Source organism: Seriola aureovittata, chromosome 14, assembly GCF_021018895.1.
Source record: "Seriola aureovittata isolate HTS-2021-v1 ecotype China chromosome 14, ASM2101889v1, whole genome shotgun sequence".
Classification (NCBI taxonomy): domain Eukaryota; kingdom Metazoa; phylum Chordata; class Actinopteri; order Carangiformes; family Carangidae; genus Seriola; species Seriola aureovittata.
In genome coordinates, this window is record NC_079377.1 from 5,273,990 (window position 1) to 5,415,000 (window position 141,011).

Here is a 141,011-nt window from a genome sequence, read left to right on the forward strand (position 1 = left end):
TGTTTTTTGAGATCATAAATCAAATCAAGTTGAATTAAGTTTACAATCCTGTTCTTGCATTTAGTCTGATTACATTTTAGTTCTCATAAACTAGTTTATTTTACTCCTCATCCTCTTGGTCTTGACAGGATTATTACTCACATTTCCAAGATTTTTGTCTGTGTTGCGGGATCCAGCCCCACACCCTCCCCAGCACACCTGTCCTCATCATCTTGACATTTGGCACAGACTGGACACTATTAGCTGTAAAGTGGGTCCTGAAGTTTGGGTTCCACCTCTCCAGACCACAATCTAACACCTCCTCTATGTGCTGGTGATGGGCTGATAAATATACCACGTGTCCTCTCCCCAAACCACTTTATATGTGTGTGTGTGTGTGTGTGTGTGTGTGTGTGTGTGTGTGTGTGTGTGTGTGTGTGTGTGTGTCTGTGTGTCTGTGTGTCTGTGTGTGTGAGGCATCTTGATTTGCCGTGTATGTATGACAGCCCCAGCAACATCTGGCCTCCCCAGCAGGCAACGATGTATCTAATAATGAGAGAAAGTGTCAGGGACACACAAGGTGCATCCAGCAGAGTGGGGTGTATGAAGACGACCACAGACTCCCTCCTCAAGCCGCTACCTACCTACACACACACACACACACACACACACACACACACATTTTGTCACCCTTATTTCTCCCTAAACCACATGAGGGGGAGAGAGATAATCACATTTTCTGTCAAACTGAATAGGTGATGACAGCTCAGGAAAAAAAACAATAATGATAAAAAAAAAAAAATCGAAAAAGAAAAACTAGAGCGATGCAAATGTGCCTGTTTGTTTCTTTTTCTGCAAGCATCAGCTGTCATCGCAGCTCAGGTTTCACCGGAGCAATAACTCTGTCATCCCTGGGAGCTACTCATGAATCAAACCCAGGTCATTTGATTGACAGCTCATTACCCTCCCCTTAACACAGACAACAACCTTGGAAAAATAACGGCGAAGCTGGACGAATCAAGTAGAGCTATTTTTTTTTAGATTATTGTTATTGAAGCTGGGCTGAGACGAGGAGGGACGTGGACACAGAGGTGGAACTTTTCACCTTCTCAGGTGATTGTGCCGACTTTTATGTTGTACAACTTTAATTTTCATTTGATAAGAGATGAGATTAATGAGTGGCCTCCCATGACAGATTCTCTATTTTTGTTGATAAGACCATCACTGCCAACTTCTTAGCTTCTAACAGCCACTCAGTCATTCAAGGGCAAATCTTTGAGGGAGCTTCTTATTTTTTTTACAATCTTGCTGATTTATCACTCACAATGACTTGAGTAATTACTTTGACTGTTCCTAAAACTTGAGAAAAATGTATGTGAGGCAGCAGCTCGTTTACTTCCTCAACACATCTCAGTGCTTTAGATCCTACGTCAAGTGTGAGGCATTTTGCTGCGAGCGGGGTCAACCTGACCTGTGCTCTGGTTAACCCTCATCAGATATCAGCTGCTGCTCTGCCACTGTCAGACAGTTGGAGGCTGACAGTATATATAAGATGTATTTTGGGAGTTCTCATTCGTTTGATGAAAACTTGAGCAAAGGCATTTCTTTTTTTGACAGGCCGTGACAATGTGACATGAGAAAAAATGCCACATGCATTCCAGGGGTACAAACGCGCAAATACCAACCGCTCACATGCAGATACGCGCCCCCCCCCCCCCCCCCCCCCCAAACCTTCATCCCTTCTGTGCCAGAGTATGAGATGAGTCTGAGAACTCCTTGTTCCATGGAGAGGGCAAACAGCCGCCCTATCGCCCACCTTATCTCAGCGTTCCCACAACCGGCAGAAGGGACGGTCTTTCATACAGCTCTTATCACTGGGCGCGGAGGGGGAGAAGGAGGTAGGAGGAGGATGGGGGGGGGGCATGAGGTGAGGGCCACCGCTGTGCAAGGCCACAGCCTCGCTTTCCCATGCCCATGTCTGATCATCAGTCTCGCCAGGGAGCACGTTACAAGAGAGAGAGAGAGAGAGAGAGAGAGAGAGAGATCTCACCTCACTCGAGGTGAGAGATTCACAGAAAGGAAGAGAGAGAGATGAAACAGGAGAAATGTCAAAAACTAGAAACAAACCTGACGACCCTCACATCTCCCCTCTGCAACCCCAGTACAACATGGGCACCGCATGACGTTAGATGTAAAACGGCAGAGCCAGAGCTTCCGCATTTCCATTTCCATCAGCAGCTCTGATGTGCTACAGTTTGTGTGTGGGGTTGGCTCATGTCTTCACGCACACCTATAGTAACGCTGTTCATTTAGCGGCACTGGGAGAGATAGTGTTTGTGTGGAAGTGTGCATACAGTGTGTGTCAGCGTGTGAGAGGACTTGAAACAGGGTTTGAATGGAGGGCGGCTGGGAGGGTCCTGGATCCTGTATTAGAGTTAAGTAATCCTCCACTAAAGAGATAATGTTGAACTGAAGGGTTTCAGTTATAATTCATGGAATACAATGAAATCATTTTCTGTCATAATTAAAGTAGTGACTTGAGGTGACTTTAGCCTCTTGTCCCAGTTTTTATCAGTGAAGATTACTGCTCAAAAATAAAAGCTTCTGTAGAGCACAGCTGACTGTACGAGTGAGTCTCAGTTAGTATGGATCAGCATTTAAATGAGAACATATGTTTCCCTCTGATTTGATTATTATGTTCTGCAGGTAGTTTACATAACACAATGTTTAATTACTCTCGACAGTCATGTGATCTGAAATCTACATTTTCATGATATGCACACTGCAGGTGTCCACAAATATGTTTAGATAGACTGTGTTTTAAATGCAATCAACCACCGTACACAGTATATACCAATAACATGACAGGCTGTGGATAAATCATTAAACCTGCTGTGGCTGGTAAATACTTTGAATAAAATGACAATTCAAATAGTATTTAATGTAGACTCACTCAGTAGAAAACTTTAATATATTGAACATTACAGAAAACACATGTTTTTATGTTAACATTCACTAACAGTGAATACAATAAATCAGACTAAGTGAGGACAGGATTAGCAGCTGGGCAAAGTGGGCACCTGCACAGACGTCTCAAACTCTTTAAGGCCTAAAGGCCCCACGTTTGTATGCCAGCTGCATTGTGCTAATTTGATTAACTGTAAATGTTTTGAAGCCCAATTAAAAAGCCAAGCGGTGTATATTTGTGTTTAATTATATATATATATATATATATATATATACATAAATCTAATATCACTGCATCATTCTAACCGTTTGCTTTTTCCCTCAAGCACATGAAGCGCCCAGGCTGTGTGCCTCTCTCTCTCCCTTCTCCTTCTCCATCTCCTCCCTGTTACTCTCCACAGGTCCTCCCGCCTCCAGAACTATAGGGTCTGGACCTGCAACCGCAAACCACCTCCTGCCCCCATGATCCTGTCTAACACCTGCAGCTAAACCTGCTAAAATGTATCATAATTAATAATGATTATTATTAATGTTATTAGCTGTCATTACTATTTTTTATCAGTTGGAGCACTACAGTTGCCATTACTTTACTACTGCTGTTACTGCTGCTGTCACTATTATTAATATTGCTATCACTGTATGTTCTTGTTCTTTTCCTCTGTGGGCTCTCCTGCTCTCTCTCTCTTTCTCTCTCTCTCTCTCCAACCCAACCGGTCGATGCAGATGGCCGCCCACCCTGAGTCTGGTTCTGCTTGAGGTTTCCGCCTCTTAAAAGGAAATCTTTCCTTGCCACTGTCGCGCTTGTTCTTGGTGGGAATTGTTGGGTCTCTGTAAATGATATTATAAAGAGAAGGTCTAGACCTGCTCTATTTGGAAAGTGCCTTGAGATAACGTATGTTGTGACTTGGTGCTACACAAATAAAAATTGACTTGATTTGAATTAAATTATGACAAACTGACTGAAATGTATGTGGTGCAGGTTAGTATTACAGGGTAAAAATATTTTTTGTTCTGTGGGCTTCTGGGCAAAATGCGTATGTAGACTGGATCACTAGGGCCCCACAGCTCATTTTTGGCCCGGGTGTCTCCCAGCAGGTTAGTCTGGCCCTGCCTGAAAGCGCATTTCAGAAAGTTTATTTTGTAACCAGACCAACCAGATGTTTTACTCCCATCATTTATGTAACAACTACATTAATGTTAAATATCATACAGCTTTTCCTCACAGTGATCATTTCACTTCTTTTATTTATAAGGACGTCACACATTAATCGGCATTTCTGTTACTGTTCAGCATCTTCTATTATGGTCTGACCCCCTCCTGGATGACCCTGGAGACCCCTCCGAAAACACAGACTCAATCCGAGCTCTGATTTCAAAGGAGAAGACCTGTGAACTTCTGTGCAGCAGCTGAATCAAAGGCCCAGAGACCCGGCCCGGGGAGGCCGGGTTGAACGATGTGCGAACGCTAAATATTTCATTACGCAGCATTTGATCTTTAATTGCCATATTAGTGCACCATTAGCTCTGATCAAACCAAACAGAGCTATTCAACTGCAGCTCGCCGCATTGAAGCAATGGTGATGCATGGCAACTCCGGGAGTGTCAGTCATCTCAGACAATAAGGTGCCTTCACGATCTGTCAGCTCCCTGCCAAGCTCTGTAATGTCTGCTTTACTCACTGCAAAGCTTATTACAATGCCTCCAATAATAAAAAGCCATGCTGAAAGAGGGACTGTCATCATTCATTTACCCAACAAAACAAAAACTTACAGGGTGGAACAACCGACGCATTAGGCAGATCTCTGTTAACACAAATCGATCTTCTCACCGTATGTAAAGAGGCCGGTGCTTCAGTTCATGTCTTTGTGCTGAAGTTAATACCTCAAGTCATTTATGTTTTATATCATTATTTTAGGGTCACAGCTAATATCTTTATCCACAGTGACTTACAATGAGCAGGCAGGTAAGATAGTGTCTTATACCTCGTTCACACACTCAGCCGGAGAATATTATTGCCTCCGGGCGCCGAGATCTCCGAGAGAGGCAATTCACACCAAGCCTCATCATACACGCAACATCTCACTGGAGTGTGATTTTAATGATTCAGCTTCATGATGGAAGAGAGTATGATGGCATCGACAGAAAGTAATACAGTGAAATTGACTTCTATTGCCCTTAAAACTCTGATTTCTCATCTCAAATAAATAAATAAATAAATAAACAAGAAAATTACATAACTGACGTTGTTTACGGTGTGTGAAATATCTCTGGGCCATAAAATGGACTTTACAAAATAAACACTTCATGAATAATGGCTTTCACCCTGCAGTGTAAATACGTAGATGGCTGTATATGATAAGTAACTGCGAACATGAACTCAATCCATTGTGGGTGTTGTTAGATTGAATGCCAGTTAATAGCTTTTGTTCGCTATAAAAGAGGTTTGACAATCAGCAGTTTGCCCATGTGAGTGTGAAGGAGAAGTCAGAAGAGACAAAATAATCAGTGTTTGAATGACAGGTCCATTAGTTTGAAAAGTTGTAAAATAATTTAATATGACAAGATAAGAGGTCTTGGAAATGATGACAGATGATACAACCTGTACTGACACAGAGACAAAGATCAATGACAGCAAATTCACAAACAAACGTACAGTACATCCAGGGTATCAAGAAAAAGGAAAATAAAATACTTGTAATTAGCCTGCAAACAAATCCAGTTCACTTTTGGAGTGTGATTTCTTAACCTCCAAGGGATTGTTTTGTTTCCTCCCATAGTTGAACATTTGGGAAAAAAATTATAATTTACTTCCTTGCCAAGAGTTGAATTGGAAGATTATAACACTTTCACATCTGTAACCTCATTGCAAAGCTAGAGCAAGGAGACAGTTAGCTGTGCTTAGCACTGGAAACAGGGGGAAACAGTCTCCGTGCTGAGGTAATCGCCTGCTAGCTTAGCTTAGCTTAGCATAAACACGGGAAATAGGGGGGAACAGTATTTGTGCTAAGCTAAGTGCCAGCTATCTTCATATAAGTGTACAGTCGTTAGAGTTGTATCAGCTTTGTCATCTCTGACTTTGCCAGCAGTGGTAGTATAAGAAAGACACGTGCACCAGCTATAAATGGGATTAGTTGTTCTTTTTGTTCATCCAGTAATTTGTATCAGCGGACAAGAAAGTTACTTAACTAAAAAGACATATGATTTACACAAAAAACTCTGAAACAGCGTGGATGGATTGCTTTGAAAAAAACCCCAAAATTTTGCCAAAAAGTGCATGTGTCCTCTGTCAAACCTTCGAATAAGCAACAGTAACATGTTTCCCATTTACTCGTTCCCAGCGGTTAAAAAGCTGCGAACACATTCCAGCTATCATGAATTAAAGTATAACAGTATTCATGCAGAATAATGAAGCATGCCTCTGTTCCACTGCAGAGTTTTGTTTTCGTATGCAGTGACGAGCCTGCTCATGGGGGCCCGGGCCCTCATCAGCATTGCTGAGCAGCAGGGTGAGAGAGATAGAGAGGGAGGGAGCGAGGGAGAGCGAGCGGGCGTACTGGGGCGACCCCACTGGGAACAACCTGGGGACTCACAGCTTTTTGAAGTGGTAATTTGCCCGGACTCAAGGGACGCTCGCCAAATTGAAATGTCTTTTGACGACGACAGACAGCAACTGTTGTTGAAAGGAAGACAGGGAGAAGGAGAATGAGACACAAGCCCCTCGTATACAGCCTGTTCAAGCCGGGAATGTTGCACCTTTATTCCGCCTCGCTGTTCTGTATGAAAGGTACGAACGCAGACTAAGCCCCGAGTGGAGGTATAGTCCCAGACGTCTGTGTAAGAGGGAGAGCCGGCACGACGGGACACTGTTGTGTTGCACGTCACATGTCTGATTCCAGAACGCATGGCGTGCCGTCTAAAATCACACACTGCAGCTGCGTTATGTTGCCGTTGTTTGGTTCAGTGTAAAGAGCAAAGCCTGTGTGAGGGGTCTTAACGTCAACATGGCAGCGTCTCTGTTTAAAAGGAGCCACAGAGAACGTGAGAGTCGCAGTGACAGGAAAAGAATCATTTCGCTGAATTTTGTTATTTGATTTTCACTGAAATCCAGATGGCGGTGAGCTCAAAGGTTATAACAAAAGATCTGGTGTGCTCAACCCAGTATCTAAAAAGTATATTGGGTGCCGACCAAAAAGGCACAAAATAAGTTTATATCACTTTTAATGGGCATGGCAGCAATTAGAAACAAATGCCTTTCAGCTCTTGGCCTTCTTCAGCGTTTCTGTGACCCCTATTAAACAGCAACCAGGAACCAGCTGGTGACAAATGACCAGCTGATATAAATCATAGAGACATTATCATCATCATCATCAAAAGACAAATATTAACAGGGCAAATAGAAAAATACGACAATGAAATAAGAGAAATATTTCACAATATGTTATCAAATCCATGATATTAAAATCTACATCTTCACAATAGAAAATATGAGAACACAGGTCATGCACATTAAAAGTCTCCCTTATCAGATTTCCACTGAGCATTTCATGAATTTACCCCAATGATTTTACATATGTGAAACGTCAAAGTGATGTCTCTAAGGTCAAGTGTGAAAGAACAGCAACTTTGACTATATTGAAAAAAATCCAAACTCCTGCTGCTGTTACTTTGTCAGTAACTGTGTGTCAGATGCAGTAAACGCCCGGAGTAACGGAGGAGAAGAAGAAGAAGAAGAAGAAGAGGGGGGGAAAAAAAATGATTGCAGGCGGTGTGGTCTACAGCCTTGAATGATATGAGCGCATGAATTAGAGTCCTGAAAAAGCCTGAGGTCAAACAATGTCTGGTTTCCATTACAGCTGGCTGTGAGCTACAAATAGATTCCTGTGTGTTGCGGAGAGCAGAGAAAGACAATTTACAAACATACAAGCAGCAAAATTAAGCCGAAGACATTCATTTAAATGTAAAATGAGGTTATGCACTCAAGATGTTCACACTACACTAAAAAAGCGTTGAGGCAATGTTAGCTTCTGTTGGTTTGCATGTGTTCAGCTTTATGTAGGAGAAGCAGAGCCTGACATTAAGGTTCACAGCAGCTCTTCATCATGCTCTGCGATTCTCTTCCTCCCCTCCTCGTCCTCCTCCCCTCTCAGACGTACACACACCACACCTACACGGAGCAGATGAAAAGAGCTGTACCCGCTCAGAGGTGAGGAGAACTTTTAGCCCCCGGATGCTTGAACTCCTGAGCCTCCTGCTGGGAGCCAGGTGGCGTCATGGTGGTCCGGCTCCACAGAGAACCTGGCTGAGGTGCTTGTCTCACCACTCCGTGGCCTTATTCTGTCAGCCCCCCTGTCTGATGTAGATTGGCCCCTACATGAAGGGGCCCCGGGAGCCCCCCAACCCCCTCCCTCTCCATCTGTTTAACTGCATGACCGGCATTCCTGCAGCGAAGCACAACACAACAAGGGAAATGGAGGGAGGGGAAGTTAAAATTCACTAACTGCTGGGAGAAGGCAGAGGGAGACACAGGAATCCAGACTCACAGCCTCCCAGAGGTGCGCAACAAAGTGGCATCTTCACACTGAAAAGAATGTCTTCATAATGGCAAGCGCTGGCATGGGCTTAGCTATTAAAGACATTTTTTTGTTTCTAAATGACCTTGGACCAACGTTGTCATAAAGGAGATAAAGACAGTTATTTCTTCATTGTTCAGCAAGTTACATCGTAGTGAATGCAACACTTTGTTTTTCTAATGCTAACAGGAAGAAAAAAAATCTATATTTCACAATGTAACATTTTAAACCATGGCTCCAGGACAGCTTTCACCAAAGAAAAAGAAAGACAAAGTGTCAACAGCCGTGCGAGAGGCTCTGGGAGACTGTGATGTTCTTTGCAAAGAAAACGAAACTGTGAGATCGATAAAAGCTGAGGTACAAAGTTTGTTTCAGATTTTTACCGATAAGCATCCTGTTTTCAGTTGCACATAAATAAGTTGCAAATAATGACAAATGATTTGCTGCACATAGAAACTGCTCAGGGTGTGCACTTCTGTTCTTGAACGAGTCTCTGAAGATATATGATTTCATTACCTTAAAATACAGGCATTGGTTTTAGCAGTGCATTTATACACGGCAGAATTTATAATATATTTGCAGATATTGGCCATAAATAAAAATATTGGACAAACTGAAATCTAAGACACAGTATTAGGCCAGTCTTAATTGTGCTTTCAGATGAGTTTATTTCCTGTTAGACAGTTTCACCCTCCCAGCTAACTCTGAACTAAGACCCACATTTCCATGGTAACAATCAGTGGCACCTGCTTGTGACCAGTGGCACCAAATGAAAAAGAAAAGGAAAACATGACTCACAACATTGTGGAGTGAGTAAGGAGAAGGGAAATCATTTTTAGACGGCTCAGTAATCCGCTGGAAACATACAGCAGTCATGACAACGCCTGTCATTTTCATTTATCCAAAGAAACTATCCTAAGCCTGACTGACAAGTTAGCACGAGCGCTGAGACCTGCCACATGAAGAAGCCGCAGCAGCTCAGCTCTGCTGCAGGTCGGCCCTGCACTCACTAATTTTTGTATTATTAAACTCTTCACTAAATCTTCTCTGTAAAATGGCCAGAGTTCTACACAATTTACCCAGAAAGCATTGAAAACTCATCATCCGATCTTGAACGTCTGTACGACAAATTGTGCCGATCCATCTTGTAGATTTGAGATATTGAGAATGTGACCTGTTTGTGAGGCTACAGTTGAAACCAATGTCAGTGGATTCATCCTTTCATGGCAATCCATCCACATGTTTTACTGTTTCTGTTGTCAGAGAACGGAACAAGTATGAAACAGTGAGTGAAACACGGCCCATTAAGACGATATGTTAACCAGCAGTCGCTTTCACTTGCTCTGCACTGTTACAGTCCTGACATGTTACGTGGGACGTCTGGGCTTCGAAGTGTGTGTCGAGTGTAGCTGAGCTTTTCTGGCGTGTTGATGCGTGTTTAATTTTATGACATTTTATAGCGTAACCGCACCACGTGACTGCTTTTGTTTGCGATTGAGAGAAATTATGAATTTCATAGTTTTTGGTTTATAACACTGATTGACTGGTTGTATTTGCAATTGATCCACCGAGGAAAACTAAGATTTCTCCAGTTTGACAACACTTTGATCTTATTTCTCCCAATGAAGTATCAGCATAGTGTAACATATATAAAGATGCTTTAAGTTTATTGAAATGTATTTTTTCAAGGACATAAGTTAATTGCTTTTGTAGTAATAACTATAAAGGTCTGCTTAGAATAAAGATGGTTTCCCTTCCCTGATACTGCAGCATACAAACGTTTGGATTTGCTTTTTTTTTTACATTCTGGCCCGTAGATGTCGCTGTGTTTACATGAAGCATCAAGAAATGAACCTTCTCTGGAACCACTTTGCAGTGCTGGTTCAGTGCTTCATCAAGCTTCAATCTCACCATCACAACCTGATTGTATGACTGTGCTGTGATTTCAGCCATATTTACTTGTAACATGCTCACTCAGAGAAAGGTTGAAGCGCCTTCATGTCAGCTGCCGTGTGCTCAGTATAAAGAAGTGTGCCTGCAGAGCTGGGCAACACTGCAGGATCTCCTCTACGGAAAGTCGATAAGGTTCATCCTGGAAGTCAGTAGATTTGTTGTTAGATAAAATGATGGTAAAAGAGTCTGAAAAGTCAGTTAATCTAGCGACAAAGGCGCTAAATTGGCAACACTGATTGTTCAAGCTAAATCATTTTGAAAGTGCAAAACAACCAATGGGAGAACACCAGCCGACCAATGGTGTAACTTCATCAGTCAGTCACTGACATTCACGTTTATAGGACTGACCTCGGACTGACCTCGCTGTTGTGGTGCAGCCAAAAGTAAAATGTCAGACTCACGGTAACATGAGAGGAGAAGCAGGGGATTACCAGAAACAGTCCTCGGGGAACCATGAGTGTTTGTACATAATTTCATGGCAGTCTGCTAACTGTTACTAGAGACATTTAAACCATAATGGTGGAGCAACCGACAGAGTGACTAGAGCTAAGCTGCTAGTACGGCTGATAATAACGTCTTCACTCCCCGAAATTGCAAAACCAAATATAGAAAGTCATTTGCGGCTCATTCTCCCCTGCAGATGCACAGCAGGTTCTTTAGAGTCAACCTGAGTCCCTGTTTGTTGTTAATGAGTATGACAGATCCCCCAAATTGCCAATTCAAGCCCAAAGACAAATACAGGTGTTTGTTGTGTTGAGACTGAGGAAATTATTATACCCTCATCCTCATCCTGTCAAAGTGTCAAATTCTTAAACCACATTTTGCCTGTGAAATGTTGTGCTGAGTGAACTCGCTCCTGCTCCCTGGAAGATGTGTTTAGATGAACAAGCAGCTTTTGTTGCCTTTTTTTTTTTTTTTTTTCCCATGGAGTGAGACATTTCTGCTGAACTCTGCAAATTTGGCCCCACTCAGATGAAACAGTGCAAAAAAAAAAAAAAAGAAAAAAGAAAAGAAAAGAAACAAGAGTGGATTTTAAAAGCTGCATGTTAAAATTTACCCAATTAAAAGGAAGCCCTCATGAGACATGGAGGGAATGAGTCTGTCATTTTGATGTAGTGGGAACTGCTGCTGTAGAGTACACTGGTGTGGTTGTTTGTTTGTTTTTTACCATTTGTTTTTTCAAATATGTGTCCAAAGAAGAAGACAGGGGAGAGGATGCTGAACCTTGGATTTATTGTATAAGTGCAGAACGTGTTGATAACAGAGTAGAAGGCTAAATACTGGCTCTCTCTGACTACTGCATGCTCCAAATATGCTGCTGCTCGTCAGACCTTCATCAAATAGCTTTGTCTCCGTCTTACCAAAAGGGCACGGCTCAGACACTGTCAGTATGGGTATATGACCTCACTTGTTACCACTCACTGCACTGTCATATACTGCAGAATTGCCCTAAATGTAATTCAGAGTACATAAGAACGAATATCTACTATTACTCTATATATACAAATAGTGTTTGACCTCAGTCTGCCTCCAGTCAGGGCTTGAAATTGCTGCCACCGAGTGGTGGTGTGCAGGATCTATATAATGTCTCACTGCAGGGCAGGAAACACAATCACTTTTGCAAAAAAAAAAAGGGAACACCTTCTTGCTGTAAACGCAATGAAAAATGGCCACAAACGACCATTCTTATATTGTGTGATTTCATTTTTGTGTGATGCCTACAGAAAGGGAATGAACGACACCACTAGCCACGTGCAGAATGCTGTGTAGATGTTTTTCCAACACACAACAAAGGGTCCAAAAATGAATTGGATTTTTCAGAACTTCATGTCTACATCAAAATGCAAATACAAATCACTCCCTGCACATGTACTGTAGATTTATAAGACTGGAGAGTGAATTAAATAGTCCATCTTTGATTCTTTAGTCAGAAAAGCTTAAATGCATCAAAATCAAACCATTAAAGTATTTCATCGTATAATCATCTATACACCAGAGGAGTTCAGGGTCACTTTCTGCTTACCCACATCAGATAGCTCAGACAAACTTCTTTTTCTTCTTGAATATTTTTTGAATCCGAAGCTCAGCTGTGCAATTAAACAGTGTTTGGCCCCCAGACAGGCGAGATGGAGCGTAGGATTCAGGGCCAAACTGTTGTTTAATATACATACACTGTACTTCCTTAAATTTGGTTTTGATGAGACACTTTCATAATACTTTTCACAGAACTTGAATAGGAGCTTGCTGTAAATGTAGGATTAACATTTCAACACAAAGCCTTACTGTAGATACAGAGCGCACATCAGCCTCCACAAAGACTGAGACACTCATTTGTCATGTGAGGGATGAAATGATAAAGGATATAGAAAATACTTGTAAAGACGTCGATACTATGCAACTCTCTTTATAGCTCAGAGATATTTTCCTATGTGACAGGAGATGACCTCAACTGGGTGGACACGCTCATCCAAGACAGGTCTTCCTTTACTAAACCCTGTGATATATGACTGCTGCTCTTAATGGTGCAAACTCAGAGATCCAGAGAAAAGAGTTTCATCTTCGGCCGACTGCACTGGCCTTGACATGCCACAACACTCCCTCCGCTACACACTACATGGCCCCTGTGTGTGTGTGTGCATGTGTGTGTGTGTGTGTGTGTGTGTGTGTGTGTGTGTGTGTGTGGTGTGTGTGTGTGTGTGTTTGTCAGCGTCTCACTTCTGCGCACCCTGAGAGTCCTTGTCTAGAGACCTTGAGTGTTGAAAAGCATTGGGGCCCCTCTTCTGGGAGAGAGAAAGAGAGAGAGAAAAAAAAAAACCCTGAACAGATAAGAAACTTTTCCAACGGCAGGAACGAGCCGTTCTCAACTTCTCCCTTCTTCCGTGCTCTGCTCCACCACGTCTGCAGCATGTGCCAGATAACCGTGTAAGATAAATGTTATAGGTGATAACTGGAACAAGTTCACTGCTAACTGGGGGCACTTGGGCACAATAGACAATGAACTTTGCATAGTCATCCGAGCCATGTGTATCAATGTACTGAAACAGTTTGTTTTTTTTTCTCTGTCTCCACAGGTGTCTCGCCCTGGCTTGGAAGCAAGGAGGGAGGATAAGTGCTGAGTGAGCAAAGACAACAGCTACTCTGCTGTCTTTCTCAAACATCTTCAAGGTCCCTCAGAAGGATAAATGGCCAACAGGAGGTGCTTTCCCAGGAGAGACTCATCTGCTGCTTTACGGGGTAAGTCCTCTTCATCTCTCATGTGTGTTATAAACTGATTCCTACAATTTAGAAACTAGAACTGTTTACATCTGCTTTGTTTTTTTTTTGTTTTGTTTTTTTTAAGTAGAGCGTGTATGTTGGTTCATTTTTATATTCAAAGCTTTCTGCCTCTGTATGTCGAGTGAATCTCTCTCAGTCAGACGGAGAAATATGTAAGTCATTACTTCTGTTGCACATGCAGTCATGTAACCGACTGGGTGTTTTACATCCCTGCCCTCCAGGCTCCGGTGTGCGGCGGCGGGGCGGCAGGGCTCTTTGCACTCGCTGTTCCTTTTTCCTATGCATATACCTCTTTGAGATGTAACTTTAAAGAGGCATAGGGCATGGGAAAATGGGGCTGCAGAGGTATTCCACCAGGCAGACAGCCGTTTCATCATCTTCTCTGCGTGACAGCTGACCTCAAAGCACACACACACACACACACACACACACACACACACCCAGGCTTTAACTTGCCATGGACTTGCAGAGGAAGACTGCAAAACGTAGACTCTGACACACTGACCAAAGGTAATTTTCGTGTCTCTATGATTCATTTTTATGTAATATCATAAGTCAGATTTCATCATACTCATTCATGATGACATTGTGAAAGTGTGGAATGAGGTAATCTTGTATTCTTGCTACATCATTGTCCATTGAAAACATCTGTTTGTCTCTGACTGTTTTTGTTTGCTGTTGTTTTTGAATAAAGACATCTTGGCATTAAATACTGGGTTATGCTTCCTGACTTTTTGAATTCTGTAACTTAAGGAGGCTGAGTCATACAAAAAGACATTTCAATCCTTTTTATATTGTTACTATTACGGCACAGACATGACTTAGGGCGGTGATACACTAGGCAATTTTTTGGGCAACTCTGATGGGCAACAGTGCCCAAGAAACTGCCTCAGTATTGCTGCTTTAATCCCATAAAAACAGAGATTTCACAGTGTTCTTCACCTCTTTGTTTACCACTGAAAGTGTTATTGTCTTACACTGACAAAACTCCCGGTGTGTCACCACCATTTCTTCAATTTCGTATTTTTGTCAAGCTTAAAACTGAGACTGAGACATTCATTTACATAGTTAGATGAAACCATTAAAACAAAAGTCAGTGGTAGAAAGTGGAAGAAGTATTCAGGTCATTTTTTTAATCAAAAACCAATAATCCTAAAATACCTAATTACAAGTAAAATTCCTGCTCTTAACATTTACTACTACTCTGAAGTGAGCAAAGTAAAAGTATTGTACTTGTTCTGCAGGAAATAGCTCTTGTGACTGATATATTATTAGATTTTACATTATTAGATTGTTGATGCATATGTGCATAAATTTGAGTATTTTACTGTTGTATTTGGTAAGGGCAGATCTACTTTTAAATACTTGGTTAGTGTAGTCCAGTTGTTCCCAACATAGGGGTAGAGGCCCTTTAAAGGGCTACAAGATAGGTCTGAGGTGCAGAGAGATGATTAATGGGGTAAAAATGGGGGGGGGGGGGGTATGCATCTTTGCTCTTGCAGTGACATGCTGGATAATTTGAGCTTTATTGACCTTAAACAGTGATTGAATTCAAACCAAGAGGTTAAAGGTGAAATCAGTAACAACTCACGTATTTTATAACCTGGTCATATTGTTTTTTTTAATGCTACAACTTAATCTGCGGAGTAATCAGTACCAAGAACTGTCCAACAAATGTAGTGAAGTAAAAAGTGCAAATGTTCCCTCTGAAAGGTATAAAAACGCATGAAAAAGAAGTGTCAAATAAATCACAAGTGCTTCAAGTAAATGTACTTTCCAGCCCTGACAAAGGGCTATTTAAATGATTAGAATGAAATATGAGAGTTCTGTGGGTTTTCTGGATATTTTCATAATTGGCCACACAATTCATTAAGTCATTCATCAAAATCCAAAGACTAATTGTACATTTACCACTGCTGAAAGAATTTCTCTGACAGCCCTACACTGTCAGTCTGATTCCATCACTACAATCAGCAGATGATATTGTCGATCTCATTAGCAGCTGCTCTCTCTGAACTTGTGAGCGACCTTTGGCCTCTCCCCATCATCCGTCCTCGGCTCCAGCCCGTCTGCTGCCATCCGGCTGCGGCTTCAGCGAGACTGTTAGCGGCTCTTCACCTACCCACTCACCTGATTCTGAAGGATCAGCGAGACACTCATTGCCATTCAACTCTCCAACTCTTTGTCCTCTCACAATGGATCGTTTATTGATGCTCATGTTGCCATTAGTGCCAGGAACCATTCCAGTTAATGCTGCAGACTGAGGTCTTGCACTGTCTGGTGCTTTGTATTGAGGTACTGTATTAATGGATGTATGGCCCAGTAAGCCTTTAAATGAATAATGTTCCTCTCATTGTAGTAGTTACTCATGCATGGAATTGTAATCATCTCCTTTGATAATTGTGCCTCCTGGTGGGAGGCGTCAGTATTTATTTTCCTCTTAAATATAGGTGTAAATGATGGGCGTAGGCACTACTACACTACAATAATCCCAAACATCACTTGAATCAGGTATGTGGCTGCTCAACATAAACCCAGCCAAAGGAGCCAGACCTGAATGACACAGTTTATGTCAGCGTCTGACAGCCTGCAGTGAGTGTAATCACTCCACCAGCAGGTACTTCCCATTCTGAATCCGAACAGCAAATCATAAGTGAACAAGGCATACAGCCACTTTACGACAGAGTGACTCAATCAGTCACCTATTTAGCTGCAGCCACCTAATGACTTCAATGTGAGGCAATACACACCTCTGGCAGACTCGAGGGCGCCGACCCTCCGCGTCTTTCAAGTAAGTGCGAATTGTTCAATCGGGGAAACAATAGACCTCAATGGATCTCAATGATCTGGCATTTAGCTCCGCTTTGATGTCCCTTTGAAGATGCAACACTACAACTAGCAGAGGGCGATCACAGCTCGGAGCCACGCCAACGGACGCCAAAGGAAAATATTTGCCCGTCAGCAGCCGCAGACATCATCTTTTTAACCACTCCCCAGGACTGAGAGACGAGCTGGCCAGAGCCTGTTACTGCTCAAAGTATATGCTTTTTAAAAAAAATCTTTTTCTTTTTTCTTTTTCTTTTTTACATGATATGCCATGGTGGTAGATAATCCAGGGAATAAGCGGCCTGAGTGTGGGAAAACTGCTCTGTGATTCTTCATGGGCACTATGAAGTTTCTTCAAAGAAAAAGAGGGAGTGGGAGACAGAGAATAAAACACAACATTGTCACAATGTGGTGAAAAGAGGAACATAAACTGCACCATTTGTTTCTTTTGTTAAAGTTGACATCAATGTTGCAACAGATGGTAACACACTGGTTTTCCTGATTTAGTAAAGGCTGTCGATTCTGTGGCCTTGCTATTCAATGTGTTGTTTTCATTATTAGCTTTATTTGTCAACAGGAGAATGCAAAAAGTACTGGACCAATTTGCACTGAACTTGGTGAATGGATGAAATATGAAGCCACGGAAGAACTCGTTAAATTTTGGGACATATCTGTATTATTACCGTGAATTTTATTTTTTTTTTCTCTGAAGTCTAGTGTATGTTGTTTGGCATTGGCTTTGACGGAGGTCTGAGCTCTCTGGGTGCCATTCTAATTACTCATGTGTTTTCACTTTTACATTTTTTATATTATTGTGGAAGGATACCAAAGATAACATAAAAAACCCTCAATAAAACTGAATCTTTTATGCTATGGTTGTATTCGAATTTAATAGAATACCCAATAAATAACAGTTGGAGGAAATATTCCAAACAGTTCTGACTGAAAGACAAAGAAGTGTAAAGGCAGTTTATAGTCTTTAATTCTGTTTTATTTGTGACATAAAAGAGACAATTTACTGTACATTTACATTATTTTAATAATAAACAACTTACATCCATATATAGCTACTGTAGTGCTTCAGACATTTTAAAAGCAATTATATTGACAACCCCTCTTTTAGAGAGAGCAATGAGAAAATATCTAGATTCTAGACAGGAATTCGTTCGGGAAATGTGGGGGAGTTCAGTAGAAGTGTGGAGCCAGGATGACCGGGTGCAGGGGAGCGGGCGGGGCCGTCCTGTGGAGAGGCTGCAGCTGCGGGTAGAAGCCACTGCCGGAGGGGAGCTGTCCGCTCAGGACGTGGTGCTGAAACAGCAGAGGAGGCAGCAGAGCCGCGGGGACCGACAGAAACTCATGGCGCACGTCCTGAACCTCCCGCTTTAACTTCATTCTCCTGTTCTGGAACCATGTTTTCACCTGGAAAATATAAACGCAGTCATCAGCTAATGCTCTCATGTGCACAGTTCTGAATTGTAGTAATTTTAAAGCAGTTTAAAAACACAGACCAGGAGCCTCTTTATGACACATCCAGGTCCATTGTACAGAGGGACATTAAACAAAAACTGGAGCAAATTTTCCGCATTTTGCTATTTCTTTTTTAAAAACCTCTGTAATATCTCTGGGGGCTTTAAGACCCTCTGTAACCACTCTCAAACCTACCTGAGTTTCGGAGAGGTTCAGCTTCTCAGCAAACTTCCTCCTCTGTGTAGCACCCAGGTATTTGTGCTTGCTGAAGGTGCTCTCCAGTTTCCTGATTTGCTCGGAGGTGAACTTGGTCCTCATCCTTCTTTGCTGGGTGGCCTCCTCTTCGCTGTCATCTGCCACCTCGCTCTCAGACCCCGATGTGTAACCGCAGCTGTCTGGAAGAAAGAGCAGAGCATTTAATCAACAGTGTAAAAAATCATTATACATAAAGGCCTGTCAATCTCAGCTCTTAAGACTCAGTTTGTCAGTGAACTTACTGTTCGGTGAGGTCGGAGAGAACTGGCTTCTTGATTCTTTTGTAAATTCCCTCATTTCACCATGGACCTTTGAATGGAGCGCAGCATCCTTAGTCTCCTCATAATAACTCCTGGAAAGCCACTCAATCGAGAAGTTTGCCATGTTTCAGTCAGTGATCTCAAGGTGTGTGCAGGTCAGTGTTGCGGTCTCTTGGGAGACTCTTGGCCGCTGGGATAGCCTATATAGGAGGGGCACACTTCTTTATTTGCATATGCAAAGGCTTCTCAGCGGAACGATAGAAACTTGATGGTGGTTGTAATTGAGGTTAATAGAGGTTGGGTTGTGGTTTTTCTCACGTTCATGGCTGGCTGAAGATGATCCGGCGCCACTGAGTCTGAGTATCAGTTAGCTGGCATCTCAGACTAAAAAAGATCTCTGCATAAAGTGATTCAGGGCTATATCCGCCACTGAATACAGGATGGTTCACTAAATGTCACATATGTAGCCCTGGTAAAGAACTGGTTAAAGGATTCAGGTCCTACTGTGCCTTTCTCCTAGAGAGTCTTAGAAAGTCTTAATGACAATGTTCCTTGCTCCATAAAACGACACATTGTCTAAGCAGTGATTTATTGGTGGTTTAAGACACTGAAACTGCCTATTTTTTAAAAAAGAAAGCAAACAAAAAAAACATATAACTTAAAAAGTCTCAAGTATTGTGACAACCTGGCCGCTGTTGTTAATGTGTAGACATTTTCAGGCTGCCGAGGCGGTGAGTGACTCCTGGAGAACAGGCATGAGCGCCCAGCTGTCTGCGCATCAGGCATCCCGGTGATGAAGTCTTTGTTATGGTGGGACTGGGTGGGTGTTACCGCATTCAGAAAGCATTGACAGAAAGTGAGAAAGTTCCGTTTGATGTTTGCTGGCCTATTTGAATGAAACGTTCGCTGAACTGGGTATACCTTCAAAAGATACATATGATATATAGAATAATACTTTTCAACCAAACTTAATTAAAAAAATAGATAATTTAGAGTAAAATTGTCTTAATTAGGCTACTAATTATTTCCCTGCACTTACATCCGGTGTATTTTAACTGGAAATATAAAAACAACGTATGGCGTCAAATAACTTAGAATAAATAAATAAGACGCTAACGCAGGCCCACAGCTCTCCATGTATGAGCTTTCCATTATCTTCAAGTTGTTGTGAATCAAGTTTACTATCTCCAAAGCTCATCACATAATCAGGTTTTAACCTCAGGCCTCAGACTTCAAACCCAGAGATCAGATTCGTTGGCCACACAAAAGCCCAGACTCTCTGGAGCCTGGCTGCAGGGGCTCCTGCTGTAAGTGTAAACTCATCAATGAGCGGCTTAATTAGGACTAATTGTTGACCATGATCTCCCCGTTAGCTGGCGTTTGAAGTGCAGAGATGAGGACAAACAACGCATATGAAAGCCGAGCATATGGTCGGCCCTTTGTTGACAGGTGAGGAGGAAGACCCACCCAGCACAATGTCTGCATGAGGGGTCTCATCGTGACGTGTGTGAAAAATAAAGTGTCTGGTCTGTTTTTTTGTTACAGTCTACAACATGACAGTGAATGACACACCATCCAAAGGATTTAATTTATCATGATCTGTTTATATGGCTTCATCTGATTTGGCTTCAGCCTCTATCTTCATGATATTATGAGAGAATCAAATCAGGAGATCCACACAATGAGTTGTGATAAGAAGCTTTAGCCTAAATGGACAGCCGCCATCTTTATCAGCTCCTTCTTCCAGCCTCCTCCCTCCTGCAGATGAAAGACGGACTGATCCGTTCATGTAGAACTAATCCCACAATAAAGATAACATCAGCTTCAATGATGTGTGAAGCAATAAAATACAGAGTCCAGGTGCTTCGGTATAGAAGATAAACTTTATTTAGTTATAAATAGACATTTCTGTGAATCATATACAACTTTTAAATAAAACAACTCTGGATTGCACTTTCTTTGGATTGTAAGTGTCTAAGTCGGAAGAGTCTCTTAGTTGACAGTTTGTCAGTAGAAGTGAGGATTGTGGATCATGACATGGGGAGGGTGGTGAGGGGGGAGAGGTTGCTGGAGGACCATCTGCGGGACGGGGAGCGGGTAAAAGGCCGGGCCGGTCGCGGGGTAGTGGGGTCTCTGTCCAGCCATGCCGTGGTACTGAACTGGGGGAAGAGGCTGGAACATCACTGATGGGACTTGGGGGGCGAGGTAGTCCTGCACCTCCCGTTTCAGCTTCATCCTCCTGTTCTGAAACCAGGTCCTCACCTGAGAGAGAGAGAGAGAGCGAAAAAGTTAGAATCCAAACCAATGCGCAATTAAAGACTCAGCTGTAAAATGCTGTATATGAAAGAGGGTTGTTTGCATTGAAAATCGCATCTTACCTGAGTTTCTGTGAGGTTCAGCTTCTGTGCTGTCTTCGTCCTCTCTCCACCGTCCAGGTATTTGTGCTTGTTGAAGATCTTCTCCAGCTTGCTGATCTGCTCGGGGGTGAACTTTGTGCGCACGCGGCGCTGTGGCCCGTCTCTCTCCGCCTCGCTGGCCTCATCCACAGAGAGGCACTCATAGGAAGCTGCTTCGCTCTCGTACCCGGAGGAGTACCCGCTGATTTCTGAAACTGGAGAGAGGAGAAATCTGGTTATCACCGCTGCTCGTGCGTCAAGACTGCATCGCCGCTTCAAAGTTAGGGGGTGTGTTCTACTTACTTGGTGAGGCGCAGCTTGTTGAATGTGAAGGTGAGCACAGGCTGGAGTCCAGAGGCCTGCTGATCTCCGCTGGCTCCATGTGTTCAACGGGCTTTGATGGTTTGGGTTTTGGCTGCAGGTAGCCCTTGCCAAAAGTCGGGGGACGCGGCTGCACCAAGCAGGGGATATGAGGTCTGCAGGTCGGCGCAGTATCCATGCCAGCTCCGTGGTCTTCAGTCGGAGTGGTGGTGTGATGGCTCTGGGCCAGCCAGTCCACAGAAAAGTACTTCACCATGTTCGCAGTGCTGCTCAGTGACCTGTAAATCCACCAGATGTCAGAGGGAGTGTGTGGCAGCAGCTCCTCTCCGGGGTCAGCTTTTATAGGGGCCGGCCGCTCACCGCAATTTGCATATGTAGAGGTCCTTGTTAACGCCCGATAGATCCCGATGATTAGGGGTTAATGGCTCGTTATTGAAGTCTTTACATATCCTGTGAGTGTGTGGAGACCTGGCGCCACTGAGTCTGTGAGAATCCCCCTGAGCTCATACATTTGTCCGCCCCGACTGAAACTGAGGGCCCTGCAGAAACAGCCGGGCAGGAGAGGGGATGAATACTTCCATGTTGCTGCTGCGTACAGGAGCAGCGGAGGAGAGGAGTCGGGCTCCTCAGTCATTTTAAATAAACCTCGGCCACAAGAATGCGTAATTTAACATGGATGCAATTACTGATACCCGGGTCTGATGAAGAGAGACATAATCATCAGCCTATGTGTTAATGTAATGGTTGTGGAAGCGGGCGCAGGGGTCCACCAAGGTCCAATGAAATAGTTTGTAATGTTGTAAACACGTTCTCTGGAAGTTTAAACACGCTTTGATTTGACATAACTCCCCTCACCGTTGTACCACTTCTCCAATACAGTAACGACCATTTTCTCATATGACAATCACTGGAGATATGCATGTGCTTTAGTTGGCTGCGAAATGACAGTTTTTGAGTGAGGAAAGTTTTCTGACACTTTTTGAACAGCCAGAAACTGATTCATCAGAAACGAACACAGAGCCGCACAAAGAAAGGAGAGATTGGGAAATAGTCCTTTGACTATCGCTTTCCCTGCTCTCCCTCTCTCTGGCTTGTTTAAACCATATGGCTTATTTTTGTCACCTATAGGACACACTAATAATGAGTCGACAGGATGGTGAAAAAGTAATTTTTACTCCAGTAAGTACAAATTTGGCATGCATGTACTTTACTTGAGTATCTCCATTTTACTTTACATCTTCTTTACTACATTTCAGGAGCTCATGTTGTTCTCCATAGATCCATTTCACCTAGAGCCGCTTGTTACTTGCAGGTTAAGATTTTGCACGGGTAGTGGGTAGATATTATTTTATCCAAATCATGAGCTCCACCACTCTGTAATCCAATATATTATGACAATGACGAGATCGATTCTGCATGGTGCCGTGTCAAACACTTTTATTTTGTAAAGTTCATAGCCCTGGACTTGTACTAATAAAGGAGTACTTTATATAGTGGGTTTGCTTTTACATAAGCAACTGATGTGTGCACCTCTTCCACCACTGGATATATCTTTAGTCATTTAGTATTCAAGGTGCAGCTCCAAAATAGCTCCTTAATCCTTATCACAGTGATCCATGCTTTAAAGGTGATTCATTGGACCTGATGTGTGATGACATTATATTTCCTGGTTCAGTGCAGAAAATAGAAAATACAGGGGGACCAAAGAAATGTTTTTTTCATTTTTTTAATGATTCTTTCTCAGCACAGATCTGTCATTTGGCTTCTGGTTATTGCTGATACACTTTGACTGAACTGACTATCGTGTAAACAATGGGTCTATTACAGAGATTCACCAGTGACCAAACGGGAAATGGACTATAATAAGGACAGTGAGTGTGCGCGTCAAACTCAGCTTCAGAGCGACAGTAACACCCTCTGCACTGTCGCGTCACAAAACCAAAAACAATCCTGTCCAGTGAGAACTTCACCTCGCAGATTTTACTCGTGTTATCAAACGGGGGCTCATACTGCCGTCCTCCAATGGTTTCTTATTTGACGCGTCTTTGATACCCCGGTGAGCTGCTGGCGCCAGCTACCCAACAGCCAGCGTTTGGCACAGGCGCTTCAAACATTACGGATCAAAGGCATTACAGTAGCAACACAATTACAGTGGATTGTCGGCCCGTTCAAATGTAAATATGCTAAAACAAGCTGCGAGGAAGCTGGGAAAACCCTTGGAGCGCAAACCAGCCCATAGAAACAGACCTGGGTGATCCTGAGACTGACTGCCTCACATACTGAAGGATGACATATCGCACTTATAATACAACAGGTACAAGATCAATATAAACTCAGTGGAGTTATCTAAAGATAAATGCTCAGCCTCCTCCGCTTCTCTGTACACAGTCAACACGGTGACTCACAGTTTCACATCATGTCTTTTAGGCGCCAAATAAACCGAGACACAACTTTCCGTCAGACAGCGTCTAACCTGTGGGATTTGCGGGCCCTCCCCTGAGAGAGCTCTGCACGCACCAGCTCAGGGACAATACTGCTAAACTGATCGTTTAGTTATATGACAATGCAGATAAGAGGCTGGGCCTGGTTGTCTCCTTTATCGGTGATCTGTCGCTGTGAAGGCAGGAGTCCCTTCAGCCTTTTGGAGCTCTTTATCTCCGCAGCTTTGAAGATGCGCCCTGATCCCGATAGATAACAATGAAAAAGCGCCCGGGACGTCTCCTTCACACTGCGCCTGTTTCCTCAGCTCTGCCCCACACGAGCTCTGTCTGTCCCACAGGAAAAGCTGTAACACTCATTATATTCTAATTTATTGTGGGACTGATCTGGAGAAGAAAAAAAAAAAATCACCCAGCAGCTAATATTATTGTACTGTTTGGAAGTAACACAAGCAGCTTTTATTTTGAAATTCAATAGCGCTGGAGATCCCAGACCAGTGGTGCAGGAACTATTCAGCAGACTATTCCTTTACCACAGTGTAAACATACAGCAGCCCATTACAACTGGAAGTCCTGCATTCATATTCTGAAGTAAAATGATAGAAGCAAGAAACAAGAGCCATCATATGAGTACACACACACACGCACACGCACAGGCGCGCACACACACACACACACACACACACACACACACACACACACACACAAAAGCCCCTAACACACAGCATATTTAACATTGTTTTAGTATCTTGATACTTCATGACCTTTTCTAAATCTTTGAGAAATTCTAAACCTGATTTTGAATTGATGTCATGTTTCGGAAATAATTTGCTGTAGAAAATAAAACATTTCTGTTTGGAGTCTGTAAAACATAGTTAAATACAAAGTGTTTTCATGTTTCTATATCTGTGATTGGAGTTGACAGGACTTTTTAAGCAGTTCTACCCCTCACAAAACCCTAAAGTCTTTTTGGATTTATTATGTAACAGTTTGTAATAGTCATCATGTCTATCAGGGACTAATTGACCCAAAACATAAGTAATAACACCATGTCTGACGTAAAACTGAATAAAAAATATAATAATATATATATTTGTATTAATTCACAGCCCATATAACATTTAAAATAAGATATATATGAGCTGGTGCTATAATATTGCTTTAAGGTCATAATTAGTCTCCTTCATTAACAGTTTGAGCCCAGTTTGAGGCGAAGGGAAGGATTACTTCTTAAATACCTTTCTACATTTTTTTAATTTTAATAAAAAAGGCCAGAGTAAAAAGAAATGTTAATTCTGCAGTTGTGATTATTATTTTTACACATTGAGCAGCGGCACCCGTGGGACCCCAAACCATGAGGACGTGGTACAAATGTCAACAAAACACAAAGATTAATTTTGCCTGGATAAACTAATGAACTCACGCATGTGTCCAAATACTATGACAAAGTAAAAAAGTGTCCTTGTGGTCTGGTCTTGAATAACTTCTTAAATATGATGTAACCATTCTACAAGAGAAAGTCCTTGAGTGACATTCAAAAGGAAGAAATACCAGAAAGCACAAAAAGTTCCCTATGATGTCATCACCACACACTGTAAATCCTAATGGGAGGAGAGAAACCCGAGCTTCGGCTCCCCCACCGCCTCCCACCGCCTCCCACCGCCTCCCACCGCCTCCCACCGCCTCCCACAGCCCCCTGACAGATGTAACAGGGCTGTAACCTGCCATGCAGCCATTCTATCATGGATATTGTCTGACAATAATACACTTTGGCAAGAGAGAGCTTATAAAATCTCATTTATTTGGCTAAATTAAGCAAATCTTCGTAGCACGTCACATTCCATCTCCACGGTGTGTTTCAGGGCAAAAAACCATGGAGGAGAGAGAGCGGGCAGGAAAATAGAAAAATAGACACAGACTCAGCTTCACTCCTCATATAACATTTTGCACTGACATCTCATTATGTTCTATCATTTTCTCTGTAATAGTAAGGTACTGTCGTGACAGCAAGCTTGTCTAGCTTCACTATTGATAATAAACGCAATTATTTCACATTGTGCTGTTTAAATGGAATTAATATTAGATATTAATTTACCAAGCTAGTCATATAAATCTCATTTTGGTAAAGTCCTAATTGGTAAAAAAACGAATGATTAACCATTCTGCGTTATTAGTAATGTTTCCTACAAATCAGACACAATTCAGCAACATCAAATAGATTTTATCTGAATGTTTGACAAGGCTGGAATAGGACCAAGGACAAAAATTAGTTGCTGGGCCCCTATTTACCCCCATTCCCTCCTCCTTGTTTGCACTGTGCAGGTTGTTCCTCTGCTGGAAAGACATGCTCCCCAGTTTGCTGTGTGATGAGTTCATTGAATATGATCTAATTTAGGAATATGCACCTTCTATGTACAATATCAGCTGAAATGAAGGAGGTCTGAAAATTAGATCTTTGCACAAGCCCATAAGACACAGCCCTTTAGATTAGCTAACAAGGCGCCAGTATACTATACTGAATAGCTTTGGAATCCTTCCCGCCGCACATGTGCAACGTCAGAAGTGGGGGGGGGCTGTGTCTGACAGTCCAACATTGGTGCCCATTTCTCGCAGTTGTTGTCCCGGGTTTGAACTTAACCTCCTATTTTTTTATTTGTTGCACAACTACATCTGTCACAACAGAGTGCAACTTTATGAATGTCCTCCTGGAGCGACTGAAGGTGTGAACTGATACCCTATAGTTTAATGATGATTGTGTCTCACCCCTCTCTATAGCACTATATAGCCCTTCCACTGCAGGAACCTGCAAGTGTGAAAACACTGTTTTTGCTGTTAGTTCATTGACCAACATTTTTCAAACCATGGACCGGTGACAAAGTCCAGGCTTCTTGTTGAAGACAACATCCAGAGGGAATTTGAGATGACAAAGTTTACCTGAAAATTTAATCTGTGTTGAGCAAACTGGCGAGAAAAACTTAAATTTAACTGCAAAAAATAAATGAATAATAACATAAAGGACTGACAGGCTTGAAGACTAACACTGTCTGTCCCAGTTTGGCTAATAAAGGAGGATTCCACCTTATTGCCCTCATCATGTCAGTTATCTTGTGCTTTAATGGTGCATATTCCTAAATTAAGTCCCAGTTGATCATATTACTGCAGCTGCTACACAGTGAGCTTGTGGCTGTCAGGGGCTCCTGGGGTTCTCAGGCCCTGGTGCAGTTGCCCACTTTGCCAGCCTTTATTTTTTTAAATATATTCCCTATTCCTGCCATGTTCAGTCCACATGTGATTACATGGAGGCCTTAACAGCTAAATTACATGGTCAGATAACAAACGTCAGTATATGAGCTGAGGAAGAAATACTGCAAATTACAAACATCAGCCATTATTTTTATCTTTGTGAAGAAGGATGTTGAATATCAAAACCAAACAGATGTGTGACCAACAGCAGAACCTGTGTAATCTAAAGGGTGTGAGTTATAAATAAAGTTAAACTGATTTTACCGACCGAAGTTTAGGGAACAAAATGAACATACGATAGCAGAAAATGTTTTCCAGTCTACGAGGCTCTGTTGCCACGACAACAGAGGCATCTGAGGGTTGGGGCCTTGACCTGTTGGTGGTGACTTACTCCAGGGCTGTGATATGCGACCGGGGCACGGCTCACTGGAAGGTGGCCTTTACCCTCCTCAGCGTGTCCTGGATTCTCCGCGTTTGTCGCTCGCTAGAATGCTGGAAGTTGGCATCCTTGTCCGAGGCCAGAAGGTGGATGTCAGAGGTGGCAAGCCGGGCGATGCGGCGCTGAAGGTAGGCCTGCAGATCCCGGTCCGGGCTGTAGGAGTACACTGCCTCCTGGAAGGCGTGGACCTGACTCACAACCTTTGCGATGCGCCTAGACCCAGATATGAATGGATGGATGAGACAAATGAAGCAAAAGAATAAGGGGTTTAAAGTGAAAACATGAAAAGAAAATATGTCTGGCTGCATATTCTTTCTTCTTAGCACCATCATCAGCTTTGTCTGTGACCTGATTTGGAGCGAGCGGGGATAACCCGGGGTCCGCACTCAACAGCTGTGTCTCTGCCGTTCCCCGCTAGATCTCCTGACCCCAGCATCTGGCTTCACCCAGCCTCCTCTCAGCATCTGGCCCAAAACCTCTTTTCCAATCAAACCCCATCCCACGGGCGCCATCTGGTGCAACACTGGCACCCCTACCAACAACCCAAATTCAGCAGCTGTGCCATTACCATCCAACCGCCACTTGTTGTGACCTCAGCATCTGGTCAGCCATATTGGATTGAAGGAGAAGGACACAGGAAAATGCGAGTTGGCCGACTTTGTCATAGATGGATACTCAATATGTGGGGAGAGAGCTAATTTTCAGTTATTGGCGCTGACTGTTCATATTTTGTGTCACTACAAGGATAGATAACAGGCTAATTTCACTGGCTGTGCACGTCTTTCAATAACATCCCACCTCTAACATAATTAGTGCAAATTCCAGCTTGCAGTTATATCATAAGTTGCAGTGACGGAGGAAGGGAGGACCGGGCTTTTCGCCGCACAGATATTTTGAAGAAACAGGGCGTCTATTCCCTCTATGTTACTCAACAACAAGGAAGAACTCCACTGAGATACAGTATTTTGTCTTTTAACTTCCTGTCTGCCCCGTAAATAGGGATGTTTTGCATTGTGTGGGAGGACATCTGACGCTTGTGACCAAAGATCTGACCAGTTCCACAACATAACTTACAGCGTTTAGTTGTGTCGGGTCAGGAAGAAACTGAGACTTTCTTTTCTGGCAGTTTTATAAACATATCAGTTGCTATTAAAAGATGTCACAGCGCTAATTAGACCATTTCACCCACACAGACCCGTTCCTGTGCAGGTGAAATACAGTGCAACATGTCATCAGCTAGACATGTTGCACTGTATTATTTAAGCTCGTCTACAAAACTCTCACATCTAAATCCAGTTATGTCAAGTAACAGGATTTTTTTCACTTTGTACCACATGTTCAAAGCAGAACAGAAACACTGGTTATCTGGTTGTGCTCCTCAAAAATGGATCAGTCTTTCCATTTTTAAAACGTTCTCTTTTAACAGTTTTTTATTAATGTGTAACCACTGGTTTGTGCGCATGTAAAAGTGCATTTTGTCAGTGCTCATTCTGTACGTGTTTTATTGTACACCGGTCTCTCCTGGAAAAGAAACTTTGATCACAGTGAGAAGTACTGGTTTAAATGAGGGACCAAATAAAAATATTACTGTTATAATAGTCACGGTGACAGGTCAGTATGCATTGGTATTTTTGTTTTTCTAATGTTTGTGTATATATTTAACAGTATGCCATGTGAGCTAATTAACAATATTTATTCATCCAAAACAGACCGCAGGGTGGAGACTTATTTAGACTATTACAGTAAGCAGGATTTTCATATGAACATCTTCAACTTTATTGTGGAACTAAAAGATTTTCTACACTTCCAATTTTCATCATTAATTAAAATCCTCCTCCACCCAATAATGTGTTCATAAGCATAACAGCAGGATTTTGTGATGTCACAACAAATTTCTATGTAGTGAAGTACAGACCTCTCGTCTCTAGCATACTTTGCACTGAAAAATATTTGCATAGATTATAGATTGTCGATTTTTCAATGAGGTTGTTTTTATGTCTAAGAATTTGTAAATAGTTTACTGACCCTTTTTTTTGTCGATGAAAACCAAATAAGACAAATTTCTATTCAAAGCAAAGCAGTTTCATATGTCTTACAACAAGTCTAGGGAGGATCTTTCATGAATTAATCAATTAATAAATACTCATAATTAGACTTGTAACGATTATTATATCATCAATAATATAATTTGGAATAATCAAACCAACAAAGCAAAAAACAGGTAGTTTAGTGATACTTTAGCCAGAGGGGCTACAGTGAGAATACAAGTCACATTAACTGAATATGGTTATCATGCTGCTGCTGCTGTTTTTTTTTCATCATAGAAACATTTAAATGGTCCTACAAGACAAAGATAGCCAACGAACATCATTGGTAACTGTGTCAAGCGTGGCGTTTCAATCTGATATCTGCTGTAGCTGCGGTGGCGTCAGGTGAACGCAGGAATGTGGACGTGTGTTCCCAACTTTGTGGTGTTTATAGTGTGAACCCATCACGGCTTTGGCAACAGCAGCCAGAGGTTAAAAGACAAGGGCGGAAACGGGAAACACCAAAAAAAAAAAAAAGGGCGCCCACATCGGGTCGACAGCAGCTTATTACAGATCTAGAAATGATCTGGATTTTCTCCTCACCTGAGCTTGGTCCACTTGTAGGCTCCGGTCGTGAGCGTGAAGGCCCCGATCTCCAGCTGCTGGACGTGCATGGCCAGGATGTGCGATGACGGCAGGGTGGGCCTCCTCCTCGAGTGCTCTGCCCCCATCAGACACAGGTCGTCGCTCTTCAGGAACACCTGAGGAGAGAGCAGTTTAGCCGCACAGTAAATAAATGACTTCTTACTGGAAGATAAAAATTTCCAATAAGTCAAAAGCATGTGTAATATGAGTGAAAAACCTGGGAGGATTTTCAACAAATTTAACCTCTTTACATATGAAAACCAAGAGAGCATACGGTTTGTTTTCATTACATCTAAATAGCGGAGCTGGGAAGATAGCAATGTCTGTTGTTTGATGCATCAGGTTCTTTTGAGAATAACTTTCAGAAGCAGAGCCAGCTGTAAGCTTTCAGCACACAGGCGGGTTGCTTGAAGCTGTTTTTCTATTGATCTGTTTGCCCTGCAGCCCAGTTTCACAATATGTGACCAGCCTAGGCTTCAGTTACAAACAGCATAAGCGTGCGCCTGCTCAAACACACCTACGCACACACACCTGCACAGCTCGCAGCTCCTCCAGGATCTCAAACACCTTGGAAGACAGATGTTTCCAAGCCTGTTGGCAAGAGATGAGGAAGTTTTATTTAGTAGCTCCAAAATGAAGACGAATTAAACCGTGGCTTCAGTGCAACACCAGAGTCAATGACTATAACCTGCCTTTAGATTAAAATATGGAAATTTCTTGCATTGTCTCAACCAGTGGCGTCTTTTAATTGTTAGGTTTTTAATTACTCCTTTTCGAGGGCCACGTTCCTCCTCACTTTCTACATCACATTTGAATGCATTAATGCTAATTTCTCATTTGAGAAACTAATTAAACACCAACCAACTCCTATCACAGCTGAAGAAAACATTTAGCTCGAGGGCACCTGACTTATTACACAAACTCAGAATCTGTTTGAAGAGTAATTTATGAGATGCAGCCTCACTGGTAATTGCTTGACAGTCACGTTCTCCAGACCTCGGAGGACCTGCATGGCTGTGGCAAAGTTCCTTGATTCATAGCAGTGTTTTCCTATCCACAGATACTTGGTCAGCAAAGCAACTTGTGTCTGCAAAAAAAAAAAAAAAAAAAAAAAAAAGGAGAGTTTGCAATGAGAAGAAATGCTCAACAGGGCAAAATGCAAAAAACCTGCTAGCTCTTTACGCTGGATTGCTTTTCTTGGGACCACAGCAGACTGCATAATGAAGCACGTCCACTGGAAAAATACTATGTATAGTCTATATTAATAGTGCCTTGTCGACTGTTCTACATTTTCATTACTGCTACTGCTGATTATTTTTCCGTTTGACTAGAAAAAGGCTAAATTGAAGTTAAAAAGCAGGTGAACATTTCAGTTTCAAACACTGACAGCAGTTGAACTGTCTGACGAGCTGACGAGTGAAAGACGACAGCGGGTTGAAATGTCTTTTAAAGAGGACGAGGTGAAAGCAGGCGAAATGTCAACTGAAAAGCAAATAAAAAGTAACCGCAATTTTAAGCTGAAGTTGAAGCAGCAGATGTAGTTTAATGTGAGCTGTCATTTAAGTGTGAAAGATGTGACAAATTTGAATGGATGCAAATGAGCTGAGCGTTTTATAGATTGAATGGAGTGTCTATATGAAAGTATCAGGAAGTAGCTGAAGGAAAAAAAAAAAAAAAAAAACCTTCGTAATAATATTTTTCATAGAGTTTCTAACTGTCTATAACCCATTCAACCATGAGACCAGAGAGGAATCAGAGAGCACATGAGAGGAAGTCTGTGTCTGACATGAGAATCCGTGTTTGATAAGATCACAAAGCCCATGCTGTGTCTGTAATGGCTCCTGCCGACCCTGTTACTTTCATGAGTTCTGTCTCCTCTCACCTTGGTGGAGTCACAGATGACTATTTCCGAGGAGATCCAGTTAGTGACACTGTCAGCATATGTGAGCAGCCGCTGGAGCTGGCTGTCTGACAGCGTCCCCTCACACATAAGCAGACCGCTGCCCTCTGCTGGCGGCACGTTCTGGGACACATTCCTGGTGAGGGAGATGAAGAGACATCTATACTATAAATTCACAATAAAACAATAATAACATAATGACAAAAAACTTTGATAATTACGTCATTTTTTATTCATTTATCAAAAAGAAATCTGGTTGCAGATTCTGAAAATGTGAGGTGTGCTTCTTTGCTCTTTTCTCTTGGCCACACAAAACAAGCTCTTTGAGCCAGTCACCTTGGGCTCCAGTAACTGTAATGAAAGTCTTCATTGTTTGCTGACATTGCTTTCATAACCACATGACAATGATATTGAAAATTATAATTAGAAGCACTCCTACCAGAAACACTATTTTCCACATACAGTGAGAGAATCATACTATCAGTGGATATATACGTATAAACTTACTGTACACATGCGTCAGGGGTCAGCAAATAGGTTTAGCCAGGGGCCTGTTTGAAAACATATGTTTTCATTGTACTGTTTTTTCCTTTCTTTTAAGTCTTTTCAAAATAAAACTGTTTTAAGTTCCCATGTAAGAGCAGACGTCTCTGTTCCCGTTAGTAAGTTTGAGCTACTAGAGTTACAACATCTTACATTAATACTTGTTTATCAAAAATGACTCAAACACAAATGCATGACTTGTGCTGCACTATGATAAGATTATCCGCACCCAACACGCCGTGGCCTGCTTCATTCATGCTAGTATGAAGGGGACTGTTGTTGTTGTTGTTGTGTTGATAGTGAGGGGATTATCCTGGTGGAAAGTCAATAAAACACAACTTAAAAAGTTGCTTTAGAAAAAAATGTCAAGCTGCTTTGATTGTGAATTACACAAATCAGTTACGGTCAAATAGGCTACAGCTGTGGAATTAAAACTGTTTGTTCTTGTACTTGTTGATTTTAATACTTTTTTATCTATCTGTTAAGGTTATTAGACTTCATTACAGACACAGGCGCTGTTCTAACAGCCTGGCACAGAGTACATCTCTCCACATGTAGGGGCATCAAATCTTAAGGAGGGCTGCTGGATAATGGCAAAAATAATAATCACGATTATTCAACACGATTAGTCACTGACTTAGGAAAAAAAAACAAAAAAAAAAAACAAATTACAAAACAAAAAGCGTTGTGTCTATGTAGTTATTCCTGTTATATACGAAATAAGAAAGAGACATCTGAGCATAGGATATAGAAACGGAGTCGGTGAACGTGGAAGAAAACTTCTATCAATTGCCCAATTCCTTCAGTACCGAGGACAGAACCGATAACGTCCGATGGCTTTTGTAGGGGGGGATGACATTGGTTGTGAAAACAGAATGCAGCACAATAATCGTTGTCTCTCGATTATCTTGTTTTTATAGTCATTGGAGGCCAAAATCATAATCTAAACAAATCTTAAATTATATTTACTGAAGTTTACATGACTGTTGTACATCTACAGAAGAAAACTTGAGATTTGGCCCACGGGCCACTATTTGACCAACAACAAACATTTTACTGTCTTGTAGATGCTGCTGCACAAACATAATATCCATATATTATGTATAGTATCCCTATATTATGTAAGACATACATGTTACTAAGTCAACAGGAAGTCACATAGACTACTGTTCAGAAGGAGAATACGATGATGTAATCTAATATGAAAAGTAGACTCTCTAGATACAGATGGGTGGAGTTGTTGAACAAATCTGTTATCATGTTTCCATATAGATCACAAGGGGCCACTGAATGTGTGATGGTTATTTCAAATGATGAGAATCATCAATCAGTGCTATGGCTATCACAGTCACCAAATCTCACCCGAGCTGAACCACTGTGGGAGACTTTGGATCAACATGTCAAGACTCCCTTCCACAAACATCAGAAAACAGAAGGAGGCGAAATATTTTTTTACACAGACTTATGATCTATGCTGAGCAGCACTGAAACTGAAACTGGAAGCATGTGGTGGTTCAGCACCTCACTAAAACCCTGTTTAAACAGAGATCCTGCTGTATTGCCATTAAGAGTACTCCTCATTATGCCGGCTTTATTGCTGGAACAACAATAACAATAACAATGTCCCCTCATTCTGTGATGGTTCAGTTCATGCAGAACGACTAGGCGGGAATATAGTTCCAACATTCCTGCCTTAAACAGGCTGTGTAAAAGGGGCTCAAGACACTATGGCCCTGTCCAGATCGGGCATTAACATTCATCTCGGGTGATCTCTTCACAAGTGGACAGCTCTAGGTATGTCACTTCACACCTGGCATTAGAATGCATCCCCACCTGCTACTCAAGTGCCCACTTGTGATGGGATCTCACTTCCCTGATCTGTATGCAAAAAAACAGGTATGAGTTGTCGTTTTTAAGCAGCCTGTTGGGTCTGTTGTCAATGTGTGTGTGGGTGTGTCTGAGAGAGAGAGAGAGAGAGAGGGAGAGCAGGCTGTGGAGGGGTTGAGCGAATCATTGCTCTGCTCACAGCTCTACAATGAAATTAGGTTTAATCCATTTGGAAAAAGTAGGATATTTTCAGTTCATTATGAAACTGGCCCAGACCACCTCCGAATGTGGTCTTAATGACTGGATCTCGAATGCATCCTCAGTGTATCTTGGGTGCGTTCACACCTGTTCTTAGAGCTGTCCACTTGTGATCGTCTCACCACAGATGGATCAGGTCTGAACAGGGCCTATGTTGGTTTTTCCTTTTCATTTGCCACCCATCTGTATCCAGTATGAAGACTGTAGACGGTGTTTAAGCTCGAACATTATACTCACTTGTTTGGGATGGAGACTTTGTCCCCGACTCCGTGGACTCTGGAGTTGAGGAAATGAACTGGATGACATTCCTGGAACATTTCCTGCATTACAAAAGGTAAATCACAAGTAGATGAATTAGAGCCTTTCTGGGCATTCATAGAGACATGTCTCCCTCTAGTGGTTAAACGAGACAACGACGACGGTGGTGGATTGAATGCACGGAGGATGTGTGTACCTGCTGCAGGAGTGTGAGCTGTTGGGCTACGTGCTGTGCGCTGTATTCGTTCTTGCTGAACGGGAGTCGCTCCTCACTGTGCAGGCAGACACCGGAGAGGTCATCGACCAGGGAGGGATAGCAAGGCATAGGCAGAGCTGCAGCAATGGAGAAGGCTTTGTCTTTAGGCATGGACGCAGAGGGCTCCACCACTCTTGAAATCCTCCACTGAAAAGTTCGGAGAGAAGATGTATTTCATGAAGGTACTCTTTCAAAACGGTGAGATAGTAGACTCAGTAGAAGCAATCAAAATTCAAATTATACACAAAGAATACGCAGCAACTGAACTTGTTCTCTGATTTCCCCTTAAAATGTTGAGCTTAGGCAGGAAATATCTGCATGCAGAAAGTGCAAATCGTTTTCTTGCTCACACAGTATAAATAAAAGTCCAGACTCACTTGAACTAATCAACAGGAAACAAAACCAAATGGTGTAACTTTTTATTATAATGTACTGACCTTTCTGCCGAGATCCTCATTGGACGAATACAAGCACACAGAGTCATCGTCGTCCTCTACGCTGATAAGGCTATCTCTTCCTTGACTCCGCCTTGTACTTAGGGGGCTGCAGAGAGCAGCAAGAAGGGCCTCCCCTCGGCTGTCGACAGGAATTACCTGTGGAAAAAACAAACAAACAGAAAACAAACAAATGTACCAAAACAAAAAAGCTCCATCACCTTTAAATAGATCATTTAGACTCACATTTTAGAGTTATAACACATTTTTTCAATCCCTGTTGTTATGCTGTCATCTAATAAGACAAATGACTTGAATTGAATTGTGTTTGCTGTCGAACCTCATGGTGTCTGATAGCCGTTTCTATTTGTAAGTTTCAGAAAATGAACTGGGTCGTTAGCATGAGCAGCAACAGGCAACGAGAAGTACGGCACCTTGAGGAACTGCAGGCTAAAAATATTGTATGTTTTAATACAGCCCTGCTATTATAATATAAGCAGTATTATTATAGTTGCTAGGAGGTTATGTACCTCAGTATTAAGGAAGTTCTCTAATGTATCCACAAGGTTGGACTTGGGTGTGAAGTCCACCTGTTTACACTCTGTTATCCAGAACTGGAGCACGTCCAAACTACGATGGAAGATCTTCTCACTGTCTCCTGACATGTCTGGACCTTCTCTGGAACACAAAACAAATTTATCACACAATTAATGGAGAGTGTTTCATACTGTGTGCTATAAAGCATTATGTTTTATAGCTTAGAGGAGAGGCTGGACTAGAGATATGGGTTTTTCTGCCTACTGTACTGCACTACACTGTTTCTCTATGTAATCATGAGCTACTTGATATACTCTACCTTGCTGCACTGACAAATTTATCCATTATGAACTGCAGTAACTGCTCAGGAGTGCAGAAGAAACGATAGGTATACAGGAACTGCTGGATATAGCCCTCCATGGCAGCATTTCTGTGATGACAATGAACACAATGACATGGAATTAAGTTCAGAAAGAAACAAAGTTATTAACACTGTTCAGTGAAAAATATGACTAAGTCTACAACAGACAATTAAAGAATATAATAACACAAACGCCGACCTTCAGGGTTGAAAAATAAAGCCAACACGTGAAGCGCCAAAAGCTGCAGTTCTTTGAAAGGCCACTAGAGTCTGGTTCCAAAAGCGAGTCAATCCCCAGAGACTCCCATGTTCAAATGTCCAACTTTACAGCAGAAATAAACATGTTTACAGCCTGGTACAAAAAATGGTTTGTCTCTATAACTAATTTTCTCCTTCACGACAACTGTACAGTGGGTGAATTTTTTATATAACTCACCCGTTTCAATATATTAAGGATTAAAGTTATGCATAATTGAAGGTGTGCCGCTTTGAGTGACAGGTGGGGGAATGTACGCTTGCCACAGACTGGCATTCACTGAAGTCTCGACCCCACGTACATCCCACCTCTTTGCCCATCTTTGGATTAGCAGCGAGTTCGTCAAGTTAAACTTGATCATCTTTTCTATGCAGTTCCTTATCCTGATTAACCTTATTGTTGGCAGCAGACAGTGGGAACCAAAACTCCTTCAACTCCTTCTGGGGAACCCCTTCAAGCACTCTCAGACCATGTGGGAGATGTAGTCCCTACGTATTTTCTATGTCCGGCCCAGGGTCTCCTCCCACTTAGTTACGCCCAGAACATTTTAAAGAGTTTCCAGGGGGCACCATTATTAGGTGCCCTAAATCACTTTAAATGCCTCTTTTCAGTGAGAGGGAGCGGTGACGTCATACAAAAAGCTCTCCCGAATCACAGCATCATGGTGATGTGTCTCATGTGAGTTGGCAGACAAATGGGAATTGATGAAAATCCCCTATATGGCTTTTTAGGAGAAATATCTGAAAATAAAAACAGCTAAACGATTTTTTTGTTGAGGAGCTGGGTCAACATTTTCAGCCCTGAGTATTCACAAGCTATATATATATATATATATATATATACCACCAAGAGGGGATGGTAAGCTTGCACATTGCCCAAGATGCAAAATCTTGGGCAAAAAAAGTCATTTTCAAGTAAATCATTTGCCAAGATGCTGTGAGCACACTGTAATAGTGGCCGACGCCTACTGTAGTGGGAACTACCACAGGAGTGCTTTTGAGTATTTTGACAGGTGTTTATATGTCTGTCTGTCTGTCTGTCTGTCTGTCTGTGGACAGATTTTGTCAACATGATAATGTCACAACCTGCAAGATACAGTCACAAAAAATAACAGGTGTGTAATTGAAGTAAGCGGTTCTTCAATGCTAATATATTTACTGAAATGTTTAAGCCCTTGTGAGGGTATAAACTGAAAACAAGTCTTATCAGAGCTGTTAGAGGTGGAAAAACAGCTTCAGCTTGAGGCAGTGGAAACTAAAAGGGGATAAAGAATTTATGGATTGTGACCTTGTTTTTCTAAATGCTGATGCTGTTTCTCATAGCAACAGATACAAAGCAAATGCTATAATGTAAAACTTCAAAGCAGCAGTGATAGTGTCATGGTTTACAGATCAGATTAGAATTAAGGATGGACTTCTAGTGTTACTGACAAAATTTATGTAACCAATTACATGACTAATCGAAAACGTGTGGGTGACAGTGGGTGAGCAACAGAGCGAGAGAAAAGAACTAAAGCACAAATGTATTTGATACTGTCAACAAATCCTATGAAAAGGCAAAAAGCAACTATGAACTGATCCTACTATTATGTATAGTCCACTAACATGATTCCGAAGCCTGATAGATCTTATTCCTCTGTCCCATAGAGCTCCATTGTTGTCCAAAAATGATTAAAAGCACATCAGTGAGCCACACTGTTGCACACGGTGACAAGTTCCTGAATTAACACAAACATGGACACTAATCTATTTTGAGTCAGTCCCACATACATCAACTAGCAGCTGTTAATACTCACTAGGGCATAGTGTATTAATCCACAGGTGAAAAGAGTCCCAAACAAATGCACCATTTACCTGCCTGATAAAAAAATAAAAATATTTCTGACTTTAGTCGTTTTTAAAGATTCATGTCTTCACTACAAATGAATGAGGGTATTGCTGCAGGAGTGGGGAGGTCAGGTCAGAAAGTAGTGAGAGACAGACTGACATATTGTGTCTTTTCATGAGATTTCTTGACATTGAAAATAATACAGATGAACGCCAGCTCCTTCCTTCGACAGTTATCAACACGATAACAAGACTTTACAGCCGAGCTCGCAGCTCTGAATGGCTGTACTTTGGCAGAGCAGTGTTTTAAGCTAACTGCTAATGTCAGCATGCTAATATACTCGTAGCAACAATTTAAACAATTACCAATGTTAACATTCTGAGGTATAATGTCTGTGTTGTGTACAATTTAGTCTGGTGGCAAAGTGCTATAGTTGGAGAGTGGAGACAACTTAAAAGTTCCTATTATTGTTTTTAAACATGTTAGAAAGATAATTTCATTTTTAAAACATTAAAAAACATTATTTAAAAAGGTTTTTTTTTTTAATTATATTTTTCACCAAAATTTTACAGTTCCACTAATAATTTGTTGGCCCACTTGCAATGACTTCACGGCACACCAGAGGACACAGGTACGGTGCCACTGCCAAGGTCAGTATGACTAATCCTCTGGGGACATGAAGAGAGCTGTACAAAATTCCACAGCCATATATCAAATAATTGTTGAGATATTTTAGCCTGAGCCACACTGCTAGCATGGTTAAAAACAGCTGTAATGACAGTCTTTATTTTATGAAAAGCATGTCTGTTGTACAAACGGTAAGATCAAGGATCTTCTTCAGTTTCTTACTGTAACCTGGTAATTTTCTGACCCGAGTCCTTGTGGAATCCCTTGGTTGGACGCATCAAAAGCAGCAGGGAGAGTAAATAATTGAGCACAGAACTCGGATCACAAGGGCTGCCTTACACTTTGAAACATTATCACAAGTCCTACAACCTCATGACTTGACTAGAATTTCAAATTTAACCCCTGATCAATAATACCTTGTGTAGAGGTAAGCCATGAGCCCCACAGAGGAGCCAGCCTGCAGACTGGTCTTCCCTTTGCTGGTGCCAAAGTTCAGAACAGAAGGGTCTTCAGAGGACTGGAGGTCCAATGATCCAGGTCCAGCGACAGCCAAAGAAGGTAGTAATGAAACCTCCAACCCCCACTGATCCACACTCAGAATCTGCAGGAGTAAATGACATCATATCAAAGGTTAGAAGAAAAAGATTGTTGGGAGATGCATGACAAACATCAGTGTTGGGAATTGTATCTCTTTGTCAGTACCTCAAGGTATTTCTTCACACAATCCAAGAAGCCCACTTTGGATCTGAGTTCCTCAAGCTGGGACTTGAGTTTAGACAGCATCAGTTTGCTCTCAGAACCTTTGGGATACAGGACATACACAGTTTTATAGATCATAATGGCAGCTTGCTGTTTTCATACACCAGCAGCGTAATGAAATGGGCACCCAACCTTTATTTTTCCTCTCTTGTTGAATCAGCTTCTGGTAGAAATTTCTAGTTTTCTTTAGATTCCTTGTTTCAATTATCAGCTGCTGCTGCAGTTCCTGTTCAAAGGAAATCACACACAATCAAACAAAGGCCCTAAAATAACAGCACATGCCTTTCACTGCCTTTAGGTGTTTCCAGTGTGTATGGAGCAGAGTCTTCATTTTTTTCCCTTCTCCTCCCTCTTCACCATGGCAACAGAACACAACAGCTCTTTTGAAGTGAAATGAGTAAGAAGTCGCAGCAGCTCGGCTCTTAAGGTGTGTTATTAGCCGTTACACGAACCCTCTGAAGGAACAGTGGTGCCATCAAAGTGTGCAAACACAAAGACGATTCATTAATATTCTTTTGCAAATGATAATAACTTCCTCTGCCAAGGGCCAAGTTCAACATATTAATATTCAGATCCAGTTTGGAGAGAATAATATGCCAATTATCCTAAAGTCCCCAACATGTTCTCGTCCTATTTACCCCAAAGCCTGACCGTGCCCCACTTCATTACAGTTAAGAAAATAATTCCTGTACTTGTTCATAAAACTCGACCTAGTGAAGAGCTGCTGAAGCTAAACTGGGTGCAACAAGCACTTGGATGTAACATAAGGATAAAACCTATAAAGAATCAAGAGTCTAATTTTTAAAAATGAAAACCGGCTCTGTCTTTGTTTAAAAACCATCAACACGTGATAGAATATCAGCTTTTCGTTAATATACACAACTCTATTCACAACCTATTATTGCAACATGCAGTACATGTAAAATACATGCTCTGTGATATACATTTCATTGTGTTAATGTAATAGAATCTCATCTATAAATCAGCCGCTTCACACAGTCTGCTGTTTGTTCAAAGACACAGGGTGAAGGTCAGACATGAGTCACCGGCAGAAGCCTTCACAGGTTCACCTACCTGCGTTTTCACATCTAGACACGGTGATCCCGTGTGCTGTCCCAGATTCACCGCGTACTGTATCACCTCTGGACTAAAACAGTCTTCTCCAAAAAAGGCAGAGGCCCACACTGGGCTTAAGCTGAGGCCTGGTCCCTCTGCTCTGGATCCAGGCGAGAGGAGTCGCTCTGACGCCAGGGAGTCGCTGTCCTCCATATCCTCTGAGCAGTCAGGGCTCATCTGCTCGTCCGGGGCTCCGGGCAGCCCTTCCTCTCTCCCCGACACAAACTCAGCTTCAGAGGGGCTTTCATCGCTGCCCCCCACTGAATGATCTCCTCCCTCCATGACCCCTGTGTCTGAACAGTCCATGCTCACACCTCGACCAGTAAACAGGGACAGCAGAGAGAGTGGGTGGGGGGAAGAAGAGAGGGACTGAATCACATGGAAGGCAAAAAAAACAAACTGGATTTGTGAAGAAAACACAGAGAGAGATCCAAGACGGGTGCTGGGGGTATTTGTTGCTAACCCTGTCATAGCTGCACAATGCAGCCACTGTTAACAGATGAACTGGAAGGCAGTTCAAGCTCAACTTGTTCTATCACTATCTTTTTATCTCCAATATCTAGTAACCAAGTTGTTTGTAATCAAGATCCCATGTCTAGCATATTTTAATAGCACAACCGATGCAGATGTAAGGGCTTGCGTGCCTGCGTGTGTGTGTGTGTGTGTGTGTGTGTGTGTGTGTGTGTGTGTGTGTGCATGTGCGTGTGTGTGTGTGTGAATATCACTGGCCAGGAATGAGCTCCAGAGGAAAAGAAATCTTCAGCGTTTGCTCGCCTTCAGCCTTGGACTCCTCTCAATGTACTACAATCTTAAGAACAGCATCCAACAGCCACTCACAACTCTCATGACTTCAGTCAGCAGCCAAATAAAGAGAAATATAAAGCATCACGGGGGGGTTGGGCTTCAAACCACCTTTTTTTTTTCCAAATTTGCAACCCTTTATTGAATCTATTTAGGTAGTATATTTGAGGAGGACACTTCTTAGTCAAAAAAGTATTGTTTTCATTGCAGCAGTGGTAGAATGTGTATTTCCATTTCATGGTATTTTACACTTCTACTCTACTACAGTTCAGAGAGAATTATTGTAGTTTCTGATGCTGTAAAAAGCACTGTATTTTCATTATATGACAGCTTTGCATATTTACTTAGTTTTGCCACATAGATCACATATTTTGAATTCAGCTAAATGATTACCTGCTCTACGCTGCTGCTACACTGATTTTTGCTGGAGAAAGATTAAAATAATTTTATAAGAATTTTGTATTATGATGATAACAAATCTGTGTATTTCATAAACCTGGAATTGGATCCAAAATTCAACCGGCTATGAAACCCGACCCCATGAGCTAGATCTTTGTCTAAACAAGCATAGAATTGAACATGAAAGTAAAAGTCAGTTTCCCACCTTCACTGACAGAGTGCTGACTCCGCTCCGATCTCAATTCAAAATCTTCAGGTGCAGTCTCATTTTGACAGGGTCGGGCCTCGGTTTCTTCCCAAGAATCCACAGCAGCAGGACTGGAAGTGTGAATGTTTCCATTCAGATCAAGATGGCCGTGCAGGCAAACTTCTCCCTTCCCTCTCCAGACAGTTGCTATTAAGGGTGGGGTGAGAGCTGCCCTTTTCACAGCCTTTGAAGAAGGCTGCTCATCAGAGCCACTGCAAGGGGCACATTAGGAGAGAGCAAACACACACACACACACACACACAGATTTCAAAGCTAGGTAGGGACAATTAGCACTTATTAAAAGAATAATGCCAATAAAGGCATATATGTGAAAATTAACAATTTGGAGAAAACACATGCTGATGGTAAAAAACAAAACAGTTGACATCACATAAAACTTCTTGCAGATCAGATGCACTTGCCAAGACAAAACACAGTCCACTCCAGTCCATGTCAGAGTTAGAATGGACCAACGTCTTAATAGAGAGGTTACAGACCTCCCTCTATCCCCTCACTGAAACTGGAACAGTGAGAAAAAAATAACCCCCCCCCCCCCCCCCCCACCACACACACACACACACACACACACACACACACACACACACACACACACACACACACACTTCCAACCACCCCTCCCAGGGCTACTTGTCAGCATATCAGTAACAAAGCAGATGAGGCTTTACATGTATCTCCAGTGTTGCCAGGTATTCTCCACAGCACAACACAGATACTGCAAAGCTGTTGCCATAGGGACCATTTAAGCTGCTGGCGGACGTTTATTTATGAAGCGCATGTTGCATTAATGCTCATTTGAATGCTTTGTAATGGTGTGCACATGTATACGAACTGTGAGTGTGCAGGGGAGGAGAGGTCATGTTCATGTGAGGACTACATCAATCTGTGTGTGTGTTCTTCAGAAGCCACTTAAGAATAAATTAAACATCTGAACGGGTATCTTACTGTTTAGACAGACGCACTGGCTGTTGTGCTGTGGACAGATTTCTTTCCTCGAGTCAAGATAATCATTTTCACACCTCTGGTAATGTCTTTAATTCATAATGTAGGCCAATTGGGGCGATTTGATTCATCAACCCACCCCCTCAAAAAACACTCACTTAATTAAAGGATTAAAAACTTCTTTCAGAGTCTTTGAACTGTGCTGTGATTGAGTCAGTCATTGAAGCTGTGGTACTGTGGCAAGAAACGATAAGACGAATGGAATAACAGCAAAAAATAGTGTTGTTGAGGTGTTAGGTGGTCGATTTTGATGTAGAAGTACAGTGTGAAATACATAATTTCCACAGCACTGACTCTGTTCTGAAAGACCTGTGTTGGTTGCCCAATAATTACAGTTTATTGATTTTTGAATTTTGCTTTCACTTAAAGGTCCCATATTTTATACTTTCCGGGGTTTTATTTCAAGCGTTGATCCATAAGAAGATATATTTGTGGTTTTAAGTAATAAAAACCAGCTCAGTGTAGTTTTACATCTCCTTTCTCAGGCTTCTCTTTGGAGCACTTGCAACAATAGGTAATTGAATCATTGAAATCTGCTCTGAGCCTCTCTTCTGATTGGCTGACTGTTTTCCGAGTGATGGATTAAAAATATAGCAGTTTCCAGGTAAAACACAAACATATTTGGAGGAAGTCCTGACAGCTCATTTTAAGGCTCAGTTTCTGAATGCAGGCTGTGTGCATTTCTCTGTGGACTGAGCATTTTGATGCTTTCACAGTATTAATATAGAACCAACAACTGCTTTACAACCTAAAAAACAGGGGAATCTCACTTTATACAATATCGGACCTTTAATTATTGTAAATAAATCATTGAGCTATTCCTTATTTACACATTATTGAAGCATGTGCCCCCTTATTATGAAGTACTCATTTGTGTATCACTTCATGAGGATGTACAGCTGGTGGCACAAGTAGAAATCTCAGTCTGCTGGCTACAATGAATTTATTTTCCTTTGTCTAGTACCAATTGATGAATATATTTTGTTTTTTAACATGCAGTTAATTCAAAAAGAAAAAGACACAAGTGTCTGAAGTCCTACTCACGGTGTGGATGGGCTGTAGTTGACCAGGCAGTGTAAAACACCCAGCAAGTCTTCTTCCCAGTACACATCACTGAACCTCTCCTTCACAACACTGGCGAACGTGTGGTACTGGAGGTCCTTCAAAGAGAAGATGTACTCCCCTCGGAAGAGACAAAAAGTTGATTTTCAAATGAATATGTCTGAACAACTGAAGACAAGGTGATGGAGCAGGTCATTGCTTTGTTGTTTTATTCAAACATGCCTGCACTGAAGGTGTTATCTGGTAATAAAGCAACATTGTGCTGATTTTTAACCCACTTAGACATAGGGGTGACTGTTCTCTGTGACACTGCAGCTGTCTAGTTCACTTCTGCCATCCACTGGCATATTCTGACGTCAATGATACAGTGAGACAAGATAGAGCTTTATCTGTTCCTCTCCACCCAGGGGCATCCCAACAGCTCAGTCCGCTATCAGAGAGGAGAGCTGTATGTGTGTAAAAAAAATTGTGTAAAAAGCCCAAAATATCAACCAGATACACAGAACATTATTTTAATGTTCCCTAGATGTTCTGAGGAGGCATGTTAAAATAACCATGGTGGTACATTAAACAATTTTGTGAAGATCGTCTTGGAATCTCCTTAGACCCAGTGAACCCAGGCTGTCCTCACAGCCTCTCTCAGATGAACTGAAGTAACCCTTTATCAACACCACCACCCGTGACCACCTGTCATGTCCTAAATGTGTTCACTAACTTATTTTAAACAGGATGTTGTTTAACATTGTTGATTAGGTAAAAGTATATGTTGTTACAATATTTTTTGAACTGTCAGTATTTAGGTCAAGTTTGTATTCATGCCACTTTAAGCTGACAATTTGAACTGTTCATTCATTACTTTTATTTATTTCAGTCTTTTGTCTATTCCTTTTAGCTAACCACTTCAAAAGTTACCTGCACAGTTGACAGGAAATCACATGATCTCAGCAGCAGAAGTTGGTCTTCGTCATGTTATTTTTGCATGAACATATGCATTGCATGTACATAATCAGGCTCATAGGAAGATTATGATAAGAATATAATACATGATGTTGTTGTGTAAAGCAAATGAAGCAAAAATAAAATGATGTTGCATGGTAAAGATACATACCCATGGCGATGTCCTCACTTCCATTATTCAGATAGCCATTAAGTGAAAACTCTCCCTTCAGCAGGTCAATCACCTCCTTTAAGGCAGGGTGGACTTTGGAGGGGGTGGACTCTGAGGGAGACTGGTTCTCACCTTGCATTCCTGGATTTGTTTGTCCAATGTGAGTTCTGGGCACACTGTGCTCCAGGTGGCTGTTAGAAATGATGGAGCTAGAATTGAAATATGATGGTGGGCCATATTCCTGAGCTTCAGGCCTCACAGGCACATTCAGACAGTTAATAAAGGGACCTTCAACGTTCTCTGGAACTGTGATTAGTTCTTGCAAAGGCTGTGGGACCAGCGAGAGATTTATATCTAACCCGAGGAGAGACTCAGGGGCCCTGACCTGCACAGGCACTAAAGAAAGACGTCCTGTTATGGGATCCTGACGGAAGAGGTAATTGTTGAAGACACCACAACCATTAAGGTTAGAGGATAATGGTGGAGGAAGAGACACTTCACGACAGGAAACATCAGGGAGTGTAGAAGAAGAGTTAACCAGTATCTTGTCACTGGAAGTTGTAGCAGTTGTAGTTATTGCCTGACTAACAGGCGACTCCTCTATGTGTAGCTTGGGTTCAGTCTGTGCAGGATGTGGGTACTCAGAGTGTGAGGTGAAATCAACATCCCTTTCCTCGATGTGTTCACTGATTTTTGTGAATCCATCCTCAGTCCTGTAAAACAAACAATCACTAATAAGCATTTTATTTATTAGAAATTCTTCAACATTCCTGGGAATATGCTTATTTGTTTTGCTATATCTATCCATCTATCTATTTATCTATCTATCTATCTATCTATCTATCTATCTATCTGTACACATACACTATGCCATATATATATATATATATATATAGTGGGCTCATTCAGTACTGCAGGATCACATGATACACACCTGCCCCAAGAGGGTGTTTCCCATACACAGTCATTACAAAATAACAATAAATACATAATGACTCTTTGTATAATCAAAATTCTATACATTCAGTCCAGTAAAATGTTTTAGAAGAGCTGTATCAGTAAATTATTTCACGTCATTTGCACATGTGTGTGAAGTCATGGGGAGGTGTGGTTAGAGAGCATTAAAGGTGTGGGAAGGTGGATTTGTTTAATCTTTGTACAGAGCCAGGCTGCTGGTCCCACACTGTTTTTGTGCTAAGATAAGCTAACCCACTTCACATCTAACTCTCAGCAAGAAAGCAAAAAAGTCTATTTCCCAAAATGTAAAACTATTACATTTAAATTTTATGACTTTTATCCTACAAATTGCTTTTTAAAAAGATGCGTCAGTATTACAGTGATAATAACATCGCACCCTTCAATGGCAGCTCCAAGATTTTGGCTCTCCTCCTCTGAGTCCCTTTCATTGGTCAGGATGATGGGGGTGAAGTGTGTGGCAGTGGAAGTGAAGGCCTCTGGGAGTTGGAGTTCCTTGCTGACTGGATAGCTGTGGGGAACAGGGCCAGGCACAGGAGCCAGTCGGCTCTCAGTGGCCATGGGCACAAAGCCTACACACAGTTACAAAAATGCCAGATACAATATCAGTGATATTGTCTCATGCAATGCACGTCTGTAAATTACACAAAATGTGTAAAATATTAGGAACACCTGCTACTGTGGCGTGATCCAAGTTAAAAGCCATGATACCTTTTAGTTTTTTTAAGGAATTCCCCCTCAGTCAGGAATGTGAGACGTAAAAGAAATGGCATTTGTGAGAAAGACATATCGCTAGTCAAAGGGTCTTCTTAATATTTGTCACATTTCGTGTATAATATATTGTACATTTCAAGGAAAACTATATTGCATGAGGGTCATCCATACTAAAGCGAAGCTGTCCTACCACTGTTGTTTTGTTCAGACTCTTCACATGAGCTGTGATGAGTTTCGGTTGCACTCAAATCTTCTGCATCTGTGGATTTTGAGACTGGCTGAAAGACAATAGAATTGATTCATTACAATAAGTAAAGAACCGAGAACACTGTGGGGGTCGAGTAGTAACAGCACATGTCACGTAACCACAACATCCATGCTTTGAATGCAGCCACGGACCTTTCTTACAAACCTGCCTTTCTGTCAAACCTGCCTCTTCACTAATAACTGACCAATCAAGAAAACAATAATAATAATGATAATAGAGAGACAATCTATTTTGAAGTGAGACAAAACAAGAGGATGACCGAACAGACAGAACAAACTGACTGATTCTGGGATTTAAGATGAAGACACAGAGGTTTAATTGTATCTGTGGTGTGAAACAAAGGAGGGTTTACCGGGTGAACTCTGCTGATGAGGTTGTTCCACACAGTCTCAGCATCTGTCCCTTGATGTGATAAGTAGTCACGACAGCTCTGGAACAGATCCACATAAAAACAATATGATAACAACAATAACAATGCAGAACACTCACAGACACCAATAATGTCATAATGAATTCACTAATCAAAACACCCATTGTTTCTAAAACTAACAGCTTCTTTCAAAAGAAATGACTGACAGCAAGGTAAATGATAGTATTTTTGTCGGAGAGTCCTTCAATGAAAAAATGACATGGTACTTTTACAACCTGGATTCTCTATATTTAAATTACAAGTGGTTTTTCTTCTAAAAAGGATTTGCCTGTTTGTACATGCCTCTCTGAAGTTGTGTTATTTGCACACTGATATGGAAATCTAATCAGGGTTTATTGATAGAGAACTTTTCATATACGTAAGTCAATATTAATTCAAATTATGTGTCTACAATAAGACAGACACAGAACAATAAAATAAAATGACTCAAAATGAAACAAAACAAAACAAATAAAAAGAAATAAGAAGAAAATTAAAACAATTTGGGGTCAAAATGAGCTTTTTCTAAGAGTTATTTTTCTATAGGAAGTGATTAATTGACAGGTCCTTCCTCACTCAATTAACAGGACTAGCCGACAGCCATGCTAACAGCTCTGCCAGGCTGTGTTTAGGCAGTATTTAGCGCTTTGAGCAAAATGCTAACATCAGCATGTTAACATGCTCACAGTGGTAATGCTAACATGCTGATGCTTAGCAGGTAATGATTGTCATGTTCACTAAAGAAAGACGTCCTGTTATGGGATCCTGACGGAAGAGGTAATTGTTGAAGACACCACAACCCAGTTTCTGTTTTGTAATAAAATTATCAATGAGAAAAGGATTAATCGACATTCATCAAAAAGTAAAGCTTTCATTTTTCTCTTGTAATTTAGTTGTACACTTTTTTTTTTTTTTTTTTACAAATTTAAATCCCACTGCTATATATCTAAGAACAGGCAGCTGAAAACTGTGATATTGTTGATGGGGCTGCTTAAGTCTGAGAGATCAGTGGGAACACTGGAATGAGAAAAGTAATGGGATGACACAGGATCAATTTCAGGCCGGTGCAGTAGGGAATTGCAAATAGCAGAGCTTTGCGTCTGAGGAAGAAAATGGAATAATATGGGAGGCCACATGTGAAGCATGCAGTGTCAGACAGAGAGCCTTGGTGATAAATACATCAGGCTGGCAGAAGAAAAAAAAAAGTAAAAAATTGCCAAAGTAAAGTGGTAGATTGAATGAGCAATGCATTCTTTTCAAGAAAATGTTGAAATAATAATACCTTCTTAGCCATAATGATGGTAGGTCTCTCAATGGGTGTCCTCTTTGCCATCTCCAGGAGCAGTCTCTTTAGTTTGCGAGGCATCGCCAGTTTTTGATTGGGTGATAAACTGAACTTGGCTGTGGCCCAGAGAATAGCAGCAACCCCGTACACACAAACCTGAGCCAAGACAGAACAGAGGAGAGAGCAGAAAACCTTACAACCAATGCAAACGACTGATGAAAATGAATTAAAGAAAGAAGCTCAGACGGACAGACCTTTTCAGTCACAATGCCATGTTCTTGATATTCGGGAGCAAGATAAAATTCATCTAGGGGTCCTGCAAAGAATTCTGAATGTCAGTTATTAAAGTCAACAAAAGCCTCCAGACACTGTTGCCTCATATACTTCAGCAATCTATTCTGTAAGTAAAGATTAAGAAAAGCAAGGAAGTAAACCTACCTATGTTTTTAGGCTTCAAGAAAAGCACCTCACCCTCGCAGCCCACGTACAACGTGTCAAGGCATAAATACGCTGATGGAAAAGAAAGAAATCAGCTGCAAAGAATTGTGACAAACATGCAGCATAATTTGAATATTTTTTATAAATGAACAGCAAAAATGAAAAATGATAAAAAATAAATAAAAATAACGTGTGCTCTCATACAATATGGGACTGTGCTTAATATTAAGTTCTTAAATACTGGTTTCATGCAAGAAGTGGGTAAAATCACCTGGAAAGTCAATGTAGGTCTGCAGTGAGGACAGACAGGTAAAACACAGAGCCCACAGCTCATTAACCGTCAGCCTCCGTCCACGAGTAAGTAACTCTCTTAGAGAGATCCACTGGATATAAGATACAGAACAAATCCAGACTTAAAAACACATGAGTGACAGACTTAAAAGCTACAGCTGGTATCTGAGGCCCGATTAACCCGACCTGAAGTGATCCCTTACCTGATTTTTTTCGAAATCTACTTGTGTGTGTCACTTTGGCCTATTACTGCTGAATACCTATGTGACTACTCTGTCTCTCGAGACGGAATACTTTAGTCTCAAACTCAACTAGTAACTCAATAAATGTATTCATACAGAAGAGTCATGTAAAGGTTCTGAGTAACTGTTCTGACAAAAAGAGATGTGTAAGTGAGTATGTTACAGACGTTTCATTAAGCTAACACCCTGTATGTCTCCTTTCATTAATACTGTGTACGTCCTGGCAGATGTTAGAGGAAACAGAAGACAAACTTAGCACAAGGCCCACTTGCTACCTTTTTTTTTTTTCCAGAACTTGGTCTCCCTACCAAAAGACCAATTGTCACATTACTAGTTTTATACTTAGGTCACATGTTGACATGGAGCAAATTCCATCTGCTGATGAAGACTGTGAGATGCTGTGGAAAACATGGACCTGAAGATTATTTTAATCCAACTCTTCCTATTTCTGCGCTGACCTACATCCCCACCATAAAAACCTTCTTCATGTTTCAATCTTTCTCTTTCATAAGCTGCTCTTATTAACAGGCAGCCAGTTCTCTTGTGGACTTCTATAACAGCACCAGACATAACTGTGATTAAATCTAAGATGCAACTGCACTGGCTAACCTCATCCTGAGATTCTTCATTCAGGCACAGCATGCTTTTGGTCATGTGGTTATTAGGAATGTAGAGGCTGTTGTTCGATGAGCGCTGGTCCCCAGAAGAGTCCTGGTCCATTTCCAGGTCCTGACAGGAAGATGCTAAATCCTGGATACATTCAGATTCACTTTCGTGGCACTCCTGACTCTCTGTTTCTCCACTGCACAAAGTCTCTGCAGCATCCTTGTTCTCTTGTGACATCTGGTTGTCCACAACTGAGTTCACATAATCCTCAGTGCTACTATGAGGGTAAGATTCACACGACCTGCCCCGGTTCAGCCTTTGAAGTCTGTTACTCCACATAGACTTGCAGCTCGAGTGTTCGTCTGCTCCTATCTCAGTGAGGTCGGACACCGGTATACTGATATCTCCGTGTGGTGGAGGGGAAAGACAGGGGGGGTTGTTGGAGTCCGGGACAGAGCAGGAGCGGTTGAGAGCCCCCCTCACCCTGTTCAGCCTCTGCTGGGCTCTCCTCCTCACTGGGGAGCTGTTGTGGGACCTGCAGTCCATCTCGTCTGCCAGGATCATGCCGTCTCCTTCACTGTTGTCCATATCCTCAGCCCAGAGAGAGGAGTCCCAGCCCGCACACACCTGCAGATTACATTTACAGCATTCAGTCATTAGTTTCTCTTAATTATACATCAGTGGGTGTAAAACAGATTAGAGTTCAGATAATTGCAAAAGTGAAGCAGAAATGAAAGAACCTTGGTCAATTTTTTTAACTTATTATATCTTATGCTTTCAAGGGCTGTTGGAGGCCACTGCTTATTTACATTATATAGACGGGTTCCCAAACAATGTCACAGTTACGTGCGGCGTTGAGAATGAAATGAAATGTCTGAGAGCTAATGGGGACATCAACATGAGTTGCTTTTGTGCTATAATGTCTTGAAATGGCAAAAGTAATGGGTGGAAAATTATCAGTATCTAAAGACAGAAACCTCCTCTTCAAAATTAGCAAAATTGGCCATTAGTAACAAGAGATTAGGTCTGACTCTGGCTTTTAATAAGGTGGTGAGTAGTTTAGAAGATTTTAAGATAAGGCAGCCCATTCTGTTAATGCTTGTTTTGAGCCGGTTTAAGGAAAAAGTGCAAAAGTTTGTTAGGCTCTGTGATCAAAGCCGTGATCAGTTTGAGTTTCAGTGTGAAACATGCATTGTGTTGTTAAAAAAACAGACCATGACAGGGTGTGAACGGTGTCTTTACATGTTGATAGATAAAACTTCTAAATCCCACTGGCACTGCATCTATTATTATGACATCTAATAATAAGACATTAGCATATTTTCAGTGTCTGGTATATTCATATTAAAAAATGCAAATGTTACTCAAATCAAGAATGAGGCAATTTCAGAGCTTAAACAGGTAAAAAGCAGCAAGTATATATCCTATTGTTACTTTTTTTAATGCTAATATTACAAGGGGGAGCTTCTTTGCTCTTAACCCATGCTTCCTGTTGCTGGTTTGAGACACACAGTCATTTTCCACAACCTGCATGAGCCAGTTTTGTGTGATCTCGGTTAGCGATATCACCGCCTCTCGTCCCCCTGGAATTCCATGTGTCACATTAAATAGAGCTGACAGACATCTATCATTGTGAGTGTTGTTAAAAGGTTTGGTTGATGTGAGTTCCACATACAATTTTTACCTCTTAACAGTACTATTACTGGTTTCTAATTTAAGTTGGTTTATTTTTTAATAATGAAAATATCCATGTACAAGCTGTTGTGACATTGTAGCGATGTTTTTTCCACCCCCTTCCTTTGAACCTTCATCCTTGATTTTGAAAATGGGAGACCCATACACAGCTGTCGGCGAGCACCGGAGGGCGAGCAAGGCTAACTACTGTTTGCTTCCCAATTCTGTTGTGCTTCAATTATTTGTTCATCCAGAGCAGCAGCTTCCTGAGAATGTTTGCAGCTACACACCGTCACATACCTGCTGCCTGGACAGACTATTTGCCTTCACAGAATTTTCACTGCACAGGTCTTTGGTATTATCATCTGAGCTCAGTCTTCTGAGCAGACATCTGGGTTTGGGATGCTGCCATCTTGCCTCCCAGGAGCCTTCCTGCCCATCTGTGGATATACAAAGACGGCATGTAGTACCCAGCAGACACCAATCAGTGACATGTCTAAAGAGATAAAAATGACCTTGAAATGTTGAAACTGATTCAATGGAAAGCACCCGTCGCCCGACAGAAGACAGCTTTCGGCACACAGCAGCAGAGGAGGTGTGAGACAGCCGAGCTTCAGCCAGAGACACGATGTCCTGAGGGAGAATTACACTTGCAGGTTTGCAATCCACAAGAAAGACACAGAAGACATAATGCTTATGTTCTACTTTTGCCAATACTTGTCTTGTTTTAAGAAAGTAAAAGTAAACCTCAGTAACATGTTGCATTTTTTTTTTCAAAAAGACGAATGAAAGAGCTGCTGAATCAGAGATTACACAGAGTTGCAGAAGCCAAGAGCCTGCACATAACATCATGACTTCAGCTCTCTATAACTTCTCTGTGAGGAAAAGTTATTATTAAAACACTTTTGGATTCACATATTTTCAAGTCAAGTTCCAATCTATCACGTCCTACAAGTATAACTTGTTTTTCATTTTATTTTTTGTGGCTGAGGATTTTCTGAGCTCTCTGAAAGGTCTTATATAAATCCTTTTTTTTTATTATTATTACTATTATGATGATCATTATCAACTAATTCAAAAATATATTTTATTACTTATTTAGTATTGTACTTTTGTTTTGCCCTGCTGTTAAAGTTTAAGTGGTGACAGACTGAAAGTGAATGGACTTCTGTCATTTGCACTGACGCACCATTTCCACTTGATGCTGCTCAAGAGCACTGACTGACTGACTGACATATGACTGACTATATGCACTGCCAATTAATCATAAGAGAAAAAAAGGCTACAGTTATAATTACTGTAAACATAATTATTCCTCCTGAAGGACCAATCTGATTGCACTTGTGACTGTAAAGGACCGGGGACGTAGCACTGTACTGGGATATGTTTTACGACTTGTTATGTCACACTGACCACACATGCAGCTATGCAATCACCATCCATCTCTCTTCAGTTAAGACGACTCTAAAACAGCATGAATTTATTTCCCTTTGTGTCTATTTCATCATGTTTTATGCCTGTTCTTGTTTTTCGTTATCATTTATTTCATTTTTCATGTCTTACTCTCTAATTTTACCTCGAAAGTTAGTATTTTTTAAATCCCTAAAGGTCAAACAAATCATGCTAATTTTGCATTAGCATTGAAATGAACCTAACTTAACACTTAACTAAACACTCGTAACTTCAGACATTGTACTTCTTTTCATCTGGATATCACGACAACACAGTTGCTCAAGTGAAATCTGTAATTATTCCACGCCTGTCTCACGGTGGTGAAACCATGATCGATAAATCATTCTAGCAGTAGAGAAGAGTCAGCAAGGTTTTTATACCTGCAGCAACGGCCTGTCCTCGGGCTTCTCCTCCTGCATCTGCTCCAACAGCTTCTGGATTTCTTCTCCCAGTTCCGCCTCTAGCTCCGGCTCAATGACGAAGTTCAGTGCAGCAGAAAGCGTAGAGCCCAGAGAGTAAACATGGCCCTGTAGCCGGGGATGGAGGACACAAAAACACTATCATCATCAGGAAGCAGCTGCAACTGTGAATATACACCGAGTGCAGAAAAAGGCTAAATAAAAAAAATACAGGATCCTCTCACCATTCTGGGCAGTAATTGTCATGTATTGTATGTATTTATGATGGAGCTTTTGTTTTGCTTTGCTACACTGACAGTAGATATTATGGTCAGCTCTCTGCCAGCAGCGGATTTGAACCAGGTGCTTTTGACTTAAAACCCGAGACGTAACGATCACTCCCGACTGCTGAAGTGGGCTGTACCCATATTTATTTGCTAAAAATAGAAGAGTAAATACTCAGCTGGCCTTAACTCCTGTTTTGCTTATGCTTTTACTCTGGCAGTGTGTAAAACCTCCCTTGAGATAAAACACACTTGGGGAAAAACATCAGAGGAGTGAAGGAGATGTTTGTTTTTTTGTCAGGAATTTAGTGTATTATGACAGACAGCAAAATTAGAATGAAAAGTTTATTTTGGAATTCAGTTGAATTGAGTCTACTGTACATTTATTCATGTGATGGTGAGAACAATGAGAGGGCAGAACAGAGACCTTCTCAGTAATAGTTTAAGATCATAAATAATTTATTTGAAGATTCATTAAACCCACAATGATGAAACTTATACTACAGAAAAAGATCCAGTGGAAGAATTGCAGCATGAAAGACCAATACATATACAGTAGGCAGACACATGGATCGTACCTGGAGCTGCAGGTATATTCTGTCTTATGATGTATGTCTATACACAGCTCCATTAAAATGAGTTGAAGCCTCAGGCCAATGAACAACTATCATGCCAGTCTGTCATTAGATTCAAAGGGGTGATGTTTAAAGGATAATTCAGGCGTATTTAACCTGGGATCTTAATTTGAGCTATTCCCATTGTTTCTATTAGTTACAGTAACAATGGGAATATGGCCAGTCTCTTAAGAGAGGTCAGACATGGCAACAAACATGAGCAGTCAGATGATCAGACAGGTTGTATAGGATCTAAAATGACTGACTCGTGTTTTATTTCCCATGTTAACACCTCTTGTAGTTGAAAGCACTGTGCCACATATTCAATAAACTTGATAAAAATGAATAAAACAAACCCAAGAAAATGCCCCCTCTTAGCTATATATACACTCAGGGTCTACCCATTAGTTAGACCTGTACAAATGAATGGAATCCAACACAACTGATCTTTTATGATGTGTATAATGTTCAGTTTTCTGACACTGTCAGAGAGGTGTTGATTCAAACATGTTTTAGCGTTGAGAGGAAGTGTCTTACTGAACCACATTATATTGAGAGGTGTTTCTAGTATTCTACCCTCGTCATGTATCTAAATACAGAAGAAAAAAAGTTAGAAACACCCACACGACACTACCTTTAATGACTGCCTCCGTTACATAGTATAGTATATATATAATATAATATAATATAATATATTTTGAATTTAATTGAATTGAAGTTACACATTCCGACGGTGTCACCAAAAACGGAACATTACAAACTTCGTAAAGGTAGAATGTACAGCACTGTACACGTGTGCCAAATAAAGTGGCTGGAATCATCCTTTAAGCCATGACCTTGTGTCTTGTGTACTGTTCGAGTGCTGCCTCCTATTTCACTTTATCACATGATGACAGAGATGACAGATGACCTCGTAGCTGAGTGGCTGCTGGTTTGTGTGGGGAATCTTAGGTGAGGAAACAGAACAAGCAACGCTCTCCTCTCCCTCAGCAAACACAGACACGGTGTCCGTCTGTGTGACTGTGTGCGACCGACAGAGTCCAACTGTGATCAGATTCAAATCTGTAAGAAGATTCAGAATTTCTCACCTCAAACGTGCTGCCTGTGTTGTCAAACTCAGGAGGCACAAAGGAGCCTTCTGGATCATCTGCAGGTGAAAAACACACCAATTAACCGCTCCATTAAACTTGTCTGAAACGCAACACATACATCACAATGTCATCAAACGGGAACAAACGGTGCATTTGCCATTTGATGTGAACACTCTGTTGTACAGCCATGTCAGTTCTGTACGGTAACCCACTTGCTAAGGATCCACTGTAATGAGATGCAAATCAGAGGAATATGTATCCATGCTGAACCACAACAGTCCAGTGAGCTAGTGCAGCCGTTTTCCCTTTATTTGCATAATTCATGTGTCAGAGATAATCCCTGACAAACAAGACAGCAGCTATCTGCAGATCAGAAGCTGAAGCAGCCGCACAGGAGCGGTGCAGCGTCTTCCTCCTCCTAAAACAGGCCAGTGTTCACACTGGCTATAAGCAAGACACACAGATACATGAAAACATCACTGTAAACACACCCAACACTCCCTCAGCTGGACTCATGGACTCATGGATGCATATGGAGACAGAGGGAGAGAGAGGTTGAACCCGGAGTTAGAGGAGCAGAAGGAAACTAGTAAAGTGGGTCATGACGGATCTGGGTTTGTCTGCTGGAGCCATGCTATCCTCGCGCAGGTGTACTGAGTGAGGCTAATCTCCATTTCTCTGCGCTCCCCTCCTCTCCCGTCCTGTCCACTCCTTTCCTTTCCTTTCCTTTCCTCTCTTCTGCACTTTAACTCCCTCTCATCCTCAGCACTTTTCATCTAATCTTCTTATTCCTTGACTCTCCTCGCTTTCCATATATTTCCTCTCCTCTTTCCTTTCTCACCTCTTTCTGTTACTGTCCTCTTTCTTTCCTTTCTTTTCCTCTTCTCTCTTCCATTTCATTTCCTTCCCCTTCCTGTCCTAGTCTTTCCTTTCCTCCTCACTTGCTTCAACTGACCTCCTCCTCAGTCTTCTTTTTACTTTCTGTTACTCACCCATCCTTCCCCTTTTCCTTTCCTTCTCATCCCTCTCCTCTCCTTTCATTTCAATCCTTTACTTTCCTCCTCCCTTTGCTTTGCCCTCGCCTTCTCTTTCCTATTCTCTCCTCACCTCTTTCCTGCCCTCCCCTCCCTTGCTTTTTCATCTCCTACTCTCCCCTGTTTTTCCTTCTGTCCTCTCAAAGACGTCGACAGTTCAAACAAACACGAAGGAGGAAAGGGACAGACAGGAGAACAAAAGGAGGACGAGGCATTTAACGTCTTTGAGGTCGGGAAGAACTGTAACCCGGTGAAATAGGCAGTGAATAAGAGAGGGGGAAAAAAGACAGCCGTTGTCAGTGACGCAGCTGCCTCCAGGGTGATGGTGAGAGCTTGGTGAGTCATGTATGCCTACAGCATTTTAGCACAACAGGCAGTATGAGCTGAGCAATATCACACTCTCTCCAAATGGGCTGATTATAGAGAGCACAGTCAGTCCTGTTTTATCACAAATGGAACAGTTTGCACTGCGGAACCTCCTGGGAAAATTAGCAGCTCTTCTTGGTCAACGTGGTATTAAAACCATTAGAGGACATTTTGCTTCTCTGGCCGGTAGCTTTGGCGCTACCACATCACCCACAGTCACGTACAACTGCCTTCCTGTTATTACTGCAGTAATTAATTAGCTGAAATGAACCCTATTGATGAGTCACTGTGGCAACAGCTATTCTCACTGAGATTCATGACTACAGCTCCTCAAGGTCACTCTATTATGCAGCATGGCAGGGACAGGGTTTGTGTGGGAGCACGGGATTGGCTGGCGAAGTGTGCGTCAGCTTGAGATTTCACCGGTATCGCACAAAGAGCTCAATTAGACGGAATCAACAGGAAACTGCGCAGCGAGTGAAGCAGAGAGCGTAGTGTTGTGATTAATGATACACATGCACTGTGTTCAGGATGTGTTCAGCAACACGAGAAGGTTAATGTGGGCAACGCGGCTCCTTTCTCTGTCTACAGGATGAATCATAGCCAAAGGAGTGAACAATATCCAATAGAGCAGGACAACAAATGAGCCAGTGGAGGATTTTAGCTGACAGAGTAATCAAAACATCGCTTCATGGTGTCTCTGTTACTAAAGATCTTTGTAGAGATACAAAATGGATACAACACTCAAAAGGATACCATGCTGGCTGTGTAATGTGTTTGACTATATGTGTGTGTGTGTGTGTGTGTGTGTGTGTGTGTGTGTGTGTGTGTGAGCAGCGCAGGTTGACTGCTGATAGGTTAACCGAGCTGTTACCACAACAACAATCCCCCTGGCAACTCTAACACTGCTCTTCTAATCAATGCTTATCAATTTCTGACATTTGGCATCAGGGCTTGGAACAAGTGCGTGCAATACTGTGTGTGCGTGTGTGTGTGTGTGTGTGTGTGTGTGCATGCATACATGAGTGTGTGTGTGTTGAGTGTGTGTGTGTGTTATTGTGGAGGTAGAGAATGAGATAGAGAGAGAATGACAACAGCAGAGGAGAAGGAATGACAAAAAGATTGGAGACTAGAAAGAGGGATAATAACTCCTGAGAGGATAAATCTGTCTTTCTGTTTGATGTGCAGGACTGTGAAGGAGGAAGATGTCTCGTGTTCAAATCAGAGCAGCCCTGCACACAGATCCACTGTGTCACTGAGAGCGTGTTTTCAAGCAGGAATTAGCAAACTGAAACCGATTTAGATCAGGGCAAAAAATCACTGAGGAGAAAAAGGTGGCTTCAAACAGTTTAAGCCGTTAACGCACAACCTCATATTTAAACTTCCAAATCTCTAATGTATTCACATCCTTGTTTCAAAATAAAAGTCTACTAACGCCTGATCAGCAGCATGTAGGATTCAACAGCCCAACCATTGGCTACATAATGGGTGGAAGTCAAATCCAATATCAGGATATACAGTAATATGCAAAATGTCATGCAAGCAATAGTAAACAGTAAAGTGTGTCAGGTAGAAAAAAGTAGTAAAGTACAACTCAAGGAGTATAAAATGTCTTGAAAGTGGTTGAGTTCTTGTCCAAATAGAACAAATATATAAATAACAGTGTATCTGTGCCATAGACTCACCACTGAGCTGCTCCATGAAGCAAACATTCCCATGGGCATTGAAGGCCAGCGTGTCGGGCGTTATACAAAGGGTATGGAAGAGGTGGGAGGGTCTGATGCTCTGCAGGGCCAGAGCACACTCTGCACACACCGCCCACACCTCCTCCTCAGACAAACAGCTGTCCCGCAAAGAAAGGATGTCTGCCAGGGACACGTTCTCCTGTGGACACACACACACGCACACACAAGTATGTAGCGCTTGAGATTAAAAACAGCCTAGGTTGTTTGAATTTTGGTAAAACGTGAAGGGGCAGGCCTGATCTGTATCAGCGCTCTGGCTCTTGTTTAGTGCTTGTGTAAGGGCAAATGTTAATGAGGATTTCTCTTTACTCTTTAATAATTACCTGCCTTTTGTGCGAATTTTCCATTTTTAGCTTGTAGCTACTTAGCTTGGTCATCCAGTTGTTTCAAAACAATAGGAAGCAGACTGCAACCGTCATCCTAACTAATGAGGACTGTACCTGACAGAACCTACAAGCTTCCCACTCAATCTGTCTATAGCCATATGAATAAAATGATTCAGCTACTTTGAAGGACTTTTAATTTAGTGAGGAGTCTCTGCACAGAATATCATATTTTAATGTACAGCAATAGGGACCAGAAAGCAGAGCATTCATGTTGTCCTACCTAAGCATGAGCACCAGAATGCACCATCAAAGTTTTAAAGAGTGTGCCTGCACTCAGCTTCATTTCAGTCCGCTAACTCATGTGGAACCGGTTTATTAAAATGTAAATACAGCGCGTGCAAAGTTACAGTTTGGCATTAAGGCTTTGACCTTGTCAATCTCTGCAGCACAGAGGGACGTCGGGGAGTTCTACCTCAACTCTGGAGAAACTAGACACTAAAGGTGGAGGCTGCGGTGGAGGTGAGGGAACTGCTACAATTATATAGCAGCAGTAGCAGCAGCAGCATGAAAGATTGAAGTGAAGACCTTATTGCAGAAGGTTCAAGGGGTTGGAGAACATATATTATATTATATTATATTATATTACCATTTTTATTTATTGCAATTGCAAGTTTTATTTTATAGTTTTGTATTATACCAATACTTACAATACAATAAATTATGATTTACTATATTTTCCAAACTTTCAACTCATAACTCAACTCAGTGTGCAATACTGCCACACTTTCCTGCAGCAGGTCACTAAGTTTGCAGCTAATGGCATGGTTACTGTCAAACAGGAGGCTGATTGAATACTCTAAAAGTTCAGCAATAAATGTGAAGTATAATCACTGTAAGGCTGAGAAACTCTTCCCCTTCTCTCTTTTCTGCATGTTTCATAATGCTGTTTGAGATTGCATTCCTGAAGAATGGCATCTTTCTCCTTGAAGCGGAGAAAAGTAGATGTTGCATTTGTCCTTGAAAGTCCTAGAAAAATGATAAGTCGTCTTCTTCCCTTGAGACTGCCTCTTTGTCTACAAGTCAACATTTATTTCAGCTTTAGACAGAGACAGTAGGTGTAAGCTGAGTGGAGGTAAATCAAAGTGTAACAAGATGGAAAACCACACCCCGAAAATGAAATCATTATCATAAAAGTGAAACAAAAAATCTAATTGGGGAGAAAATAAAAAATCAATTTGCGAGTCCTGCTCGTACATTCTTGTCTTAAACTCAGATTAAAATTGAGCAAAAAGAAACCTTCGCTCTCCAATAGATGAATGTGAAAACAGCCTTTAGTGTCAAACTCTGTGCACACTTTATTCTGCACAGTGAAGCTCAAACATCCACAAGAAGGAACAATACGCAAAACACATTTCTGAGAGGAAAAGAGGGAGCTGCCTCTGTACAAACAGTTTATCAAGTCTTTGCACATTTTCTATCACACTCTATCAGAATAAAATGTGCTGCAGAATGCACAGCAAGCCACGTGATGCTAGCGGCATGACCAAGGCTTCACTCCAGTATTACATACATGTATGTTAACCAGACCCAACTATGACACAAAGATAAATGGACACGCTGTTTACAGTTATAATACAGACTTCTAACTTTAGACTTTTTCTTGACACATTTATGCTATTTTCACTTGTAGGACAATTGTAGGCTTAAAAATAATTAAGGCACCCATTGGAAGTCCCTCGTTATACAGAAGTCTTATGGGTCCCATATTTTAAATTTGTTTATAAAGTAGGTCAAAGTGCTGTAAAACACTGTGAAAGTATCAAAGTGCTTAATAAACAGAGGAATGCACACAGCCTGTATCCAGAAACTGAGCCTTAAAACCTTAAAACCCACTACAGCTGAGTTTTTCCAAGACAGGCTCTGACCCTCTCTTCTGATTGGCTGATTGAACTGGTGTTACTTGAGCTCAAACCCCGGCAAAGGAGCTGTAAAACTACACTGAGATGGTTTTTTGTATTTAAAACCTCAAGTATATCTTCCCCTGGATATCAAAACATCAATACACAATAAACACAATAAAATATGGGACCTTTAATTTGGAAAAAAACAGTGAATGCCCCTGAACAGTGCCCTAATTTTGATGCCAAGAGCAAAAAAATCATATTCAGTAGCAAGGGTATTTGGTACACGAAGTACATTACATCACACTTTTCATAACACGAAGTGACTCTACATACCCACATTAACACACTACATCGTCTGTGATCCACTATCACCAAATGGCCCCATTTATCCGGGCAGACGCAGTGATCTCAGAGATTCCATGCGGCGTGCTGCATAACGCCACTGTCCGATCATTACAGGATCTTCTGTTCGCTTCGCATGTGAAAACATGGGCCTCGGCTCAGACGGAAGGGTGGAAGTGGGCAGTGTGGGGTCTTCACAAAGCAGCGACTGTCTAACACTATACCCAGTACTTTAATTACCATGAACTTGACATATTTTTTCTTCCATGACATTTATACCACACCAGAGCATCTCTGAATAGGAAATTATTTTTACTCTAACTGTGAACGTCTTAACGCCTGTAATCTCTTTGATATTCAACAAGCGCATTGTCTCTGACTGGCAATAGAAGTGTCCATCTGTTTGGCTCTGTGACTCCCTCAACTCTCCTGTAGGTGCAGGACAGTTGCAGCAGATTGTGAACAAAGCACATTGATGTGATCTAGTGGGGTAGAGCACAATTACAGGGCAGGGAAGTGCCATTTCAAGCAGCAGCAGCAGAAGCAGCAGCAGCCCCATAAATAGACAGTTTCCCTTGAGAACAGTGCAGGGGAAAGCTAGAAGTCTCGCTCACTCCCCTCAAGTTAAATATGCTGTCCTACATAAGTTTGCCTCTGAGCTCCAACAGTCTGATGAGACTAGTGGTGGTGTTCTTCCTGTGTCTGTAATCTGGGACTGAGAGGAGAAGTGAAAGAGCATGCCAGTACTGTATGTATTAAAGGATTAAAGGATAGGTCTGTCTTAACAACAACTGTCAGGTGCCCATTGATTGTTAAAACAGGTTTTTCTTGCTTTCTTACTGGTCAGCCAGAGATCTGAGATCAGGGACTAAACTAAATCCACAGACCTCCCTCCCTGCAAAATGTATGCCAAAGTTTATCTGAGGTTAATACGACACGTCGGCAGTCAGATGAAGCAAAATCAGGTAGATATCTTCCAGAGTTACTGTTTTGAGGACGGAATTACCTCATTGTATCACTAACACTTCACTGCAGCTCAACAAGTTAACACTGTGCAGGGAAACAAAGAGGACATTTTCTTATTAAAAACTTTGGATGATACCCGCTTGCTCCGTCTGACTCACACTGCTGAGGCCTCATATTAACATCATATAGACTTTGGAATATATTTTTACAGAAGAAAAAAAGGATTGTGGATTTTGTCTCCTATCACTCACCAGCTCATTAGGAGGGGATCTCTTAACGGCCAGTGTGAACGGGAGGAACCATTACAGCAAGAAAAAGCTGAAAAAGCTTTTAATGTACATAGCAACACCTGACTACTGATTTAAGACAGACCTGAAATTGCATTCCATTTATGCTACTTTATACCTCCACTCCTCTGCATTTAACTGACAGATACAAGATACTTTTCAGATGAATATTTCCCAGAAAAATGCAATGAATCTATAAAGTAAAGTGCATGGCCTTATTGTCTTGTGACCCCCTTACAAAGAAGCAAGCTGTAGATGTCTATGAGCTGTTTGCTGTTCCAGGACATACTGATTTCTTTAAACTTCTCAGGTGGTTTCTCTTGAATAAATGTCAGAGGCCTTTGTTTTCATCTTTTCTACCTCATTCATTATCTTAGAGCCTCCAGATTTATCTTGTGATGCTCACACAACTACACAACTCTACATGTCTGTATATAAAACAGTCACTTAAGAAACTTTGCTTTGATACTTTGAATACATTTTGCTGCAAATATTTGTTTTCACTTCTATAGTAGGGCTTAGTACTTATCCTTAAGGAAAGGATCTGAATAGCCTCCTTCTTCCAGCAGTTATAGCAAGAGGTTACAGAGACAAAGCAGGTCAGACAAACAGTAAATGGACAGTATGACAGTATGACAGAAGAGTGATGGCATCAGGTCCACTGCCACCTGGTGCACACATAATAACTCTGACGTACTGTAATGAACTGACAAAGTCTTCTTGTGTGTGTGTGGGGGGGGGGGGGGGTGAGGGGTGAAATCATAACAGCAAATATTCCAATAATCTAAGGTCTTCAAATCTTGTGCAAGTGACTTTAAATCCTCTGCAGTTTGACTAAGCAGGATAAATCCTCCTCATGGCCTATTTATGAAATCACCATATCAACTTGAACTCAGAATGACAGCTTGACATGATGTGCGAGGACACTGGAGACAGTATCCACCAGCTGTTCTGCTTTTACATTGGGGATGACACGTTTCTTTTATTGTAAAGTTTACCTAATGAGTAATTTACCCATTTGTCCTATAGGCTACTAATCAGAAAACAGTCCAGTCTGAAGTCAAGACTGTTTTTCTAAATGAATGATAAGAACTGTATTTCATTATAACTTAACAACCATATAGTCTCACCTCATCCTCCAGCAGCGGAGGCAGATGTTCCACATCATAATATCCGTCTCTGTCTTCAGCTTTCCCCAAGTGTGTGAGAGCCGCATCACTCCCGGGAGTCTCCATTGCAGCAACTTTGATTCCCTCAAGTAGTGAAACGAATTTCGGCCCAGACAACAACAGTGTTGCCAGTCGAGACAGATGGCATGCCTGAGCTCTCTCGGTACACCGAGCACAAGCGGGGGTCGACTACTTGCTGCAGTCCAGCAGTCAGTCGATGGTCACTGCGGGACACTCGGGTCCAAAAACAACGCAGGAGAAAACAGGGAAAGCACAGCAATGCGCCGGAATCGAGCGTCCACAACGTGCTGGGGGAGGAGGAGGCGGCGGTGGTGGTGGTGGTGGTGATGATGGTGGTGGTGGTGGGGGGTGACGGCCGGTGTTTGAGGCTGTCATGACTACTACACCTCCACACACACAGGCGACACACTGAAGGCGAATGAGCTGCAGTTTTGTGAGTCCTCCCTTCCCAGTGGAGGAGTCAGTGTTGGCAGAGTGGACGGTGCTGTTGTCTGCATGCCACAGTTGGCTCCACGCCTCCGTTCACAGTGCAGTTTGTGACTGACTCATATTCATCACTTAGCTCTTATTAATCCCTTCTTATTCCTGTGATATGGCTTCGACGGAGCCGTTATGCCATTAATATGAGCAGTGCTTTGTATTATTCCACGATAATGCACACATACTCAACGGCCACCATTTACAGTAAGTCTGTGTTTATCCTACAAAGTTATATCAAAATAGTCATGATAATAAGATTTGGACATTTATCACAACAATTATATATATACACACACCATATATTTACTTAGTATCCTTCTCAAAACTCCTTCATTCTCTTTCACATGACACTCAGGAGAGCACATACCTCCACCAAGGCAAACAACCCTGCACCTCTTTTGTTAAGCACAGTTTTATTTTTATCTTTTTTCCGCAATTTATTGTCTTTAATCCCTACAGCTGTATGGTGTTATTACCTGTTGTGTGATATGATGACGTCAGCATTATACAAGGCTAATTTTATAAATTGAATGTTGCAAGTTTCTTTCACCACATCCAGATTATTATCAGATTATTATCTGGATCTGCACCAAATTGTACAAAGTCATAGATCTCAACACCATAAATGTGTGTATTATAATATTTTTTACATCAAGATCCAAATATTATTTCCAGAGGAAATGACAGAAGCGTGAAAAATGTCCTCTCTCACAATGTTAAGGAAAGTGATAAAAAAAAACAACTGACAAAACAATCCTACCTCAAGGTCCACTTCCTCTTGCACTTAAAATTGTATCCTGTGGTTTTCATCTGTAAATTGAGAATGGTATGAAATCATAACAGCCACTGAGTTGGCTTTTCACCATCTCTGTGACAACTGAACATACTCCATTCTATGAAGACTGTGTGATAACGGGTGAAAGCACACACTCAAAAACTGTTAAAACATAACCCGACCGTAACTCCACAGCTGGGTAACTATGGGACAGAACATTTACTCCGTTGGTTTGACTCAAGTGCTGGGTTTCCCTTTCAACCCAGAAGTTTTGGTTGTTCACTTAACTAACCTGGTGAGCGAAATGAACTCTATTGCTTGATTTCATGTTACCCATAAACTGGGTTATTTCTTGACTTATTGTCTTGATACCTTATATCTAATGATAAAAAAAAAAAAAACAACAACAACAACAACAACAACAACAACAACAACAACAGTATATTATAAAACAAAAACGAGTTATCATGCAGAATACAAATGTACATAATGTACAATACACTACATGCCAGAGAAACTCCCAGGTGGGGGAGGCACTGCTTGGTGTAATTGATGTCAAACACAAACATCTACACCCTCCAGCGAAGAGTCTGTTTTGATGGCGTGGCCTGAAATAGCAGTGAAGAGCTGGCACGTTGTCATCTCATCCCCAAAGCACAAAATGTGCAGGAACACTTGACTGGTCTCTGCATTTTCTAAATAATCAACTACACATCACTTAATGTTGAAATAAAACTGACTTTAAGTTATCAAGCTTATTTTGTGGAGGTATCAAAATGCAAAATAATGTAGGATCAGTTTTTTTTAATAGATGATGACGTATTACTTTAAGAAATATTAAGGTTACCTGGTGTAATGTCATCCAGCACTAAGTGCACTTTCCCTCTTGCTGGGCACATGTGAGGATTCCGTCACCGACAGCCGCCCAGTTTTCAAACAGTTTTCCCGCTGCCTTGGGATGAATCTGCTGGAAGTCCTGTGATAGTTAATAAATTCTGAAAACAAAATGTATCTAGAACAACGAACAGTTGCATCAGGTCTGATTAAGAATAGGGTTAGGGTTATCATAAAACAACTTTCATCATTCATGAAAAAGATTTTTCTTTTAGTCTTTGGTCATTTTCCCATTTCTTTATTGTATCATAGATAATCTTATAGTCAGGGAGAGGAAGAGTCTGTTGCTTTCAGCTGTAAAAACATTTCACATCAGTTGCTGTCAGGTTGAAAATCCCTGTGCATCAAGTAGAAAGTATATTTTGACTTGATATTTAATATATTTTCCACTATCACTAAAATAAACACTACTTTAATCATTTCTACGAATTAGGAGACATTCTTGTCATAACTTGGATAATGGACATAATGAATTTACAAAGAGAACATTCATAAATGCAGATGAATAAAGCTTTGTTGGTTTATTAGCTTTCAGTGTCTGAGCAGAAACTTACCTGTGGTTTGATGGATGTGTTGACAATTTAATCAAAAATAACGTTTTTTAATGAACGGGCACCTGCTGACAAGCAATTTATTTATGGTATTTCACAGTCACTTTTGTCATGTTTGATGGTGTCACTGCAGCGCTGCACTGGATGTACTTGTTATTTGGACATTACAAACTCCAAGGCATAAAAAGTTGTTAACACCTGCAGACTGACAACTGATCCAGCTGTGGTCCAGCTGCGCTGTCATCACAAGAAACTGATGTTGCCTCAGACGATGGGTCAGAGAAAAAACATTTTGATCAGGATTGGCTGTCATTACACAGCAAACTATTAACTACTCAAACATGACAGCTAGTAGCTAATATTACGGACATGTTTTCATTTCATCTTATCATTACATTTATAAAGACCTACCCTTTGTCCAAGAGTTAGTAGCTAAAGCTAACCTTGTAAAGTTCAGAGGTTAGGAGGTGCTACAGACACCTTTGTAATTGTAAGGTCCAAAAGTTAGCAGCTTCTTCTAGTCTTGTATGATCCATATTTATGAAGTTTAATAGCTAATGCTAATCTTACAATGCCCAAACTGTAGTATTTTAGCAGTTAATGCTAGCCTTTTAATGTCTGATTAATGTTAGTGACTGTATTATTTAGCTTCATGCTAGTCTTGTAGTCCATAAGTTAGTATCTACTATCTTCTAACTGTCATAGCTTCATGCTGGGTGTGCTTTCCCTTAAGTTAGCAGCTAATGCTGCTGACATGCTTTCATTTTATCTTACCATCAGGGGGTGAACTGATCCAGAGCCTGCCACAGCTGATCTCTGCCTCCTCATGTCCAAATTGCACCATGCCGGAACTGAGGTCTGTCTCCCTCAATATCATATATCATCATATGACACTTGTATTTTTTTAAATGTCCCAGTAAATGTAAGAGCATATGGGTCTTGAGTAATTCTCTAGACTTCAAAAAGATATTTTAGGCGATTTCTACACCCAAATTCTTTCAAGGAACTTACTGTATCCAGTGGCGCCTTAATGCGCAGGCTTGCATGGGCTTGAGCCCCAGGCCTCTGACCAATCAGCAGCCTCACGAGACATGAGCTTAATTGGGTCATGTATGTCATCATACAAATTGCGCACTTCAATGGAACTCCAGCATTGGGGGTGCAGAGCATGAAAAACAGATTTATAGCTGATGATGTGGCCACATGTAAAGAGGACACTGACAGCACATGGGCAGATAAGACAGAGCAACAATACAACAGCAGCACCATGCAGCAACGAGTTCTTCAACTATCGGGAGAAAGTGAGAAATATCCATAAACTGTTATATTGTAATTTATTCCCACGCGTGCTGCTCAGAGGAGTCAGCGGATCTTCTGACAGCAGTGTCTCTACCTCTTCTCTTGCACTGTGCACAGGCAGGCAAGTGTGCGTGAGTGAGTTACTATGGTTACAGGACGCTCTGTCAGAGTTAGTTCAGAAATTCAGTTTTAGAGATTCTTTGGAGCTGTGTGTATCACTCTGAGACTTTCCCATGATTCCCATTAACAGATTATTAACTTAGTATGCCTTTGCAAAAATAATGAATGTGATTTTACTTCAATTCTGAAATAGTAATATAATAATAATAATTATATAATTTTTCATTTCCATTACACTGGGTTGCCAGCATGCTCCAATCTCTCTGAAAACAATCTCTCAAATCTCATGTCAAATAAGAGAAAGCCTCGAAGCCACTCCGTCGTGAAGAAATATAATTATATGTTAAACAGGCTTTCTGCGAACAAAGCTCGAACATCAGGCTTTTTTCCAGAGTCCAGAGCACACAGTTTGTGTGCATTACAGTAGTCCTTGATTTGAGAGATAATGTAGGTTAAAATGCTTTTTTAGTAAGAATTACTCATTCCTGTATAACATTACAACTACACCAGCTAGTGGTGCTCTGAGAATAGCTACCATAAGAACTGGTGTGTATAATGAACAGGTAGAATTAGCTGTTGTAAGGCCATTTCATTCATACGGATGACCTTGTGAGTATTGGGAATAGCAACCCTGAGGTTTAACATTGTTTAACCAGGTTCAATTATCCAACTCATATTGTGATGTGTTGTAAGGCTATTTCATTTATTAAATTGTTTTATTTGACCATGAAGAAGGTCTAGTAGCCTGCAACCTACTACCATTTTAGGCTACATACTGTTTTTTTTATAATAGGGCCTAGGCCTATAATTTAAAATATTAAACAGTCATTCTTCTAATAATCATTTCCTGTCCTGATTAACCCAGTTAGAAATTATTCTTGATACAGTCTTGGTTTTCATAGCACCTCAGTCTAACTAATATAGACTAGTGCAGGTGGCTGTTTCTTGACTTTATCAAAGATTATGTAGTGTAAAAATACAATTTCTTTTTCTGGGTTAGGACCCCCCACCCCACTAATTATGTTTTTTCAAGTTTGCTCCCCCATTTGAAAACATAAACAAGCACCCATGTGTATGAAGGGAAATATTAACCATACACATAACTTTAGTCATGGTGCAAAAAGCATCATTTCACAAGCTGTAAACAACAATTAATTTGAGATTCTCCACCAACACATTCTCCATTCTCACTGGACTAAGGCTATACAATCACAATTCCTGATATAAGCCCATTAAATTTACCATTAAATTTGTGAAGACAAATTAGCAGCTAAAACTGACACTGTTTCATCAAGCTTAATACTAGTCTTGTAATGTCCCAGGTTAGTAGCTATGCTAGCCATGTATTATTCAGAGGTAAAGCTAAAGCTACCCAATTGTAATGTCCAGAAATGAGCAATGTCACTTGCACTTACATGTATATATTCATTCTGTGTGTGTGTGTTTTGCAGTTACCATCACTATTTTTTGGTTTAATAGATGCAGTTCTACTATATTGGTTTAATCTGCGCATTGTAATAATCCATACTCACCATGGACTCCAGGAGTTAAAATAAGAGGGTGGCAGCCAAACATTTCCCTCCTTTAAGCTCTTGCTGATGTCATCAGTGATGTCACGGGTTATATCATGAGTGTAGGGGTGGTCTTAAGTTTAATATACCGTGTTAGTAAGTATTTGTCTGATTTAGAGTAATTATACAGTTTGTTTACAAAATCTTAATTTGCATCTTAGTTGTTCTGTTGATGTTTACTACTAAAAGTACCTTTTACTCAATTAATCTTTGAAAATGAGATAGACTTAGACACCCTGAATGAAGTTTGGTTCTGCCCATGCTAATTGTTCAGTAGAGAAAGGGTCTATAAAAGCACTTGTTCCCTCTCAGCTGAGGGAGAAAATCATGCAACTGGTATGCGAGTATTACAGGAAACAGTAGAACATGCAATTATTTGTTGTCTTCAGTACAAGAAATTGGGCACATTCTCAAATGCAGACTGGGAAAAGATCATATCAACTTGAACTAAAAGAATCGTATAATTATATATTATAATTCCAGAATCATTCTGATCCACACTCCATTTCAGAAGGTGGTGGTAATGCACCTGAAAGCTGATGTTTAATGGCCAACCGCCATTAAACATCTTTAGAAGAAGAAACTGAGAGCGGAGGATCTCACAGGTCTGTGCAGGTGGGGGGTTTTATGGTGGTCATGTAATGCCTAATGCAAGTGACTTTAGCTGTACCTTCACTTTAACCTGACACCCGTTACATATCACATGGTCAGAAGAATGAGTCCTAAAACCCAGAAATAAGTTTTTGTACTTCTGATTCCCTCATCCCGAACTCGATGGATTTTTTTGGATGAGGTGGCTGAAATAAAGTCTGTGGTTTTCACAAGCTCAAGACATCTCCATGTTTTATTGTACAACATAAAATTCTTTAAGCTTTTGTGTGTCTTAAAACAGAGGTTGTCTAAGTGTCTCTCAAAATCTACCGTCCCGCTTGGGAACAGTGTCTACTGAAACTGTTGACTCTGTCTTCTGTGGATTACACAGAGAAAGAGGCCACTTCTTCCCAAAAGAAATGTTGCTGCTGCAGTTTTTCAAGTGTAATTTTTCAAAACAGTCACCACCAGCTACCATAAATAAAATTTTATTCATCTCCATTATATTGGAGCAGAGGCAGAAATCTCAAAATATGAGCAAACTATTTGCATGGCTAGATACAATTAGAAGTATGTTAAAAAGAAGTTGTTTTTTTTATATAATTTGGATAAACTGACTGTTTCCCCACATTGTGTGACTCTGTGTTTGACACATTAAAATTCCCATTGATGATTTTCTTTCGCCAAGTGTAGCCCTCTCTCTTTGTCTCTTTTGATACCAGGTGACCTACTTAGGAGACAAAGTCCTTCACTTTTAAAAACCAGCTGGTCTGGAGGAGACCATCCTGCTACAGCCCATGAACAACATCACTTGGCAGAAACGTGGAAACTCCCCAGAGAAGTGTTCCACTTATTTGGCTTATGACCAATGCTTGCATGCAGGTCATCCATAGTTGCATATGTGTGGATGTATAAGTCAACCCAAAAGTGAATTTGTGTATGAGTTGAACAGTGTTTAGAGGCCTGAGGGACAAAAGGATCCAGTAAGTCACAGGTATAAAAGAAGCAACAATGAATTGAATCAATGTATTTTGAGACCCCTGAGAGGTCCTAGCCCACAGGTTTAGCACCACTTCCCTAGAGGAGTGTGAACTGCTCTGGCATGCAGCCCTTCCTGCTTCCATATTACAGATGCAATCACACACTTGCACACTTGTTCTAGATCAATACTATTTGTACTCACTCTGATCCATCTTAACTGCCCACTCCATTTGAATATCATCTTGTGATGTGTCACAAGATGATATAGTGATGATGGAAACCTGTTTGGGTGCCAGCTGAGCCCTGGGTAGCAGGCAATGAGATTACTATTATGTTGTTGGTGCCCTGTGGCTGCCGAGCAGTGATAGAGAGGCCTCTCTGGCCAGGCACCACTATTAGATTTGTTGACTGCTCAGCATTCTGGCATGTTGAGATAATGGTGGGGAAATACTTTTACTTCAGCAGCCAGGCATTAATGTGATCATATATATTCTGGCATATTTCCACAGTGACTTATTACTTGAGAACAAGGCAGTCTATTTGATCCTTGTTGGCATTGTACAGTAACCGACTGAGAGACACATTCAGAGGGTTCATCTTCAAAAGGATTAGCTCCTAATGTGGAAATACTGCACAGCTCCTAGCCGCTGGGAACAACTGAATCATTTACAGTGAGGCACACTTGGCAGGGATGAGTCTAACATTGCGATCTGAAGTCATCTGATAGTATGACTGCTCACTTTTGTCTATTCTCATATTTTAGACACAAACCTGCTTTGTATTCCTTTTCTTTCTGCCTCTTTTCTTCTATTCTTATACAGTGAGATAATGATTATTGTGGCCTTTTTGATTCTTTCAGTCAGAATAGGAGACCACGTGAGTTTTTGGATTTTTTAATACACTTGCAAAAAGTATCCTTTTAAAATTAAATGTACAACACCATTAAGTCTGCAAAAATTGAAGGTTTGTGTGAGGACTTCCTGAAGCCACAGTGACAATGCGTACATGCTGATGATTACCAGACAATGATCGCCATATTTTCCATCTTAGTTTAGCATCTCGGCTCACTGACATTAGCTAATTAGCACTAAACACAAAGTACAGCTGAGGCTGATGGGAAAGTCAATCATTTTGCAGGTATACATAGACCACATAAAATTTTGACCTGATGATGGTTTGAAAGGAGTGGGGATCACCAAAACCAGTAAGTAGGCTCTATCCAGAGGGCCACAAATGTCATATCAGTCAGCTGACCATCACACTGTCAATCCCATTCTGAGAGCTGCGCTGCTGCCAAGGTTAAAAACACATGTTTATCTTTTACTTTCTTGAATGCAACCCTGAATGTAATCATCTATTCAAACTGTAAGTGCCAATTGTTAAGTCACTGGTTACATAGGATGCACAAACTGAGTATTGGTTAATCATCACACTGGTTGATTCAATCTGCCAATCCAAGGATTAGCAGACACATAATCCAGGTAGCCCTGGCTTCGACCAACAGAGGCCTGATTGCTCTACTTATTCTAGACTTGTGATGAAATATGTTCCAGACCTTGTTTAAAAACTGGGCCAAAGCTGGCATGAATACTACCAACCAGAAAATTGTCTGAACCTCCAAAATCTGGCCAAATCTTACAAGGTTGGATCAGAGCCAACTCACATTGGTCCTTTTTCCAAAAAACAGATGAATGAGCCAACACTGAGACACAGTGTTTTCATTATTCAGATTTGGACTAAAATATTAAAGAAAAGATTAAGATTAAAAAGTAACTGCACAGTTAAGTTTGAACTTATTTTCACGGATTCTGTCTTGTGGAAAAGAAAACGCTTCATATTTATTACCAAAGATTTCTTATCAGACTATTAAATATGTCTTCCCCCTTTAAATACTTATAGAAATACACAAAAGAGAAATGCAGTACATAAAAAAACGTATTTACAGACACAAATAGCAAAAGAGGGCTGTGACCCATAATTCGGATCCCGTGTGAATCCCAGGCTGGCTGACCTAGGCAGTCTGGACAGTATTGTTACAGAGCAGAACCATGACGGAGCTGGAAGGTCAAGCGTGTGGACAGTTGTCAGCCGTCTGGGAAATGTTGAATGAATGTTGAATACTGGCAGATGTGCCCCAGAAAAAAATCAGAGGTGTCAAAAGCTCCCAGAGTCGACAGGTCTGGTATGATGCTTTGAATGTGTAGCTTAGGGTTGTTTCTCAGCGGGGGAATCTCCTGTGAGAATATCTGACTCAGGGAGTCTACTGAGGCGTTGTGTTTAAATGAGCAAGTGTGAAGTGTGGAACCAGATCAAACCACATTTAGTTGCATGTAGTGTTGATTTTTATGGCAGGAATATGCACATTTTTAATCCCCATAGTCTTTCACATCACAACTCAGATCTATAGCACTCGCATTGGAGGTTAAAGTGGCAGTCTCAAAGATTTTCATTTAAATAAATATCTGTTAAACCTGCAGTACAGAACTTCTGTCTCCCCCTTCTGGCGGAGTGACGTCCACTTTGATTGTGCACCAGCCCACATGCCAGGCTTGGCATTGGGGTTTTTGCGTAGGCTAATGAGAGAGCCATAACCGTTACCAGTAAGACAACATCCATCTCTCAGTCCCTCTTCTTTCAGTTTGCTCCAACGAGGAAAGACCAAACCAGTGGAAATCCATGTTTGTCCTAGGATTGCATCCATTTCAATCACATTCTTGTAATCCCTCCTCTGAAGGCTTCGGAGTTTCTTTGTTATCTGGAGCATCAGAAACTTGGACACTTTCTAGATTTTTCCGCCATAGGATCTGCCACACTACTAGTTACTATAGCATACTCTCATCTCTGTCACTATACCCTCTTCAGCTCCGGCAAACCAATGGTCGCAGGTTGACAGAAAACACATTTCTACCGGTGCTCCAGCGTGGGAATGGTGCCACAGACACTAGATTTAAAACTCCAGCATACTGTGAAATACAAAGAGATTTACCTGGCACTTAATCAGCAGCGTGTGGACTCGTTTGGCAAGGGCTTGAATGTAACAGATGTTCATTTATATGTAAAAGTCGCACACTCCAGCTTTAAGTCACTCTCTATCGCCAAATGAGGTAACACAATGGTGATTGAGCCTACGGTCTTATGATTAAAGTATTGCAATATTTATATAATCGCAGTATTACGACCTGGGTGTCTGTGGTGACATTCCTAGAAAAAAAATCTTGTGTTAAGTTGCTGATAATGCAAATTGAACATTTCCTACTGCTGCTTCACATTATTTAACTGTCAGTGGATCAGCTTGAAGTATTGCAGGTAGAAATGGAACAAGAAGGAGCAGCCACAGTGAGCTGTTGCTGCAGGTGACAGGCTGCACACCTGCAACCTTTCAGCCAGGTAACCAACCCCTTTCACTGTGCCCAGCTGTTTGCAGACTCCTGCTGTTTGCAGCATAAAACCAGATCATGGTTGCTCTCAGAATGATGGGAAATGGCCAATTATTGCTTCTTTATTGAAATGACAAGAGTTTATTTTCTGTGACCTGTCGTATTCAACTACATTTGCTGTCACCACCAGTAGCTACAAGTCCCAAATATTTCCAGCAATTTTCAGACCTAGAGAAGTATGCAATTTTAATCAAGGTAATCATTTGGTCAAAATTGACATTCAGTTTTAAGCCACATTTTTATGATACACTATTTAGATCTTGGCTGTTTTTAACAATATACTTTAACCAGGAGAAGTATTTTAGTCATGGGACGTCTGGATATTAAGTTATCAGAGAAACAACCTGGGCAAACATTGGCAGCAGTCCTGCGTAACTGACGAACAGTGTTGGAGAAACACTCATTTTTAATGTGGAACTGCCTTATTATGTTTTTACCAGATTTAATCATCAGGTCCATTTGTTTCAGAGAGGAGGAGACCTCTGCAGATAAAATGTGACAAAATGAGACAAGTTGAAATGGAAAAGACAAACATAAACCATAAAAATCAGATCTGTATGAACCAATAAGGAGACTGTTACTTTCCTCAAATTAATATGTAAAATCAACATACAGTACATGTCATATTTCCCATGTGGTTTTCCACCTTGTGAGGTTTGAATAGATGTAGATATGGTAACTAAGAGGTAAGTCAAAACATATATGAATACAGCCTTTAATGCTAAAAAGAAATTATGGAAATAAACAAGTATGCAAAATTGTTTGTTTTTTTCCTTGGAAAGATAAAGGATAATGACAGAACTTCATATAAACTCTTAGTGGTGAATTGCTCCTCTATTCCCTGTCTGTATAGTTCTCGAGCCAACACACACTGTGCATCAGCATTTGAAGCACGTTGTACATCATAGCTGTCCTGGCAGGATTTGTTGTAGTGAGCAGTGTCTTGAAGTTGTAGCTTTGCCACAAGTTCCTTCCGCGTTCCCGAAGGTCCTACACTCACCTTTCCTCTCATCTCCTCACCTTGGAACTATGTGTGCAGGGTTTTGACTTCCACACAGAGAGATGTATCTGACATAAAAAGGAACAGTGACATCTGTTTCCCAGGACCTTGGTCAAAAGGAGGGTGATGGGTGATGGGGGGGGGGGAGGACCTTTTGGCCCCTTTGGCCAGAAGAGGAACTAAGCAGACACAGAAACAACAGTCCACACACACACACACACACACACACACACACACACACACACACACACACACACACACAGTCATTCACTTGCTATAAGGCAAAATGTTCACTTTGTAACTTCTAATTTCATTTAGCATAACAAGCTTTCTGTGGGTAGACCTACAGTAATATCTGTGGAATTACATAATCAAACACTGGAAAAAGAAAATAAATGGAAACAGTCTTGATTACTGCAGTTACTACATGAGGTTGAAAACTATCTAACTATAACCCTATAAAACCCCACAAGTGCGCAGGGGTCCGCTAGGGTCAGCGTGACGTGAACTTTGTCATCAGAGTTTGTGCTCGCGGTTCTGTGTGGATGGTCCGTAGTATTTGTTTCTTAATGTGGTCTGGCCTGCTACAATTGGCACCAAACATGGCGTTCTTTCTCAGAGTCATGACCTGGTCAAATCTGAACCCACAAACATCATACACATATTTGTAGATTCAGTATGGCTGACACACATAGAATATCATTATCTTAGAAGTCATTGCAAATACAAGTCCATCAATCCCCTTAAAAATCATAGTAAAATGACACTCTTTGGCACTCCAGAACTTGCCCTAGAATCATTATGTTTTTAAGCTTTCTTCAGTATCAAAGTAATCCAGTGATAATTATCTGGACAAATGCATTGCAAACAGGAAGTGCTAATAGCTTAAAATACATTTAGTGGTACCAATTTGCCAAAATGTACCAAATATAGACAACTAACTCACCGTCTTGGCAACTTCAGGGCTGTCAGCGTCTATAGTTTTCTGTCTTTGCCCCACTATGTACTTCCTTTTTCTTTCCTTTCTTTTTAAATGTATTTTTCTATGGTTTATCATTCTTGTATTATCTCCATCATTTCTGTGTTCTCTTGTTGATCTTTTCGTCATATATGAAGCTTTTAGTTTGCAGTCTTGAGGATATGTTTCTGAAGCTAAACATAGAATATTACATTACAATTACAGTGTTTTCATCATTTTAAAAAAATCTTACATAATCACAACAAACTCGTTAAAGAGGAAATTAATTAGTATATCAGCCATAATGATGTTACTGCAGTAATGTAATAAAATATGTAAGGTGGATTATTGAATGTATTACAATTCTGACATGTAGCTACAATAAGTTCTTAGCGAACTTATCTGTATGTAAACAGCATTGTATGGGTGCGGATTTGTGTGGTGCACAAATGTTCTCCTGTGCACGTCCATGCGTGTGTGTCTGTGCTTGTGCGAAGGCGATGAAGCACTCAGGCAAAAATGTCGGGGAGGGAAAAAAATGCATATTCATCAGGCCTTGCAGACAAAACAATGTACTGGCATAAGCTCTGCAACGAGCGCGAGTGAAACAGCTGCAGAGAGACTTGATGTGCTACACTGGGACAAACATTTATGAACCCACCCCCATGGACTTGCCACACAATGATGTGACACAGAGAAAGGAAGGATCCCTGCATACATTTGCATTCAGTTTTCAGGGCTAGAGTTCAGCAGGGCCCCCCCCGTTTTTCACCTCCATCTGAACGCTGAACTACTTCAGATGGCTAATCGTTCACTTAATACAAATCTATTAAACAGGCCTGGCTGTGTATAAGCAGGGTGGGATTTAGATCTGGATCAATGCCCCTGTGTATCTGCTACACTCGGCCAAGACAGTATTTTGTGCCTGGCAGATTAGTCTCTCAATTACACTTACATACATGTGGACGTTTCACATTGACTCATGTCTTGACATCAACCAATTGCATAATCTTCTTTTTTTTTCCTTTTGTCGTGTAGTTGCAGCAGCAGATTATCCCTCATCTTGTTTTTCATAAGGCTTTTTCCTTCCTATCTCTACTGTGAAAAAAAAAACCCTTATCTGACAACAAAGAGGAACCCAGCTCATGCATTAACCTGCCTGTTGACCTCTATGCAAACTCACCCCTGCAGATGAGTGACCAAAGATGCTGTAAATAAAGACAATCCCCTGTCATCCACTTATGTCCTTGAGTTACCAAATGTATCCACTAGATGGCATTCCTGTATAGAGAGCAGATCTGAAACCAAAGACAAGCCTGGCGATCAGTTTCACTGTGTTTGCATTGTTGACAGCTGAAGCACTACCAGCGATGTTACATCATGCATTAACATCACTGTCTGTCTCCATATTATGGATGAACGGCAGCAGCGGTGTCCATGTGTCTGCACAATAGCATTTATTTTAGTGAGGATTTGATTTCTGTCACACTGAGAAGAAAACCCTGAGGAGCTCTCTTCACTTCTTCACTTCACAATCCACATTTGCTCTTTTGGCCACACGTTCAGCTGTTAAGAGTCAAGTGCACATTTGTGAGTAAGCCTAAACAAAGAAAACAAAACAAACAGAAAAAAAAAAACGCAGGATGCAATCTGAGATTCCCAGAGCTGATCTGATGGAAAACAGATGAAACTAATGACAGATTGACTTTCTGGAGCTTCCAGTTGGTGCGATGAATTCCTGGAGAGAGGAATATAAAGTCTGAAATGAAAAACTGTACTGCAAGTTGTCGCCAGGGTTTTTTTTTTTTTTGCTTGAGACCATGTGTGCCCAGCTACGAATCCCCCAGCACTCGCACAAAATTAAGACCATAAGACATTTTTTATATTTCAGTTTGGCATTTTATTCCTTTACTAGACGGCGACAATAGGCAAGGCCAGACAATTTGCATAGCACATTATCATACGCAGAGGTCATTCAAAGTGCTTGACGGATATAAAAGACGAATAAAAATAATACAGGTATAAAAAGAAAACAGTATAAAATAGTATAACAAAATAGTATAACAGCAAGGATTATAAAACATGTAACATGTAATGAAAGTGTAAGATTAAATCATTAACTCTCCTTACATCCCTCTCCGTAGAGGGCTGCAAGTAGATAAGAGGAGACAGAGATGGGGAACAGCATAAGACAAAGGTCCCTGGCTGGACGCAACCTGGGGACACAGCACTTCCTGCTTGGTGCCTTGACCTAAAGACCAGGGCCCCATATTTTCTATTTTACTATTTTACTGACTGGAGGCTAAAGGAAAGTTATAAAGCTTAAAATGTATTTTTCAACGGCCTACATTTTAGTTATTTAACCCAAAATATTATTGTTAAAAATATATCATTTTTCATCCTGTTTTCAATAAGATAATGTGTTGAACATACTGACTCTAACAATGTTGTAATCAGCTTATAAAGTACTAATTATGTGTAATTTGTTAATTTATGGAATTGAAATTTACAAATTGATAATAATGAAAGAAAGAAAAAACAAGAAGTTGAATAAAAACCCAAATTTACAAAAATAAATAAAGGAATCTTTACTTTTACATTTCTTTCTTTATCATTTTTAAAAAAAACTGTACTCAGATATATTTTTGACCCTTTTATATCAAAGCTGTCACCAATTGTCACAAATATAATTCTGAAGGTGACATACTGAAACCTTCATTTATTTATTATTTTGTTCTTGTTGTCACATTTTAAGATATTGGGTGTAAAATACCATAAATCATCATTAAATGTGTGTAATTCTGTAACTGTAGAATGTAAACTTGACCCAGGTGATAAACCTCTATAATTTAAGTAAGTCCCAAGGTCATGACCTCAGCGTCCTTCATGGCCTTCAGTTTGCCTGTTTAAATACAGTTTGGTTCAAAACACACTAGTGAAGAACTGAACATTTTAATACATTGTGATATGTTTTTTTTTCTTTTTTAGATATTTCATGTTTTATAATGTGCAGAAGCTTATTTATGTCTGTTTGCATGAACACTCTACATAGAATTCAAATGTCACATGACGCATCTTCACATATGTCTTGTTTGATTTAAAGTGGCCTCCCTTTGCAGAGCTGTCGCGGTGTTTCTTCTTAGATACCAGATTCCTATGATTATTGCGGTTTCATGTACAAACTTTGTCAAACAGTTCTTTGGTTTAGAGGATAAACCTTCATTTCCTGGATACAGAGGAGGTGGACACCAGTTCCTGGCAGCTCTGAAGAATTTAACACATCCATAACAAACAGCTACTGTAGCGTAATCTCCTGGCTTCACTCCTCCCTCTCCATCCTCTCGATTCTCGTCCCTGCTCCCTGGTCCTTTGCCCACCATGCCTTCCCCAGCTGTCCTCTTCTCTTTCCACTGAAGGAGGGAGGAAGAGGGAGCGAGGGAGCTGGCGGGCTTCAGCCCTGCCTGGCTGTCGTGTTGGAGCCTTGATGTTACAGACTGCAGTAGCAGCCTCTTAGGCCCCTCATAATCCACTGGATTGTTGCATTAAAACCATCACATGATTCTTTGCTCCCTTGCAGTTGTACCGTGTTGCGTCACCATTAGAGCAAGCTATAAATAACAAAGAGGGGCTGCGGGGGAGGGAGGGGAGATACGGGGGAGGACTGTCAAACACATAGAACAACACAGACTGGCAGCTATTGGCTCCCTCCGAAGCCAACACACAGCTTTTAGTTAGAGAACGCAGTAATATTCACACTTACCTGACTTAGTCATTGGCAAACATCACATAATACACATCACAATACACACAAAGGATTTGATGCATGAAGAAATTGAATAGCGCAGCAGGGGCCAATGGCTGTGACGAGAAAACAAGTTAAAGGGAACATTCAGACGTGTCACTCACTGAGACGTCAAAGTCTTTTTTCCAGAATGAGAAGCTACCCCGGATTGTCACATCATAGACTGAAATTCAGGTGCAGCTGTGTTGACAGTAAGCCACTGTGAAATAGCAGAATGGGGCTGAGCTTGGTAAAATAGGTTGGGGTTTTTGTTCATTACTTTCATGTACTTAGAGAGGGGATGTAAGTCTTCAGAGGTCTTCTTGGGGGAAGCTGAGAGATAGCGATTGGCTGGAAGGCAGCCTCCTCACAGGGAGACATATACTGAGGCAAAACACAGCTATGACAACCACATAAACCAATATAGCTGTTTTTGTTTCCCCATGTTCGGAGCCACTGTGCACTGGATTAGCATACATCCTATCCTCTGCCCGCCAGGCAAACAACTCCAGCACAAGTCTGTGTAAGTAGAAGCCTGCTGTGTCTTCCGAGTGAATAATGCAGGATGACAGAGCAACATGCTTCACAGACGTATGTACACCACCATCAATTACTGCATCATCAGTGCCGCTACATCCAGACATAAGAGTGGTAGAAGTGTTCAGATCTGTACGTACAGCAGCACTAAATATTTCTTAAGTTAATGATGGATTATGCTGAAATGGAAACTCATAGAATGACGAACCCAAAGAACGTCATCATCTCCAGTTCCTCTCAGCTCTACAGAGCTTTTTAGTCTGTTTTGGATTGTTTTGGTTTCCTTTGATTTCCACCCACCACAGGCAGCTTTTTTAGTAGGTTAGAGAGACACAGTTTTCTTGGGAGATGATGGAGACCAAAATAGAGCTAAAAGGATAGTAAATGTTGGTCTTACAATCCCCAGGTGGACAAAAACAGTCCAAGAATTCAAGTATTTGCTAAATTAGCTTTGTGTCTGCACTGTTACAACAACAGTTATTGTCTCCTAGTGCAACTGCAGGAAAAGTACAGGTGTCACTAATAACATTAACAATGGATGGCTCTGTTCTATTCAAGTGTCCCAGTAAATCATGATACTGTGACGGTGATTCACACAACAGGAACATGAAACTGAAGCAGTGAAATGGAATTCAGCCAATTAACCTCATACCTGTGCTTTTCCTACTGTAACATGTCAAAATATCCTCTGTGAGAAAAGCCTGTGTAAAAACCAAGTGGCAACCTCTGGGGCTGTAAAATGAAGCCAACTCAGAACTACCAAAAACTGCTGTTCCTCGAATGGCCAAAAGTGAGTCATACCCCATTGACTCCCATTTTAAATGGCCAACTTTACAGCAGAAATAAACATGCTTACAGCCTGTTACAAAAACAGTTTTGGTCTATATAGCTACTTTCCTCCTTCATGACAACTGTAAGGGGGTGAATTTTTGTATAACTCACCTGTAAGAATTTTACTAAGCCTCCTATAATTGAGGGTGTGGCCTCTTTGAGTGACAGGTGGTGAGTGTATGCTTGCCACAAACCGGCAAGTACTGAAGTCTGAGCTCCACACGCCCCACCTCTCCACCCATTTTTGGATTAGCTGGGAGTAAGGTGGAGTCAGGCTCTGCCAAGATGGCGCCGGCAGAGCAGCCCACTCTGAGCTTCAAAACACCTTTCAGAAACCTGTGGGTGATTTCACGGAGGCTACGTTTATCTTTATTTACAGTCTATTTTGAAAACAAAGAAGAAAACAAACACAATCTCAAATTACTATAAAAATGATATTATTGAATCATTATTACTAATTCAATAATGTATGCGCAGTATTTTAAAGGTTAAACTTTAACTAATTTACACTGCTGGGTAATTTATAATATGACAATGCAAATGAATGAATGAAAAATACAAATTTGCAAAGTAATAGCAACTATAGTTGTCAGATAAATATAGTAGAGCAAGAAGGACAAGAAATAAGAAGCTCCCTCAGAATGTCTGTCATCACATAAGATGGTGGTAAGTTAAATACAACAGCCTGTAATTGTTCAGCGAGTTTGTAAAGTCCTTCTAGGAAGGAGTTCGGTCTAAACAGGTGCAGCAGAGGACAAGATATCTTGACATTTATGCCACATTTATGTCATATGGATGGATAGTACAAATCCCTGTTAATGTGAGTGCTCATGTCATCAAGGTGATTGAATGATTACACGGTCGGTCATGTAAGGATTAAAATACTGCATTGACAATATAACAATATAGCCATTAGATTTAGTTTAATTACACTAAACAATTGATGATGCATCCGTAGTTATTGATTTCAACCTCCGTGTTATGAGTTGGATATTGACATAAACAGTATTTACAAGTTGGAAATATGTAACTACTATAAATCCGATAAGATGTGAAGACAGCTTAGTGTGGGTTAAGCTTAAAAAATGCTGCATCCTACATTTCCCATAATGCAACTTGATAGCTTCTTTCATTAGACCTCCCCTGCCTCGTAAATGCCTGTGCCTTTCAAACTCCATGTTCTCAGTTTGTAACACAGGCTTTTTGTTCAAAATTTAAAGTATCCAAGCCCAAGGCGAGACTATGACATCACTGTGACATCATCAGGGTATTTTTTTCAGACTTGGCAAAGCTCCTCCAGAGATAAGTATTTAAAACTGTTTACACAGGCTGAATACTGCTCCCCAAAATGAGAACACTGATTTCCATGTGTAAAATCAGTTATTGAAGTACTTGAATGCATTTAGTTACTTTCCACTGCTGCAGTAGCCTCAAAGACTCAATCACACACACACACACACACACACACACACACACACACACACACACACCACATTAGAAATGCAGCTTCCAAGAAACCAAGTGATGCTATCTAATAAGAAGTTTTGCCCACCTCTTTCTGTCTTCTCTTCCTCTTTGATCTCTCCACCTCACTCTCTCTGTTTCGTTCTTCCCATAAGCCTCAAACTATCCATTCAACCACCCCGCCCCTCCTCTCTCTCTCCTTCTCTGTTCTCTCTGCAGCTCTGCCTCGCTCTCCTGCCCATCGAGTGTCGTGCATGTTATTTAAGTCAAGGGCGGCATTAGCATGACGATCACAGCCTTCTATCACAAGTCTTGTCTGCCAAGGCTAGAGCTGGAGGAGTGGGGCTTTTGTTATTATGGTGGAGAGAGAGCGGCAAAACATGCGGGGAGTAGAAAGAGAGAGAGAGAGAGAGAGAGAGAGAGAGAGAGAGGAGCTGGAGGCACAGGACAGGAGGTCTATAAGAAATCAAAGATGATTTGTGATTACGTTAAGAAAAAGCGTATATGCGTGTGCATCAGGGAAAAACTCAATCCATTTACGTGCCATATGTTGCTGTTATTCCTCACTCTCTTGAAGAAAGCCTGCTCCTTCCTGTCAATGAAAAACAAAACCACAAGTGTGCAGAGATAGGCCTACAAAGAGACTCCACAATCATGCCTGGGTCATACACACACACACACACACACACACACACACACACACACACACACACACACACACACACACACACACACACACACACACACACACACACACATATATATGCTAATCTCTGTATGAAACTCTCAGCAAATTCAGATCAGGCTCATAAATTCCTGCTTGTTATTCCAGATCTGATTACTCATGACTGCCTACAGGAAAAAAAAAACAAAAAAACATGCAACATATTGTCATCTCAGGAGCATACATGCATTTTAACAGGCGCACTCACTTCATCTCCCGCTTCTCTCCGCTCATACTCCTATTTACAAACCTATTTATTACAACAGGAAATTAAAACACAGTTAATTGTATCATAAACACACATCTGTGTTACTAAAACCAGATTAATTTTTAATGAAACAGATGCCGTCCTGGGCCAATTTCTCCCTTCGCCAACCACCGAGTTCAACCTACCGCGGCCGGCTGTCTCGCAGCCACGTGGTGAAGCCTCCTTTTGCCTGACTGACTGCGGTGGAAATACACACTTACCGGTTCAAAGACACACCTGGTTATTAAAGCAGTTGTAGCCTTTTATTCATTATTGATATAATCACCACTGCAGCTCATTTGGCACTGCAGCGCACACAATCATTCTGCCGGCTGCAGACATCCGTGACTCACCTTTGATGGACACCCTGCAGTACTCATGTTCAGTCTGGGTCCTCATTGCAGACAGAGGAGGAGAGATGGGGTCTGACATTTCACATGGCTTTCAGTCAGACGAATAATCTGATGGTCGGGAGGGTGGGGAGAGAGAGAGGGAGAGAGAGAGAGAGAGAGAGAGAGAGAGAGAGAAGAGAGAGAGAGAGAGAGAGAGGAGCTGGAGGCACAGGACAGGAGGTCTATAAGAAATCAAAGATGATTTGTGATTACGTTAAGAAAAAGCGTATATGCGTGTGCATCAGGGAAAAACTCAATCCATTTACGTGCCATATGTTGCTGTTATTCCTCACTCTCTTGAAGAAAGCCTGCTCCTTCCTGTCAATGAAAAACAAAACCACAAGTGTGCAGAGATAGGCCTACAAAGAGACTCCACAATCATGCCTGGGTCATACACACACACACACACACACACACACACACACGCACGCACACACACACACACACACACACACACACACACACACACACACACACACACATATATGCTAATCTCTGTATGAAACTCTCAGCAAATTCAGATCAGGCTCATAAATTCCTGCTTGTTATTCCAGATCTGATTACTCATGACTGCCTACAGGAAAAAAAAAACAAAAAAACATGCAACATATTGTCATCTCAGGAGCATACATGCATTTTAACAGGCGCACTCACTTCATCTCCCGCTTCTCTCCGCTCATACTCCTATTTACAAACCTATTTATTACAACAGGAAATTAAAACACAGTTAATTGTATCATAAACATACATCTGTGTTACTAAAACCAGATTAATTTTTAATGAAACAGATGCCATCCTGGGCCAATTTCTCCCTTCGCCAACCACCGAGTTCAACCTACCGCGGCCGGCTGTCTCGCAGCCACGTGGTGAAGCCTCCTTTTGCCTGACTGACTGCGGTGGAAATACACACTTACCGGTTCAAAGACACACCTGGTTATTAAAGCAGTTGTAGCCTTTTATTCATTATTGATATAATCACCACTGCAGCTCATTTGGCACTGCAGCGCACACAATCATTCTGCCGGCTGCAGACATCCGTGACTCACCTTTGATGGACACCCTGCAGTACTCATGTTCAGTCTGGGTCCTCATTGCAGACAGAGGAGGAGAGATGGGGTCTGACATTTCACATGGCTTTCAGTCAGACGAATAATCTGATGGTCGGGAGGGTGGGGAGAGAGAGAGAGAGAGAGAGAGAGAGAGAGAGAGAGAGAGAGAGAGAGAGAGAGAAAGAGAGAGAGAGACGTGGCCTTGGAACAAAAAAAAAAAAAAATCCAGCTGAATATTAAATGCGCTCAGGTGTTTCATGGCCTGTCAAACCTGGGTGACACACAGAAGACACACTGTCTCATTTCCTGGGTGAAGTGTGCACACGTGGATGTCTGTGCATGTATGTGTACAAGGTCCATCCAAGGCATGCACAACACACACACACACACACACACGCACACACACACACATACATACACACATACACCAAACACACAGTGGCAGTCAAGCCTGCTATCATTTGAATTCCTCCCCTGTGGTGGCTCCGTAAGACATCTCAATCTCCATCATGCTGTCAGAAGAAATAAACACAGTACATAGAGAACTGAGAAGAAAAAAACAGGCTTTTTCTTTCCTTCACATCCATCGTCATGTAAGTTAAATGCCTTCTCTGCTCATGGACACACGCACACAAACACACACACACACACACACACACACACACAGCAGACAAACAAACACAAGCCAAAGACGCTTTCATCCGTTGCATGGTGAAAAAATACATTTATTGGAATCTGTGTCAATGTAGAAAAAAGTGAAAACTGGCTTTAGGTTTTGTCACAGTACCACAGGTGAATATTCCAGCAGCCGTCTGGTGAGCCGAAACTAAGTCCGCAAGCTCGTTTTAGGGCAGTACATCTGCTACTGATGACAACAGAAAGGGTGGCCTACGGTGGCCTTATGGTACCAAACACGTCGTCTCTCACAGACACTGAAAAGCTCAGGCTGCTTCCTAGGACACACCACCAGCAAATACACATGTTGTACAGTAATTAACCTAGACCAATGTTCTCTCTCTTAATGTGGGCTTCTGCGGGAGAGGCTGATTTGTTCAAATGTTTTGTTGTGATACTGTTACAAATCCCTTTCCAATAACTATAAAGTCAGGGCCGCTGACTGCCAGCATCCGAGGCGACTCAACGGAGCCTGTATTGTATGATCAATTGCGGGCCACTGTTTTATAACTCATAAACTGGGCCCATAATATCCCATTTCGTCCCGGACCCTGGAAATAACTCCACTGGCCCTGTGCGAAGCTATGAGGTTCATGCATCATCTTTGATGTCCACCAGGGCCTCCTTTCACTGTTCAGCGCCTGCCATCCAAATGAAGGGAATATCACATTAATATTTCTCTTTTCTCTGTAGAAGTCACTTTTTTTTCTCTTTTTTTTTTTTTTTAAATCAAATATTTCTGTCTGAACAAACATCTCTATAATAAACATACCGCAAGTGACAAGTTCTACTCTGGCAGGCCAAATGTTATAATGTGTAGTGCATTTCTATTTCTGATATGACAGGATAAGTCTCACAACACATGGCGAGTCTGCATACTTTATGAAATCAACTCAAATCGCAACAGAAAAAAAAAAAAAATGCATTTGAAAACAAAACGAGACATTTCTAAACTCAGATACTGAGTATTAACATTGAGAGGTCAGTTTTTTTTTCCCCATACAACTTTCTTTACATATAGACTTATTTTATTCTTAAATATCTTAAATCTCATATAAAATAATTCATCAGAAACCGATTCTATATACACGGACGAGAGTGCACAAGATGGATAAAGAGATGGTGTGCATGCTGACGTGGTTTAGCTAGAGCAGGGTTTGCTGTGAGGTTATATGCGCTGCTTGGGTGTACAGTTTTTTTTGTTTGTTTTTTTTTTTTTTTTTTTTAAATTTGGCTTTTTCTGATGAAATGAATGACAGGTTCTGCGTGGAGCATCAGACTCAATATCATCATTCAGAAAACAAACAACAGCTTCTAAACCAATAAATAGGCTTTCTCTTTAGAGCGGCAATTCTTCAAAGAGAATGTGACCTTCATGGTTACCAAAAGACAAAAAACAAAAAAAAAAATCCATATTTCAACCTCTCTCCTGACACAAGTTATCTACCAAAGCAGAACTGGGAGCATTATGATTTTTCTGGACTGGATTCTAGGATAAACCTAAGCTTAATGTATTGTTAAATGGAGATTAGCAGTGGGGAAATAGTACAGTATTTGTTGGGAACTAGGCTTTTAATCCAAGAGTGTGTCAAAAATGATATATGGCAAGCTGCAGCAGTTTTATCGGGTCAAGGCAAATAATATGTTCATGGACGGGCATTCAGTTACACTGTTAAAATATAGCACATAGCTACGTACAACAAGGCATGCATGCTTTGAGGCTCTTATGAGACAAAAATAAAAAAGAGATAAAATATAAAGGGATTGCATTTGCACTGACTTCTGCCATGTGTCATTTTGTGGCTCTAGCCAATGGTGGTTGAGGTTGGCTGAAATGTTTTATTAGCTCAGGGAAAATAATCGGCGAAGTTTCCCCCAAAGTGACATTTAAGCAGCTTGTTGTTTCTTCTATAATCACATTCACACTCTCTTTTTTTTTTTCCCAAAAAAAAAAACGTCTGAGTGTTTGATTTTACAAAGAATCGTACGCTTATAATGTGCACGCTAGTTTTGGCAATGAACTCGCTGTGAGGACGCGGCTCTGTGTGGCACAGTGTTAATAAAAACGGCACTGGTTCCAGTGACTCCAGTGACACCAACTCTCTATTCACAATGGCCACAATCGCTGTTGCTGCTGACGCTGTTGTTAATTTACTTCTCTCCCCCGAAAAAAAAAAAGAAACACAACAGTGAAGACATCATAGCACGATCAATACCGACCTGGAAGAGGATGCTTAATTTCACTTCTCTTTTTCTGTTGTTTTGAATTTTCACAACTTAACTGGCATCCACGCATCTCTGGCAAGCGACAGCATCTTTGTATATTATTTAGAAAATCTCTAGTAGATATTCACAGTTGCTTGACTGAATGGCAAAAATACCCATGAAGTCTAAAATTGCTGGTTTAAGTCGTCTAAAACATGGATGCCAAGAGTTCTTTAAAGTACTGGAGGTTCACCGTCGTCGTAGACTATTTGATGGATTCAGATTCAAAGTGTAAAAAAATCTTGCAGCGTGTTGCCTTTGAGCACGAACACACATATTCATACATACAACCATTCATTTTCTTGTATATATATATAGAGATCTGTAGTAATATGGAACAATGGAGATACCTTCAATTACATCTGATGGTTCATGATGTGACACATATTCCACAAATTCTTCTGGATGTTCTGTGGGTGGATGCTCTACAGGAGCGTTTACATGAGAGCAGATTTCTGTACAGTAAAACAGCACACATAAAAACATGAGGACTTTAAAATAAAAATATCCCACGCTGATTGTGATGTTTAAAATGTTATTCAATTCATTTTTTTTTTTTTATTCTAGAAAGGGAGGCAAGGGTTTATTTTTGGCGGGACGAGGCAGGGGTGCTGCCGATCTCCCCTGTTTTCCTTTCCCACACTACACAGTAGTTTCATTCTTCCAGGGTCCAGTGCGTATATTCCCTGTGCTGTCCGAGGTGTACAGGAGTCCTTCGTGCAGACCCCCTTTCAGAATCCCATTCTGATTGGGCGGGTTCTGGGGGTAGGATTGTCTGCGCGGGGCGTGCATCTCCAGATGGTGATGTGTCGCCATCGGGTCCTCCTCGGCCACTTTGCCGCAGCCACACAGGAAGATGCCCGTGTCGCCTGCCTCCGCTGGGCACAGAGAGGGGAGGAGGTCTGCCTTGGCACAGCAGATGTGCCTGTGGCAGGGGTTATGGCACGCCAGGGCCTCGTGTGTGGTGGCTGCAGCAGCGTGGCATGTGTGATGCCCATCATGGTGGCCTTCGTGGGCCAGATGTGGACAGATGTGGGCATGACGCTCATGTGTGCTGTGGGGGCTGTCAGTGTGTGAGCTGTGCACGCTGCCTCCGTCCACGCTGGAGGGGATGTGATAGGCGTACTCCCTCTCACTCCCTGCTCCGCAAGCGCCGGCGCCGGACCGGCGGCTGAGGTGACGGCCTTTAGTCCTGGTGCTGCTCTTTAGGCAGGGGTGTAACTGGATGCCCGGTCTGTAACCCTCGGGGTCAGCGTGTAGCAGTACGTGCGTTGCCGCAGGCTCCTCCTCCATAAGCTGCTGACTATGCAGGGCGGCGCAGCATGGTGTCACCGGTGCCAGGCACGTCACGTGATTTTGCGAGGACGGAAGGGCGGCGTGTTTACAGTGACCTAAACTGCCGTGACTGCAGCTCATTGGTGCTTTACCTTGACACGGTGAGTCATGGTGGCAGTGGCTGTGACCATGACCATGTCCGGGGGTATCTCCATTCACATTGACCTTGGGCCGCGCTTGAGCAGGCCCGTGGGCGCCAGAGCAGGCGTTGGCTCGTCGTCCGGGACAACAGGAGCACCAGCAATGCCAGACATCGTCACGCTTGGCACAGTGATGGATGAGGATGAAGAGGCCGAGGGTGACGGAGAAGGCACCGTAGAGGCAGCTGAAGATCATATCCAGGAAGTGGCCCTGCGACACGGCCAGTGCGCCGAAGGTCCAGGTGGCCAGGAAGAGGAAAAGGGTGAAGGCCGCCGTTCGTAACTGAGCCTTGAAGGAGTGCTCGTTGGCCAGCAGCGCAGGGTTGATGGGAACGCCTGGGCAGCCGGCGGGGCAGTGGCTCCCGCTGGGTGGAGCTGCCAGGGCTCCGGGCTCGGCTCCCTGATGACAGTGGGTGGGCACGTCGACGGCGGCCAGCCTCTGCTGCTCCTCCGTCAGCTGCTTGAGCTCATACTTCTTTTCAGGGTGTCGCCGCAGCTGGATGAAGGTACAGAGGAAGTAGATGCATGTCACCAGGACGATGAAGGCCACGGGGCCAAAGAAGGCTCCCAGGCTGGGCTCCCAGGCCATCCAGCAGCTGCAACACACACAAACACCAGCGTGTTTCAACACTTGCATTTATTCATTTGTTCTAACATCTATCCGCTGGCATGTGCACCTTCAAAATTTGCACCCTGTACACACAGTGCAAACAACCTTAATATAACCACACAACATCTGAGTTGTGTTTGCTCAACAGAGAAAGACTAATTCAAACACACACCCAACAAAGGGAAATAAAAGCTAATGGCGGAGGTGTGTGTCAAAACATGCAGATACACACATGTAGCTCTGTTTTTAAAAAAAATCAAATGAAGGTTTATTTTTGGAAATAATTAATAACACCTAATGATGAAAGCACTTTGTTGAGGTGTATAAAATCAACAGAGGGTGTAATTTAACCTTGAGAGCAGAAACAAATCCAGGACTTACTATGGTGCTTGCTCCCCGCTGCCATAGTTGTCAATATTGACGGCTGCCGTGACCCCGCAGATGATGAGGGGCACTCCACCACTGACTAAATAAAATCTGTGAGGTGACAGAGTGACGAACACAGGCAGAGACAAGAAGAAGAAGAAAGTATAAGACTGTGAAAAGACATTTACAAATCCCATATCTCACATCTGGATTACAACAGCACACTGTCAAAATATGACTGAGAAACACTATTCGACACAAGAGATAGATAATAACCCAAAGATCCAAATAGACAAAGTGACAGATAAGATTACAGACTTGTGCAGTGAGTGAAGCTCTCACCCCAAATAACTCTGCTTTTTCTCAACTTAAGCAACAAACCGTGACACTGAGGAACAGATGTGTGGACACATTTGTCAGATATCCTTTCTCCACTTTTCCAAAACATGACCACCCCAAAATATCTCAACACCGATGTGTGAACTTTTAAGCTTTTTTTTTTGTTTTTTTTACAATGTGTTTGTTTGTGATCTCACACTGCGGGTGCGATCACACCAATTGTTTGTTTTCCTTGCTCCAAATTAAAGTCTGAAGTTTAACTAGGAAAAAACAAATGTGTTTCCTGTCAATGAAAAGTTGTCAGGACTCATTGCTTGAAATTTGCAGCAGCTGCTGTTCATGACAGCACGGAAGACGTGGAAAGAAACCTGGATCTGAGCAGAAGTGGATAGAAAACCTAAACTCAGTTCGGCTCTGTATGTGCGCTGGTAACGCCTTGCATTTAGAGGTTTTATCCTCAAGTTACTTAGAATTATTTTTCTTCTTGCATGCAGACTGCAGGTCTGAAAGACAAACCAAGAAACAACCAACACCCAAAATTATAATATTATTATTATAATACATATTGTCATAATGTCCCTACTATTTCATATTATCATATTTTTCTCTTTATCATTATTATCTTCCCACACACACACACACACACACACACACACACACACACACACACACACACACACAGTTATCATTTTTATGTTGTTTTTTATGTCATCTTCATGTCTGTTCATTATGTTCTTTATATCACACCTGTTTTTGTTATATTGCCAATAAAGTTCTTACAAAAAAAAAAGAAAAAAAAGAAAAAGGAAACATGAGCTGCATCTAAACACAGCAAGGGGCAGCAGTGGTGGGGTGTGTTTTTTCAGGTACTTATGAGATGACAAAATATATTGTGGGAAGGTCGGTTTGAGTAAATACTGTAGATCCATGAGTTTTTAGTCTTATCAGGCACAATAACACTGCACAACTGTTCATAATCTACCACGAGGTGTGGAAAGTTATCACAGCGGCAATCCTTCTTCCTTCATCTTTCCTTGCAACAATCGGCAGAAAATAGAAACATGACATTCACGGCACAAAGCAACCAGGAACGTTGCAGCTGCACTTAAAGTTGCAGCAGAAGTTGAGTCAGTTTCAACCTTTTCACTGGATGAGCCTTTGTTTTTTGTTTTTTTGGCCACAGCCCTTTTGCGACAGTAACCCCTGCTGTGGTCCAACTTTTTTTCACACAGTGCTGCAGTCTGAACACGGCCTCAAAGCACTGATGTGTGGCCATCGTGGTTGTATTCATCCTCAGAAATTACTGCTATGCCTCCCCAAGATGCAATTAAGCCCTTGCGGTGGAGGCTGTACATCAGCTGTACATTGCAAAAGAGATCTTGGTGTCATCAAATAAAGGTTATATGAGACTAGAAACCGATCTGAAAAAACAACATTAATAGTGGTAGAAAGGAACTAATAAGGCATGAGCTCAACAACGCGACAGTATCCCCTCCTTACCCGGGGGGATGCTGCAGTATTGTAATATTTACATTGTGCAAAACTGGATATTTCCTTAAGGAAGATGTTCTGATGTTTCCTGGGAAACAGGTAGGTATGTGAACAATGACACTTGCGTCACAGCAAATGAACCATGAGCCTTAAGATTTCAATGTACAAACAAAGCCAATCCTCAGCAGCTCCCTCTCCGCACTGCCCTTGTCCTCCCTCTCTGCGTTGTCCTCCGCTTTCCTATAAAACACTATGCTATTTCCTCTTCCTTTCTGTCCAATCTCAACCTCTGTCACCGCTCTAACCTTTCCACCACTCCATCTTCCTCCATCTTCATCCTCGGTTTCCTCCCTTCCATCCCGTCTCTCTCTCTCTCTCTTTCCCAATCTGTCGTCCGTCACACAGCAGCCGTCCCAAAAATTCAATTACAATCAAGATGTTTGTCGGGGCTGGTTGGTGAGAGGTGGTTGGGTGGTTGGAGGGGGAGGAGGGGGTGGGACAGCGGTATTACTGGCCTGTCACTGTCTATGAGTGGAACAGTTCCCGCAGGGGACCCTCCTCCAACAGAAAGCCATTTACACACCCGTCAGCCAGATAAGCATAAATGAGAGGAAGAAGTAGTGGATGTTAAAGCACCCTGTGCTTTATAACCGTTCCCCTATATCTCCTCTAGGAAAGCCTCGTTGTGTTTCCTCTAGGCCTGTGCCCCAAGAAAACATGTGTAGTGTACATGCATAAAAAAATGTATAGCACGTGTGATCAAATTACAGTCTACATGCTGCCCCGATTTTATACAAAAAGCTGCTCCATCATATTCAAATTCCTCCCAATCGTGCACACTTTCACACAGACTTTATTTGTTATCCATTCTATTAAAAAAAAAAGCCTTCAAACTCTAACGAAATGGCTGTGTATGCAGAGCCGTGCTTTTGAGTGAGTTTAGGAACAGTAATTATCTGATATAAATAGACCCTGAAGTGCCTTTTAGCCAGCAGCTACAGTGTCTCCCCCCCAACCTTGTGCCTCAGCTGATGCACTGTCCTCTGTTTGGTGACTATGTGCTGTCCTCTCTCTGGACCTGCTCCAGGATATACATAGCACAGCAGGAGAGTCAAGTGATGGCCATAAAGCTCCAGCACAGGGCAAAAGCTTATGGGTAAAACCAGAGTATGCAACAGTAATGCATGTACTCAACCTTAGACTCAAATCTGCATGCATGAATGCCCTTTAATGAATTCTTTTTTGGAGCAATTGTTTAACAAAATAAGCTCCTTTGTTTATTTGCCGAGAGTCAAATGAGAATGAAGCTAGCACCAGCAGCTGCTTAGCTTAGCTTATCATAAAGGCTGGCATCAGTGTAAATCTTTCCGAAGGTAACAGAACTCACCCACCAGCCCCTCCAAAGCTCACTAATGAACTAATACATCACATTCATCACATCTAATAAACAAATTTAACAATTGACAAGTATGGTGAACGCACACTCAAAATGGTCAAAAAATCAAGTGTAAAATGATGGACACGTCTCACCCTCAATGGACGCCATCTTGCCTATGTAGCGGAAGGAGGAGGGACCAATGTATCTTCAAACTTGTGAAAACAGTGCCGGCAGCGATGGCGGCCTAATTTCCAAGTCGCATGACACAGGGGGCACATTCAAGAAAATAAAACATTCATTTTGAAGTGAAGTGTGCAAAACAGCCAGCGGGCGGGCGACAGTTGCAATCACCTGTCACGTTTGTCATTTCTGGTGAGTGCACAACGGCCGTGTTTGATTGGGTACAACACTACCCAGTTGAAATTCGCACGCTACGCCAGAGAGTATGCCGTGTACACAGTGTACTTCAGTGAGCGTACTGACTGAAATATCTGATTTGAGGCACAGCAAAGGTAGATTTACCCCCGTTTGCATTCGCTGAAGCTAAGCTAGGTTGAGCTTGGCCAGTCACTGGTTTAGCCCAGTGACTAACACCAACGTCAGTCATGTGAGTCGGCAAGAAACTGACCTAGTGTATTTCCAAAAATGGTATTATTATTATTTCTTGTACCAGTCTGGTATATTAATTTCAATTTCTGTTCTGTTTTTTTAATGGACATTTAATGGTTTTACAGAGATATTCTGCCATTTCATTTTCGATACACTTGATTGTATACACACTGTATCTCATGGTTCATGCGTGGTCAGCCACCCATACTAGCTATTTCTCTTTTGAAAGTCTTTCTGTTTTCCCACCTTTACTTTTCAATGTGCGACTTTGCCTGTTTGCAGTTAAACATTTCTGGGGATTCTATACAAGACGGGAAACTGTCCTCTCAAAGTGAAGTGTTGCTTCAGAGGAATGAGTTATCCCCATCACACTACAGATGACTGTCAGTTAATAGCATGAGCAGAGGCGTTAAATGTGTGTGGTCCAACACGGTGAAGCAGATTTCTGACAAAGGTCAGTGTGATGGTCCGCTGGATATGCCATCTGACACTGTCAGGAGTGGAGAGACAGGAAAAGAGGTAGATGAGGAGGAATAGGTTGGTTGTTGGGAGGGAGGGGGAGGGGTGAGGTGGGGATGCTCAGAGGAGAAATTGATTTGTCTCCAGCTGCTAAGTCTCATTGCATGAGCCTGTCTGACGGGGAGCATTACAGTCAATCACTGTGGATCAACTTGACTGCTGCGCCACACGATCCCACCGCGTGCCCCAAGACAAATTATCTCATTCACAAGCAGTGCATGATGGGAGAGTCTCAAGAATGTTCCATATTAACCCCCCCCACCCCCCCAACAAATCACGCAGGTGTCTAAGGATTTGCTTTGCAAGGAGAGTGCTGCTTATGGGCTGAGAGGATTCTTATCTGATGGGGACCTTATCCCCAGTGACTTTCAGTGACTCTTCAGGAAATATATTATTGAGCAGATTCCAGTTTTAATAATGTCACACATATGACGCAGCTCATTTATAGGTTTTTATAGATATCAATTTCAGGTGATGTGGGTTGGAAATGTCCTCGGAGTGCTACATGCATCACAACCCTCTAAAACATCCCACAGAAACCAAGTCTGAGAGCATGTGAGTTGCAGAGTTCATATTCAGTGCAACTCCACATGTTTAAATCATTTTCATGTGTGGGGTCATACGCTATGTCAAATGTTTCTTAAAGTTCATGAAAAGTCAGACAACTGGATACACTTGATATCTTCCGACAGCTTTAAGAAAAAGGCAGTGAATACAAGATTTAAATGACAAACAAGCATTTGTCACAGTGCACCCTCTGTTCGCCTCTCCATCTCTGCTCTCAAACCTTACGGGATTTCTCGTAGAAGCTTCTGAAGTTCAGCTCTGCAGCACGGTTGCGCTGTTGCAAGAAGAGCTCACACAGCACCTTCTCACTGCAGAGGAAGAGCACCGCACGTGTCCAAAAGCTGATCCTCTTACACATGCCAAATGTCTCGAGTAAGCAGAGAAGGAATGAAATAGAGAAATAGTAGAAAAAAAAAAAAAATGACAAAAAGCAGAAATTCAATTCTGACGTGTGTGTCTAAGCAAATAGGAACTAAATGGGTCAAAAGGTTAAATACATTTCGATTTGTGATAAAGCTCCTGGCTCAGCAGCCTCCTGGGGACCTGAGCTAATTAGTTACAGCATTGGGGTGATGCCATAGTAACAGGTTGTTTTAAGTTGTTCGCTTTTTCATCCTTCCTCCCCCTCTTCCTGACATTCATTCCTTCTTACCTTACAGGGTAGTAGGAAGTCTCGAACTGAATAACTGAACTAAAACATTTACTACAGACCCAGTTCAGCTACTCCAGGAAACAATGTGTAGCTATACCTGTGGGGAAACTGCAAAATCAGAGGCTTCAAAATAGTTTAAAATTACAAAAAAAAAACAACTAAAAAAAAAAACACTCACAAGCTCGATCATTGATTCCTAACCTTTTATGTCTGATGTACTGTATATCTCTATCAGATGAGCTCAAGTACTCCTTTATCATTGCTACTGTCAAGTTTCAACTGTGTTCCTTTCAGTTTCAATTTCAAAGTGGATGGCAACAGTGCATATTACGGTTGAATTTTCAGTGTTTAGGTCCATTTGGTCGACCAACCAGAAGATGGAGCTGTCAAATATTGATCCTATTGTTTTACTCAACCATTTCAGATACGATACGATACGATACGATACGATAAGAAAAGATAAGATAAGATAAGATAAGATGGTCCTTTATTAGTCCACAGTGATGAATTCAGCTAGGGCCATCTGCAGAAACATATTTTAGCCACTTTAAAAAATTTTATATTACTACACAGCGCACACTACTCCACAGATCAGCTGTTTGAGTCTAGGTGCACTTGTGTGTAGGAATACAGTAGTTCAATGGTTAAAATGTAGTTCCAAAGGAAAGGGCTGTTTGACGGCAAGATGAAGCGGTGAAAATATTCAAAATATAGCATACATTTAAACCGATATTAGCTTTTTTTTCTATGGGCATTTTTTTAATAAGACACGGATGACCCCGTCCACAGCAGCACATCGCTCAGCTTCTGTGCCGGTTCTCCTGCTGCTTCTCCAAACTGGGAGCGTGCTGGTCCGAATCTACTACAGGTAATATACTGACTATAGATAAGCACCTCACACAACCCCACGTCTAATAATCTGAACTATCACTTTAAGGTGTTACAGCTGTTTTAGGTCGTAGCTGGTGGCTTACTGGTTAGTGTGACAATAATTTATCAAAGACCGTCAAACCAATTTGTAATCCTACTTGGATGCGTATTTGCCTCCCCTCCTGAACACAATCTGTGTTCTTCTTCAAATCGTAATTTCTCTTTTTCTTTTTTTCAAATTTGTAGAAATGTTCCATTGTACCACATGCGAGTTACTGGTACTGATGAACTGATGCAAAATGTCATATAGAGTTCCCAGACAAATGCTTGTCAGTCTGATACACCTCCCTCTGTCAGAGTATTGTTGCTAAGCAGCAGTTTGCACCTTGAATGCCTGTCATCTCTAACAGGAAACTCTGATGTAAACAGGGCTCAGTTCAGAAATTTACTTATTAATAGGAATTCACTCGACTCCACTAATCTCTGGCATTTATCAGCCTAATTTTCACATTAAGTGAATCATTACCCTTCAAAACCTAAACGTCTTCCCTTGTGGCGGACAGTGACTCAGATTAAAAATGCAATTTCTTAACATGAGCAAATGTGTGAGAAATCACCAAGGAGAGCCAAATGGTATAAATAGGAAGACCTGACAGCGATGTCACTACAGAGTGAACAAAGCCAGAGGCTTGAAAGAATGCAAACTAGCTGTGGATGTCTCTGCAGATAAACGATGCAATAACTCATCTGTGTGAAGCTATTGTTGCCCTCTAAAGGAAACATGAGCCAGCAAACACCTGAAAAAAAACCACATAAGCTAGTATAAATCAACAGAGACACAATTATGTATATGCTCAAACACGAACACCTCTCTGCAAGGACAGAGTAACCTGAACACAGACTTATTTAAACCACATTAATACTGGGATTTGTCGTCGTTACTGACTTAAAATCAGTGGTGGAAAGAAAGTAAGTACATTTATTTAACTATAATATTTTAATAAATGTAATTATTTGTAATTTTCATTTACTTTCCTTGAGTATTTCCATGTTATGCTACTATATACTTCACAAAATTTCAGAGGCAAATGTACTTTTTACACCACTACATTTATTTGACAGCTATAGCTAGTTGTTACATTTAAGAAAATGAGTTTAAATAACATATGATAAGTATATGAAATACAATACATGTCAAAGATTAATTTTGGATTTATATTATCAGAATGATTTGTCCTTTAAACCTCTCAGATGGCTCCTTTTAAATAGTGTTTGAGGGACTAAGGAGGTAAAACTCTCCCATATTTCACAACAAAAGCAAAGATTCGATCCAAAGTCCAAAGAAGTTAATACAGTTTTTTGTATCACCCCTTTGTTTTTTCTTCTGACCCAAAATTATCATCTCACAACCCCACAGGTTTGTGTTTGGAGGGGGTCCGACATCTAGGCTGGAAACCAATATACTGCACTACCAAACAACCAGCTACAACCAGCTACAACAGTGAAAGGCTGCTGACACATTGATACATCAACAGTCTAATTATCTTATATATGTAATAATATATTAGTAATTGAAGCAATTTTCCTGCTGCTAATACTTCTGTGCTTACACTTAAGCAACATTTTAAACGCTGGACTTTAACATCTTCTTTAACTTCTATTGGATCAATGTAGTAGTATTGTATTAGTGTTTTTACTTAAGGATGTGAAAATGCAATGTGCGGCATATAGCTGTGATTGTGTAAGACTTGTACATCATACATCTCACGGTGTCAGTCAGGTCATGTGCTGACAAAAAAACGGAAGAAATAAAAAAGCAAATAATTGTGCAGTGAACCAGTCCTTGGCCTCTGAAGACACACACACAGCAAGCAGCAATGACAGTGCAAGAAAGATCAAAAAATACTGGTCACACTCACACACACACACACACACACACACACACACACACACACACACACACACACACACACACACACACACACACACACACACACACACACACACACACACACACACACAGAGGCACAAAATACACAGAGGCACAAAATACATACACACAGCTTTTTATGTACTTTTCCGTCTACATGCAGTCAGGGTTGAGGAGGGTTGCAGGGACATTTGTTCTTACCTCAACAGGGGCTGTTTAGGGGGCGGAGGCGGGTCACCATCCTGGCTCTGCGGAGGCTTCTTGGTCACCTGCTTATAAATGTTCCTGGCTGTCACCCCGAGCCACAGCATGGTCGACAGAGACGAGTAGTGCAGCACGACCCCGACCTGAGATGGTTTGGCAGAGGAGGGTACATCATGTTATTTATATGGCTTTTGTGAACTTGACATACAGTAAAAAGCCAGACTTGATTATATCACTGTAACACAAAGACAATATGTTCGGGAAGAGCTGCCACTCCTTTCTCAAAAACAATGTCACTCCAAGGGTGTCTCCGCAGACGTTTTCCACACCTGCCTGCTTCGTCTTATCCTTCACTAAAAGACAATAGTACATGAATGGAGGGACAGGTTGAAAAGGTGCCATTGAATCATCAAGGTTGATGAGGATAAGAGCATTATGGTGAGGTTATACTGGTGGGTACCGAGCAGCTCTTATCAGTTGAGTTAGAGGACATGAGGTGTGCACTGTGAATAACAAATCTGAATAAAAATGATAGTCACGTTGACAACTATCAGTGCGTGATTGTTTTTCCAAAATGCACTGTATACATATCTCTGTTCGTCTTTGTTTTAATATTCATGAATTATGTTTGAATAGGGGAGCTGATCTAACTTTGTTTAAAGGCTTTGCCAGCTCATAGAAAGACAGATGGAGAGACGGAGAGATGAGAGTTTCAGGAAAAAAAAAAAAAAAAAAAAGAGAGAGAAAGGGAAATGGAGGGAGAAAATTAAAATGCGTCTTTTCTCCACCTACTCAATCTGTTCATGATGTACTAGAAACCTGAGACATCCAATCAAACGCTTTCTCTGCAGCCTGAGAGGCCTAGGGACCGAAGCAAGTGTACCGGAGTCCAGATGCTAATTGGAAGTGTCCTTGCGCTGCTTATAGAGAGCAGAGAGCGGGTGGTAAGTCAATCACTGCTGCGGAGACACTACAGAGCTTCATTAGTGCCAAGAACAGATAGCGAGGAAGTGTGTTTGTAATATGGAAATAAGAGAAGAGGAGGGGGGGGGGGTTCTCAAATTGAGAGTATGGTGCAGATAGGGGGGCTGCACACATTGATCATAACTGGCTGATTAATGTCCTACATAAATAAGACAGAACAGCCATGTCGTCCATCTGGCAGTTTTTCAAAATTACAGATCACATGGTTGCAGTCTGCTCATCAGTCATCAAGCATATAAAGCAGTACTATATCAGTAACCCCTTAAATCCCATGTCTCAGGCTAAAAATGTCCTGTATGACCGTTTATGAGCAGAATTTTCATATATAATATATCAGCTCGTGTTGGACAGATTTGTGCAGTGTCACATGTTTAGTGTAAGTGGTCAACAGCTGCTTATTTCCTGGGTGCACTCTATGATGTATTATGAGAAATAGTTACTGGACTCAAAGATGGCACTTTGCCACTTCAGTGAAAATTGCTCATGCAGCACATGAGCCAAAAAGGCTTTCTAGCTTCTGTGTTTGCCTTTGCTACGGCATTGGTAACGTTCATCTCTTTTCAGTTACGACTGGGACCAAAATAATAAAACACCACTTTTCACTGTTTTTCCACATAAGACATGAATACTCCAACAGAGTGTAATTTTAAGTCGGCACACACCTGGGAAAAAAATGTGGGGTTAAATGGGTTAAGTGTATTTAGATAAGACCTATACTTAATTATCACTTGGATATGATTAGAACAGTCTGCTGTACACAGTCCTATTTTGGTGTTTCACTATTCTCATCTGCTGTGTGCTTTCACCTGATGTGCCTGTGTTAATAGAGAATCTTGGTAAATACATAATTTCAGTCAGTGATGGGATCAGTGAGCAGCACAGTGATCACACCGTTAGCGAAACAGGAGCTGGAAACGGCCTCAGAAAACCTGATTATTGTGTCCCCATTAAACGCTTCTATCGCCTCAGACTCCCTCCGTCATCACATAGGACAGGTGTCAATAAATAAATGAAACTATTAGATTTAGATTCATGAAATTTTTGACTCTAATCTTTTTCATTTTGCATATGCACATGGTCACTTAAACAAAATGAAGAGATACAAGCTAAAGTTAGCGTGTGGTGTTGCTCTAATGTTTCTGCAGCAACACACAGCATCTACAGCCAATAATCCTACACACACACTCTATCTATCACAGCATACAGTCGACGTGTCAGTCAGAGTTAGCTATAGTTAGCTTTGCAGTGCTTTTATGTAAGTGCCCTTTTGTGATTATTTGTGTCAAACAGCAACAGACTGGACAGAGATGTCGTAATCAATACAGGTCAAATCCTGATATCGTCAGTGGGAGGAGGCAGAGGATGTGAACTTAATGTGAAACGTGGAAATAATGAGTTACCACAAAAGGCTTGTTGGGCACCTTTCTGCACTCTGTGTTCTACAAACACACCAAACTGCAACAGGCAGGGAATTGTGGGCGACATTAGCCTTAATTAGTCACTGTTAGCTGTCAGCTTAATACATGAGGGAGATATTCATTTGATATTTGTATGCTAGTTTAATTGTTTATTTAGACTACATTGCAAGATAGCATATAGTATATTGTATAATGTGTAATGTAGTACAGCAATATAGCAATAGCAATATATCCCTCACTTAGGGGAGGAGGACATATTCCATCACTTTTTAAAATCCTGTTTTTGCTAGATATTTGCTAATGCTAAAATCTGAGTCATTTTCATTGACATCTTTTTGGTCCTGTCAGGCTACAAACAGGTTGCCCTACTTTATTAATGACGCTTGTTAGAGCCATATGCAGCCTGAAAGCAAATCTCCATCCACCTCTTCTTCTACAGTGTGTGTCGATCTATCTTAATCTATAATACACTTTGTACTTTTTATCCACAGTTTATCTCCTAAAAAGACAACGGAGTTGAACATCGATCAAAGATAGGGCAGTAAAGCGCAGTGTAAAGATGGAAATGTAACATTAGCTATCACAGAAGCATCAGGTCTCTGAATGAAACTGGATTTTAAATAGGATTAGTGCATAATTTTCTTTTGATGAATCCCCGCTCTCAGTGTTTAATATCAGAATAAAATAAACATTATACAGTTTCAGCGAGAAGAGAGAACGTGAAGTTATTAAGAGCTATTAAGAAGTCTGTTTCTCAATTAACTTCATTTTATGCCGTGGTGAATCCAAACTTTACATATCAGATGCACACAGTAGTACAATATGAAATGCTCTGTGACCATTTAAGCAGAAGGAAGTGCAGACAGTGAAACGGAGCCGGCTACCACACATTACCAAGCACCACAAAATATTCACAAAACTGTACCAATACTGTAAAACTGTACCTTGTTGTATGTATGACAGTGTGCAGCAGTGTAAAAAGGCACAGACAATACAGAAACAGTACCAGAGAGTTTTAAACTGTTCAAAACATAATAACTGTTAGTAAGCATAGGGGAGATATGGGTAAGCGTGATCCTTGACTATAAATCTAACATTTTAATAACCTGGAAGGCAATATGTCCCTGACCATGTTGGTTCAGAACCTAATATCAACATATTGTTCTTTAAACGGTGACTAACTCACTCAGCTGTTCGGTTTTTCAAAATAAATTCCATTTAAACTTGTTTGTTATAGTTAAAATGACATCAGTGTCTACACTGACTTACTTGCAACAATCATTCTCTGCAGTTCTTCTAATACTTCAGTCATTTTAAGAGTTTATTTGGAAAGGCACCTTTTAGCTTCAGTGTAGTGGGGCATTTCCTATAAAGAAAACACTGTCAAATGAATTGTTTCAACAATTTTAGCATATGCTAAAAGTGCTATACTCCAAAGTCCCTCTAAGCTGTCTCTATATTAATTATATCAGCTCCCTACTGTTTTCGATGCATAAGTAACCAGTCTACCGGAAGCCTTTTACATGTGGGTAAATGAGCTCAGGAACACTCAAATTGGACCCAATGAAAGTACAAAGCAAATCACTGCAGATACTGTAATGTCTAGAGCCTTTTTTTTCCATTTCGTTTTTTTTTTCTTTTTTTTTGCCGTCACAACTAATTTCACAGTGGCACACTAATGAGGAAATCCTCTCTATAGCATCTTTAAGCTGACAGTCAGATGTAACCTCAGATCTAGGTCACATCGTTAACTATGTTTTTTTGCTAAATAAATAAATTAATAAGTTTATTTAACGCTTCTCACACTTACTGAGCTGAAATGTGTAATCTGAATTTTGATGGTCAGGGGTAAAATGAGGTGACGTGAGGGAAAACAGGGATGTCCTGTATGTTGAATGAACAGACAAACAGAAGATCTAATGTGACAGCTGGGGTGTTGCTCAAGTCAATGACAAAGTGGGCCTCGTTGGAAGAAGAGATAGGAATAGAGATTGGAGACGACTTTGACTTTGAGGCCATAAAGACATCGGATGCTGCGCAGCGACAGCGCCTCGGTGGGCGGGGAGGCAGTGCAAGACTGAAAAGTGGCATACAGATAGGTAGTGTATAGGATGCAGGTGGGGATGGTAAGGGAAGGAGGGTGAGGGAGTGAGGGCTGGGTGAGGAGTGCATGCTTGAAGTGCTGCGAGAGCTGCCAAAGCTAGTTTCAGAGCTCCTTGAAGTTCCCTCTGTCGGAGGGAGAGCGTGTACTTATGTGTCCCCCTGGGAGGGGAGAAGGGGGCTGCATATGTGTGTGTATAGAGGGAAGGTAGGATGATTGGGGGGGGGAGCACTGAGAACACAGCAGACACAGCGTGTATCCGGGTGTGCGTTTTGAATGTGTGTGTGCGTCCGTGTGCGTCCTGTGATCACACATCTCCTCAAGCAGTCCTGTAATTATCCTAAATTGTGTCTGGTGGGGCCTGCCTCCATCCCAGTGGAACAGCAGACAATCTGGGCTCCTGCCCAAATCTGCGGGGAGTTATCCTGTTAGCAGTGATTGGCTAAAGGAGGAGCAAAAAATATCCAAAGGCCCCGGGATAAAATTAGAGAAATGAATGAATGCTAAATGAGTTAAAGAGCAAGACCAGGGCCAAATTAGGTTGCCTGGCTTTGTCAACAACACCTGCACGGACGCTGCCGGAGAGGGCGTGTGCTGCACGGGCAGACTTTGGTTAGATTTATGGGTACTGCATTTATAATAAGGCATACTTTATGAAGTGGTTATAAGCTGTAATTAATTAACTTAATAAATAAATATATTAAACAAATAAATTGTCACTTATTCGTTCTTTATAGATCAGTAGGAAGCAAATAAAAAAGAACAAATTTTGGGTTGCCATATTATAAGTGAATGTTGAATTCATTAAATTTCAATGAGCAGTTTGACCATTTATCCTCAGAAAGAGAGAATATCCACAGCGAAGTCCATCGATTAAAAAGGGATTAAAATGAACAACTGCATTTGATGTATTATTGTGGTGGAAGAATCATTTAGAAACAACTTCCTATTTTGTCAATGACTTACTTTCCAATCTCAGTTATAAATGTTAGTCAGTTAATAAAATGGGTTTGTCTTGTTTTAATAAGCAAGTAAAATGTATTAAAGGAATAGTAAATAATGAGGATACATTAATGGCATAACAGCAACCCAGAAGTAGTTTTTAATCATTTCTTTGCACTGGTCTACGAAGCATTAAAGACACAGTGAAATAAGAAACATACACAGTACAAGTTTGTTAACTGTTCACTTATCTCTTGTATATGACAAATAAATATCACAAACAATTTTTTTTATATGTCAAAATCACTCTGGTTTGATCTCTTATAAACATTCAAATATTATTCATGACTCATCCTGCACTCTAGCGTGTATACTTGTACACAAATGCATCCGATCAAATGTGAACTACGGAGATTAGCTAATTCATTGCATCATTTAAAACCTCTCTGGCAGTTAGCTTGTGGGTTGTAGCGGCTAGCAGAGCAATATCATGGGTCGGAGGGGAATGCTTGATTTTAGTTTCGCAAAAACTTTGTTTACATTTCCAAAGAACATGGCTGAGGTTCATTTTATTCACTTGTGCCTTGGCCTCTGCCTGTCGGTCTGATAACGTGGGTGAGAGAGGTCTGGAGGCCGACTGTCCTCTACATTTCCATATCTCTCCATAGCTCCATATCGCTCTGTGTTCACAAAGACACACACCTTTCTCATTGAACTATATCCTGCCCTCATATTCAGTTTCATCTCGGCTGACATGTAAGACATTGTGATAAAATAATCATCTGTTAATACAGGACCGTCAATTTATTGGTCAGGCTCCAGCGCCGACTTATTAACCCTCAACAAAGTAGACAGCGGTTGCCTCATGAGAAAATGGTATCAATACACTATTAAAACTGCATATTGTGGATAGCTATGGATCTTGCAGTGATGAGGAGCATTTAAACAGTGAAGTTCATCCCCATATGTCTGTCAGCAGAGTGAAGAGTATAATTATTAATATATATGGTAAAGTTATTAATGCGATGTTAAACGGCAGATGCTGCATTTTAGGACAAACACCAGCCGCTTTGTGTCAGTCACAGTTGCGGCGGAGAAGTTGACGGCCGTGACGGCGGAGTCGGTGACTTCTCACAGACTTCGCTGTCACCCAGCCTCCTGCCAGGAAGCTCAGGCAAAGCCGGCTGGCATGAAATATGATGCTCTGCATTTCAGCCTGGTGGAGGTGGAGTCTTTACACTATGGAATAAGGGGCCGCCTAAAGTGCATGTGACAGCAGAAGAGGCGGCTGAGTCCCAAACATGCTGCAGCTCACAATAAAGGGAGCGAACAATGCCCGCTGATACAAACATGGAGTGAGTGAAGGCAGACGAAACCTTGAGTGAAAAGTATAAAAGAAGTGTATATCAGTGTCTTTGTGACTACATACAGTAAAGCGGCCCACCCCCTGCTGAGGTGAGCTGACAGTGGAGGTCCAGCTATCAATCATTGGGAACCAGATTCCACCAGGAGCATGCGGCTTTCCAGCCATGTGAAAAAGTAAAAGAAGAAACATGTTACTCTTTCATCCTCAATTTCTCTGTCCTTTATACGGATTGTTACCTTGACACAGATCTGAACTGCCTCAAACATCTGTGCCATCTCTTACTTGTCCCTTCAGAGTGGTTCCCCTTTGTATTTCCACTTCCTTTACAATATTATATCAGTCCAGTATTTATTATATACAGTGTAATTTCACATCATCCTCTTTTTGTATAAAAACCTAAGAATAGTGAGGTGCCAACAGGCAGTGAAACATTTCCCTGACCTGCTTCCAAATCTATCCTGACATCCCAAATCTCCACGTCCCTCCACGTGTCTCGCTCTCTCATTCATAACTGTGGGCTGCAGAGACGGAGGCACCACCCTTGTGACCACATACTGATTGCAAAGGGGAAGAAAAAATCCAACTGCAGCGACAAAGCACTCTGCTCGCATCACATGACGGGGCTGGCTTCCCAATATCCATCATCAGAGCCAGTGGTAGATGGTAATGTGTGTCAGTAGCAATTATGGTGATCCAGAGAGACTTCAGACAACCCTCTTTTTCCTTTATCTAGTTACAGTATATCTTGCAGACTAAATGTTGACAATTACTCATTATGGACAAAATGGCTGAAAAAGGGGGGAGGACGACTTGACCAGCTGCAACAATATAAATGCCTCTATTTAAGCAAGAGAGGTGAGGCTTGGTGGAAAATCAAAGTAAAACTAATCTCCAACCACATATGAACAACAGAATGAACCTGCAGACAATATAGTCTAGAGACTAAGAGTCAGTGGTAATAGCTCCTGCAGGCTGCACTGGGCTAAATATTAATATCAGAATGCTAATATGCTGATGTTTAGCAGGTATAGAGTTTAACATGTTCAACACCTTAGTTTAGCATTTTCGCATGCTAAAACCTGCTTATTAGCCATCAAACACAAAGTGAAGCTGGGGCTGATGGGAAGGCTATTAGTTTTCCAAGTGTTTAGTCATAAGCCAAATAAATTTTGACCTGATACTGGCACTAGATTAAGTCAGGTGATCACCAAATTATTACAATCCAATGGTAATCCATCCAATAAATATAGAATGATGCAGAGGATGTATCACCTTGGTGATCACTTAGGCGATACATCCTCTGGGAACCATGAATATCTGCAACAAATCCCTATATTGAGATATTTCACAGTGAAAACTCTGACATGCTGGCAGCACTAGAGGAAAAACCAGGTTGTCACCAAGAACAGTGGGAAGCATCCTGTGGGGACCATGAATGTCATGTTAATCTATCCAATAATTGCTGAGATGTGCCACTAGGTGCATGCACAACCGTGGACATGTTTTGTTGAGAAAACTCATTTTGCCAGGGGTGAGAACACCACCAGGCCTTTGTTGAGACAAAACCTCTGCATGTGTGATACAACTGGAGGCCTTTTGTTTCTCTTCAATAAAAAAGTGTGCATGGCTGTTCCAAATAAAAATGTCATAATATTTGTGTTGCTTCCAGTTAATGAATTGTAAATACATTAACTCCAAAGTTGAAATTTCAGGCATAAAAAAAAAAAAAACAATTTGCAACATAATAAACGACAAGAAATAAATGTATATACTGCCACTTTCCATGATATAAACTGATGTAAAATTTGGGCCATAACGCCCACCACTAACCTTAGGCAACAAAAGAGAGCACAGTCAGACGAGAGAGAGGGAGACAGAGTGCATGCATTCATGATGAGAAAGCCTGAATCATCAGAGCTCATTGTGCCAACACTTGAGTAAAAGAGTGACCAGGCCATACATGCCGCTGAAGCATGAAGGTACTCTACATCCACATACTACACTCAGCGCCCTGGTTGCCATCACCTGAATAGACATTCATAATCAATTTTCTGAACAGCTTTGAGAGCGGGACGAATGAAAAGGGAATGTACTTACTGTTTGACAGATGATGGGGTATTTGATTCGATTGATGCCGCCGGCAAACACAGCGAAGGTCAGAGCCGTGTGGAAACAGAAGTTGAGAAGCATATGCCATCCCTTCCGACTGATGCGGATTGCGCTGCCATAAAAGACCAAGAACCAAAAAATTAGCAAGTACATACCATAAAGTAAAATCTCATTGAGATTCAGTTTTCAAGGTATATTACCCATCACTTATGATTTAAGCCGGTCTTTTTACAAGGTCCGCATAAAGCGCCCTTTTCTTTTACCTTGTTACGGCCATATAAATTAACAACCACAGGAGAGCCCCGGAAATGCTGCTCATAGACTCTGAGTAGTACAAACAAGCCATTACATCCTCCACTGCCAATGCAGGTGCTGATTAACTGAATATTTTAAAGTACATTGAAAAAATGTAACCTTGGTTCAACTTTAAAAAGTAAGGTAATGAGTCACACTCAATATTTTCAAGTTGAGTGAACATAACCAACTCAGACTGATTTTTTTTTTTAAGTCAAGGCACCATTTTACAGAGTGAGGGTAAAGTGCATTAATAACTGTAATGGGCCTTTTCCCATTTAATTTTTAACACAATTGTATATGGTATTGTTTTCACATAACAAGCTTTGCAAGCTCATTGCGAGTGATACAGCATATGTGTCTGGCTGAGGACACTCGCGCATTGAGACAGGGAGAAGCAGGATTTTTGCCATCAATTCATTGAGCCTAAACTGGGGAGCATCATCATCATCAACAACAAGGTCAGTCAACATCAACCAAGCACACAAATTCACTCATGGTCTAACCACATTCACTCCTAATGATTAACTGTCTCGCAGTAATGGCACTGTGGCACATCACACCATTAACAAAGCACAAACACACGGTACATCAGACTTACACCCATCGGACGCTACATTATAAACTCCTGCAAAAGGCAACATCTTGGTGTTACTACAAGAATAAACAGATTGTTGTAGACTCTTGGACTTGCAAAATAATTGAATGAACAACAACACTGTTTTACTTTTTTCCATGTATCTAGCTTGATTTTTATGAAACAGCTCATAGACTCAGTAAAAAGGTCAAAATGTGAACATGAACGGTTTTTTGTATTTACTATATGACTGCTATTTGCTAAAATGAATAAGAACTGTCTTTCATTTTGTTTCTGTTTGTACAGCTACTGTGTGGAAAAACAAATGATTTCCTCACAAGATTTCTTTATGAAATGAGATAGGAAAGAAAATTCAGAGAAGGTCTACGCCATTCAGTGACAGAGGAATAATGGTTATAGAAAACTAATTTCAAATCTTCAGAGAAAGAAAAGAAAATTATAAAAAAAAAAAAAATCCAGAGAATCAGTTTTAAGAAAAAGGAAAAGAATAATCCTCAGTTGACAAAATGGTAACACTTCCAACAAACTGTATAATCTTTATTTCAGAATGATGGACCTCAGGCAAAGAGCTATTCACAGATTCTAGTAAGAGCTCACTGTGTTATTCACTGTGCTGTCTTCCTACACAGCTCTTTAACCCACTTTCACACATACAGTACATGCAGTGGTATATGCACACAACCGGGAATCACTGCTGGTTTGATGGTGAAATAAAAAGACACTGCTTCCACATGACTGGGCCAAATGAAGTTTTCACAATGTAAAACAATGCAATTGTATACACTTTGTGAAATATAGTGTCAGCCAGGGGGTTATGCAGCCTTGGGCAGGGCACTTAACCCACATTACCACTTTCCATCCAGCTGTGTTAGAAGATATAATAAATAGGTCAAACAATACCAACATAGATGTCTTACTGTGTGAATTAACAGGCCATCGATTCTTTTAATCACTTCCTCGTGTCAGATCCATCTGTTTAATCTGTACAGTCACTGTCACCATTTGAAATTATATAACCCTTTGCTGGAAATCTCCACTCCCCAAAATGGAGGAGCGGAGCCCCGGCTGCACGTGAGCCAACTGTAGATGAAGCAGTGGCTCAGCAGTGAGCTATGAGGCGTGTCTGGGGCTGGGCTTCACTGCTCTGCGTGAGGGGAGGGAGAGTTAAAGCTGCTGTTGTCGATGCCTCTGCCGCGGTCCAGGTACTGAACTCCATCCAGCAAAGAGGCCATAAATCAGGCCAGCTCCTGGCCTCCCTGGAAGGGGGTTTTCATAGGCTCTGCTCTGGGCTTTCATTGGGTCAAGTACATTAACCTGGCAACCCTCCATATCCCCATCTCCCAAAGGGTATGGGGGGAATAAAACTGTCCTCTCTCTGCATCTGCTCTCTCACCCTGCACCCGCTGCTGAGCCAACTGTAGGGGACAATAAAGCTATGGACAGTATAATATTACACATTATACAGTGTTTAATTTTAGCCAAGTAATTTCACTGGTGAAAGACCCGTTCCAAACACGCTGAGAGTCCCATCAGCCAGAGGTAGCAGCACCCGCCGCAGCAGTTTTACATGGACAAATGGAAGTAGCTGTATGCTAATGATGAGAGAGAACAGGGAGTAACATTACAGTAGGGCTGAGCTCTATGGTTGAAATCAGTCACATCATATGAAAAGAGTTTCCTGATGTGTAGTGAACAGGGGACGACAACAAGCTAAAAAACACAATATAGTATCAGCTATTATAAAGTTGCTATGAAAATTTTTAGTAAACTGCTGCCTATTTATATATGCAGTGGTAACATCAGAATCCATTTTGAGTCATGTAGGAAGAAAGTCCAATCTTTTGAGTTCTGTTTTGTTCTCCACCAACTCCTGACAAAGATAACTGGTTTCTGTTGCAGCTAATCTGTGTGACATTTGGTGCTGAGCTGTGAGACTGAACCAAAGCTGAGAGATGATATAACTGAATTATCCCCCAGCTCTACAGTATCTATTGTCTTTACTTGCTGTGTTCTTATGTCGACTATTTTGTTGGTAGCCATTATCAACCAAAACACGCTGCCTGTTTAATTACAGGCTTATGATGCTCGATTCCTTATTTGAGTCAAATTTAAAAAAAAAAAGGTTGTTTTTTTTCCTTTTTATTGGATCCATTACAAGTAATTGAAGAATTTCCTATCAAGATTCCCATCATGCTTTGGCTGCCATGGAGAGGGCTACACCTGAGCCCCTGTTTATCAGCCTATACAGTATGTCTTTACATTTGTGGTAAATTAACACCATGAAAAGTCATGCTGTATAAGCTGCTGACAACTTCTATCACCATAACAACGGGACGACAACCAGCCGCATTACTTTTTTATACAGATAGCAGTCATTCAAGCTGATAAGTGTGAGGTAATCTGAAGTCAAGGACTGTCCTTTAATATGGAGTCTAAGTGGGTTTATGGCTGTTTATCGTTGTCGAACATCTATGATTGGAAAGAGTGAGCTCCTCTGAATCCAGCAGTATGTGTATGACATCAGTGTTTCCCATTTTGACTGAGTCATGACTGAGAAAACGTTTGACGCAAATTGCACCAAGAGGGTTCAAAGGATTTTGGTTTCAAAGACATGATACCCACTATGTTCTTTAGTTGGCTCATACATCATGCATCACCACTGCACCAATAATCACAGCCTATCTTGGCTTAGCTTACTGGCAGAGAAAGAACCAAAGGCATATACTGTATGCATAAATTTATGCGTGTGTGTGTGTGTGTGTGTGTTAGCGAGCTGAAGTGAGAAAGAAACAAATTCAAACATGCGCTATCTGCTGTGCCTGTCCTTGAACAGCCTCCCTCGCAATCTGCACATTTAACACACAGTTCACGGCTTGGATACTGTCAGTCATCTGGAGTGATACTACACAACTCAAGTGTTACTAAACAGAGATGTGTTTTAGAGCTGGGGAGTGCCTAGAGGGAGGTGTGGAAGAGGAGGATGTGCTGGAGTTTGTTAATGTGAGCGCCGTGCAAAGAAAAACCCTCGAACCCTCCCCCTGTGAGTGACAGGCACCACAAAAGCCTCAGCTTCATATCTTAAACATGGGCTTGTTCTCGCTCTTAGTTTGGACTGGAATTAATGTCTTTTTGCTCTGAAAAGCGCTCGGTGATGAATAAGTGTGTCAGCATGTGTTTAAAAGCATCCTGCTTACAATCAGGTTATAAGAAACCTGTATACGCTGGCTGGAGCGCTCTGATCAGGATACTGTTGCATGTCAACACTCTCCAGGTGTCAGATCACATTCTCTGCCATTCTCACAGGCAACAACTCAAGTCATGGCGTGGTCCACCAGTTAAACAACAACTATGAAGGTGAGTGATGTAACAGTGAAATAAAGGTTATACGTGGCTTAATGCAGATCATAAATTTTATTGTGGTTTTTGTAGGCGATAAGCTGCAGAGGCTAAATCCAACTTAGAGAGGATCATAAACCTGGATACTGTTACAATTATGTAGACAGGGATATGAGTAACCATGTCTCTCTTGTTTATATAAACACCGGATCCCAAATATGATCAAAATCAGGGTACGACCAAGCGGCAACCTCTGGGGCAGAAAAATGAAAGCCAACATGGAACTGCCAAAAACTGCAATTGTTTGAATGGCTGCTTGAGTCTGGCTCCAACAGTGAGTCAATCCCCAGAGACTCCCATGTTCAAATGTACTTTACAGCAGAAATGAACGTGTTTACAGCCTGGTACAAAACACGGTTTTAGTCTCTATAGCTAATTTCTCCCCTTCGTGGCAAACGTACGATAACAGTAAATTTATGTATAATTGAGGGCGTGTCGCTTTGAGTGACAGGCGGATGAGCGTATGCTCGCCACAAACCGGCATGCACCGAAGTCTCGGCTCCACACACGCCCCACCACTTTGCCCAATTTCGGATTAACCAGGAGTTAGGTGGAGTCACGCACTGGCAAGATAGTGACCCTGGAGCAGCTCACTGAGAGCTTCAAAGCTGCTCTTCAGAAACCTAAGGGTGATGTCACAGAGGCTACGTCCATCTATATATACACTCTGTGGGTAATACTCAAAACATGGACAGTAATGTGTATGTAAACATACTCATCATGTCTGCTCTGAAAGTAATATTAACAGATTTGCAAGAGGGCCTCACCGCATGATCATATGATTAAATAATAATTTACAGCAGAAATGTGTCTCCAGTATAACTTGTTATGGGGTTGTAAGGTAAAGTTAAGATGAAATGTAGATCTTAAGACGCTGGATCTTGTATTGCAACACGGATCGTCCTGTTCCTCAGTTGTATATGTATGTTTGACAGTCTAGTCTGTCATGTGTCAACTACAAATCAACACTCATAACTGTGTTACTTTACAACAACTACAGTTTATCACCTATACTATTTAGTTAAAGATTAATTTTAAAAGATTTTCTTAAAATATTTTCTTCATGAATGCATTTTAAAAACACGCTCTCTGTTTTATCTTATTACTATTCCTAATTAATATGTCTTTAAACTGTGAATAATGGCTGCACATTGTTTTTTTACATTCAGTTTCAATTTTGAGTTCAGCTGAGTTTTAAAATGGCCAGGTGCTTGGAAACTGTTGACATTTCAGTTGTATCAAAAATCTCAACTCAAATTTGAAATTGCTCCTGCCTCCAGCTCAGCTTTCAGTTTTTCCATCATTCAGTGCTGCAAGGCTAGACGACAGAAAGCGGCGTTGCTGTTTGAGGATCCAGATGCTGTCGTTGCTGTTTGACTGCAGAGGGATGCACCCAGTCTTCATCCCTGGTGTCACAGATGGATGCAAACTGCAAATGCTGCTCATACGGTTTCAAAAATTTTGCGCTTTAGTCAGATTTAAGGACAAAAAAAACATAAATAAAACCAAAGATTTCGGTCTGAAAAAAAAAATCTGTGAATCTTCAATATTTCAATGAGAATGTGACGTTTGAGACATTTCCTGTTTTCGTTTGTATTAAAATGGATGGAGAGCTATTACAATAATACCACATTAATGCCACGGACATGATAAAGTGACTAATGGTCTACCAGAACAACAGATGATGAATTGGCGCGCTGAAATAATACGCCACTCTACGCCTGTCTCCCTCCTGCTTTAATAACAGCATCTACAGCAGATGAACCTAAGTGGAGCAGACAAATGCCACAGTGCAAAACCACAAGAGTCACACGGTGCATTCAATGTCCTCATCTCCATATGGGATGAAAGGAACAAAGGTGGCCTAAGTACCCCTCAGAAATCCATTTGAAGCATATATTTCTGCTCTGACGGTCTGAAACACACACACACACGCACGCACGCACGCACGCACGCACGCATCTGTCTGTGTGTTTTAGATCCTCTTAGTCAGACAGGCTGCAGTGCTTTACGCCAGCCTAAAGCATCTGACTCACATCACAGTCAGCCTAGGATCTGTGACAGAGAAGTCAAAAACAGATTGTAAACCATAAAGGTAAAAAAGGTGAGAAATGAAGAGATTACATGAGCGTCTGCCCGAGTGTCCATATGGAGAAACGAAGTTGAGGGCTGGGATTTCAAATTAATGCTCAATAGGTTTAAATGTAAAGAATCAAAGTGGTGATTTCCTCTTACCTGTGGTGCACTATGTACGTGATGATGGAGGCGAAGAGGCAGAGCAACATGACCGCCGTGCAGGCATACACGACCGGGTGCAAAAACTCCCCAGGGTATGGGGGGAAAGACAGCACCTTCTTCAGATCCTGAGGCAGAGAAAAGAGAGAGAGAGAGAGAGAGAGAGCAGAACTGGGCATGAGACAAAAGCCATCATCAATACAGCATCATGAAAATAATCAGTGAGCAAGAGCTACGCCGGCACAGTGACAGCGTTTCCAACAATCCACCCAAAGACAAAGATGATGAGCGCTCCATATGCAAAGGCTGAGCATAGTGCGCCGACGAGATATACAAGCGAAATACAAATGAACGTCAAGGAAATGTCTTTAAGTTAGAGCGCTGTCCAAATCAGCATAAAAGAGTAACAACCCTGTCGAGACAATATAGGGAGGGGGGGGGGGGCATTTACATTTTGCATTTCAGGCATTTAGCTGACACTCTTAGCCGGAGCGATTGAATGCAACAATAGCATAAGCCTCCTAGTCTGCCAATATAAAAAGCAAAACAAAAATGGATAGGTGCCAGGCAAAGAGAGAAGAAAAAAAGAGGAAAAGCAAACAAAGTTAAGTCGCTTTTTGTGGCTCTAAAAGACACATTGTTAACAGAGGCTCATTAAGCCCTTATCAACATCACAGTCGATTTGCTTTGTAATATATTCAACCGAGTCTACAACACCAACTTCTTCTGCTCTTACAGCACAAGCTGTGACAGCTACAGCGTCAAACTCTCAGAGCACAGACAACTTTTTGAATACTTTATCACTGTATCTGTTAGCTTGTATTATGAGACAAAACAAGCTATTGTAAAATCAGCACGCTCACTTCTCATGCGCTTGACTGCCGCCCCCCCCCCGTGCCACAGGCAGGTGTAGAGCCCACAGTGACGTCACGATTTAGCCTCCGTCATGTTGACGCTGCTAAATAAAGCGCACCTTATCTCCATAACCCCAGCAGCTCAGTGTGAGTTTGTGTCTGCGAGAGTGATCCACATACACGCTGTCTGACTCCATCATTGTCTCGGTGAGTAGCCAAGTGGGATATTCTCTCTCCGTGTTTATCCAAAGGCTGATTAGCCTGTCGGGGCCTGCGAGGGGTCGTGACCTTCAGCTGAGCATTTCTAAGCACAGTTGTAAAGTAGTGGCCTGAGCTGAAATTAGAAGTTTAGGGGAACAGGACACTGGGGAGTTGTACAGCAAGAGAGTCTGTGGTAAAGACACTGGTCTCTTTATTTTTAGAGGTATACGTAGTTATTGCTCTGATGTTGTTGTGCCATTTCCCAGAATTCACTTGGTCTTTCCTTGGATTACTTTGTGTATATATTCTTAAATTTGGTTTGCATTTCTTTGCTAAGTGCCCACATCTTTAATTTAGCATCCATCCATCCATCCATCCATCCATCCATCCATCCATCCATCCATCCCCAGACAGCAAAATGAAACTTCTGGCCCAACATAGGCCTGGGTCCTCGGCCCAAGTCTGGCCCATATATTTCCACATCTTGGCAGATTCAAGCTGCAAGATTTTCTGTGTGTGTGTGTGTGTGTGTGTGCCAGAAGTGGTCCAAATGTGGATGTAGCATCTGACAATCATGCCGGATTTGGGCTGTGGAACCGGATACTGCATACTGGACCGGAAGAAAACAACCACGTGGCTCAAGGTACGGGCCGGAGTTATCCTTTACAGGTTCTGGAGCCTTTTCCAGCTCACATTAGAGTGAGAGGCAGGGTTCTTCACAGATCTAACACACACACACACACACACACACATATACGTATAGGACCATTTAGTCTCACATTCACACCCTCTCCCACAAAAATCATTGTCTAAACATATACAAAGCTTAGCAAAAATAAACTTGGCACATCAAGCCCATCAAGCTTTGGATTTCATTACAACTTGAAGCGGTGGGTTTGGATGGTGGTGATGCTTCTTTGCCTTTTCAAGACCGAAACATGCAAAACAAAAGCAAAACTGTGAGGAATGAATTAAGCAGCGTGTTTATATGCTCAATCAAATATAAATATATTGATTAGCCATATATCAATTAGCTATACCTGTGTGTGCTGGAGCCTATCCCGGCTGGCATCGGGCGAGTGGCGGTGAACAGCCTGGATAGGTCACCAGTCAATCACAGGGCTTACATATATACAACCATTCACACATACATTCATACCTAAAAGTCAAAACACCCTCATTTTCTAGTTGTTACTGAAATGTACAGTGGAATTTCTCAGTGTTTCTGAAATTAAAGCATAGAACAAACATAATAGAGTTTGATAAAAAAAAAAAAAGGAATCATGGAACCTTAAATCCTAGTATTTTCCACTCATCCAGCAGCTGAACACACTCGTGGGCTTCTTTCCACAATGGAAATCAAATATTGTTCAGAAAAGTTTGGCAAAACACAGCTGCAGAGGCTCCCACAGATGTGTAGCACCCGCAGGTTGCTTTTCATTCACCTTATTTCCAGTTCATCCCAAACCAGCTCCATCAGGTTTAGGTCTGGAGACTGTGCTGGTCTTCCATCATGTGAAGCCATGTCAGGTTCTTTAGTTCTAAAATTTCGGGTCATCATCACTCTGCCTTTCTTTGTTACTTGCCCTTTTCTCACCTTTCTGATAGCAACATACAGCCTGACTTCCTGCAGTACAGTATTGTCCTAATGATGCGTCAGAGGACGTAGTAACAGTTTGTTCCAACACTGACTTTGTACAGAGGGTTTCTAAGTCATCAACCTGGAGGAACTGTTTGTTTCAGCATTTAAAATTACTAACTGACTTGAACGTCACAATTTTCAATACAAAACGGGAAAAATGGGCGTGTTCTATACTATAACTATAATATCTCTGAGGAAATGTTCTTGCCAAACCGAAAAGTGGTGGAAGAAAAATCGTGATGATCGATCTTTCAAAATACAGGCAGTTATGACTTTTCAGCTCGTAGCTTGGCCAGGTTGTCAAAAAAACGACAAGACGGAGGGATAGAGGAAGAACTGGAGAGAAAACTGCAATTAGACCTGAGCAATAAAACATACCATCATTTCCATACCATCACAGCAGCACACAGATAGAGGAAGAAAAACATATGAGGCAGAGGGAAAGAAAGAAAGAACAGTGAGAGAGTGGGCCTTGTGGGGGTTAAACGAAACATGACAAACACATTCCAACATTGTAAACAGCTTCACGTAATTTAGCTGTTACAGATTTACAGGGAATTATTAAGTTTATATTTGTCCTCGGAGCGATGTCATGGAAGGACAATGAAAGCTGGTGTTAATTACAGCTCAATGAATTGATGTTGCTGAAAAAAAATTTCAAAAAAATAAAAAAAATCACGGCCTGAAGCATCAGCAAGAAATCCTGCTGAAATGAAGCTTTTAAGTCAGTAAGCTGATTTATATACTTAAAGAGCAAACAGCACTCCATAGGAGTTCAGATCATGAAAAATTACCCCACACACAAACATCAACTCGACTAAAGGTCAAAGAGAAAACGTTTCAGAGGGAATCAGTTGCTGCATTGATAAAAACTAAATTGTGCTAAAACATATTGAACAGTTAAATGTGATGCTAAGCGCCGCATGGTGAGTGACGGCAGCTACAGTTAAATGGCTTTAGGTGTGAGGGAGGAAGTCAAACGCTCTCATGAGACGTATTATCATCGTCGCCGGGCTTATAATGTTGGCTCCCGCCTCCAGAGTCTTTAACCGTTTCTCACCCCAACAAATAAAGCTCGCCAGCCCACAGCTGCGTGCTGAGCTGCTTTTCTCAAAACCCATAAGACGTCATGCATCTTGGAAGTGTTTCCTCACAGAACCACATGAGTACTAAAACGTGGTACTTTGGCATCACGAAGTATAAACTGTGCAGCAACTCTGAATGCTACTGCTAATTTAAAAAAAAAAAAAAAAAACACATTAGAAACAGCTTTTAGAAATTGAATTTTAAAAGCTTTAGAGTATTTCTTTGTTTTGCTTTTTTATTCACGCCCCTGTTCACCATGTTTTCACCGTTTTAGCTGCTCCATTACTGTCAAACACTGTGTTGTGAGACAGTAGAGCCCATTAACACAAAAGTCGAAAATTAAGCAAATTTTAGCATGCTTGCTGGCATTTTTGAGCATACTTAACTTGTTAGCATTTTCACTGTGAATGGGCTCGATACTTGAAACACATTTGTGTTGGTTAGTATCATGCAAATTGGATACTGGTTAAAAGCCTAAAAGCCCTGCTAACGACAGCATGTTCTGTTCCCAGTATCCAGCTGCACCAAGACAGGCTAACATCTCCGTCGTGGCTGAGCTGTCGATAGTGAAGCTAAAAATCAGGTGTGACTGAAGCTGCAGAGGCAGGAAAGATCTTCATATCTGAACAGCAGGGCAGGACATTCACACGCAGGGCCTGCTGAGGTCTGGATTTACTGCTGTAGGAGATATTAGCACCTTCAGTGATGGGTCAAGCCCTGCTATTCTCAGTTACCTGTAAAGAACTGACAGTTTGCCTCCAGGAAGGCAGACACTGCTTATGAGCAGTGTTTAAAATAAGGCAGTTTATTTGTTTGTTTTTATATATGAATGAATGATTGAGAGTAATTCATCGCTTTTTTATGTTTGTTTGTATGTTTATGTTTCATACACTATTTTGCTCTATTTATTGACACTAGAGCTGAAACTCTTAGTGCTGATACATCAATCAACTCATCAATTCTAAACCAATGATCTTTGGATTTTAGATGATTGATTGGCCAAAACATGAAGTTTGAATATGTCAATACAGTATAATACAATATATTCCACTCTGTCAGGACTCTAGGTCACATTAAACATAACAAACAAATTAATTCATTGAAAAAATAACATGCTGTGACATTGGCTGTTGAAGCACAGGTTTTAATAATAGTATAAGAATAGTGTTTCTTACTTTGTTTGTTTATGCATGTGCTACAGTGAAGATCAGGTATTTCCATGAAGAATCTTGTAAAGGTTTTACACCCACAAAAAGACAAGAGAATGACTATATAACTATCTAAGGGATTTTCAAAGTCCGATGCTGTTGGAACGCCTTAAGACAAACTTGTCAGAACTTATTTTCTATGAATCAGATATTATTATTAATATTCTTTAGAAACCTGAGCCCCCCTAAATCTAAAAATACATGCATCATGTCTGTGTGTTGAGATTTGACTTGAGTTTGACTCAGCACTATGCTGCACTGCAATAACTAACTTCCTGTTTTTACTTTCTGAACACTGTCATCCACCTGCCTCACCCCCCCCCCCCCCCCCCCCCCCCCAACAGAGAGTCCTCACAACCCTTGCTCTATAACAGACATATGTGTGTAACATGTCACCATTATCAAAACCTTTAGCTGGCACATGTGGGACAACAGGAATCAGTAATACCAAATCTATGCAGCATAATTAGAGTCTGACGAATATTTCAAGCAGATGTGCTGGTGGACGAGCAGCTTCCAGACCAGCTAAAGAAGGACAGCAGTAGCCTAAAGGTGAGAGAAGACACAGGCCGGCTGGGAGAACCAGTCCGGCTGAAAGCGAATGATTAACCACCCTTCTTCTACAATTACATAGGTACCCTTATGCAAGGTGCTGAACAGCTGCTCGGAGGCCAACAGCAGAGGAACTGCCATTTATGGGGCGACATATACTTTACAGCAGCATTGTGTGTAGAAACTGAGAAGGGCAAAGCTGGAATGGAGCGTGCAAGCTCAGCAGAAGCCTTCCCCGGACAAGTAAAGGTTAAAAAAATGACCTTACAGCAGACAGAGCTGCAGGAGAGAAGAGAAGGGGGGGGGGGGGGGGGGGGGGGGGGGGGGGGGAGGGAGGAAGAATGAATGGAGTCTGTCCCTTTCAGCAGATGGATTGACCCAGAGAAAAATGGTGAGACGGACGACTGTGCGCCCTGAACAAATTGTTCATATGGCTCCTCGAAGCAGTGTTGATGCTTCTGGGGTGATGTGGGGCAAACTGCTGCAGCACAGAGGAGGAGAAGGCTGGAGCGGGATGAACGCACGACACTTACACTGAACACTGACTCAGTGCACTACAGTTTTTCACCACCGCCGTTATTATTCACTCATTAATCATTTTCTTTAAAGCATGTGCAGATTTCCAGCCTTTTCCAGCCTGCAACATCCCAGCTCTACATTGACTCCTGTATATTTACGTTATGTATAGATCTCACTGTGCCGTGCAACAGATACAGACTGTAAAGTTGCAACTCCCTTGTTGACCTGGCTGTCATGATGACTGATAGGCCATTGGCGTAGCTCGCAGTGTGCTCTGAACAACTCTTCCCTGTTGTACTTTTCCTCGCAGAAGCCAATAGCAGGATGTCAGCTGGGGACAGGAGCAGCCAGCTTCAAATGTGATTCCTCCACTCCAGTTATTATCATTATTGCTATCGTATTACATCACAGCACCGTGGCCACTTTATTACTGTGTCTGTGCGGCAGGGAAATGTGACCAAACCCTCTGACAGTACAATTCATTACAGCCAGGCAACAATATTACCATACAGGGCAGCTTAGTTTAGCCTATTCTGGATTAGAACTGGCATGTTACATCTAAACATGCCTCCATTGTCCCGTTGCCTCGGCAGCTAAACAGGCCCCCAATCCCCTGTTTGTGTTGTAGTTACAACTTTAATCCAGGATCCACCCACCCCATGCCAAAATCAGATTACCAGAGTCAATTAAACTTGATCCATAATCTCGGCGCACAGGCACAGTGGATGCAAGGTTATCAGGCCCTGCAAAAAAAAAATTAAAAATGGGACAAATACACTGCTGATCTGAGAGGACTTACAGGCTCAGTGTCTGTTTTAGCCCAGCGATTGGTTATGATGATGAACTGCGCAACCTGCTACATGCAAATATTTCCCAGCCTCTTGCAAATTTAATGCATTTCGTTTTTTAATTGATGCTGTTGAAGCCGCAGAATCTGTAAGCCAATCTGTGACATATGTCCTCACAAATGTGCTCCTTTCCCCTGTTGTAATCACGTTGGTGCACGCAAGAATGCACAAACATTGTGGGGGAGAGGGAAGAGAAAGGGAGTGAGAGAAAAACAAAATTAAAATCCTCTAGTGAACAGCCTGCGGGCTCCCGGCTCCCAGCTCCCATCCAGCACTGTATTTTATCATCCTTGAGTGGCTGTGCGAAGGCTGGAACAGAACCGGAGTGAGTGTGCAAATCAAACCCACTCTGGCTTGGCCCCGGACACCGCCGGATAACAGAGAGCGACAGGACAGCGGCGGGACAGAGTAACCTCCGGACTTGACAACAGTCAGGAAAAAAAAAACGGTCATGCGCCATTAACGCAGGTCATCAATGTTTCAGCGGTGCCTTGTGGCTGCCACTCAGCTCGTAGCTTTGAGATACGGTCCGTGCTCGTAATCAGCACCTCGCCCCGGCGAGATGTTCGACAGCAGAGGCAAACAAGGCCCGCCGTGAAACGAGTAATCAAATCACGTGGAATCGAGTGCACATCCATCAAATCAACACGCATTATGAGCTGATGAAGAAGCTCGTTCGGCATAAAGAGATGAAGCTTCTCCAGAAGAGCACCATCATTTGAGGCTCAGCCACATCAGTCGTGCTGTATTTATCTCCTCAAACATCAAGGGGGCATTGTTTCATTAGCATTAATTTCTCTAGAGCCTCAGATTAGAAGTGTTGTATTTAGCTTAAGGCTATTCAAATTCCTATACAGAAATTATTGTAATCGCTGTTCTGTGGAGATATTTAAAGCGTGACTATCAAATAAATGAGCCTTGTGCACTGCTCAACCTTGCAAACAGAGTACAAGCTCATAATTCACTGTAGGCAAACCCTGCTCCACAACTGGAACAAAGAGACGTGAATACTCAAGTCTGCTATGAAGAGAATGAATCAATATGAACAAATGTGAAAGCAGGGAGAAGATTGCTTTTTAATATAGGGCAGAGACACTGGAATGACTGTCATCTCTTTCTTTCTCCAGCTTTTATTTATCTGGGGAAGATTTGCTGAGCATGATACCTCCCTTCACACGTTTACACTTAAACACATTGGCTACCGGGAGCTACCCAATCTGACCACAGGCTGCCTGGTGCTGACTGAGAGGCTCCACTGCCACAACAGGGCATTTAAGTGCTTTTCTCGAAGGCTGCCTGACACACTGACATTCTCTCTCTATAGTAGCGCTGGGTTTCTAGAGGCATTATATCAGATCTGCATCCAGTACTGAAGTCTAATCCATTCACATCCCTTATTTGGGTTGAGCTTTCAACATTTGCATGCGACTGCGATCGAACTTTGTTGCCTGAGAAGTTTCAACTGGATCAATGTTAAAAACCTGGAGCTGCAACATCTCAACACTCTCCACAACCTGTGTGCCAAGGTCATGCTACATGTTAATTTTACTGCAACAAACAGGTTTACTCAACAAAGTCAATATGCATGATTTATATCTCATCTCTCATTCACCCACACACACACACACACACACACACACACACACACACACACACACACACACACACACACACACACACACACACACACACACACACACACACACACACACACACACACACACACACACACACACACACACACACGGCGGCGGAGATGCCATGCAAAATACTGGCCCCGGCCATCGGGAGCAATTTCAGGTTCAGTGTCTCGCTCGAGGACACGGTGACATGTGGACTAGGAGGTAGACGAGGATCAAACCACATGTCCTGTGATTAATCGACGACCTGTCCCACCTCCAGAAAATAAGGAAGAAATCTTAATTCCACCAAACCTATGGAAAAATATTTGTGATTTCTAAATGGCAGCAGCAGTTAGGTATCAAACCTTTCCTGTTAGTCAAAAATGGTTCCTTATGATGTTTTTTTTCATCATAATTACAAAAATAACACACTGACAATTAACATGACAATTCATTCATACTGTATGCAATTAGTTTGTAGTATGGAACTGGCACACGGCAACAGCCCACTCGCAATCGTGTAGTGGTCGTACTGCTCCCTCAGAAAATCATCTTTACTCGAGTGAAGACTTCCAGAGGGCGTGTTAACTAGACAATAGCCAAGGTTTCATTTTACGGAATTTACTTAGAGAATTAACATTAATTAGCTCCTGCTGATACAATCTATAATCTTAACAGACAAAAGCGATGGTTAAAAATGAGAAACCTGCTATCTGAAAGTTTTGTACACTGCTCCTTGTTGATCCATAAGAAGAGAGATTTGTGCTTTTAAGAACCAAAAACCATCTGAATGTAGTTTTACATCTCCTCTCTCAGGCTTCTCTCTGGAGCTCTAGTAACAACAGGTCGGTGAGCCAATCAGAAGGTAGGAAGCTCCGAGCCTCTCCTCTGATTGGCTTTTCTGTGACTGAATAAAAATATAGCAGATTTCAGGTAAAACACTCAGTGAAACTAAATCCTGCAAGGTTGGATGGTGGATCCATGTGGGCTTGAGGCATGGCTGAGAGCAGTGACTGCTTTCTTGTGACATCACAAAGTTCCAGAAGTCCCGACAGCTGGTTCAGTTTCTGAATACAGGCTGTGTGCATTTCTCTGTGGACTGAAGCTTTTGATTCTTTCACAGTATTAATATAGAACCTAGACCTGCTTTATAATCAAACAACACATGGACATCTACCTTTACACAATATGGCTCCTTTTAAATCAGATCACTTGTATCAATCGTGTTGCTTTATGAGTTACAGTTGGACTGAAAACCAGCTATTATTGTGTGTGTGTGGACAGATTGGCTCGCTGACCTGTTGTTACTAGAGAAGCCTGAGAGAGCAGATGTAAAACTACACTGAGATGGTTTTTGGTTCTTAAAACCATAAACACATCTTCTTATGCATCAACACTTCAAATAAAACACAGGGGAAGTTTAAAATATGTGATCTCTAATAGAAATGAGCAATAAAAGGTTCCTTAAGATATTTGTCTTGTAGCTTAGTGAATTCAGGTATTTTCTCAAACCTGGAACTAAATCTGAAGAGGCACCAGCTATGAGAACCCAACCCTACTTTCATGTTGAGCTTTTTCATTGCGAGCCCCAACCCTGCTCCTCCATACTTGTGAGAAAATCTTCCAACGCCTGCGTCTGAGAACATGAATCAATAAAAATAAATCTGGGAGAAGATTATTACAAAATGTAGAACAAAGACGCTGGAATGAGACTAACCTCTTGAACAGGGTTAGCCTTTTTTTTTTCTTTTTTCATTGCTTTAAAGAGAATGCATGAGCAAGCCTGAAGCTCGGCTCGGCTCGCCAACACGTCTTTCATCGCCTTTGCACATGTGCGTGTGTGTGTGTGTGTGTGTATGAGAGGGAGAAAGATAGAGAGAGGTGGTCGGGTAGGTGTTGTCTGAGAGGGGTGACTCATCTCTTCCAATCGCGACACACTGTGTGGCTCTTTGGGTGCGCACATACGCACGCACTCAGGCTCACATTCAGGGGAACAGACACGGACGCCCACACACAAGAGCACACACTCACGGAAACACCTCAGCCCCCCTCTTTACACACACCGCTCACGCTCTGCTCTCGGCTCCCGGAGACGGCATGCTGTTCAGCACGCAGAGTGGGAGCATACATTACATCGGTCCACACCTTATTCCCTTGCAGGTCGATACGTTGTACCAAAACATGCCGTTTTTCTCCTGTTACAAAGGAACATAATGCAAACAGCCTCTCTAACAGAATGCACCGCTCTCGGGCGATAGAGGTCTCGGCGTGTAAATAAGCTTACGTACTGTATGCCTGTGTGGTGCTTAACTGGTGCATTTACAGAGCTCTCTCTCTCTCTCTCTCTGTCTCTCTCTCTCACACACACACACACACATCTGTTGCTGTCCACCATTTTCATGCGCTCTTTCTCTACCTCCAAGCCTATAACAGCCCTTCTGGTGTTGACTACATGAAAAGCAACTGTGTAGCGTTGAGCGTTTGATGGCTCTGTTTTTCATCGCCACAAAAACCACATATTTACTGCAGCTTTTAGGAATATAAAGTATGTTTGCAGGTAAGGGTGTCTTGCCACTGCTTTCATGAAAAGCAAAAAAAAAAAAACACCTTTTAAAAAAAAAATGAACGGCCTTGTTGGGATGCTGTTTTCAGCGCTGTCAGGGAGTGTAACCAGTGCTGGACTGTTGCTGCCATGTTCTCTAACTGTGGCGGCATTTAGCCCCCTGAGACTGAGCTGCTGAGAGAGAAGGAGGGTGAGGGATGCTCTCGAATGAATGCAGTCAGCCATGCAAAGAATAAATAACATGAAGAATATGTTATGTGGTGCATCTAACAGAAAACAGCTTGTAGCAGGGACAACAATGGAAAGCAGTGATAAGGAGATGAAGAGTGATAGCGTTATGTAGACGAACACCGTGGAGACAGATGGAGGGAGAAGGACAGATAGGTAAATCATTACCCCTTCAGCCCAGGGAGCTACAGTATGTCTGAGTCAGATCTCTCCCTCAGTGTCTTTCCCCCGTCCCTCCACCCCGCCCACCCCCCAACCGCAATGCAATTTTCCTCCATTTTTGATTACAGATTGCTTGCTGTGATCTCAGCCCAGTTCCATTTTACCATCTGACAGTTGTGCTATCTGTGCCATTTAGACCTAAGTGGACGCTCCATCTCCTTTGCCACAAATTTACATGTTTGCATCTCGTTAGAGCCATTTGTAAGGCAAAGGCAAAGTGTCAGGACGGTGAGAGAGGAGGGAATTTCAGCACACAGATTAGTTTTCACCTTTGATACCAGAGCGCATCGCTCACCAGTGTGGAATGGGATTTTAGAAAAAGGTGATTTTTGAGCTGAAGTTGAAAGAGACCGACGCAAAGGTCCGTCTCTGGTTGTGTAATTCACTCCGACATACATGCTTTTTTAGACTCATCATCACCCCACTCTGACATTCTCACAAACACACATGACAACACAACACATGAGCTCAAACTAAGATAGATACACACGGAAAACACCCAAGGACACAACGCCACTCAAAACTGCAGATAAACCCGATGGGGAATGTTTTCCTTTTAAAAGAATCTCTATCGCCATCCATCAAGCTAACACTGCTGTGCTCTGCAGCACCAAGGGAAAGACGAGAGTCTGCAAGAGCTGGGCTTCCTCCATCTTTCAAACTACCTCGCTGCTGCCCCAAATTGCCCGCTGACCCCACCCTGCTGGCACTCAGCGGGACTCGAAACAAACTGGAGAGCTGATACTGAATCTGTCAGATTAGAGATTTTATGTTCAATTATAATCCAATTCCTGTATATTGCAATGCTTTGGTATTACTATTACAATTTTATCTATCTTTAACAGGCATTTTTCCACCACAGCAGCTGTTGCACACCAAGCTGTCCGAGGAGGGGGAAACTCTCTTTGAATAGATTCTCCCGAGGTTTCTTCCTTTTTTTCTTTTTTTTTTTTACTTCATGTGCTGAGGTTGTTTGAGGAGTTATTCTTTGTTGCCGCCTTGGGTCTGTAAGGCACTGTGAGACACTTTGTGTGATATTGGGCTCTGCAAATAAATTTGACTTGAGTTGGCTTTTAGCACCTTGTCGGATCTGTTACTACAAGTTAGTTCCCTTCCTTTTTAAACCCTTTGACTAATCCCATCCACCAGCCATTATCGAGGGCCACTTCATGGTCCAATATCATCCCCTCGTGACAAAACATCCACGTAGCCAAAATATTCAGCTCCAAAGGTACTTCAAAGATAAGGCGGGCATTGTTCTATGTCGGGGAACTACATAGAACAATGTCACCATGGGGATATTTCATGTATCTCAATATTCTCCCACTTCCCTGCCCTGACTGTGGCACTCTCCCCCACCACCATTCAATTCTAATGGAGACAAAAAAATCTTAAAAATACTGATCATAAATGTTAAGTTTAATAAACAGAAGGCCAAGTAATTCCCTGAAACAACAGTTTTCCAACACATGGCTGAAACAGGAATAAATATTGCATTTGTTGGGGACTATTTTCAGTTGCGGATTAATATACACCAATGATCCATCAGCAGGACTGTGTGTGTAGGATCAAACAAATAAACTACAGCGCCCACATTTATGGTAACGAAGGAACATGTCACCCAGTGCAACAATTTATTTTAAATAGTTCTGGGACAACAGTGGAGTTACAGGTACATCAGGCTTTGGCCACACAGGCCGTTCTTGTTAGCAGGATCGGTCCATTATTGGTTGAGATCTTTTCATGGAATTTGTAGGCAAACGAACAAACTGAATATCACAAGCCTCATCCTTTAAGGCTGCTCCTTACTGCCTTTTTGTGAGTCCTACCAGAGTGCACAAATACATACATGTTTGAACTGCTCCGTCTGGGGAGTTGTCTGTCCTAGATATCACCAGGTGGTCTTGAGAATAATTTGCAAGGTTGGGTCTAATCTAACAAATCTTTCAGCCAAACTCTATCCATCACCAGAAGACGTTCCTGCATGAAAACAGTGGAATGTTAAAAACAAAACAAAACTGTGAGACCTCTGAATAAAATCTGAAGGGCTCTTAATAGACCTTGCCAAAAGATATACCCCTTCGTCTGTCATGTTATCGCTTCCCCCTCAAATTACATAAGTCTCATTTTCTGCTGTCCTTATCTTCCTCCCAGGAGTGCACAGGGGGCCACATTGCATCACTAGCTGCTCCCTAATTACAAGCTGAGCAGCATCAGCAGCAGCTCCACACCCTTACAGTAGATAGAAAAAAAGACGCATCTGCAGGGCATGGCTGTACTCTCCTTGTATGCTGCGGAGAGGAATGCACTTTTACAAAGCGATAAGGACATGAGGTCAAACATCAGAGGTCATAGTGATCATGGCTGGTTGTGTGGCGGAAAAGGGCATGATGTGTAATAAAGCATTTGCAAGAGTTTAATATTTCAAGTCTATTATGAAAAGGACTGTCGCCTTTAACCCTCGGCCTTTTCTGTTTCTGTGGTGATATACTTTTGCTAATCAGGGCCTGGCAGCAGCAGCAGCACCAGCGAAATGGAGGGGCAGAGGCGGGCATTCTGGGAGCTGCCGTCTTGGCTGACAACAGAGGTGGACATGCAGACAGCAAGCCAGCCAGCCAAACATCCAGCCAGCCACAGGGCTGGATCACTTTCTGCACTGCCCTATTAGAGAAAAAAATAAGCTCTTAATGTGTTTGTCTAGACTGGCCTTGCATTGTGCAAACGAGGTGCTGTCCGGTTCAGTTAAATGCAGTGCACACATACAGCAACCCAACTGAAAGCCAGTGACACAAACTCAAACAGAGGCAGAGAGAGGGAAAGAGAAAGACGGAGAAAGGGAGAGATAGAGAGGCTGTTTACACGGCATGCCCTCATTTCTACCAAGCTGTCTCTGGGGTTCAGAGAGGGTCGCACACTCGACTAGGGAACAGCTGGTGAGACAGGGGGGAGAGAGGGGGTAGAAGCTGGGGGAACATTTGAACATTGACAGTTTCAGATCGGATGCCATATTATCATGTCAACAGTCCATTTTTTTTCTTCCTTTTCTTATTTACTGTTTGGTGGAGACCGTGTGTGCCGACAGTGTTCCAGGGCATGAATCATGTATGTCAGATGGCCTCTGTCACATGCAGAAGGACAAGCAGGACCTGTTTCACTTTAATCATTTGTGACTAATCATAGCCGGAGCAGCAGATGTATGCGGGTCTGCACAGTTTTGCCATAAAAAACTCATTTTCATCTCATCCAAGTGTTCATATCTCACTAATTGCTGGAGGAAAAGTGTGCCAAAATCATCAACTTAGAAATAAAAATCAAAATGCAAGTGCATCATTATCTTTCATGAAGACTGCTTGTCAGCAAGGACAGTTTTTCATTTCAAGCAAGCAGTTGCCTCCATAGCAAAGCTTTGGCTGCCAATTAATCAGTGACGGCATATAAACAACATCAAAAATATGAGACCACCGAATAGCCCATTACCTTCCTTTACATTCACACACACACACACACACACATGCACACACATTAAGAGCAACAATCCCTTCTGCTGTGAGCAGCACTATTGTAATCTTTCATACACTTAGCTGAGGAGCATACATAATTTGAATAACAATAGGTTAAAGCAATGCAATTTGTATCCAGGCTAAAAGAGGAGTACACTCTGCATTAAAAATAGAGCGGCCAACACAGAACGTTAGGGAAAAGGGCCAATAGTCAGTATTGGCTTAGTCCAGCAATGCCAGGGCAAAAAACTGTTGATGTCTGAGATAAATGGTGGTATGTGAGCTCTGAACTCATTAGTCAGGGAGAAAACAATCTGCATCACATGTCAGGTTACTGGCGCGCAGCCTTCTGTTGTGGGAGTGCAGAAGGGACTGCAGAACCTTCCCCTTTCACACCAAAGCAGGTCGACAGTCAGCAAACACTGAGAGGTTAAATCAGAACAGTGGCAACAGACAGAGAGTCTGCAGTGGCAGTGTGGTTTCAGCGAGCGAGCGTGCACGCATGCATGCACACACACACACACACACACACACACACACCCACCCACACCCTCACACCCACCGGGTAATCACGCCTGACATCAAATTTAAGTTAATGCCTACAAATGGAACATGAGTGTATTTATTAAATATTAACCTAAGCTAAACCTCAACTCGTGCAGTTAAGTTCACACGGGCGCAGCACAAAATTAAAGCCCCGGTGTAACTGGTGAAGTCAGCGGCTGGTGAGGAGGCTGCATGGCTGCCTACTCGCGGGTGGAGGTGGATTAGTGCTCGTCTGTCAGCTGCCATGTTTGGAACGAGTGCAAGTGAGGTAAGGGGTGAAAGGTAGCTGATGCTAAGTGGGTTGAATTAGCTTAAGCCACATAATTATGACAAAGCTTAACACCAACACAAACACACATTATGCATTAGTGTGCTTACTTTCAGTTAAATCTGGGGTCTACTGCAGCCACAGAGGATCATATTTCATATTTTAAAGCTTATTAATGTGACTTTGTTATGCTTTTACCAACAAATTTAACCAAACAGTACATATGCAAAATTCAAGTTAAAGGATTAGCTCAACATTTTGGGGGAATATGCTAATTTGCTTTCTTTCCAAGAGTTAGATATGAAGATCGGTGCCACTCTGTCCAGTGTATATGAAGCCAGTTAGCCTAGCTTAGCATAAAGACTATAGGGTAAACAGCTGTCCTGGAACTATCCAAAGGTAACAAAACCAAACTACCTGCACCTCGACAGCTCACTACTTCACGTTTTACAGTATATGTCGTTTGTTTAAGCTGTACCAAGAAAGCTTAAGGAAGACATGTTGGGGGGGGGGGGTTTATGTGCCAGACTATTTCTTGGCTGGGAGCGGTGACTTCTTTGAGTCTGTCGTCACAGCGAGGTTGCCAATTTACTGCTCTTGGCCAAGACACAGCCTGGCACATAACCCGCTGTAGAAATCACAACGTGTCGTTTGCACTCTTCTGTTTTATTATGGCCCCAACAAACGAGTAATAATGTGTTAATCAGTGACTTTTACATGTGCTGCTGGGCAGATTTTGTTACTTTTGGATGCATCCATGCTAATTGTTTATACTAAGCTAAGCTAACCTGCTGCTATATGTATATATATTTACCAGACAGACACGAGAATGGTATTGACCCCCCCCCCCCCCCCCCATGTCTGCAGCAGGATCCATCAGCTGTGAAATGATCTTTATCTCAGCAAATCTTACTCATTATAGACATACAGTATTTCATCCACAGCCATGCTCCCTGTATCTGAGATATTAGGTCCTCCAAGAGCTGTAAGGCTAAGAGGCTAAGAGGTGCATATTGTATGATGCCCCACTCCTCTAACACAAATCTCCTTTTTTAATCCACTATTATCCAACACACAACCACAAGGCATCAACCCCCCCCCTCCCTTCCTCCTCTATTGATATCACAGTCTGTTATCACCCCTTCCCTCTTCCCCTCCCACTACAATGCATATCACCAGAAAATGCCAACACAGTGCGTCGGCGGGTGCATATCTAAACAGGTCATCGTCATTATCACTGTGAATCCATTCATCTCCTAAAACACACACACACACACACACACACACACACACACACCACCAGAAAATGTCTCAGAGATAGAAAAGTCCAGCATGTGAGAATGAAGTTAACCCCGCTGGAGCCGGAGTCTGTTTGTGGGCGGACAATAAAAACCCCGGCTTGTTGTCTCATTACATCTGCCATGAGCACAGATGTGGACAAAGGACTAGTGAGGAAACACCACTTTGAGAGAGCGATGTGCTGAAAAATAGACACGAAGACGATAACGCTGCTTTTGAGCTACAGAGGATTTTCAAAGCAATACATGTCCTGGATCGCTTACAGTATGTGCCAATTAGCCATAACCGCTAAACAGGAAATGCAGATTGAATTTGAATAAAAACTTACTTTTTTTTTTAATGTAATCACAATCAATCGGGCTAAAGCACAGAAGGTTTTCTCATTTTCATCCATTTCCTCCACGTTACTAAATGATAGTGATTCAGGTAGCAATAAACATTTTGGGATGCCTCAAAAAAAACTAAGTAAAGCTGCTTTATTGTTTGTGGATGGGCAGCCTGGTTATGTCTGCGTTCTCACAGTCATCAGGGATTCAGGGTAAGAGGTTTACAGAATGGATGGATGGGTAAATTCTCACAGTTGTTCTGTTATACAGGTATTTTGTTCTCCTGTATGGGAGACAAGAGCTCATGGTCAGCTCCAGCAGTCAGCAGTAATGTCACACTGGTATCCAGCCTGCAGAAGGCTCAGCCAATGAGAACTAATGTATCAGGATGGGATCCTGTCTTGGTTGATTTGGTTCAAGACGGAGGAGCAACAGCAAAGACGAGCGAATTGTGGTCTGTGCGGAGGTTTTCAAACAGCACACATAGTCAAACAAACAAACTGCTCCCTTCAACCTGACGAATGCCACCTGTTCATAAGAAGGTGCACGTTCATGGGATGTGATCATTAGTTTCATCAGCGACGCCAACATGTTTTATTAGGCCACAAGTTCTGCTACATTTGTGGACCTGCTGCTACCTAAAAGCAGTCCATGATTAAAATGGGAGGGGGTCAAGTCAGCGTGACACTCACGGCGATGGACGTCAGACGACGTTCTGTTACAGGTGAGGTTTCACTGTCAGGTAGAACAGTGGATGTTTCCATGAAACCGGCCGGCACGGAGACCATGGGACAGCTGATGGTGAGACTTTTCCAAGCAGCCGAGAAACATCACACTGACGAAAATATTTTACACTTGATTTCAGTAACATATTTAAACTCAAAGCTTGTACTGATTAAAGTTGTGCAGTTCTTAAGTAAAATTAAGGCCTTTCCTCTGTGGACAAAACAGGACGGGCTACTGCTGAATTCCCTTTAAAAAAATTTCTAAATTAAATTGGTGAATGCCACAAATTCTCTTAAATCACTTCAGAGCAAATCTGTTTGTATGAGTGTTTCTTGAATGAGGCCAAACATTTGTTTTTAAGGGTGTTGAATGAAGATGTTGTGTGTGTCCATGACCGTGACTGAAATATACAAATTTATAAAATAACATTTGCACATCAGCTCAGACTAGTGCAGCGGTGGAAAGTAAAATATTGTACTTTCATTTCACTACATTTGACAGTTGTAGTTACTGGTTATGTTTTAGATTGTGAGGCCTTGTGGAAAAGCTCCTTGTCATGTTTCATACTGTATGTCTAAGAGTTATTAGCAGCTCCACCATAAGAGAACTTTCCCTCATAAACATCTCAGATGGATTAATCGTAATGACTGTTAGAAGCACAAATAAGCAAATGTCTCCAATATTCAACAAAATAAAATACACAAAAATTCTAAAAAAGTCCAAAAAGTCCAAAAATGTCTACAAATGTGATTAGCAGAACTTTGTTTTATCTTTTTTCCTACTCCAATGATGGACTCCCGACCGCTGAGATTTACTTTGTGATGCTCTGGAAGCGTTTAACTCCTGGGTTGCGAAGCACTGGGCTAAAACACTGATCTGACTAAACTGTAAAGCAGTTAAACATAACTCCACCTCAGTCAGCTACAACAGCAAACTGCTGCTTAAACACGATGCATGAGTATTACCAATCTAACAATTTAATATATAATTTATCTTTTCTGCAGGACAAGCACTTTTACTTTTCATATTTTAAGTATATTTTGCTGAATATTCGCTCTACACATTTACTTAAACATGACACTGGACTCCCTTCATTATCTTCCCTTCTCATTCAAACCATCATCAACAACAAACATTACAAATGCAGATGCCTGCATCCACAGCTACAACCACACTGTATGAGACGCTCCCATGTTTAAGCAGCAGGTCACCTGTTCCACTGTAACTGTGATGCAAAGCCTCACCAGAGAAGCCTCCTGTCTCCAGGTTTCCACCTTGCCTCACATATTCATTTTATCCTGTACAGTGTATGGGAATACATCTGTGAACAGCTCTTCCCTTATTGGACTGTGGCCTTAGGGCCTTTGTTATGATTGGATACTTACAAAAGCCAGCCACCCCCTCCATGTGTCTCTCGTTCTAAAGGTCTGCTCCTGCATATTAAACAGTCTGGAGCGTTGCAGCAATCAAACGCAGGGACTCCTTCATCTACATTATCACCTCAATGAATGAATTAATAAATAAATGAAGAGAATTAGCTACCTTTGAGGTGGGGTGGGGGTTAAAAGGGGGGTTGGGGGATGGGGGGGTTGAGGCTTGTCATTGTGATGAAGACAGATGATGAGGCTGCATTGCTGTAAACGAGTGAGTCAGCCCTTCCTTCAGACAGACACAGGCCTGCGGGAGGAAGAATGGTGGTGGTGTTGGGGAGGTGGGGGTGGGGGGGCAGAAGGAGGGAGCCGGAGAAATGCATGGGAACTGTCCCTGGTGCTGAAATCTGGAATGGCTGCTTTCTAACAGCTTCAAGTTCAGCTCAGTGCAGGGGGGGAAAAAATCCAACATAGAGGCATGCTGTCGTTCAACTACCTGACCCACATCTGAAACAATCTGTATCACTAGTTCCTGCGGAACAGGTCAGTAATTGACCTGCTTTCCAGTGCGAGAAAAACCAAATGATGCATTTATCAATTTTCAAAACTCCACAGCAGGGGGAGTGTAATATATGCTCCAACAAAAGCTTTAGAGGCTGTCGAGTTTTTCCACTCAGATTCTGTCCTAAGTCGGTTATTTGGCATTCTGATCACAAAGCCAGGGGAGGGAGATTCTCTACCATGTAATTCTTCCTGAGCCAACTCAAAGAGATTCTCATTAAAGTACTTTTTATATCCCTAACCTCAGTTTCCAGGGACAATTGTGTTGGGTTGTCATGCTATTTGTAGACTAATCACCTCCACGCACTCCACACATACACATACACACATACACACACACACACACACACACACACACACACACACACACACACACACACACACACACACACACACACACACACACACACACACACACACAAGCCTCATAAGAACTGAATGTAAAAGAGTCTGGATCAACAGGAATTAGATATTGCATTGTGCCTTTCAGGCACCCCCCCCCCCAACCCACCCCACCACCACCACCACCACCACCCATATTCTTTGAAATGATTTTGTTGCATTATTCATCTTTCAAAGCTGTCATGCTTTGTGGCTGTCAGTTTGCTCAACATCACAGATGCACCATGAGATGGATCCTTACACTGCATATTGCAGACCGCTGATCTAACAAGGAATTCAGCTGTATCATTTAGACACAAGGAAGGTGATAGAGCTATGTTATGTACTGGTGTGACTGCCTTGAACACTACTCAACACCCAGGATAGAGGAGCACCGCCGTCACCTGTCTTTTCCACATTGTCACAGCAGCTGAAACATGTAACTTTGGTCATGCAGACTTTGCAACTTGTTACCCTGGTCCTCCTTTACAGCAGAAAGAAAAACAAAGGCTGGGGGTTTAATGTTACTTCAATGCTTTCACTCAGGAGTTACAGATCAGAGCCTCACTCATGGAGTCTCCTTACTTATAAATACTGTAAATTAAAAATGTTCAACTTGCAGTCAGCCAGTAATTCCTCTCAGTTTTACGTGAAAAGATTATGCAACAGGTCCAGTACTTGCAGAAGCCACCCTCAGCTATAAGGGTCATTGTTGCAACATACAGTGTTTTAGATGAGGCCAACAGGAGAATGATGTCACAAGTCCGTAAATAAGGGTCCTTTTCTCGGGCACTGCAGAGACCAGGCGGGTGTGGTGACTGCATTAGTAGACGCGCAATCCCCGGCGCAAACGCTCGCCTAAGACCATAATGTGAGCGTTGCTGTAACGGCTTAACAACCATCGCTATGACTGCCTTCTACTTGTCGGACGTGTCCTGAAGTTCAAATCTTTAATCTCCTGCCTCGAAATCAGACAAATTCGCCGACCTCGCTTCACTCTCTGACAACCACAAGGTGCCCATTCACGGCGCGCCTTCCCAAGCCCCGTGTTTGATAGAAAAATACATGCACAATGACAATCTGACATCTGCTCTCCATCTGACAACAGCTTAGTATTCTCCACAGACATCCCACTCTCTCCCTCTGAGCACCCCATGTCTTTTTTTTTTCTTTGTACGCCGCTTTCCCCCCTCTGTACCCCACTCTTTCTCATTCCTATGCGGCTTTTTTCGAGCCAGCTCATTTCCACACACGAACAACAACGGAATTGAACAGCGGCTTCATAAAATATGCAGGTAAAAAAAAAAAAAAGGCAACTCGGAAAGCACCGACATCTCAAGCACAACACTTTTCATGCTCTACTGAAAACTGACCTCCCAGTCTAACGAATCCCACTCTTCGGTAAACATCCGGAGGATTTCTTTTCATCCAAAAAAAGCGGACCAGGCGCAGCGGCTCTATGGAGCGACTGGGCGATGCGATGCCATTGCGCTTTTGGTATTATCCTCATGAAATCACTTTGAACGGGGGGACGTCGTCAGTGGAAGGCATCTCGGCGGCGTCGAGACCAGGTTGAGCGACACAGAAGAAGAAGAAGAAGAAGAAGAAACGCTGCTATGTTTCACAGTCCAACATTTTTGCTCGGCTGATGGTTGCAACCAATTAGCACACCACATGCGCTCGGAGGCGAATAGCTCCTGACAAGGCGCTCCTTCTCCTGAGCATCGCTTCTATTTCAGCTGCTGTGCTGCTTTTCGGGAAAAGGTGGCAGACTATACAACAACACGCAACTTCTCATTTCCAGGATATAGGGGGGAATTTAGCGTGGCGCATACTCCAAAGCCAATAAATCCCCGTAGCGCATTTGACAAATCCTTCCCCTCTGCTGAAGGGGCAACAATAAGGGAAGCTTTTAAAGGTCCCTGCATGAAGTGCTTCTTAAAACACGTGACTCCATCTATTCCGTGGTGAAAGCTGAAAGATGCATTTGATCCATAACAGGCCCTAAGCAGTGGGAGACACGTTATGTGGGGGGGCATGGGTGTGCTAAAATGAATGACACTGGTATACCACACAGTAGACTACTCACCATTAGCACAGCAAAGTTATTATGATGGGTGCAATGAATGGTGGTCGTGTTGCCCCCGGAGCCTGTTATGTGGCAGCCCTCTGCCCTCCAGCCACCGTGTCCATCCAGCAGGTCAAAATCCCAATAGGCTGCGGTGGGGTCTACACCCAGTGCGAAGTGCCTGAGAGCGATAGTAACGGAGTGCACGGTGCTCCCGAGGCTGCACCCATCTGCAAGAAAAGCAACACATTCAATTAGGGAAACCAAGTGGAAAGTCTGTAAGTGCATGTGGCAAAAAAAAAAAAAAAAAAAAGGAAGCGTGGACATGGCACGCGCACATTCACACATAAACTCCTGCACGCACAACACACACACACATTATGTATGGCGTTACTCAAGTGTCAGACAGTTGTGTGAAGTGTTGTGGGTAAACTTTAATCTCAAATGGAAACATAAAGCAGCTTTCAAAGTAAAATGTGATGTGAACGTTCATTAAAATGAAAAAAAAGGCAGAGTTTTCCTTTATTTTGTTTTTTTTTGTTTTGTTTTTGGCAACGTGCACAGGAGGCTGTGAAGCTTGTTGCGCAGAACAAGCTGATACACACACACTCTCTCTCTCTCTGTGTGTGTGTGTGTGTAAGCATGTAGTCCGAGTCGGCATTACAGTACAAGCGTTGACATCACAAGCATGATGATAAAAATGGATTTCCTCTTACCTAATTTGGTGAAAGCAACTGGTGTTGAAACGCTCCTACGCTTCCCATCGTCTGCGAGATTTGACGAATTCCCTGTGCAAGGAAAGAGTTTCCCATTGCGAAACACAATGAACTGCAGCTTGCAAGTGGAGTTATCAACAGATTGCAGCGCAGAGGAGGAGATAGGCGTACCAGCCAGCGGTAAATGGATTGAGGCGACTGCCACTGAGTTCTGCGGATGGAACAAAAAAAAGAGAGGAAAATAAAAATTAAATAATGTATCCGAGATGCGCAGGAAAGAAAAAAAAAACAAACTCCCATAGAAAAGACAGACAAATTGCTTTCCTCTCCATGAGTGGAGGCGACCATAGACCACAAGTGACCAAGGGAATGAGAATCACGTTTGAAGCGCTCTAGTGCGCCTATTTGGTCAGGCTCCCTGCCGCAGAGGTGGAAATGGTTCTTACCATTTCAGCTTGAGGGCACATCAACACTGCAGCTTGATTTAAAGAGACAACCGGTCTGACTTTATCTTCTTTTCACCAACTATAAACACCAGAGAAAAAAAAAAACATCCCTGGCAACATTTTGTGGGGAAAAAAAAAAAAAAAAAGAGGAGGGGGGGGGGGTTCTGGGAGAAAGGCATGGCTTGTGAATATCAAGGTGTAGACACGCGCCATCTTTGAGTCCATGTGAGTCCAAACTGATCTTGTAAAGTTGCTTTTTATTGCTGTAACTGCAAAAAAAAAAACAACAAAAAAAAAAAACAACAACAATCCCCCGTGCAGCCAAAAATCCCACCAGAGCTGCGTTGAAGCTCCACAATTCCTCTGATGTGTTATGACCTATGAATAATAATTTTACATACTGAACTAATAACATATGAGCAGTCAGAATTGTCTGCCTCTCCCGTCCCAAGAGAATCTGAGCTGAAATCAGGACCCAGCCTTTTTGGAGCCTCATGATAACAGCTGCAGGAACTTTTGGCACAGCTCAGGGTTTAGTGAATGGATGCCCCTGGTGGACAGAAATGTTGCTCAAGGGTGTGTGGACTCGCTGCTCTTACAGGGCGGGCTGCACTTAACCCCGCTGAAAGATCAAGTTTAATCATAGAAAAACTTCCAAAGTGACACAGTCAGCGTGTAAGACCCACACATGTGGCCGCACATTCAACTCCATGCATCCGCTCAGCTGATAGAAACGTTCAGGCTCTTATGTGTTCAATATTTCATGAATAAAAATAGAGAAATGGAACTAGAGTGGACTTTCCAAAGGCAAATAAACAGGAGGTTCAAAAGGAAAAGGCTTCTACACACACTGCCTCTGTTGTAATGTGCTGACCTCCTGGTCAGAGACCTTCATCACAGTAGGAAACACTGAAGAGCACCAGACAGATTGGCATCCTCTTTTTGTTGATTTATTAAGAAGTGATTACACGGAAGCTGCTCTTTCAAATGAACATAACAGCCGAGGCAATTAACACATTTGTGCACCGAGAACAGATTTCTAGGAAGACCCCAAAAAACACAGAAGGTCCCCAAATATTAATCCGGTCACTGACCCTTAATGGCAAACGATGTTAATGGCGAATGCAGACGATATGTCTTCATAATAAAGATAATGATCGCTTTCCAAATGAAGTCTGTTTTGTTCAGCTTTCAATCACGTCACCCTCCAGTGCGAGAGGATCAGCACTTTGAGCCTACAGGGGAGGGAAACTTCCTGGCTAAGATGAATGTGGATGCCCATAAAGTGCCCTTACAGTTAATGGGAAGCTGCTTAGTCAGACGTTCGGCCCAATCAATGTCTGGGAGACAGATGGCCAAATTTCTTAATCAAGTTAAACAAGCGCTCAGTTGTTCGTTCTTATGTTTCCAATGCCGGCTGCAGCGTTGTAGTGTTTGTTAACGTGTGGGCCCCCCTGAGCGCTGACGGGCTTTGTGGCCCCTCAGACGCCACAGTCTGGGTTGTTTTGATGCTCCTGGTCCTTCTATTATCCTGAAAACAATTCTCCAGATGTGACAAAGAGCAAAGGCGTGCTTAAGCACAATTACTTTACATTACAGCCACCAAATGTGAGGAGCCGGAGGTG

The 141,011-nt window shown here is 41.9% G+C and overlaps 4 protein-coding genes and 1 long non-coding RNA gene across 7 annotated transcripts in view; 1 reads left to right on the plus strand and 4 right to left on the minus strand.

Moving 5' to 3' along the window:
- The first annotated feature begins 13,546 nt into the window (after nucleotides 1-13,546).
- Nucleotides 13,547-14,455, plus strand: LOC130181634 (uncharacterized). The gene is made up of 2 exons (XR_008829615.1): nucleotides 13,547-13,703; nucleotides 13,967-14,455. It is a non-coding gene; the product is annotated as an uncharacterized LOC130181634 (long non-coding RNA).
- Nucleotides 14,456-17,586: 3,131 nt separating this feature from the next.
- vent (ventral expressed homeobox) lies at nucleotides 17,587-18,677 on the minus strand. The gene is made up of 3 exons (XM_056396026.1): nucleotides 18,536-18,677; nucleotides 18,234-18,433; nucleotides 17,587-17,990 (listed from the first exon to the last, which is right to left on the minus strand). The coding sequence occupies exons 1-3, from the start codon at nucleotides 18,675-18,677 to the stop codon at nucleotides 17,757-17,759; spliced, it is 576 nt and encodes a 191-aa protein (XP_056252001.1). The 3' UTR covers nucleotides 17,587-17,756.
- A 1,747-nt stretch (nucleotides 18,678-20,424) lies between these two features.
- vox (ventral homeobox) lies at nucleotides 20,425-24,370 on the minus strand. Its single transcript, XM_056395784.1, has 3 exons — nucleotides 21,253-24,370; nucleotides 20,932-21,164; nucleotides 20,425-20,815 (listed from the first exon to the last, which is right to left on the minus strand). The coding sequence occupies exons 1-3, from the start codon at nucleotides 21,524-21,526 to the stop codon at nucleotides 20,561-20,563; spliced, it is 762 nt and encodes a 253-aa protein (XP_056251759.1). The 5' UTR covers nucleotides 21,527-24,370; the 3' UTR covers nucleotides 20,425-20,560.
- A 1,120-nt stretch (nucleotides 24,371-25,490) lies between these two features.
- LOC130181544 (kinase non-catalytic C-lobe domain-containing protein 1) lies at nucleotides 25,491-65,042 on the minus strand. The gene is made up of 31 exons (XM_056395811.1): nucleotides 64,500-65,042; nucleotides 59,485-59,683; nucleotides 56,397-56,455; nucleotides 54,393-54,539; nucleotides 53,076-53,193; nucleotides 52,861-53,000; nucleotides 50,890-51,513; nucleotides 50,019-50,130; nucleotides 49,748-49,819; nucleotides 49,564-49,625; nucleotides 49,307-49,465; nucleotides 47,968-48,045; nucleotides 47,538-47,625; nucleotides 47,013-47,205; nucleotides 45,659-46,371; nucleotides 44,533-44,671; nucleotides 42,427-42,680; nucleotides 40,980-41,335; nucleotides 40,038-40,131; nucleotides 39,849-39,946; nucleotides 39,563-39,747; nucleotides 36,395-36,505; nucleotides 36,069-36,216; nucleotides 35,542-35,697; nucleotides 35,045-35,251; nucleotides 34,828-34,910; nucleotides 31,945-32,098; nucleotides 31,027-31,149; nucleotides 30,594-30,653; nucleotides 30,021-30,178; nucleotides 25,491-27,603 (listed from the first exon to the last, which is right to left on the minus strand). Exons 1-31 carry the CDS (start codon nucleotides 64,602-64,604, stop codon nucleotides 27,375-27,377), a joined length of 5,424 nt encoding a protein of 1,807 aa, XP_056251786.1. The 5' UTR covers nucleotides 64,605-65,042; the 3' UTR covers nucleotides 25,491-27,374.
- A 21,903-nt stretch (nucleotides 65,043-86,945) lies between these two features.
- The window catches only part of LOC130181290 (adhesion G protein-coupled receptor A1), a 171,668-nt gene continuing 117,602 nt past the window's right edge, over nucleotides 86,946-141,011 (minus strand). For 2 of the 3 annotated variants that reach the window (XM_056395349.1, XM_056395350.1), the window contains exons 13-19: nucleotides 138,941-139,151; nucleotides 138,246-138,454; nucleotides 115,635-115,762; nucleotides 109,100-109,223; nucleotides 100,189-100,334; nucleotides 91,648-91,743; nucleotides 86,946-91,252 (exon numbers count right to left, since the gene is read on the minus strand). In XM_056395349.1, coding sequence (XP_056251324.1) covers nucleotides 89,824-91,252; nucleotides 91,648-91,743; nucleotides 100,189-100,334; nucleotides 109,100-109,223; nucleotides 115,635-115,762; nucleotides 138,246-138,454; nucleotides 138,941-139,151 — 2,343 coding nt within the window. In that variant the 3' untranslated portion in view covers nucleotides 86,946-89,823. The other variant, XM_056395351.1, reaches the window with a different exon arrangement.

What these genes read in the sequence shown, in the direction of transcription:
- vent (XM_056396026.1), bottom strand. Translation starts at nt 18,677, where the DNA reads ATGGCAAACTTCTCGATTGAGTGGCTTTCCAGGAGTTATTATGAGGAG. An exon ending in CTCTCCGACCTCACCGAACA is followed by an intron (nt 18,434 to 18,535) that starts GTAAGTTCACTG and finishes TCTTTCTTCCAG; the next exon opens with ACAGCTGCGGTTACACATCG. An exon ending in TGAACCTCTCCGAAACTCAG is followed by an intron (nt 17,991 to 18,233) that starts GTAGGTTTGAGA and finishes TATATTTTCCAG; the next exon opens with GTGAAAACATGGTTCCAGAA.
- vox (XM_056395784.1), bottom strand. Translation starts at nt 21,526, where the DNA reads ATGGTGAAGTACTTTTCTGTGGACTGGCTGGCCCAGAGCCATCACACC. An exon ending in AACAAGCTGCGCCTCACCAA is followed by an intron (nt 21,165 to 21,252) that starts GTAAGTAGAACA and finishes TCCTCTCTCCAG; the next exon opens with TTTCAGAAATCAGCGGGTAC. An exon ending in TGAACCTCACAGAAACTCAG is followed by an intron (nt 20,816 to 20,931) that starts GTAAGATGCGAT and finishes TCTCTCTCTCAG; the next exon opens with GTGAGGACCTGGTTTCAGAA.
- LOC130181544 (XM_056395811.1), bottom strand. Translation starts at nt 64,604, where the DNA reads ATGGAGACTCCCGGGAGTGATGCGGCTCTCACACACTTGGGGAAAGCT. An exon ending in ATAGTCTGTCCAGGCAGCAG is followed by an intron (nt 51,514 to 52,860) that starts GTATGTGACGGT and finishes TGTAATCTGCAG; the next exon opens with GTGTGTGCGGGCTGGGACTC. An exon ending in TCAGCACTCTGTCAGTGAAG is followed by an intron (nt 41,336 to 42,426) that starts GTGGGAAACTGA and finishes TTACTGGTCGAG; the next exon opens with GTGTGAGCATGGACTGTTCA.